At 36.1% G+C, this 144,179-nt stretch overlaps 1 protein-coding gene across 4 annotated transcripts; it reads left to right on the top strand.

Annotated features, from left to right (window-relative positions):
- The first annotated feature begins 32,940 nt into the window (after positions 1-32,940).
- ABCD2 (ATP binding cassette subfamily D member 2) lies at positions 32,941-102,169 on the top strand. Of its 4 annotated transcripts, none has more exons than XM_028113309.2 (10): positions 32,941-33,879; positions 35,438-35,618; positions 44,725-44,840; positions 48,061-48,229; positions 49,389-49,483; positions 53,256-53,401; positions 76,991-77,136; positions 90,502-90,586; positions 96,739-96,864; positions 101,950-102,169. In XM_028113309.2, exons 1-10 carry the CDS (start codon positions 32,941-32,943, stop codon positions 102,167-102,169), a joined length of 2,223 nt encoding a protein of 740 aa, XP_027969110.1. The 4 variants fall into 4 exon arrangements, with proteins under 4 accessions (XP_027969110.1, XP_027969109.1, XP_087881705.1 ...); XM_028113308.2 differs by having other exon boundaries at positions 44,719-44,840; XM_088025579.1 differs by lacking the exon at positions 96,739-96,864.
- The last annotated feature ends 42,010 nt before the right edge of the window (positions 102,170-144,179 follow it).

Raw genomic sequence — 144,179 nt, 5'->3', positions numbered from 1 at the left:
TTGGTGACTGAAGTAGGGGGCAGAAACAGTTTTGTAGGAATCTAACATTATCTCCAGCTAGATACTGTTATAAGTGAGTTTAATTGTAGGCCACTAATTGTAGGACACCAAGCTACTTTTGGAGAATTGCTTGGTGGGGGCGGGGGGGGGGGAACAGACACATCAGAATCAGATATAAAATCAATAAGAAAATATTGCTCTTAAACTATACATTAGATGAGACGGACTTAATAGGCAGAACATATTATAGAACATTCCATCCAACAGCGACAAAATATACAGCCCACATAGATCATTCTCCAGGACAGCTCAAATGTTAATCCACAAAATAAGTCTTAAATTTAAGAAGACTGAGATCATATCAAGGATCTCTTCCAACTACAATGGCATAAAACTAGAAATCACAGGGTCCCTGGGTGGCTCAGTCAGTTAACATCCAACTCTTGGTTTCAGCTCAAGTCATGATCTCAGGGTCATGAGATCAAGCTCTCCCCTCCTCGTCAGACTCCATGCTCAGCATGGAGTCTACTTGGGATTTTCTCTCTCTCCCTTTCCCTCTGCCCCTCTCCCTGCTCATGCATATTCTCTAAATAAATAAATAAATAAAATCTTAAAAAAAACAAAACAAAACAAAAAATAAACCTAGAAATACTTCCAAGAAGAAAACTGGAAAACACATTTATATGGAGACTAAACAACATCCTCCTGAACAACAAAGAGGTCAAAGAACAAAAACAAAATAAAAATGTATCTTGAGACAAATGAGAATGAAAACACAACATACAAAAACTTACAGGATGCAGCAAAAGCAGTATTTGGTAGCAATAAATGCCTATATTAAGAAAAAGAGAAAGAGCTCAAGAAAACCACCTAACTTTCCACCTGAGGGGCCAAAACAAAACAAAAACAAAGCACAAAGTTCGCAGAAACAAGTCTACAGCACAGAGAGTAAAAACAAATGAAATAGATACTAAAAAAACAATAGAAAAGATCAATGAAAATAGCGGTTGAGTTTTTGAAAAGATAAAATTAACAAACCATTAGCTACATTTATCAAAAAAAAGACATGAATGAAATTAAAAATGGAAAAGACATTACAACTTACATAATACAAATAAAAAGCATCATAAGAAGCTACTATGAACAATTATAAACCACAAATTGGACAACTGATAAGAAATGGATAATTTCTTGAAATATACAATCTACCAAAACTGAATAATGAAAAAATAAGAAATCATAATAGACCAATACTACTAAGGAGACTGAATCAGTATTCAAAAATCAACCAATAGAGAACAAAGACTAGATGGCTGTACTGTTGAAGTCTACCAAGCATTTAAAAAATAACTAGTATCAATCCTTCTCAAGCTTTTCCAAAAAAACAAAAAAAGAGAAAACACTTCTAAACTTATTTTACCAGACTAACATTACTCTGATAGAAAAACCAGACAAAGACACACAAGGAAGGAAAATTACAGGCCAATATACCTGTCAAACATGAATGCAAAAATCTTCAACATAATATCAGCAAACCAAATTTAACATAATAGCAAAAAGATCCTTCACTATGATCAAGCTGGATTCATTCCAGGGATGCAATGATGGCTCACCATATGCAAATCAATGTGATAAACTGCATTAACAAAAGAAAGCTTAAAAATCATATGATCGTTTCAATAGCTACAGAAAAAGCATTTGCCAAAATTCAACATCCTTTTATCATAAAAACTCCTAACAAAGTGAGTACAGAAAGAACATACCTCAACATAATAAAGGCCATAGATGACGAGCCCATAGCTAATCTCACATTCAAAGGTGAAACACTGAAACCTTTTCCTCTGTGATCAGAAACAAGGGTGCCCACTCACATCACCTTCCTTCAACATAACAAGGAAGTCCTAACCAGAGCAATCAGGAAAGAAAAAGAAATAAAGAACATCCAAAACAAAAAAAGAACAAGTAAAATTGTATTAATTTTCAGATAACATGATATATATAGAAAACCCTAAAGACTCCAAAAAAAACCTGTTAGAATAAACAAATTCAGTAAAGTTACAGAATATGAATATACAAAAATCAGTTGTGTTTCTATACACTAACAATCTATCAAAATGAGAAATTAAGAAAACAATCCTACTTAAAATAGCAGCAAAAAAAAAAAAAGAGACGAAACATCTGTATATTGAAAACTACAAGACACTGATGAAAGAAATTGAAGAATACACAAATAACGGTGAGAAATTTCATGCTTATGGATTGGAAGAATCCATAGTGTTAAAATGTCCAGACTATTCATAACAATCTACAGATTCAATGCAATCCCCATCAAAATTCCAATAGAATTTTTCACAGAAATAAAACAAACTATTAAAATTTGTATGGGACCATAAAAGACCCCAAATAGCCAAGGTAATCTTCAGAAAAAAGAACAAAGCTGAAGGCATCACACTTGATTCAAACTATATAGATCTTCCTTGACTTACAATAGGGTTACATTCTGATAAAGACATTGTAAGTTGAAAATATTGTAGTTGAAAATGCATTTAATACACCTAACCTACCAAATTTCATAGCTTAGCCTAGCCTACCTGAAGCATACTCAGAACACTTTATATTAGCCTACAGTTGGGAAAAATAATCTAATACAAAGCCCATTTTATAATGAAGTGTTGAATATCTCATGTAACTTATCATATGCTGTACAAACGTGAACAAGAGAATGGCTGTATGGGTACAGAATGGTTGTTAGTGTATCATTGTTTACCCTCCTGACTGCATGGCTGACTGGGAGCTACAACATGCTGCCATTGCCTAGCATCTTGAGAGAGTATCATACTACATACCACTAGCCCAGAAAAAGATCAAACTTCAAAATTCAAAGTATGGTTTCTACTGAATGCATACAGCTTTTGCATCATTGTAAAGTCAAAAAATTTTAAGTCACACCATCATCAGTCAGGGACTGACAAACCTATGGTACTGGCATAAATGTAGACATACAGACTGAGATTCTGGAATAAAATAGAGAGCCTAGCATGCATATATGTCATAAGTTAATTGATGACAAAAGAGCCAAGAAAATATAATGGTGAAAGGTAATAAATTGTCCTAAAATAAATGGTAGGGAAAACTGGATGGTCACATGTAAATGAATGAAATGAAAGTGGACCCCCATCTTACACCATACACAAAAATTCAGTCAAAATGAAATAAAGACTTGAACCTAAGACCTGAAAACATAAGGCTAGAAGAAAACACAGGGGGTTAAGCTCCTTGACGTTGGTTTTGGCAATAAATTATTTAGATTAAACCAAAAACAAAGACAACAAAAAGAAAAATAAATAGAACTCCATTAAACTGAAAAGCTTCCACGCAGCAAAAGAAATCAACAAAATGAAAAGGCAACCTATGGAATGGGAGCAAATATTTACAAATGTTATATGTGATAAAGTGTAAATATACACAATCTATGCAAAACTCATACTACTCAGTAACACACAAAACCAAACAAATTAACTCAATTTAAGAAGAGGCAAAGAGGCAGCTCAACCTGCCCATCAGTCATGGGCAGGGTAGCAGGACCCTTAGCTGACTTCATTCCACAGATACAACTAGATAACACCCACATCAGTTTAAATAACCCAGAAAATGATGCAAGACAAGCAGAACAGATTCTCGACAGTTAAATGTAGAAAAGAGGCTACATCAAAGAGGGTAGGAAAGGCAGAGATGCAGCCCAGAGCTAAATGGACCTGTGGGACTGTGCCTAGAAGGGAGGGACACTGCCCATGAGAAGAGGAGAGAGGAAAGGACCCCAAACCAGGCACCCCAGGCATGGGGGACCCACATTGGGAACAACAAGCCCCATAATATTTGACTCTGAAAACCACAGGGGCATAATTTCATGAGTTCTTATAGTCAGGGGGGCTTAACACCTAGAATTTACAAAATGAGTTGGCTCAGCTCTGGGAGAGCCAGGATGGCAACAGGAAACTGAGTCCCCACCCTTAAAGACACAGCATAACAGTCCAGTGATGATACAGCATAGAAGTAGCAGTTTGAAAAAATACCTGAGGTATATGGGAAAGAGATTTGTTTACTAATCTCAGAGTGTATGCTGGAAGGGTAGGGATCATTGGGAGATTTCTCTGGAAACAAAAGGTCTGGCAAGGTGCCATTTCCCGCCCCAACCCTGAAGCCTAGACCCTTAGATACCTGCAGAAACCAACACAGTGCCAACACTAGCTACCTAACTTGCCAACAGCATAAATGCCCCTGCCTTCTCCTGTCCAACTGCCTTCTCCAATACACACTTGGCCAGATCCATCCGAAGTGGTGTCACAAGCCTGGCAGTGTGCAAGCAGCCCCAACAGGGGCCAGTACCACTCCCAAGTGACTCCTGCCCCAGTGAGAGGGAAAGATAACCACACACACCAGTCAGACTATGGTCCCAGCAGTAGACTGGGGACAGGAATCTGGTCTGACAGCAGGCTCCGCCCACCAGCAAAAGCTTCTCAGGGGACAACCCAGGGAAAGCACCTTGCAGTTCAGTGCTACTGCACTTCTGGCAAATGCCTGGTCTGGACTCAAATCAAGACCAGACAGGCGCATTAAAAACACAGGGACCTAACCCTGCCCACAATAGGCAAAGAAAGCCATTTCAGATGACTGGACTGAAGGAAACACTGGCTCTGCAATAACAGCAAGGGACAGACACACACACACACACACAGGAGACACCCCTGAAGTGCCAGGTTCTGCTAAACAGGGGATGCTGCACTACAGGGCATTACAAAAACCTCTTCTTCATAAGGCCAGTACTTTCAAGAGCAGTAGATGTAGCTTACTTCCTAACATACAGAAACAGACACACGGAATTAGACAAAATGAGGAGACAGAGGAATATGTCCCAAATGAAAGAACAGGCAAAATCACAGCCAGAAAGCTATTTTAAACAGATAATATGCCTAGACAGAGAATTTAATAATGGTCATAAAGATAACACTGGACTTGAGAAAAGAGTGGAGGACCTCAGTGAGATCCTTAACAAAAAGATAGAAAACGTAAAAAAGGGGACGCCTGGAGGGCTCAGTCAGTTTAGCATCTGCCTTTGGCTCAGGTCATGATCCCAGGGTCCTGGGATCTAGTCCTGCATCAGGCTCCCTGCTGAGGGAGCCTGCTTCTCCCTCTGCCTGCTGCCCCCCACCTTCGTGTGCACTCTCTCTCTGTCAAATAAATATTTTAAAAATTAAAAAGATAAGTACGTTTAAAAAAAAAAGAAAACAAAAACCAATCAGCACTGAAGAATCAGTAACTAAAAATTACAAATACATTAAAGGGAATAAAAAGTATACTAGAGGGAACAGAAGAACAGATCAGCAAACTGGAAGACAAAGTAATGGAAAGCAATCAAGCTGAATAGGAGAGAAGAAAAAAATAATAAAAATGAAAATAGACTTAGGGAACTCGGCAACACCATCAAGTGTAATAACATTTGCATTACAGAAAGAGAAGACAGAGAAAAGAGTGCAGAGAATTTATTTGAAGAAATGATAGCTGAAAATTTCCCAAATTTGGGAAAGGAAACAGAAATCCAGATCCAGGAGGCACAGAGTCCCCAACAAAATCAACCCAAGGAGATCCACACCAAGACATACAGCAATCAAAACGGTAAAAAGTAGTGATTTAAAGACAATTTTAAAAGCAGCAAGAGAAAACAGTTGCATACAAGGGAAATCACATAGGTTATCAGCTATTTTTCAGCAGAAACTTCACAGGCCTGAAAGCATTAGCATGACATATTCAATGTACTGAAAGAAAAAACCTGCAGCCAAGAATAATCTACCCAGCAAGGCTATCATCCAGACTAGAGAGAGAGATAAGGACCGTTTCCCAGAAAAACAAAAGTTAAAGGAATTTATGACCACTAACCAGCTCTATGAGAAATGCTAAAGGGGATTCTTTGAATGGAAAGGAAAAGACCACATTCAGTAGTAAGAGAAGTAGGAAACACAAAAGCATTCGAATTAAACATATCTATAAAAGCCAGTCAAGGGATTCACAAAATAGAAGGATGTAAAGTATGACGCCTTGTACCTAAAATGTGAGGAGGAGAGGAGTAAAGAATGGGTTCAAATTTAAGTGACCATCAACTTAATACAGACTGCTATATATGGAAGATGTTATATAAAAACCTAACAGTGGAGCACCTGGGTGGTTCAACTGGATGGGCTTCCAACTCTTGGTTTCAACTCAGGTCATGTTCTAAGGGTCATAGAATGAAGCCCCGCATTGGGCTCTGCACTCAGCATAGAGACTGCTTAGGATTCTTTTCCTCTTCCTCTCACTCCCCCTCTGCACCTCCCCACCCCCCATTAGCATGTGAATGCTCGCTCTCTCTAAAATAAATAAAATCTTAAAAAAAAAAAAACTAAGGATAACCACAAATCAAAAACCAGTAATAGATATGCAAAACTGAAGAAAAAGTAACCCAAGGATATCACTAAAGAAAGCCAGTAAACCATGAGAAAAGAAAGCAAGAGAATGAACAGAAAACTACAAAAACAACCATAAAACAAGTAACAAAATGGCAATAAGTACATACCTATCAATAATTACTTTGAGTATAAATACACTAACCACTCCAATCAAAAGACATGGGTTAAAAAATGGGTTAAAAAAGCAAGACCCATCTATATGCTACCTATAACAGACTCATTTCAGACTTAAAGACACATGTAGATTGAAAGTGAAGGAATGGAGAAGGATTTATCATTCAAATGGAAGTGAAAAGAAAGCTGGGGTAGCAATACTTAATCGGAAAAAAGAGACTTTAAACAAAGACTACAACAAGACACAAAGAGGAATAAAGAAAATATAACAACTGTTAAGTATTCATGGGAGTACCCAAATACATAAAGCAGCTAATAACAAACATAAAGGAAGTAATTGATCATAATACAACAATGGTAGGGGACTTTAACCACTCACTTACATCAATGGATAGATCATCCAAAGAGAAAACCAACAGGGAAACAGTGGCTTTAAATGACACACTGGACCAGATGGATCTAAGATATATTCAGAACATTCCATCTCAAAACAGCAGAATGCACATTCTTTTCAAGTGCACAAAGAACATTCTCCAGAAGAGATCACATATCAGGCCACAGAACAAGTCTCAACAAATTCAAAAAAACTGAAGTCATCCCATGCATCTTTTCTGACCACAACATTATGAAACTAGAAATCAACTACAAGAACAAATATGGAAAGAATACAAACAGATGGAGATATAACATACTACAAAACAATAAATGGGTCAACCAAGAAATCAAAGACAGCAAAAAAATACATGGAGACAAATGAAAATGAAAACACAACAGTCCATTATCTTTGGGATACAGCAAAAACTGTTCCATGAGAAAAATTTATAGCAATATAGACCTACCTCAAGAAGGAAGAAAAATCTAACCTTACACCTAAAAGTGCTAGAAAAAGAACAAACAAAACCCAAAACCAGAAGGAAGGAAATAACAAAGATTAGAGCAGAAATAAAAGAAATAGAAACTAAAACAACAAAACCAGTAGAACAGATCAATGAAACCAGGAGCTGCTTCTTTGAAAAGATAAGAAATTGATAAACTTTGTCTCAACAAAAAATTAGAAAAAAAGTTTGAAGAGAAAAAGAAATACCTCAAATAAAATCAGAAATGAAAGCAAAGTAAAAAACCAATACCATAGAAATACAAAGAATAAGGGGTGCCTGGGTGGAGCAGCCAGTTAAGCATCCGACTCTTGGTTTTGGCTCAGGTTATGATCTTAGGGTCATAAGACCAAGTCCCATGTCAGGCTCCATGCTCACCATGGAGTCTGCATGAGATTCTCTCTCCCTCTCTCTCTGCCCCTCCCACTCATGTGTGCACACACTCTCTTTCTAAAATAAATAAATAAATCTTTAAAGAAAAAAAAGGAAATTGGGGTACCTGGTTGGCACAGTTGGTTGGGCCTCTGACCCTTGGTTTCAACTCTGATCATGATCTCGTGGCCATGGGATTGAGCCCCACATCGGGCTCCGCACTCAGCAAAGAGTCTGCTTTAGATTCTTTCTCCCTCTTCCTCTCCCTCCCCTCTATTCTCCCAGCTCATGCTCACTCGCTCTAAATATGGAAAAATCTTAAAAAAAAAAGGAAATATAAAGGATTAAAAGAGAGTATTTTGAAAAATTATATGCCAAAAAATTGGTCAAACTAAGGAAATGAATAAATTCCTAGAAACATAAAACCTCCCAAAACTGAATCAGGTATAAGTAGAAGATTGAACAGACCAATTTACCAGCAATGAAATTGAATCAGTAATCAAAAAACTCCCAACTAACAAAAGTCCAGGACAAGGTGGCTTCACAGGTCAATTCCAACAAATATTTAAAGAAGAGTTAATTCCTATTCTTCTCAAACTATTACCAAAAAATTGAAGAGAAAGGAAAGCCTCAAAATTTATTCTATGAGGCAAACATTACCCTATACCAAAACCAGATAAAGACACTACCAAAAAAAGAAAACTACAGACAAGTATCTTTGACAACCATAGCTACAAAAATCCTTAACAAAATATCAGAAAACTGAATCCAAAAATACATTAAAAAAAATAAATAACCATGATCAAGTGAGATTTACTCCTGGAATGCAAGGGTGGTTCAATATTTCTAAATCAATCAACGTGATAAATCACATCAACAAGTGAAAGGATAAAAACCATATGATCATTTCAACAGATGCAAAAAATGCATTTGATTAAGTACAACCTTCATTCAGGATAAAAACCCTCCAACAAATTAAGGTTAGAGGGAACTATATCTCAATACAATAAAGGCCATATATGAAAAACCCTCAACCAACATCATCCTCAATGGTGAAAAACAGTTTCTGTTTTTCCCCTAAGATCAGGAACAACACAATGATGTCCACTCTTACTACTTTTATTCAACATAGAACGGGAAGTCCTAGCCACAATAATCAGACAAGGAAAGGGAATAAAAGGCATCCAAACTGGTAAAGAAAAAGTAAACCATTCAATATTTGCAGATGACATGATACTATATATAGAAAACCCTAAAGACTCCACCAAAAACCTGCTAGAACTGACAAATGAATTCAGTATGATCACAGGATACAATATCAATATACAAGTGTCTGTTGCATTTCTATATACTAATAATGAAACAGCAGAAAGAGACATTAAGAAAACAACCCCATTTACAATTGCACCAAAAATAATAAGATACCTAGGAATAAACCTAACCAAAGAGGTGAAAGACCTATACTCTGAAAACTAAAACACTGATAAAAGAAATTGAATATGACACAAATGGAAAGGGATTCCATCTCCTCAATTAGAAGAACAAAAGTTAAAATGTCCCTACTGCCCAAAGCAATCTACAGATTTAATGCAATCCCTATCAAAATACCAACAGCATTTTTCAAAGAATAGAACAAATAACCCTAAAATTTGTATGAAACCACAAAAAACCCTGAAGAGCCAAAGCAATCTTGAAAAAGAAGAACAAAAATGAAGGTATCACAATCCCAGATTTCAAGTTATACCACAAAGCTGTAGTAATCAAAAGAGTATGGTACTGGCACAAAAAGAGACACACAGATAAACAGACCACAACAGGAAGTCCAGAAACAAACCCACACTGATACTGCAAATTAATCTATGACAAAGGAGCAAGAATACACAATAGGAAAAAGTCAATCACTTCAATAAATGGTGTTGGTTAAACTGGATAGCTAGATGCAGAATTAAACTTGACCATGTTCTTCTTACACCATACACAAAAATATACTCAGAATGGAAAAAAGATCTAAATCTGAGACCTGAAACCATAAAAAATTCCAGAAGAGAGCTCAGGCAGTAATTTCTCTGACATCAGCCATAGAAAACATTTTTCTAGATATGTCTCCTGAGGCAAGAGAAATAAAAGCAAAAATATACTATTGGGACTATATCAAAATGAAAAGCTTCTGCACAACAAAGGAAACAATTGACAAAACTAAAATATAACCTACTGAATGGGAGAGATCTGCAAACTGGATATCCAATAAAGGGTTGATATCCAAAATATATAAAAACTCATGCAACTCAACATCTAAAAAACAAATAAGCCAATTTAAAAATGGACGAAAGAAGACATTTCTCCAAAGAAAACATACAGATGGCCAACAGACAAGTGAAAAGATGCTCAACATCACTGATCATCAGGGAAATGCAAATCAAAATTTCAGTATCACCTCACACCTGTCAGAATGGCTAAAATCCAAAACACAAGAAATGACAACTGTTGGCAAGGATGTGGAGAAAATGTAACCCTCTTGCACTGTTGGTAGGAATAGAAACTGGTACAGCCACTGTGGAAAACAGTATGGAGGTTCCTCAAAATGTTAAAATTAGAACTATCTTACGATCCAGCAATCACGCTACTGGGTGTTTACCCGCAAAATACAAAAACACTACTTCAAAGAGATACATGCATGTTTATAGCAGCATTATTTACAATAGCCAAACTATGGAAGTAGCCCAAGAGTCCATCAATAGAGGAATGGATAAAAAAGAGGTGGTATGTACCACCTCACTGATTAGAATGGCTAAAACTAACAACTCAGGAAACAACAAATGTTGGTGATGATATGGAGAAAGAGGAACCCTCTTACACTGTTGGAGGGAATGCAAACTGGTGCACCCACTCTGGAAAACAGTATAGAGGCTCCTCAAAAAGTTAAAAATAGAGCTACCCTACAACCCAGCAATTGCACTAAGTATTTATCCAAAGGATAAAACATAGTGATTCAAAAGGGCACATGCACCCCAATGTTTATAGCAGCGATGTCCACAATAGTCAAACTATGGAAAGAACCCAGATGTCCATCAACACATCAATGGATAAAGAAGATGCGCTGTATACACACACACACACACACACACACACACACACACACACACACACACAATGGAATATTACTCAGCCATCAAAAAGAATGAAATCTTGCCATCTGCAATGACATGGATGGAACTAGAGAGTATTATGCTAAGTGAAATAAATCAGTCAGAGAAAGACAAATACCATAGGATTTCACTCCTATGTAGAATTTAAGAAACAAAACAGATGAACATAACGGAAGAGAAGGAAAAATAAAAGATGAAAATAGAGAGGGAGGCAAACCCTAAGAGACCCTGAACTCTAGGAAACAAACTGAGGGTTGCTGAAGGAGAGGTTGGTGGGGGGAAGGGATAACTGGGTGATGGGCATTAAGGTGGGCACTTGATGTGATGAGCACTGGGTGTTATATGCAAATGATGAATCACTAACTTCTATCCCTGAAACTAATAATATAGTTAACTAAATTTAATTTAAATAAATTTTAAAGAGAGGTGGAATGTAGGATTGGGGAAGAGATGGCGGAGGAGTAGGGGACCCTATTCCAACCGGTCCCCTGAATTGAGCTGGGTATCTACCAGAACACTCTGAACACCCACAAAATCAGCCTGAGATGTAAGAAGACAGATCTGGATCTCTACAAACAGAATATCGTAGATGGTTGGTTTTGAGATTGGAGCAGGGAACCATGATTCCACGGACAGATATCAGAAGATAAACAGAAGGGGAAGGGAGCTGTGGGGATCCTGCAATGCCAGTGAGTAAAAGCCTCCCATGTTGGGGACAGGGCACAGACTCACAGACTGGTATCGGCGAGGAAAGGACTTTAGGGCAGCCCCCCGACTGAAACCTGGAGCGGCAGGGACACGTGTGTGAACTGGGGGCAGCTGCTGGTTTCAGAAGCACAAAGGGCAGAGATGTGCCCCCACCTGGAGGTGAGGACTGGGAGCACTGCTGAGGTGAGCACAACCCAGGACGCTTCAGTTTATAGCAACACAGACAAAAACAGAGATAGCGTGGCCTGGAGAGCTCATTGAAGAACAGACTGTGATCGCTCTGCTCTGAGGCAGAGGGTTGGAAACGATCTCTTCTGCTCTGATTCTCGGAAGAGATGCGGAAAGCCGCCAGAGAATAAAAGCCCCCAAAAAACGGTTTTCACAGAGCCCAGCCCCTGCCACAGGGGGCAGAGCAACTCTGCCCAAACAGGGTTGCCTGAGTAACAGTGTGGCAGACCCCTCCCCCAGAAGACAGGCTGGGAGAAGAAGAGGCTGACAACCCTAAGGTCTCTATAAAACAGGTGCATCTTGCTCGGATTGTGGTCAAGAATTTGGACTCTGTACATTCCCTCAATCACCCCTCAACAGAATGACTAGGAGGAGGAACCCCAAAAATAGGAAAAATGCAGAGATTGTGACTTCTGCCACAGATTTACAAATGGATACAGATATAGCCAAGATGTCAGAAATGGATTTCATGGTAACAGTTACGAAGACGATAGCTAGAATGGAGAAATCGATTAATAGCACATAGGGTCTCTAAGGGCAGAAATGAAAGCTGAACTGACAGAAGTTAAAAATGCTATCAATGAGATCCAATCTAATCTAGATAATCTAACAGCTAGGGTAAACGAGGCAGAAGAGAGAATTGGTGATCTAGAAGACCAATTAATAGAAAAGACGGAAAAAGAGGAGAAACAACTTAAAATCCACGAAAACAGAATCAGAGAATAAGTGACACCATGAAATGTTCCAATGTCAGAATTATTGGAATCCCTGAGGGGTGGAGAGACAGAGAGGATTAGAAGATGTATTTGAGCAAATCATAGCTGAGAACGTCCTAATCTGGGGAATGAAACAAACATTCATGTCTCAGAGGCAGAGAGGACTCCTCCCAAGATCAAGGAAAACAGGCCAACACCCCGGCATGTAATAGTAAAATTCGCTAATCTTGGAACCAAGGAGATCATCTTAAGGGCAGTTAGGGGGAAGAGAATCCTTACATACAGAGGGAGGAACATCAGAATAACGTCAGACCTATACAGAGACCTGGCAAGCCAGAAAGGGCTGGCAAGACATATTCAGGGTTCTAAATGAGAAGAACATGCAGCCAAGAATATTTTATCCAGCAAAGCTGTCATTTAGAATGGATGAAGAGATGCAGAGCTTCCAAGACCGGCAGAAACTGAAAGAATATGTGACCACTAAGCCAGCCCTGCAAAAAATATTAAGGGGGATTCTATAAAAGGAGAAAGACCCCAAGAGTGATCTAGAACAGAAATTTACAGAGATGATCTATAGAAACAAGGACTTCACAGGCAACATGATGACAAAAAATTCATATCTCTCAATAATCACTCTCAATGTGAATGGCCTAAATGCTCCCATAAAATGGCATAGGGCTGCAGACTGGATAAAAAGACAGGACCCATCCACATGCTGTCTACAAGAGACTCATTCTGAACCTAAAGATACATCCACACTGAAAGTGAAGGGATGGAGATCCATCTTCCATGCCAACAGACCTCAAAAGAAAGCTGGGGTAGCAATGCTTATATCAGACAAATTAGATTTTAAACTAAAGACTGTAGTTAGAGACACAGAAGGACACTGTATCATTCTTAAAGGGTCTATCCAACAAGGAAATGTAACAGTTCTAAGTATCTACGCCCCCAACATAGGAGCAGCCAACTGTTAACCAAAATAAAGAGTCATATTCATATTGATAATAATACGTTAATTGTAGGAGACCTCAATACTCCACTTTCAGCAATGGACAGGTCACCTAAGCAGAAAATCAACAAGGAAACAAGAGCTTGAATGACACACTGGACCAGATGGACCTCATAGGTATATACAGAACATTCCACCCTAAAACAAGAGAATACTCATTCTTCTCGAGCACACATGGAATTTTCTCCAGACTAGACCACATACCGGGTCACAAATCAGGTCTCAACCGATACCAAAAGATTGAGATTATTCCCTGCATATTCTCAGACCATAATGCTTTAAAATTGGAACTCAATCACAAGAAAAAACTTGGAAGAAATTCAAACACTTGGAAGCTAAAGACCACTCTGCTCAAGGATGTTTGGGTCAACCAGGAAATAAAAAAAGAACTTAATCAAGTCACGGAAACCAAAGAGAATGAAAACACATTGGTCGAAAACCTATGGGATACAGCAAAGGCGGTCCTAAAGGGAAAATACATAGCCATCCAAGCCTCATTCAAAAAAAGAGAAAAATCCCGAATTCACCAACTAACTCTACACCTTAAATAATCAGAGAAAAAGCAACAAACGATGCCTAAGCCACGCATTAGAAGAGAAATAATTAAGATTAGAGCAGAGATCAATGAATGAGAAACCAGAAACACAGCAGATCAAATCAACGAAACTAGAAGCTGGTTCTTTGAAAGAATTAGTAAGATTGATAAACTGGCCAGACTTAGCCAAAGGAAAAGAGAAAGGACCCAAATTAATAAAATTATGAATGAAAGGGGAAAGAGCACGACTAACACCAAGGAAATAGAAACAATTATTAGAAATTATTATCAACAACTATATGCCAATAAATTGAGCAACCTGGAAGAAATGAATGCCTTCCTGGAAATGTATAAACTCCCAAGACTAAAACAGGAAGAAACTGACAACCTGAATAGGCCAATAACCAGTAACGAGATGAAGCAGTGATCAAAAACCTCCCAAAAAAACACAAGAGTCCAAGGCCTGATGGGTTCCCTGGGGAATTCTACCAAACATTCAAAGAAGAAATAATACCTATTCTCGTGAAGCTGTTTCAAAAAACAGAAACAGAAGGAAAGCTTCCAGACTCATTCTATGAGGCCAGCATTACCTTAATCCCCAAATCAGGCAAAGACCCCATCAAAAAGGAGAATTTCAGACCGATATCCCTGATGAATATGGATTCCAAAATTCTCAACAAAATCCTAGCTAATAGGATTGAACAATACATTAAAAGGGTCATCCACCACAACCAAGTGGGATTTATCCCCGGGATGCAAGGATGGTTCAACATTCGCAAATCAATCAATGTGATAGAACACATTAATAAGAGGAAAGAGAACAACCATACGATCCTCTCAATTGATGCAGAAAAAGGATTTGACAAAATACAGCATCCTTTCCTGATTAAAACTCTTCAGAGTATAGGGATAGAGGGAACATTCCTCAAGTTCATAAAATCCATCTATGAAAAACCCACAGCAAATATCATCCTCAATGGGGAAAAGATAAGAGCCTTTCCCTTAACATCAGGAACACATCAAGGATGCCCACTCTCACTACTATTGTTCAACATAGTACTAGAAGTCCTAGCAACAGCAATCAAGACAACAAAAAGAAATAAAAGGTATTCGAATTAGCAAAGAAGAAGTTAAACTCTCTCTCTTCGCAGATGACATGATATTTTATGTGGAAAACCCAAACGACTCCACCCCCAAATTACTAGAACTCATACAGCAATTCAGTAATGTGGCAGGATACAAAATCAATGCACAGAATCAGTTGTTTTCTTATACACTAACAACGCAACTGCAGAAAGAGAAATTAGAGAAACGATTCTATTTACAATAGCACCAAAAACCATACGACACCTCGAAATAAACCTAACCAAAGAGGTAAAGGAGCCATACTCTAGGAACTACAGAACACTCATGAAAGAAACTGAAGAAGACACAAAAAGATGGAAAAACATTCCATGCTCATGGATCGGAAGAATAAACATTGTTAAAACGTCTATGCTGCCCAGAGCAATCTATACCTTCATCACCATCCCAATCAAAATTCCAATGACATTTTTCAAAGTGCTGGAACAAACGATCCTAAAATTTGTATAGCATCAGAAAAGGCCCCAAATCACCAAGGAAATGTTGAAAAAGAAAAACAAAGCTGGGGGCATCATGTTGCCCAATTTCAAGCTTTATTACAAAGCAGTGACCACCAAGACAGCATGGTACTGGCACAAAAACAGACATATAGACCAAAAGAACAGAACAGAGGCCCCAGATATGGACTCTCAACTCTATGGTCAAATAATCTTCGACAAAGCAGGAAAAAATATGCAATGGAGAAAAGACAGTCTCTTCAATAAATGGTGCTGGGAAAATTGGACAACTATATACAAAGAGGAATGAAACTCGACCATTCTCTAACACCATACACAAAGATAAACTCAAAATGGATGAAAGACCTCAATGTGAGACAGGAATCCATCAAAATCCTAGAGGAGAATATAGGCAGTAACCTCTTCAACATTGGCCACAGCAACTTCTTTCAAGATATATCCCCAAAGACAAGTGAAACAAAAGCAAAAATGAACTTTTGGGACTTCATCAAGATAAAAAGCTTCTGCACAACAAAGGAAACAGTCAACAAAACAAAGAGGCAACCCACAGAATGGGAGGAGATATTTGCAAATGACATTACAGACAAAAGGCTGATATCCAAGATCTATAAAGAACTTCTCAAACTCAACACCCAAAAAACAAATAATCAAGTCAAAAAATGGGCAGAAGACATGAAAAGACACCTCTCCAAAGAAGACATACAAATGGCTGACACATGAAAAAACGTTCATCATTAGCCATCAGGGAAATTCAAATCAAAACCACATTGAGATACCACCTTACACCAGTTAGAATGGCAAAAACTTAAAAGGCAAGAAACAACAAATGTTGAGGAGTTGTGGAGAAAGGGGAACCCTCTTACACTGTTGGTGGGAATGCAAGTTGGTACAGCCACTTTGGAAAACAGTGTGGAGGTGCCTCAAAAAATTAAAAATAGAGCTACCCTATGACCCAGCAACTGTACTACTGGGTATTTAACCCAAAGACACAGATGTGAAAAAGGGCCATATGCACCCCAGTGTTCATAGCAGCAATGTCCGCAATAGCCAAACTGTGGAAAGAGCCAAGATGCCCTTCAACAGATGAATGGATAAAGAAGATGTGGTCCATATATAGAATGGAATACTACTCAGCCATCAGAAAGGCTGAGTTTTACATCAACATGGATGGGACTGGAGGAGATTATGCTAAATGAAATAAGTCAAGCAGAGAAAGTCAATTATCATATGGTTTCACTTATTTGTGGAACATAAAGAATAGCATGGAGGACATTAGGAGAAGGAAAAATGAAAGAGGGGAAATCGGAGGGGGAGACGAACCATGAGAGACTATGGACTCCGAGAAACAAACTGAGGGTTTTAGAGGGGAGGGGCTTGGGTGGATGGGTTAGCCCGGTGATGGGTATTAAGGACATGTGCTGCATGGAGCACCAGGTGTTATACAAAAACAATGAATCATGGAACACTATATCAAAAACTAATGATGTATTGTGACTAACATAACATAATAAAATTAAATTTAAAAAAATGAAAAACAAAGAAAATCAAAAAGAGAAAGGTGGAATGTACATGCAATGGAATATTATGCAATCATAAAAAATAATGAAATCTTGCCATCTGCAATGACATGGATGCATCTAGAGAGTATAATGCTAAGTGAAATAAGTCAGTCATGGAAAGACAAATACCATATGATTCCACTCATGTGGAATTTAAGAGACAAAGTCAAAAACAGGCTCTTAACTATAGAAAACAAACTGATGATTATCAGAGGGGACGAAGGTAGGGAAAGTAAAACAGGTGAAAGGGATTAATTGTACACTATCATCATGAGCACTGAGTAATGTACAGAACTGCTGAATCACTATATTGTACACCTGAAACTAAGATAACACTATGTTAATTATACTGGAATTAAAACTTTAAAATCATATGGGTGCCGGGCTGGCTCAGTCAGTAAAGCATGCAACTCGATCTTGAGATCATGAGTTTGAGGCCTGCATTGAACATGGAGCCTACTTATAAATAAAAATAAAAATTTTAAAACACAGGCAAAGAACCTAAACAGACACTTTTCCGAAGAAGACATACAAATGGCTAACAAGAGCATGAAAGGTGTTCAACATCACCAATCATCAGGGAAATGCAAATCAAAACCACAATGATTTATCACCTTATACCTAGGAAGAATTTTATCAAAAGGAAAAGAAATAGTAAGTGCTGGGGAAGTAGAGAAAAGGGAACCCTTCTGCACTGTTGGTGGGACTGTAAATTGGTACAGCCACTACAGAAAGCAGTATGGAGTTCCCTCAAAAAGTTAGAAACAGAACTACCATATGATCCAGCAATACCACTTCTGAGTACATATCCAAAGAGAATTCAGTGTCTCAAAGACATAGTTCTACTCCCATGTTCACAGCAGCATTATTCACAATAGCCAAGATATGAAAGCAACCTAAATGTCTGTCAATAGAGGAATGGATCAAGAAAATGTGGTGTATTGTGTGTATATGTGTGTGTACACACAATGGAATATCATTCAGCCTTTAGAAAGAAAAAACATCAAAACCACATTTGTGATAACATGGATGAACCTAGAGGGCAAAATGATAAATGAAATAAGGTGGACAGAGAAAAATACCACATGGTATCACTTACATGGGAATCTTTTTTTAAAAGTCAAATTCACAGTAACAGAGAAGAGAAAAGTGATTGATGGAGGTTTGGGGAAACAGATTTTTTAAAGGTTACAAAGTTTTTCAGATGAATGAGGTGGAGGATCTAATGTATAACATGGTAACTATAGTTGATAACATTGTAATATATAATGGAAATTTACTGAGAATAGATTTTAAATGGTCTCACCAAAAGAAATAATACCATCGGTGATGGATGTGATAACCTGGTGTTGGGAATCCCTTCACAATGTATACAAATATCAAATCATCAGGTTGTGCACTCTAAATATCTTACAATTTGTCAATTTTACCTCAATAAAGCTAGACAAAAATAAGATAGCAAAGGGAGAACATAACCCCTAAATAAAAGGGGGAACTAGAATTTTACACCTGACAAAGAAAAATGTGCACATAATTAAGACAGTTTGCCATTATATAATATGAATCCCCCAAAAGTCATTTGTTACTTTGACAACTGCAATATCATGTAGCTAACTACCATAATTGTATTTTAGAATTTCCTGGATTTTATTCAAATGTTCTCCAATACATTTCACTATATTGGAATCCCAATAAACACAGCTCTGATTATCACTTAGGGACATGACTTCCATAGTCTGTCCACAACTCAGATTTCAACCTTATTTCCATTCTTCTACTTCATGCATTCTAACACCCAACAAAATCAAGTATATGCTTTTATTCTCTTTATATGGACACTTCTCCCACCACACTTCAGTATTCAAAACTTTCAATACCTTCAAGGCCCTAATCATATGCAAGTTTCTTCATGAAATTTATATGCACTTATATAACTTTAAGAGTTTCTCTAAATTTTGCCTTTAAATTTAAATTACTAGATAATTAGAGGAGTGGAGGTGGGAATGAGGCTAATCTTTTTAACAGCAATTACTATGTTATTCAGGGAAATGGATTTTTAAAAAAATATATTGCAACCATCTCTTTCAATAAAAGAATGAACAATATTAGTTGCCATTATAACTACACACTAAAAGAAAATCAGTAATAGGTCATAACCTGTTCACAGAACACTCTACAAGTTATCAATTCTGGGAAGCAGGAATATAGATATTTGTTACATTATTCATTGTAAGAAAGAACACAGTAAAATAGAGATGTGTAAAAAGGTTAGGGGAGGGAAAGAAGTTAAGAGATGGGGGAGGGAAGGAGGAAAAAGGATAAGGGATGAGAAAAGAGACACACGGAAACACACGAAGAAATAAAAGTATGCTGACTACAGTAATGTATCAGAGCATTCTGCCCCTTGCTATGCTTTCTAGTAAAGATTTAAAGAAAAAGGCTAAAGAAATACTTTCTTAAAAAAAAAAAGACACAAAGGCAAGAGGTTGACAAAGATAAAAAACAACACTAACATACATTTTACATGGAGTATGCAGGAGATATTGAAACTACAATATGAATTAAATACTATGGGTATCATATGTCTTAACTGTCTTGAATTGTTTTTTGTTTCTTTTGTTTTGCTTGTTAGTTTGCTGCTTAGTTTATTTTTTAGTGGCATGGTGCCATGCAAAGGAAACTGTTTCCAGACTGTTAAGATCTTATAATAGTATCTTAAGTGTGATTAAGCGGAAAATGTAAATAAAATTGAGCAATAACAAACGAAAAACAATATTTTATAGCTTATATTACATTGAAATTAATTTAATCTAAAACATCATAATCCAACATTGTTACCTAGCAAACTTATTAAGATTCAGGACAGTAACTAGCCTAGAAAAAGTACTTACATTGGCTTTCCACAAAACTAAGACAGGTCCACCTGATGTGTCAGGAATAGTAACGATATATGTAGAACATTATGGCTTTTACATAAATTTTTTTCTTATAACACAAGAAAAAAGTTTTTAGAGATGCATAAATTAAGGTATTGATGCATAAGGTAAGGTATTGAGAAAAAAACTGTCAAATCAACAAGGCAGAAATCTAATACTCAAAATACGGGGTCTAAATTACATAAGTTCTTACAGACTGAATTTTTATAGTACTTTCACAAAGAAAACATTATTTCACAGTTACAGGCTATAATGATAAACATGAGCAGCCATCTCCTGAGTCACATAGTGGAAGAGATTTTAGAAAGTGAATGATACCCCAACATGAATGTATGTTTCAGGCTATTCACAATTAAATCTCAAAAACTTTATTTTCAATAATTCTAATTCACTAAAGCTTCAAATGTTCAAGTTTTTCCCCTCTATTTATGGGATAAAGACTTATTTATTTGAATAAAGTTTTTTTTAACAAAATGTCACCAAAATTTAGAGGACTTGCTTACAAAAATGTTCAAAACAATGTAAGACACATGGATTGATTTACAAAGTAATTCTTCAAAGACTCAAATGTTTATGAAATTCAATTAATGAAAGGCAGCAAAGAGAGAAAGCTTATAATGACATGCCAAAGTATTTTCAACATTAGTATTGTCTCAGAAACACTGTAATTCAGTTACATTAACTGTGCATATATAAAATTGTTCGAAATTTTGACAACTGCTGCTTCCGTTTGGTAAAATATCAAGCTTCTTTGGATGCAACTATGAAATACGTGTAAACCACAATCAATCTAAGTATACCTTGGTCACATAGGTTATATAATTTAGTAAGAACCCTCTTTAACACATGACGCTATAATCCACCAAATGTGTATTCACATTATAATTGCAGATATAATTTTTATCTTCAATGTTCTGCAGTTACATGTGTCAAATTATTGTTCGCCACTATAATCTCCTTAAAATAACTACTAAAACTGAAAGTAAATCCTGATGCTTTTTCAGTAGATTTGTGTCTTCAGCTTGGCATGTAGTCAATGATATAAACAGGAGAGATGCCAAATGCTAGTAAAAATTTTGTGCATAACTTAGAGGTTCATCATCAACTTATAAACAAAATATCAGTACTTAATTTACTTTTAGGCATTAATTTTCCTTTGAGTTCTCTGCTACCAAAAAGATTACAAAAGCATTACCAAACAGTATTAAAAAAAAATAGTTGACAAAAACCATTACAGCAATAACATTCCTACTACTCTTTGTATGCTCTCTGACAGGACAGGAGCTTAGCCTCTATTTCTTCTAATTTCACTTACATGTAACCTAAAATTTCCCGTGTTTCATATTGACCCCACCCTCTGGTATGGCAGCTATACAAATCACCCAGACTTTAGCATGCTATAGCCCAACTAGCTGGGACAACTGGCCGGCAGCATTTAATAACTCTGCAACCCCAACCAGCAAGTTAATTGTCCCTAGCTGCTCATGTCCCAGCACACCCTATGAACTAGTGCCCTCTATTCTGTCTTCAAAAAGAGTAGTTAATTATTTTCGATCTGGGAAGTGTCTTTCCCGAGTTATCATTGCATGATAGATCTAACCACATGTTAAAGTGAGAACTCTCTTCACTGCACACTCGGCTCATGCACTGATACAGACCATGGCAGCAGAAATTTAAAAAAAAAAATAGGCCACTCACTGACTCTATCTGGGCTCATTTTAACAGAAACAGTAATGGTAGTTTCTTTAGTTAAAAAACAAAAACTCCCTAGACACATGCTAAACTGGGCATGCCTCTAGGACCACAAGCATAAATCATGACTGCATCAGGCAAACAGGGCAATGCTCACAGTGCATTTAACAGATAAAGATGCACAGAGACTCATTTACTATAAAGAGAGTTTATTGTAAAGCTAATTAAGGTTAAGCTTCAGGACCCTTAACATGAAAATGCCCCTTCCAAGCCCTGTATCTAATTTTGTAGTTGTGATTTTGCATTATTTTTCCATACAGAAGGTTCTGCCCTTGTATGGAGAGGGTTAATAATTAATCCAAAATCACACAGCCCATGAAACCTATAAAACGAGTTAGGACTTGTGTTAATTTGATTTGGAGAATATACAGTGATACCAGAAAATGGAAAAATAGTGTTAACTTTTTTTCCCCCAGCAGAATCCTAACTGGTAATATTATCTTAAAGTTTTTCCTCCACTATTTCCAAACTACATAACGCTAATACCACAGTCATAAAACACAATTTTGATTGTGTTACTTCCAAATTTGTATGACTCAATAATAGACTAAATTTCAACTTCTCAGTCTGGCTTTCAACCTCACTATCAAGCAGACATATATACACATTTTAAATATTTAAATATATACTCTTATCTCCAACTACTTATGTAATGTTTATTTGCATCTTTGTTTTCTCCATCTCAACTATCCTTTATTCTTGTTTCTGACTGCCAAAGCTTCAGCTAAAACTATCCTATATTCTACTATTGTTCAGAATATCTATTTCTTCAAGCATGCATTTTGGTCCCCTATCTTAAACATTTTCAAACTTAATGGCACGTCATATCCCCACCCCCAATAAAATACAAATCTCTCAGAAAGAGACTAAATTTCATTATTTTGCATTCCTACCTGGCACAGTGCTTGTTGAGTGCTTGCACTCAACAAATATTTTGCACAAACGTTCTAGGCCTACATTTACAAATGCAAACCTCTCCCTTACCTAAATTTAAACAGAAATTTATCTGTGTCCATCTTATGACACTGGTTGCATTATTCAAAGTTGCAAATTTCCCTTAATTAAAAAAATTTTTTTCTTATACTTCATATATAGTGCAATATAGTCCATCTATAGTCGAACTCATCTAAAACGCATATTGTAGCCCAAAGACTGGATACATCCTTTTACTCTCCTTACTCTTCTATCTTCCTAACACCTTCATGTAAGAGGTGGCTATGAATTTGGTGAAACAAGTCACTGACCAATAACTAGGAAAATAAAAGAGAATCATGTCCAAATTTTAAAAAATCAATGGTTATACCCATCCTGTCTCAAATTTATACCTCAATCTGAGTAGGAAAATACAGGGTCTAAGTGACTCAGAGAAAGTATAAAACAAGAATTAGAGTTCTAGAGCAATGATTCCCAGACAAGTAAAAGAAAAAAAAAAAACTTTAATTGGCAAGACTGACAAATGACTGATATTTTAACTCTGTCAAGAAAGGACTTAAAAGGGAGGGGAATTTTAAAATAAAAAATATATATATAATCTTGGAAAAACAGAAAGAACAAACTATTAAATTGAAAAACCTGACATTACCAAGATTAGCAAGTTTCAGAGACAGCTGATTGGGAATTGCTATGGTAGACATGTAAATTACTCGCAGCTTAGACCAAATCTCGAACCAAAATGAGACTGAAATGAAATGTTATATCTTGCAAAAATGTCCGCAAACTATAACACTAAAGCCAAAGCAAGTAATTTTGAAAAGAAAAATATAAGGGAAGCTTACTTCTTTCCTAGCCATCAATCCTTTCCCTTTTTTATTTCACACACACAAAAAACAGGACACTTTATGTATGACTGTAAGAGTCCCCAAACTGAAGAGTAGCAAAAAAATCAAATGCCAAGTTTGTTTTATGCCAAGAAAAACTGTAAAGACCTTTGCATTTATAAAGATTCTCCTATTGGAGCGCCTGGGAGGCTCAGTCGGTTAAGCATCTGATTTTTGGTTTCAGCTCAGGTCATGATCTGGAGGTGGCAGGATCGCGCCCCCATGGGGCTACAAGCTCAGCAGGTAGTCTGCTTCAGATTTTCTCCCTCTGTCCTTACCCGCCCCCCTTTAAAATAAATAAATAAAATCTTTTTAAAAAATTAAATAAAAATTCTACCAAATGATTCTGCAATTACACTTATCAGGTTCCTACAATATACAAGAATACTCTGCTTCCATGTTGTGTATACAATCAGACTGCTATGATCAAAACATAAACTGCTATAACCTGCTTTTTTAATTCCCTTATCAAAAATGTGTAAAGCCCCTTACTGGTTTCCTGTGTTAATGCAGACCCACCTACTGTCTGACAAATAACCCTTTCAATTTCTTTAATACCTCCCCTCTCAACCCATCTCTTCTAAGCCTTGCTAAAAACTAGGTCTCCAATTTGATCAATTATTTATCTCATCTCCCTTTCAAATTTTAAGAACCTGTGCTTCATTGCTTCTCTGTGGTGCTGGTTCTGTGCAATATTACTAGCCTTCAAGGCTTCATTAATTTCCTGTTTCTCTGTTCTCTAAGTATCCACAGCCCTTTACGTGTGCCACTTTTACAATACTCATGTTTCTACACAGCATAGCATAGTGGTTAAGCACATTGTTCTCAAATCCTAACTCTGCTACTGATTAGCTGGCTGACCTTGGGAAAGTCACTTAACCTTAACGGTGCCTCAGTTTCCCCATCACTAAAATAGGGGTAACATTTGTATATACCTCATGAGATTCTTAATAAGAGTAAATGAGCTAATATTGTAAAAAGCACTTATAACAGTGCTTGTTTTAATATTAAGTGCTATTTAACTATTCAGTATTATAGTCATTTACCTAAATCTATTCTCACCATTCTACCACAGATTATTTTTGTGGATCAAAATTACATCTTTTTCTTTTCTGAATTTCCCTCCCCCACCCCATACAGAGATTAACAATGTCCTAAACAGGGAGGGATGTGACAACCTATTTGTTTAATTAATGTTGAATGCTCTGAGGGAGTTCTTTTTTTTTTCCTCCAAGGGAGTTCTGATGGAGCTTTGTAAATGTTCTCCAATTATTTCATTTGTCTATATTTAAGTTCTCAACAGTTCTCAAAATTGTCAACCAAAAAACAACTCTAGGGGCGCCGGGGTGGCTCAGTCGTTAAGCGTCTGCCTTCGGCTCAGGTCATGATCCCAGGGTCCTGGGATCAAGCCCCGCATTGGGCTCCCTGCTCTGCGGGAAGCCTGCTTCTCTCTCTCCCTCTCCCCCTGCTTGTGTTCCCTCTCTCGCTGTGTCTCTGTCAAATAAATAAAATAAAATCTTTAAAAAAAAAACAACTCTAATAATGGAGGGTAATAAACAAGTACTTTAGGATGGACTAGGATATGGATTAAAATGTCTTTTCTATAATAGCTCTAATCAGCAGCTAGTAGTCATTACTAAGCACTGTCTTGGATTCTGAGGCCCTTTAGGGCCTCATGATCATAATATCATGATCAACTAATCTTTTTCACCCTTGCTACTGTGATAGTAGAAAATGGAAATACTCATTGTTTCATTACAATCTGGGGTTTAACCTAAGGAGTCCATTCCCCCTAAGAAAATATATTAAAAATTGCAGATTTTACCTTAAAATATCTCAAGAGTTTTGCACTTTACTCCATAATGTATCCATGTTTGTTTAAATTTAAAAATATTTTTTCCTCTAATCCCTGAGTAAAACTGATGCTCCAGGGAGAGGTGTCATGTTTCTTCTGTGGTTTCTTAAGCCCCAGTGGTACCTAATACCTCCAGGCACAGCACTACCTCATTTTGAGAAACACACTGCTCGACTAGGTTTCCTGCAGCATATTGCTTTTGCATCCTCCCAACAGCAACTAAAATATCACTCTTTGAATAGCCAGAAGTTTTAAATATATGAGAGAATAATGGCACCTACATTTTAACAGTACTTAAGCATTTGTAAAATGATTTCATACCTCATTTAATATTCACATTTTAAAGACTGTCAAATTCAAAAACATCAAATTATAATCACATAGCACCTAAATCTTGTGAAGCCTGTAAGTGAATTTTCCATTTTCTCCGAAGTAGAAGTGTGATGCTAGAACACCAGCCAGAATTAATTCAGAGACATTTCTAAAATACAATGCTAACATATTCAACAGAATAAATGCTTCTGCTAAAATTACTGGGCATAGTTACAATACTTGGTGTACACAAAAGCTGTCTTTCTCCTTACAAAACTCCTTAGAATGTAAATGTATTATATTCTAACCATATCACCACTGCTCTAGGTCTACTTGTGATGAAAATTGTATTTAACAGATTAGCATTTCAATTTTAAAAATTCCTTTCATCAAGGAATTTCATCAAATGAAATTACAGGCCCACATTATTTCTACCCTAATGGACTGTAGGCCAATAGTAATGAAAATGTTATATAAAACTACACTGTCAACCCATCATGCTTTATGTGATTAATGCTAAATACAAAATAAATGGCAAATTTTAAGTTATTGCAATTAAAAACTGTTCACTTTAGGGGCACCTAGGTGGCTCAGCTGGTTAACCCACAGACTCTTGATTTCAGCTCAGGTCATCATCTCAAGGTCTTGGGATAGAGCCCCAAGTCAGGCTCCCAGCTCAGTAGGGAGTCCGCTTGAAAATTCTCTCTGCCCCTCCCTCCGCTTGAGCTCACATGCGCGCGCCTGCTCGCTCTCAAATCTTTAAAAAAAAACTGTTCACTTTACCTCCCTTTAAAAAAGCAAACTACATTAAATTTATGATTGATACTGCCACCGCCCCCTCCTGCCCCCCGCCCAATGGATTTAGGGACAGCAAGAATGGTCTCTTCCATAATACTTTCCAAATTCATGCAGAAACTATATATTGCCCGAGAAAAAAATTTCTCCCGAGAGAGGGGCAGAGGCGGGAAGAAGGCAGAAGAGGGCTCAGGTGCTGAGAGGCCTCAGTAGAGAAGGAAGACGTGGGACACGGGGGACTGAGCGCAGAGAACCTCACCCACGGTGGGCCCCACACATGAAGCCTTTGGAAAGACTGTGTGGAGAACCGATTTGCTTTTGGTTTATAACAGAGAGGTGGTGACTAGGGTCTCCCAGCTCGGCTACCAATGAAAAGACCCACTGGTGGCAAGGTCTCTCCAGCTCAGGCTATGCCCGCCCCTCCAGGGCTTAGGAAAGAAGCGCCATTTACGGGAATGAATGTACAGGGACTCAAGGCCTACAGTCTCAAGCTCCAGCAGCACAACTCACCGGGATCCCCCGACCCAATTCATCTCTCAGCAACTTCTGAGGCCCCAAAGGCGGGAGCTCAGACGTCACGGTTCTCTGCCACGCCACAGCTTCTTCAGCCTCAGCCGACCTCTTCCCGGCCCCTCAGGCGCTCTGATCCAGCCTCCCGACAGCCTCTGCGCCCAGGAGGGCTTCTTGAGAGCCTCCCGAAAGCCTCTGCGGTTTCTGCGGAGACAGGGGTCTGATAGGGCCGCAAGGGACGCTGTGGGAAAGCAGCCAGTCCGCATAAGGGAAGAGGAATCAGCAGTTTTAACCTCTCAGGCAAGGGAAGCCTAAGTAAATGAAGTTTCGGACTGTGGCCACAGGGTTAGTGTTTCAAGCCACCTCCACCATAATTTTATTTAGTCCTGTATTGGTCTCAGCCTTCTTTTTCAGATCAAAGATCAGACTTGGGGGAGAAAAAGAAGGCAAAGACAAAGGGCATTCCCACTTACCACACCGCATCCAAATCCTTTAAATATCTTTCACATACAGTTTTAATATTCAGCAAACAGTTGTTTATTAGGAACGTTGCACCATAGTGATTTACTATTCTGTACATTTTGTGAGTTTCTGAGTGATCAAAATTTTATTTAAGCTGTAAAGGCCCAAAGACTCTCAAATTCTTACCGAAAAAATCTCCAAACAAAAATTGGATTTTGCTGTTCATTTCTGTTATGTTTGTATATCCTCATAAAACATTTATCCTACAAACTGTTCTATGATATTTTGGTTGGAAACTAGAAGTCTCTTGTCCCAAATAAATGCACAAAGTAACCCCCGCATTGTCATGATTATTTTCCAGAATTTAAACTATTCAAATATATTTTCTGTTAAGTCATTGGGAAGAAGTACATAAAATAGGATTATGTCCCAGGGTAGATATCTTGTTTAATCATGTAAATACTGATTTTTATAATAAAAATTCACCAAAGTATACCTATTATTGGTTTGAATTAGACCAGGTGAATACAGCATTTCAGAACAAATTAGTCTTCCACATGGAGTGGCTGGTCATTTTTCAGTAACTAAACTATAAGCCAAGGCAGAAGCAATGACCCAGAGTTATTAGCCTTTCCTACTTTCAACATTTTTAAACAGGTACAAATTGACTAAATTAACTAAAAGGGGGAAATAATCTACTAAAGGATTAACTGACTCTTTTGATGTTTTATATGTGAAAGGACAATAAAGGAGAGATTGATCAATGTACTGAGAAATCAAGAACTCTCACTGCTTTCCTTCCAGTCACAGAGAGGCAGTAGAAGTGGTGAATTAGGCTAAGGAAAAAATTAATCTATGAGACACATCTTCGGACAAGATATTTGCTGATTTTTCCTTCACAGCAAAAGACATTTCCTTATTAAGTAGTTATTAGGTGGTTACTTGTAACAGCTGAAATGTTGACCTAAGATCTCATCTTTAGTGTTGTTTATGCCTCACATGAATAAGATTAACATGATCTATAGATAATGAGTCAAACACAATGCTATTTTAGGGCCAGTAGGACAATTAGGTAATCTCTTGGGTCAGGAAACAGTTTAAGAAAGGAATATAGCACAAATGAATACTTAGCATTTGGTGAAAGGAAATCCATATAAAATTCTTAAACCTTAATCTATCTTTATTACTAAAAAAATATTTACTTCCTGGTGATTACTATCTAAACATACAACATATATATTATCTACATTATATATATTTTTATTTATATGCTTGTATATGTAGATCTATAAAAATCATTTCTGATGTTTTACAGTTTATAAAACATATGGCTTAATATGTTTTATATATTCTTGAATATATACAAAATCTACTTAATCTGGCTCCTCCATGGATATTGGTAGTGTTCACTTTGACACTGACATTAAGAAAATCACACCTAAGGGGCGCCTAGCTGGCTCAGTTGGTTAAGCATTTGACTCTTGATCTCAGCTCAGGTCTTAGTCTCAGGGTCATGAGTTCAAGCCCCAAACTGGGCTCCACCTGGGCATGGAACCTACTTAAAAAAAAAAATCACACTTGAGAACAGAGTAATTTGATAACTATTACTTATTTTTTTAATTTGCATTCATTTTCTAAGATTTTTCTCCCCTCTTAAGAAAATTTTAATACTTTTCCACACAAACATATGTAAAGTTAAAGAAGCTTGAGTAGAAATTAGGCTGAATTATGTTTAGTGTAGTAACAAGTGATTTTTTAAACCTCCTTTTTCTCACCTAATTTGGAATTCAAAGCAATTAACATTATCTTTGTTTTAACTGATTATCACCAGTAGAAAAAATGAAAGAAGTACCTTGACATTCTTACTTTCTTACTTAAGTGACATATATTTCCAACTGGAATTACCTATCTGGTTTCCTATCATCCTGAATTCTTCCTCTGAATTTCCTGAAGGCTGGAACATAGTCTCAGATGCTAGGACCAAATCTGACCTTTGGGAGCAGGGTGGAATGAAGGGTGGGAGTAGAATTTAAATGGTTTTAGTTAGGTCTGTACTTAAGGGGCTCAACATCAAGTCAAATCTCACATTGACCTTTTCCCCAGTTCTAGCAACTGGCTTTCAACTTTCCTTGTATACAATTCTAGCAACCAAATCTCTATCTTATTTTCCTCATACCTACATCCTCATTCTAACAAGTCTTTCACTCCACACATTAAAAGCTTGCTCCTGTACCCCAGCCTCAGTATCAGTTGGTAAACTGACCAACCTACAACTAAGTGTGGGCCTGTTTGGATCTCTAATGTTCTTTGCATCTAGAGTCCCACTGCACTGCTCCTTCTATGAAATGGCTGTCCTATGCCAGTCATGTAAGCCACTTGCCTTGGCTGCCAGCTTCTTTCTGACCTACACATCCCTCTGTGTAACATGTTCTGCCTGGCTGAACATCCTCCTGTCATTCCCACTTAAGTTTACCCTGGCCTTCCACTTGTCCTGTCACAGTCAGGAGATGTGACATAAAGAATTAAAATTTATAAATGTCAGACAGCCTTATTTTGACACATGAAAAGCATAAAATTAGGAATAAAAGATGTTGAAAATAACCACTATAACACTATGATCTCTACATACAGACTTAGAAAGTCTTAATGAAATGATTGTGCCAGCTAACAGCTAATATGGCCAACTAGCAAAGAGACTTGCAGGAATTTGCCACTCATGCATTATAAATTTGCTGAATTGAATGCAAACAAACGAAAAGAGACCTGTGATGATTCTTGGAATTAATATAAGTACATGGGAAAAGAGTTTTTAAAGTTTAAGAATATTGTTATTTATAAAAGTCAGAAGAGTTCTTTACTCATAGTCAAATAAATAATGAAGATCATTCAACACTGAAACAAGTTTTATATTCTATCACAGGGGTTGGCAAACTTCTTCCTAAGGGAGTCAGGTAGTAAATATTTAGGCTCTGTTTCATCTACTCAGTTCTGTCACTGTGGCTTGAAAACCATAAACAATAAGTAAATAAATGTGTATGGCTATGTTCCAATAAAACTTAATTTCTGGATGCCGAAATAAAAATTTCAGAAAAGTTTCATTTCACAAAATATTCTTCCTCTTTTGATGTATTTTCTTTTTTTTTAAAGATTTTTATTTCTTTATGAGAGAGAGCAAGACAGCAAGAGCACAAGCAGGAGAGGTTCAGGGGGAGAGGGAGAAGCAGGCTCCTGGCTAAGCAAGGAGCCCGTCGTGGGGGCTAATCCCAGGACCCTGAGATCATGACCCGAGCCCAAGGCAGACACTTAACCGACTGAGTCACCCAGGCGCACCTTTTTTGATGTATTTTCAAAAACTTTAAAATGTAAAAGCTGTTCTTGGCTCAAGGGCCAAATTTCGCTCACTGGTTGGGTTGTAATTTGCCAACCTCTGTTTAATGCATATTTCCCCAGACTTCCAGATGACTAGAAATGTGTGTTTATGCTGTGTATGGGGGGAAGGGGGATGGGTGGGAAAGCAAAAATGTTTTTGCATATTCAAGGATGTACCCATCCTTACCTTAAAAAAAAGTCCCTTTACTTTTTTAAATATGCAGAATTTTGCTTGACTAGTTAGCAATTTAAGTCCTCCATTTGTGATGTACAGAATTTTTCTTTAACACAAGTGGTTTTTATCCAATAACCAAGATGGAAATGGGAAGTAACCAGGAGATTATCTTTAAGCCTAAACAAAAGAAAACAAAAGCTTGAAAAAGACAAAGACAAACAAACAAAACTCTTGAAAAATAAGTAAGGTTCTGGAGAAGCTATTTCCACCATCTAACTCCAGTTGGATTCCCAAATGGTTAACTTTTGATTATAGAGTCACATACCTCCAAGTGATAACTATATAAAGGACACAAGGAGATGGAAGAAGTGAAACATTGCACTGGTTTATTTAATAGTCACATTGTAAATAAATATGCTCCATTACTAAAAATAATAGTTATGGGGCTGGAAGATTTTTTTTTTAAGATCTTATTTATTTATTTGACAGGGAGAGACACAGTGAGAGAGGGAACACAAGGAGGGGGAGTGGGAGAGGGAGAAGCAGGCTTCCCACGGAGCAGGGAGCCCGATGCGGGGCTCGATCCCAGGACCCTGGGACCATGACCTGAGCCAAGGCAGATGCTTAAGGACTGAGCCACCCAGGAGCCCCTGGAAGATTTTTATTATAAGGATAAGTAAACAAGAGATGAAAGTATAGCAAATAATTATTTTTTATAATACAGAAGACTTCTATTTATTTACCAAAAAATAAAAAAAAACCCTCAACCATAACTTGTCTGATAGGTTCTAGGACTTCATGTGATATCACAAAGAGAAAAAAATAAAATGGGGGGAGGCGGCGGCACCAAAAAAACAGATCTAAGTATTTGATACTTTGTTCTTTCCAGTGCCCTCTAAACTTGTCACTTTCTTCTCTCTCCATTTTAGATTCATTGCATATCCTTTACAGATTCTTTTTATGTTAACCCTCTGGTCCCTCCTCCCTCATCTCTCTAGTTCCTTCTCCCTCATCTCGTTTTATAGCTCTTGAAAATCTCCCTTTCTTTTTACTCTTCCCCTTGCGGTACCTACTAAAACCTTAGAAAAAGAGATGTATATTCTGAAACTTCTGTGGGCTTCTAAGTGACGCTGAGCATGCTCAGTAGCTAGGGCAGGTTTTGTCGCCAGCAGCTGCCCTGATTCGACCTCTCCAAAAATAGACATTTAACTCTTTGAACTCCTGTTTAAAGATGTAATTCGTTTCGCTCTCTCCTCATTTTCAAGGTTCAAAGGGAGGCAGAGAGGATTCCGAGGTCCCACTGCTCTCCCAGCCAATGAGGAGCCTGAAAGGGAGGAGCCCGGGGCGGCTTGGTGCAGCTTGAGCTTCTGAGGGATTCATCCCTGTAGATGCCGTGCAGCCTGAGCTCTGCTGCATCTGTCACAGCAGAACAAAATTAAAACAAAAGCAAAAAACAAAAAACAAAAACCAGAAGAGGAGAAATGCTGCAGACTATGGAACGCTGTAGGACTTTCTGAAACATTTGCTGGGGATTCCCGTGGAGCATGATCTTTTAAAACCAATTCTTTTGAAGCCTGTTTGGGTAACTGGGAAAATGACAAATATGCTAAATGCAGCAGCTGATCGGGTGAAATGGACCAGATCGAGTGCTGCTAAAAGGGCTGCCTGCCTAGTGGCTGCCGCATATGCTCTGAAAACACTCTATCCCATCATTGGCAAGCGTTTAAATCAATCTGGCCACAGGAAGAAAAAAGAAGCAGTTTATCCGGCCGCAGAGAACAGAGAAATACTGCATTGCACCGAGAACACTTGTAAAAAACCTTGTCCTGGAGTGAATGCAGATTTTTTCAAACAGCTACTAGAACTTCGGAAAATTCTCTTTCCAAAACTTGTGACCACTGAAACAGGCTGGCTCTGCCTCCACTCGGTGGCTCTAATCTCAAGAACCTTTCTGTCTATCTATGTGGCTGGTCTGGATGGAAAAATCGTGAAAAGCATTGTGGAAAAGAAGCCTCGAACTTTCATCATCAAATTAACCAAGTGGCTTATGATTGCCATCCCTGCCACCTTTGTTAACAGTGCAATCAGGTACCTGGAGTGCAAATTGGCGTTGGCCTTCAGAACTCGCCTGGTGGATCATGCCTATGAAACCTATTTTACAAATCAGACTTATTATAAGGTGATCAATATGGATGGGAGGCTGGCAAACCCTGACCAATCTCTTACTGAGGATATTATGATGTTCTCCCAGTCTGTGGCTCACTTATATTCCAATCTGACCAAACCTATTTTAGATGTCATCCTGACCTCCTATACGCTGATCCAGACTGCTACCTCCCGAGGAGCGAGCCCAATTGGGCCCACCCTATTAGCAGGACTTGTGGTATATGCCACCGCTAAAGTTTTGAAAGCCTGCTCTCCCAAATTTGGTAAATTGGTGGCTGAAGAAGCTCACAGAAAAGGCTATTTGCGGTATGTGCACTCCAGAATTATAGCCAATGTCGAAGAAATTGCCTTTTACAGAGGACATAAGGTAAGATAGAAATTAAGGTGATGAGTGAAATGTGAGACTCCTCCAGCTGCCACTGCAGTGCTAGATACCATCTGTTGTCCTGTTGACGGACCCACTTCTTTAGCGTTTTAGATTTCTGTGACATCTAAACCTGTATTGAAATATATGCTTCCTTACCTTTCTAGTTACAAGCTGTTAAAGAACTGTGGAGTGCAAACTTTTCTGAAGTTTCATGGGGATAAGGTTTTCAGCAATCTGAAAAACAGGCTACTTAGCCTCAGCAACCCAGATATGCTCAGTATTCTCTCCAAAGCATTTTCCTAAAACTTAAATTCTAACTGGTTGGTCCTAGAGCATTAGAAGAAAAAATTTGTTTGGAAACTCAGTAAACACATTTCCACTGAAATGGAAAATTTAGGATGGTATTCTTGTTGTTGTTGTTCCTTTGTTTTTCAAGAAGGGAAAAAACCCATGCTTTTACGTGAAAGACAAGTTTGACAATTTTGTGCGTCCGGTCAATGGAGTGACCTCAGTCCTCAGAATTGCAGGAGAATGTGTCTCACAAATAGCATTTGCATTACTCTTAGTTAATGTTCAGCACCATATTTTGAGACAGATAAAATGAGGCAGTGAAATGAAATTTTGCCTAGCTTTGAGGGAAAAGCTAAGATTAGAGAAGAAATGAGGATGAGAAAAGGAGTTCCAGAATGTTATTTTTAAATATTAAAGATTTTCAAATTCAAGTAGGTCCCTAAAATAGTTAGCCTAATTACATAAGCTTGCAGTGCATTAAAGTAACTTCAGAATATTAACTATGATGGAAATTTTTAAGGTGATTCATCTGAAATCTTAATACACGTGAATTTGCCAATGAAATATTAAGGAATTCTAAAGCTGAAAATGGTATTTTAATTACCAAATAGAATTATTTAATTTTGGAAGCATCATCAATTATCAAAAAAATTTTAAAGTAGTAGCAACCTGAAGAAGAACATTTAAAGCAAATTTAGGACTTCTACTCCCTCTTGAAAATTGGTCTTATGTGTTATATTAATCATACTGATTGGTCATTCCTCTTGAATCATTGAACTCAGTGATGTAAATTATAGTATGCTGTGGGCTTCTTGCATTTAAGACAAAATCCAGTAAATTGAGTTAGTTCAAAAGTGGAGTCTAATTACACATGTGTCTTGTCTTTATTTTTAGATATTTTTGGTTTGATCAAAAAGGATAAGGTTCTAACATTGTTTATTCCTGTCTTACAGTATATTATTTATTTTTAACATCTTATACATATAATTTTGAAATCGTAGTTAAAATCACTTATATGTATTTTATACTTAACATTATATTGACTGAGTATTATGTTTTTTAAAAATAATACAGGTGTGACCAAAACTAGATAATAATGGTTACTCCTGATATTGATCTATATTTATTGGTTCTTAGAATCATAGATAATACTATACTAAGTAAAACAAAATAATATGTACTTGTCTTTTAAGAAAGTCCTCAAACGTACAATATTTAATTTTATAGCTCATGCTAGGTTAATTCTTATCTCTTTTTCCCTCCATAGGTAGAAATGAAGCAACTCCAGAAAAGTTACAAAGCTTTAGCAGATCAGATGAACCTCATTTTATCCAAACGTTTGTGGTACATCATGATTGAGCAATTCTTGATGAAGTATGTTTGGAGCAGCAGTGGACTAATTATGGTGGCTGTACCTATTATCACTGCAACTGGCTTTGCAGATGGTGGTAATGAAATTTATGCTCAATCTCAAGTATATGTTTAAGATTAGTTCTCTTGAAGGTGTCACTGCTGGTTTTGTGTGAGTGAAACTGTGTCTGCAGTCATTATTCTATGGTCATTATTGGTCAGAAACAATGGCAGACCTTGCAACATCCAATAATAAGGTCAGCAATATAAAAAAAAAGACAAGTGGCTCAAAATACTTTTCTAGTTCTGAGGTATTTCAGAGATCTCTGATGCAATGTTGCTAGGAGTTGACCTTGAGCAATTTTAATTATTCTGTCTAACACACAATGATTCTCTAGTTTGCACTAAAATTCAAAACAAATTAATACCTTCAAAGAGAGTATTATACAAGTTCTCCCCATGTGTTGTAAACTTCAGTTCTGCACATCCTATGCTTTTAGTCTATAAATATTCTATAACTGGATTGGCCCTGATTTGTGATTTGAAGAACTGGTTGACTACATGAAGGAACCAGGAATATTATTGCAGGGAATGCTTCCTGCCATGGAACAAGGTCTCCTCTACTTATAGGTAATACAGATAACATCTTATATAGCATGATTTAGTGGCATTGTGGAGGTAGGGGTTAGCAAGTTGCAGGCATCTAATTCTATTCAATCACTGTCTCAGTGGTTTTTACCAACATTTTCATCCTTTGGAATAACTAAAAAAGATAAGGGCAAGAAAGACAACATTACAATGTTGTATAAAACCTAAGATGGGAGTTTGGGTTGTAATTGGCAAGGGCAGGGAGGAATTAATTAAAGAAGTATCATTTTCTCCTCTTCCTCCAAAATAAAATGTTCTCCCTCCTCTTTAAAAACCACTTGACCAAAATTGGCCTTGGTGTTGAAGGCGCTAGAGAAAAGCATGGGCTTTGTAATGAGACAGAGCTTTGCTCAACTCTTGGCTTTCCCTCTTCCTGCCTGTATCCTCTTAGTCATAGTAATTAAACTTTCTAAAAGTTAGTTTCCTCATCTATAAAATGAAAATCAGAAAGGCTACTTCTGAGAGTCATTGTGAGGATTTAGTAAAATAATGTTTATAAAGTATAGAGCATACTCTTGATGTTCTTGATATATGGTGACAATTATTATCTAGAAAACAAAAGGCAACACTAGTAATAGTGTAACAGAATTCACACTATATTACAGTTATTTTGGGTGTAGAATTGAGAATCAGTAGTTATTTGTTTGAAGTCATCTAATAAAAACAAGTACAAAATTACCTTTTATTTAATATATCCAAACAGTGCTTCAATGCTTTAACCAATTCTTACAAAAATATTTGTCAAATTTGAGTCATTCTTAACCTAAAATTGTTCACTTTAGTAAATTAAGATTTGTCAATCCTTTGTGAAGAGTACTATACATATACCAAATACATTCCACAACTTAACTGTCTAATTGCCAGTGTATTTAGACCACTAGGAAAACTAAATTTTACGTTTTCATATTTTATTTTTTAAAACATTTTAGTAAGTTTATATTGAAAAGGGCACAGTTAGTAATAATTCTTTTAGACTTAATCCTTCCATAATGAAATAATTACTTTTTCAAAAGAGTATTAGAGAAAAGACACTTAAAAACCTATGGTCTTAAGATTAGTTTTACTAAGAAACTTGACAAAATTATCAGATACTCATAGTGAGTCTCTTTAAATTTATGGATAAAAGTTCCATATATGATGTATATTAGAGATAACCCCATTGACAAGATTATGGTGTCGTTATGTTGGTCCTTGGAAGCACTGGTCTTATTAGAAAACCCTGAAGTAGTCAACATAGAACAGAGAAAATGCAGCTATCAATGGTGACAAATTAATCCCACAGAGAACAGTTAGAAGTAAACAGTGTATGCAAAGAGTCTAACGATCTTCTGTAGGTGATGTAATAAGATGTTTAAAAATAAATCTTATAAATCCTGAAAATATTAAAGTGAAGACATAACATTAAAATTTTAAATAGAAATTATGATAATGATTATATTTATGCAAATAAACAAGGTAATTCTTAAAGCTTCCTTTCAGAAGAAAATTTTATATAAAGAGAAGCAATATGACAATTACATAGACAAAAAGTGAATTCATATGTCAATATTATGAGAGTACACTTCAATATCTTCAGTAATTTCTCAAGTTACTACATGTATGCTTATAATGTTTATATGCATATTTTTACTAAATATATTTTACCTATAATAATTTAACACATGAAAATATTAAGTTACCATTCTACTCAGATAAAATTACTTATTTATCTTTTTAGATAATGATATGTCTTTGAGGTTTTAAGTCTTGGAATTACATACCCTATATTCTAATCTTGTCTTCAGTCTTAATTTACACATATGCCCTGCATTGTCCTTTATGTTAGAGATGAATCAAGTACATGATACTGTGTATTTTAAGACAAAAATACATGGAAAAAAATGGATGAATAAAAGAGGTATGGCAAAGAGAAAAGGAGAAAAAGTAGGATAGAGAAAAGAAAGAAAAGAATAGAGAAAGAAGCAGGCCACTGTTCAGATTTTCAGTCTGCTATTTAATACTTATCCATCCTTGAGAAAGTTACATAAGCTTTTTATGTCCCGGTTTTCCTATCTTAACTATAGGGATAAGAATATATATCTCACAGAATTGTTATGAAATTATATATAAAGCATTTAATGTGCTTTGAAACAGTCCTTGGCAAATAGTAAAAACTTAGGTGGCAGCAATTGTTAATATTTACTATATTCCTACCATGTTAGCACAGGAGTCAGATTTTCTGGGTTCAAATGCTGGCTCTTTTACTTACTATGTAAGGCTGCAACTATGAGCAAATCATTTAACCTTTTTGTGCTTCAATTTTCTCACTTCCAAAGTGGGGGAAATTATAGCAGGGTAGTTACAGGGATTAAAGAAGATGACATATGTAAAACTTAGAATACTGCCTGCCTCATAAGAAATGCTCAATAGATATTTGCTGGCATGGTTACTGTAGTTAAAGGAGCGAGGCATTTGGAAATGATTAGCAAATCAGAGGTAAAAACACCAATAGGAGGAAGAGCACGCATAATTTTTCTTTTCTTTCTTTTTTTTTGGAGGAGAAAAGAAAAATAGTTCTATAATAGTTTTGTTATACCACTTACCTACAACTTTAAGTGAAATCTTATGGTAAGGATGGGATTATGTTTATATTTGAGTTCACGTTATGAAATTTCATGTGGAATCATGCCATTTTCACATCAGAAGAGGAGCTTCCAAGTCATCTAGTCTGGAGCCCCAGAATTGCCCACGGTCACACAGATGGTTAGTGGAAGCACTAAGGATAGAAGATAACAGTGTTGGCAAGAATGTGGAGAAAAGGGAACCCTTGTGCGCTGGTAGGGGCAATGTAATTTGGGACAGTCAATATGGAAAACAATATGGACATTTCTCAAAAAATTAAATAGAATTATCATATTAAAAAAAAAGAAGACACTATATAATTCCTAGTGCACTGCCTTTTTCCCCTTCACCATGCTGCCTCTGTATTAGCTATATTGGAACTTGCTCTAGAAGGGATTTAACTTAGTTTGACACTAAGTGATCTTGTGACCAAATGGTTGAAAAAGAGGCACTGAAACAGTTAATTACGTATGTTTTCTGTTTTGTTTTTTAGAGGATATAACCCCCTTTATTTTATATTAAGAGAGAGATTGAAATTATATGAAGAAAACAGTTACCTGGGAGCTAGCATCTCAATTTCTTTTAAGTTCCAGTCTAGTTAACATAGTGTTATATGAGCTTCAGGTGTACGATATTGTGATTCAACACTTCCATACATCACCCGGTGCTCATCAAGGCAAGTGCACTCCTTAATCCTCATCGCCTACCTCACACATCTCCCCCCTCCACCTCCCCTCTGATAACCATTACAGTTAAGAGTTTGTTTCTTGGTTTGTCTCTCTCTCTTTCTCTTTTTTTCCTTTGCTCATTTGTTTTGTTTCTTAAGTGCCACATGAGTGAAATTATATGGTATTTGTCTTTCTCTGACTGACTCGCTTAGCATTGTAATCTCTACCTCTATCCATGTTGTTGCAAATGGCAAGACTTCATTGTTTTTTATGGCTGAGTATATTCCATTGTGGATGTATACCACATCTTTTTTATCCATTTATCAATTGATAGGGACACTTGAGCTGCTTCAATACTTTGGCTATAGTAAGTAATGCCGCTATAAACATAAAGGTGAATGTATCCCTTTGAATTAGTGTGTTTGTACTCTTTAGGTAAATACCCAATAGTGAGATTACTAGATCATATGGTAGTTCTATTTTTAATTTTTTGAGGAACCTCCACACTGTTTTCCATAGTAGCTGCACCAGTTTGCATTCCTACCAACAGTGCAAGAGGATTCCTTTTTCTCCACGTCCTTGCCAACACTTGTTGTTTCTTTTGGGTTTTAGCCATTCTGTCAGGTATGAGGTGATACATCACTGTAATTTTGATTTGCATTTCCCTGACAATGAGTGATCTTGAGCATCTTTTCTGTGTCTGTTGGCCATCTAGTATCACCTCAAGTTTTTAATGTTATAGGCCACTTTTCTTCTCTTCATATCAAGAACAGTTATGGGCAAGGCCAAAGAAAGCTGCTTATAGGTCCCTCCTGCCAGACCTTATCACAGACGTGTAACAGGGAAGAAAGCATCTAAGCCACTAGCACTGCCAGTGGTGTCTGTCTGTTGGTGGTCTGTTAGTGTAAGGTGGCACATCAAAAGTAGCAACTGAGAGATACTGCTCTTAAGAATGGAACTAAACTCACCGAGTTACGTGGGTGATGTTATTTATTCCTAAAATGTACCTCCAACAAGACTATATCCGTAATTCCTGTTGTATTAGTGTCTCATATTCTAATGTCAAATTATTGGAATATAATTTTATATTATGGGTCAGTTTGGATATACTTCCTCTCCTGTTGACCAATTATTGTAACAGTAATTAGCAAAACATATGAAAGATGTACTTTTTAGCTGAATTAGCTATCCCTATTACATAGCTATCCTAGGTAGCTATAATTTTTAAAGTATAACATACAGGCCATAAAGAACCCAGTCGTTACTGTACCACTCAATGAACTGCCACAAAGTTAACACATACATATAAACACCACTCACAAAAAATAGAAACATACCTTCATCCCAGAACCACCATGTCCTTCTAGTTTTATCCCCAACCTCAGCCCACTATCCCATCCCTACTTACTCCTGCTCCCAACATGCTGCAGGAAAGGTAACTTTTTTACTAACCATTCAATAGTGTTTGGTGGGTTTGAAACTCATACAAATATATCATACAGTATGTATGAGAGTTCTAGTTGCTCCACAAACATTTGTCAATGTTTGATGTCAGTCTTTTTCCTGTTAGCGTTCTCATGAGTGCATAGTGGTACATTATTGTGGTTTTAATTTGATGACTAATGAAATTAAGTACTTTTTACTTGTTTATTCGCCATTTGGATAGCTTTTCTTATGAAGTACCAATGAGTTTTTTGTTCACTTTTAAATTGACTTATCTGTTTTTTTCTTATTGATTTAAAAGCTCTTATGTAGTCTATAATGTGACTTTCATCAGACATACATACACATGATCTCAAATACCAGTTTTCCCACTCTATTCTTACTTTTTCAGTCTCTTAACATTGTATGAGAGGAGTTCATAATTTTAACATAGTTCAATTTATCAGTCATTTTTTTGTGTGTGTGGTTAGTGGTTTTATGTCCTGTTTAAGAAATACTTGCCTAATCCAAGGCCATGAAGATATTCTCCTATTTTATCTTCTAGAAATGTATTGGTTTTTCATTTCACATGGGGATCTTCAATCCAATTAGATTTGATATTTCTTTGTGGTATGAGGTAGGAGAAGACCATAAGTTTTTGCTGAGATTTGTGAAGGTGATAGTTTTCAATTAGCAATAATCGCTCCTCGAATGCTGCCATTGCACAAAGCTTGAGACTTGTCAAGGTGATAAGGGTAAAATGCAAATGAAAAGAAATAAACTCAGGTTATAAGTCCAAAGAAAAAGCACAGAGGAATAACCTATTTTTTTTTCATTTTTAAAAAATTAATAGACTTAAATTTCTTAGAGCAGTTTTAGGTTTACAGAAAAAATGATCAGAAAGTACAAAGAGTTCCAAATATCTCCTCTCCACCCCACAGTTTCTCCCATTATTTACATCTTGTATTTGTGTGGTATATTTGTTACAACTGATGAATCAATATGCATGCATTATTAACTGAAGTGCATAGTTTACATTAGGGTTTATTTCTTTGTATTGTACACTTGCTTGGGTTTTGACAAGTGTATAAAAGACCTAACCTTAGTTTCTAAATGCTTTCTCACCTTTTCAGTGAATAACAGCAGATGTCACCATTTTCAATATAATAACTTTTTATTAGCGGAGCTGAAAAGTAGCAGTAAAATAAGCAGATACAATGTTTAATATTACATCCTCAAATGAGAAACATTTGACAAAATATTTAAAATATTTGGTGAGAAAGATAAAATGTGTTGACCTATGATACAAAACAAATGAGTGCCTGAGGTCATGCATTTATATTCTGAAATTAAGGAATCTGGCTTTTTCATAGAGGTTATGCAGTTGGCCATTGTGTGCATGACAAAATACTATGGGCACTGTTCTCACAGTACCTGCCAAAAAACAACCAGTAGAATAAAAGTCAGATGAAATCTGTTCACAGCTATTTGTAATTTTGTTGCTAAAAGCATGAAGAAAACCCAGTAGGCATTAATCTGCCAAAGCAACATGGAAAGTACCATGCCATATCAAATGCAAGTCCATCTGGGCTCATGTTTTTCCTTCTTAACAGAGGCTGCTGATGCGAGCTGCTACTCAAACCCCTTTTAACCCAAATTCATAAAATTCCATAATTATTTTAGATCATCAGCCAGATTCTCTATGAGCCAAAACTATTCTGAGAACTTGAACTGATACAGCAATTCATTATTTTGGTAGCTTGCTGAGAATCCTTGGGTAATTTTTTGTGGCTATCTAAATTTTATCACACATTTAAATGTGTTTAAGAATATCTACATTCTGTTCCCAGTCTATTTATCCAGTCATATCTTTCAATCCTCACTTCTACCAGCGCTCGAAGCCTTTTTTTTTCCCATTATGAGGGAAACTAGCTAACTTCAAGGGAACTAAGGGTAGTTCTCAGGGCCGTGACTGACAACAGAGCTAGGAGGGACCATACTGGACTTTCATAAAAGGTCCCCGTGAACACATGGTAATTCCGATACTCAAGTGAAATCTGTGCCTGACACCGCCCATACTGTAACACGACAGGCTGTTAATCATTCAGTTGGCATTACTTGAAATTTCCTTTCTCTGTGCCATTGCTTATGCTGTACTTGTGGTCTGTTAAAATCGTACATAGTCTTCAAGGCCTCCCTCACAGTATTCTCCTCCATGAAGCATTTCCTCTCTCTTGCAGCAAGAAATGATTTTTACTTTCGGCAAACACTTCCACATTAACTCTCATCATAGGCTGCTCTGCAGTTATTTAGGAACTTGTCTTCTCTCTGCTACCAAACTGTGAGGCCCCTAAGGAAAGAGTCTGAAAATTACATTTATCCTTGTATGTCTTATAACACCTGCTTAATTTCTTGCACATCTAGTTGTTCAGTAAATATCTACTGAGTAGGGAATTTTACCTTTTATTATGTGTGGATCCCTTTCAAACTCAGCTGAGCTGTCTATGAGCAAGTAAAGGTAAAAGTATCTGGTAGTCCTAGGAAGGCACAACTTAAATATCTGCATTGTTATAGAAAAAACAAAATGAACAAAACAAAACCTTTACACTGAGATAAACCAGAGAGAAATATATATCAAAATGGACCTATGGCTATCTATATCATTCTAATGCTTTCATTAATTTACAGTATATAACTTAGAAATTTGGAGATAATTTATAGAAGAACCAAATAGAGAATCATATTGATGGGAAGTTTAAAGTAATGACTGGGGAGAATAATTTAGAAGACTAAGACTAAATTGAGTACATACACAATAATAATAACTAGCTAACATCTAGAGCACTTATAGGCCATGGATTATGCTATTACTTCATTTGTGTTTCACCTTTAAGCCCCACAACAATCCTTTGAGATAGAATTGTTTCAGATAGTAGTATTAATTTCCTCATTTACATATGAGAAAATAGGCATAGAGAAGATAATTGGCTTGTTCTACTTCTCTTACCATTTGTCAATAAGTGGTAGAGCCTGGATTCAAACCTAGTCTAACTCCTACTCTTGACCATAATTCTGCATTAACAGTAACTTAGGATGTTCATCCACCTATCCGTTTACTCATCCATGCATTCATTCAGTATATATTGAGGAGTACTATGTGCTAGACACTCTGCTTTGTACCGGGAATAAAGACTACAAAACATAGTCTTGACCTTTAAGGAATTTATAGTCCATTGGAAAAACCAGGCAAGGTTTTCCAGGGAAACGTATATTAAAGAGTTAACTTTCTTGAAGAAAGAACTAGGCAAAAAAGGAAGGGAAGTATTTTAAAGTCAGAAGAAATGGTATATGCAAATACCAAAGGATAAACAGAGTATTGCATGTTTGAGGTGCCATGGAATGTAGGTGCAGTTTGGGTGAAACAGATAAACTGAGTCTAGATTATGAAGGTCAGCTAATTTGCACTTCTATTGAAGGAACCACACTAGAAATATTTGCTTTTATTCCAGTTATTAGTATTTTCTTGACCAAATCAGTAGTATTTTATTGCCTAACCATAAAAGGGACAGAGAATTGAATTTGGAAAGGGTTAAAAGAATGCTAAACGAAAACAGTCTTAATTGTTAATTAAGTGTTTTAACTGTCTTCCCAGAAAAATAATAAAACAAAAGGAAACTTTAAATAAAATCTGGTACAAATACTATATTTTCAGTAATTCATTAAATTTCTAGGAAATTGCTGGTACTAATGAAATATTTACATCTGTTTTTTTTTTTTTTTTTTTTTGCTGCGATTCCATTTGTAAAAAGAAAATAGTTACCAAAAAAAAAACCTCAATAGTTTTATAATTTGCTTTTAGATCTAGAAGATGGCCAAAAACAAGCTATGGTTAGTGAACGGACAGAAGCCTTTACCACTGCTCGAAATTTATTGGCCTCTGGAGCCGATGCTATTGAACGGATTATGTCTTCATACAAAGAGGTACTGGCATTTCTTGTTGTCAATTTGATTAAAATAATACATATGAAAATCAAGAAAAATGTAAATCATCAGATGTACCTAGCATTTTGGAAACATATCTTTTCTCTACTAAAAATTCCTAAGAGTATAATCAAGATAAAGGGCAGCAACTCCCAAGTATATTGTCCTAATACTCTAGTTTTTACAATCTTAATTGCTCTTAATTGTAGCTCCTCTTTTTCTGTCTGTAGTATGACGTATTTGTTTTTAAACTAAAAAAAAAAAAAAAGTCTATTAGGTATGGATTCTGGAACCAGAGCACTTAAATTTAAAATCTTGGTCCAGTGTTTACAAATTATGTGAACTTGATCAAATTCCTTAACCTGTCTGTGTTTGTTTCCTTATCTGTAAAGTGGAGATAATGATAGCATTACTTGGTAGGGTTGCTGTGAGTTAATATAGGTAGAATATTTAAAACAACACATATTTAGGAATTCAATAACTGTTAGCCAATGATATTTATATACCTTGCAAACTTTTACTCATCCTTCATGACAAGTCAAGCCTCACGGACCACATATAAAACCCTTTTGTGATTCTACTTTCTTCTCACCTTCCCTGCAAAGTCCGGGTCTTCTTCTCTGGGTTCTGGTGCAATACCACATTATAATGGCCCATCTCCTTGCCAGACACTGAATAGAAAGCATCAACAGTTTACTCATCTTTGCATTCCTAATATTCATTTTAATGCTTGGAAAATTGCATGTGGTCAAGAAATATTTGCTGAAAGAATGGTAATAAGACTTGGCAGATATCAGAGGGTTAAAATTAGAAATTATTTATTTCAGATATTATAGGATATTCCCATGGTCAGTCATTTTCACCATTAATTCCTCTTGTGGCTTTTGTATCAATATGAATCACCACAGCATCATTATAAATTCATCTGCCAATTAAATCATCCTTGCATATAAAAGAGTAACAAAGTTTGTGATTTGTTCACAAAATTTCCAGTGTCATTCAACAATTGATTTATTGAATTGGGTTTCTTTAAAAAGTAAAACCAATTGTTTAGGGCCACATACCAAAACAACTCAGTTTTTTAAAATTTTTTCAGGGTCGCCTGGGTGGCTTAGTCAGTTAAGCAGCTGATTCTTGGTTTCAGCTCAGGTCATGATCTCAGGGTCCTGGGATTGAGCCCCCGGTCAGGCTCCATGCTCAATCGGGGAGTTAGCTTGTGGATTCTCTCTCTCCCTCTGCCCCTGCTCATGCTCTCTTTCTCTCTTTCTAAAATAAATAAACAAATAAATCTTTAAAAAATTTTTTCAAATAGTAATTTTGATAACCTGTAGATACGGTTTTGGGGATAGGTTTTTTGATGTAATAAATCCGTTATTAAAATTAAATGACATCAAAATTTTATCCATCTCATATTAAAATACTTTGCTATCTAAGTCACAGAAAGAATATTGACTAGTTTTTCTACATTGTATCCAATACAAGAAATAATTGCATTTTGCTTTATTTTCCCTGAATGTGCTTGGGATCATAGAATGCTCACTTCTAAAGAATCTTACTACCATTGTGACAGCACATGAAAGCACCAAACCTTCTCTCTGCTAGTTCCACAGGGAACAAGATTCTTTTTCAGAATAAGAGTCCTAGGGCAAACTCCCTGCCATGTGTCCCAAAGTAATTTGCCCACCGTCACGTTCTGTTTTTTTCAGACACTCTGCCCACTCCATCATGCATCCTAGTGTATTAACTCATTGCCTCCTGCCTTTCTTTAACTGACACATGCATTTAGTTTTGGATATTTTTCTCAATGCAAATATATATACCCCGGTTTCTTTTGAATCTGTATTTTGTTAATTCTTAGCTGTTTTCCTCCACTCGGGAACTCAAGAGATTCTTCAAGATAACATTTTAGAAATTAACCCTTAGGGGCACTTGGGTGACTCAGTCGTTAAGCATCTGCCTTCAGCTCAGGTCATGATCTCAGGGTCCTGGGATTGGGCCTCGCATTGGGCTCCCTGTTCAGCAGGAAGCCGGCTTCTCCCTCTCCCACTCCCCCTGCTTGTGTTCCCTCTCTCGCTGTGTCTCTCTCTCTCTGTCAAATAAATAAATAAAAATCTTAAAAAAAATTACCCCTTAAATAGTTACAACATTAATATACTGAAATACAATGCTAATGACAGACCTCTCACACAGTGGAGACATGTGGTGGAAGGCTTTTGATAAAAACACCTACTCATTTATGGCTTAGGTTTTACACACACATAAATCTTACACAAATGTCAGCATTGTTGTATTATTCCACGGTTTATTAGTGATATGCCTTGCTTATTGGTGCCAATTTCCTAGTAAATATTCCTAAAAGGGAATGGTTTTTGTGCTTTCACTGAGAAAGATGGTCTTGACAGGAGATGAGTCACCTTTCACATTACCCTGATAACAAGGTGTTCTTTTAAAAGAAAAACAGCAGGAGATTCCACCTAAATTGATAACTGGCAGAATAAAAGCAAGACCCTATTCTATTGAGCCTTATGGACAAAAAGCAGAGCTTGATCTCATTTATTATCTCACCTAGAATAAAAGTCATATTTAGTGTTTTTCTTTGAGCATGTACATCATGTTTGTCTTGAAAAGAAGCTGAATCGGATTTGGACTGAAAAGGATTTGTAGCTTTTCACTGAACTCACTCCCAATATTGATATCTTCTGACAGGTATTTTCTTTGGTAAAGCTTAGGAATGCTGACAATTTGACTCAGAAACATTCATTTCATAACAAGAAAAAAATGTTTTTCTTATATTTAAAATCTTCTATTTTAAATCGCAGAAAGATATCGAAACAAAAGATCATTATGACCTTAAGTTTTTCACAAAATTTCTAATTTTCTGGAAATGAAATTTGTTATGTAAATGGAGCCAAATCAGAAATTTGACTGAAGGATCTTTAGGTCTCACTAACATTCTGAAATCTTTACATTTATTTTGAACCCTGGCTTGAATGAATAATTTTTTACAGGTTTTGTAATTCCTGACATTGACACCTTGCTATGTTGCTCTCTGAGTAAGCCTTTTACTGTTACTTGTGATAGTTATCAGGTGTATTTTTTTTCATGCATAGTAAAATAAGATGTTTAGCATTAAATCAGGACACTAATAGTATTGCATATCTTTTTCAAAAAGCCATCTTGGGTATATTAACTCTATTTTACCCCTCCGTGTTGGTTTTAGATCACAGAATTAGCAGGCTATACTGCTCGAGTGTACAATATGTTTTGGGTCTTTGATGAAGTGAAAAGAGGCATTTATAAGAGAGCTGCTCTCATCCAAGAGTCTGAAAGCCACAGCAGGAATGGAGCTGACATAGAATTACCCCTCAGTGACGCACTGGAGATCAAAGGTATTGAATCGAATGTTTTATATTTTCCTAAATTTAAACATTTACTTTAAAAAAAAGATTTTATTTATTTATTTGAAAGAGAGAGAGAAACAGCATGAGCAGGGGAAGAGGGAGAAGCAGGCTCCGGAGCAGGGAGCCCGATGAGGAGCTCGATCCCAGGACCCTGGGATCATGACCTGAGCTGAAGTCAGACGCTTAACGACTGAGCCACCCAGGAGACCCTTTAAATGTTTACTTTAGCAACAGAACCAAACATTTCTAGAAGATAGCTTTTAACAGTTACAAAGAACTAATACTTGCTTATTTAAACAGTTCTTTCTAAAATTAGTGTCACAATTTGAGGAGTGGTGACTAACATTACCATAAAAAAATTATGCTACTTGTATTTAGGACAAATTTCTAGAATTATTTTTGGAAACTGCCCATATGGCAGAATAAATTGTTTGCTTTAAAAGTTTAAAGACAGAATTAGAGCTAACATCTTATTGTTCTTCATCCTTCTATGAAGCTTTTTTTAATTTAATTTTATTATGTTATGTTAATCACCATACATTACATCATTAGTTTTTGATGTAGTGTCCCATGATTCATTTTTTGTATATAACACCCAGTGCTCCATTCAATACGTGCCCTCTTTAATACTCATCACCAGGCTAACCCATCCACCCCCCAGAACCCTCAGTTTGTTTCTCAGAGTCCATAGTCTCTCATGGTTCGTCTCCCGCTCCGATTCCGCCCCCCTCATTTTTACCTTCCTACTATCTTCTTCTTTTTTTTTTTAACATATAATATATTATTTGTTTCAGAGGTACAGGTCTATGATTCTATGAAATGTTTAAACTTGTTTGGTTATCACATTTTTAAAAATTGTACTCTTCCTTGTCTTAATTCCCTTTTTGCAGTGCTGTACTTTTTTTTTCTGTAGGAAAGGTTAATAGTGAAATAAGTAATTATAAAGAATATGGCTGGGTTCTATCAGATCGAGTTTATCCCATCACGCTCTCATTATGACATTGACATTAGATTATTGTAAAATCATGTTTCTGAGAAAGATTTTCCAAATATATGTGTCAGAATCCACATTTACATTAAAATTTGCTTTATATGTAGATGCAACATGTAATAGCTTTTATAACTTAAACTATTCCTTAACTTTTAGGAAGAGTTATTGATGTGGATCATGGAATTATTTGTGAAAATGTTCCCATAATTACACCAACGGGAGAAGTGGTGGCTTCCAGGCTAAACTTCAAAGTAAGATGATATTCAAGAATCTTCTGATTGTTGCCATCACACTAATACAAAACAACTCAGAATTCATGTACCTTATGTTAAATACTTGGAGGAGCATATGGAAAGGAGGGGAAATCAAGAAAGGTATGCACAGTGGCTCAATTACAGAAGCAGTTACTTCTTCAGAAAGCAAAGAGAAAGAGAAATTTGATTTCTACTGCTTTTTTGCCAGGTTGAAAATCAAAATTTCTCAGTGCACTGAGGGCCTATACAAGGTAACTTTTGGGAACAATAGAAAAATTCATCAGAAATTAATATCTGGAAGTAAATTTTAATTTTTTCCTTGTAAGGATTATTCAAAATATATAAGCCTATATTGTAATATATTTACTAAAATATGAGGAAAGAGGTCCTTAGCAAGTTTACTCCCATTATTGAATATTTTCTAAATTTAATTTATATTTCCAATAATCTCATCTTCCATTCAGAAAAAAATAGAAGATTCGTGGATTAGTTTTTAATTTTGTTGAGAATAAGAGATATTTGTTATGTATTGTTCTATGTCTTGATTACAGAAACCAAGATGTAGAAATTTCTTAACAAAACTGAGGCCCTGATTGAACATACATTTTGGAATTTAAGTACACAATAATTTGCAGATAAGGATAAATGACTTTAATGCAGGCATCTAAGTGTAGTTCAAACAAAGACATGATTGGACTTGGTAACAGAATCACAGGCATGATAATACATGTACTAATGATTTTAGTATGGACCTCAGTCTAGGATTATTTTTAAAGATGGGTCTGCAAATGAATAAGTGTGCTGGAAGGTGATATGTACTGAACATAGGGAAATTCTGTGTTAACAAATATAAGACAAATTGTGTTTTAACTACAATTTGGTTAGGTTTTATTTTTCCATTTACTTATTTGGATCTGATCATGAGTACCAATTAGGTGCTAATGATGCACCATAATCTTAAGTAGATTTGAAATAAAACTACTTGAAGAGGTATACATGGAATATTTAATTACTTATTAATAGTTTAGCAATTTATAATTTATGACTTTTTATATAGAATTTGTCAGGTTAGGTTTTGTAATATCAATTCTTATTGCTCCATTTATTAAATAGAATTAAGTCTTGAATTCTGCCACCTACTAACTACATTATTGTGGACACACACTCTGTGAAAAAAATTCAGGCTTATTTTTTATAAAAAATGAATTTTAAAATACTTAATCTAATGAAAATGTCATGAATTTTGAACTTCTACAAAGATATATGTTAATATAGTGCACTTTATGATAATTGGTATTTTTCTGACTCAGGGGTTTATTTAAAGTGTCAGTTCCCTAAGATATAATAAAAGTTCTGTTTCCTGTATGCATTGACAAATAAACAGGTTTCTAGAGGAAAAGGTTCTCATCCTTTTGTAGACATTGTGGAATTAAAAAACTAGAGAAGAAAATTCAATGAATGTGGGAATTATTTTTGCTTCACACTTGCTGTTTACTAAACATAAGAACACTTATGCCAATAAAATAATTTGAATGTAGAAAAGGCTTCTATTATGACTCAAAATGTGTTAAAAATCTGAGAATTCCTGAGAATGATGCTATTAAAATATTTTGTGAATATGCCTTTTGCCATGGCACATACCTTTAAAAAAATCATTTGGGAAGTTTTTATGCTTCTACAAAATTAAACTTCCTTAACCCTCTCTCTAGTGAAAGAGCACAGCAAATCACAAAATTAATTCTTTTTGGGGTCTTCCCAGGATTTTCTTTGAACTTTATTTTATCAAAATAGGTTTTCAGTTTGGCTACAATTAGGGAGAAAAAATGTCTATAGTAAATTGTTTAGACTCAAGCTCACTCCTGTCTTATGTCCTTGTGGTAGCTGCCTCCAGTGCCTGAAATGCTCTTCCTCCCAGCTCTGACTGGTTTTCTCTTGTTGCCCAGGCTCAGGCGAAATATTTCCTCCTCAAGAGAGGATTTTCCTGACCACCCAATCAAAAGAAGCGCTCCTCACCCCCCACCACCACCTCTAACCTCATAATGCCACCATCTTTCCCAAATGCATTTTTATTTTGCTATTATAATACTATTTATCACTACCTAATTTTTGTTCACGTCTTTTCTGCCATCTTTCCCATTGGAATGTAAACCATGAGAACAGAGTTTGTCTTGGGTAGCCCTGGGTATCCCTTGTGCCTAGAAGAATGTCTGGCACATGGTAAATAATCAATGTTTACCAAGGAAATGTCTAATTATTTAGACAGAATATATATCTGAACCATTTTTGCTTTACATGTACTTATTCTATACATCCCTAGTTCCTTTATCTTAACTTCATCCCAACCCTTCTCTTTTCCTTCCCTTCCTCCCTCTCTCCACCACCTTCTTTCAACAAAAAGATTTCAGCTTATGTTATTCACAATGTGTAGACATGGAACTAACCCATTATACTGGCATAATCCAAGTAATATAATGTTTTTCATCTTTGAATTTTCAATATGATATATTCTATATCATTAATACTTAGATATTTGTATCCATATTATACAAAGCTTTATCTACAAGCATACTGTAGATTTCTGCCTCTCATATTTTGATGCTGTATTCAGTTTTTAATCGCCATTATAAAATATTATTTGTTCTTAGAAATGTTATCATTGTTCTTAGAGCACATTTTTAACAGATGTTCCTTTCCCTTGTTCCTCTCAATACTCCTTAAATACCATACTAAGACAACTTCCTGATCCTATTGGGTGGAATGGGAACTCATGAAATTTAACTGTTTAAATTTAAATGACAAGTAAGATGAAAGATTCTAAAAAGAAGCATCCAGTTGATAATGGATAAATAAATTCTAAGATATAAATGTGTGTGTGTGTATATATATATATATATATATATATATATGTTTTATTTATTTATTTATTTTAAAGATTTATTTATTTGACAGAGAGAGACACAGTGAGAGAGGGAACACAAGCAGGGGGAGTGGGAGAGGGAGAAGCAGGCTTCCCGCTGAGCAGGGAGCCCAATGCAGGGCTCGATCCCAGGACCCTGGGATCATGACCCAAGCCGAAGGCAGATGTTTAACGACTGAGCCACCCAGGCACCCCTATATATAGGTTTTAAATTCATTCCTAGACATAAGACTAAATTATAATCCTCTTGCTTTCCTCTGTCTTGGTTTGGTAAATGTATTTTCTCCATCTGTGAATAAAACAGAATTAGAATCATTTCGTCTGTCTGATTATGGGCTTTTGTGATTGTGTAACATTTCAGACTGCTGAAGTATAAAATTAAGCTACCCAGCTGGATCTTAGAATAGCTTTGTAGCTAATAACTCCAACTGACAAATACAACAAAGTTTTATTTGAATTCAATATAAATTTAACCAAATATTAATATAAAGAAAGTAAAATGTAATGTTTTAATTAAAGATTTTATACTTTCTTATTTCCCATGTGGCTGTGTTTCTACATATGTGTGTAGTATCTGATGACGAGACCGCAATTAAAATTTTAGAAAGGCAGTACTCATTCCAAGAAGATCCATTTCCTTTGGAGTTGGATTATTTTATCATGCTTTTAGCTTCAGAGTATGGTCAAAAGCCAAATTTAATGTTCTCCATCCTGATTTTTTTTTTTTTTTGACTCCTTGCCTACCCTGGGTTATCATGTGTTTGAAAGTTTTTAAAAAATGAATCACTTTTAAATGCTGCCAAATGAAATCATTTCTAATATTGCAGTTTGTAATTTTATTTCTTACTTTAGGTACAAGAAGGAATGCATCTTTTGATAACTGGTCCTAATGGTTGTGGGAAAAGTTCTCTCTTCAGAATTTTAAGTGGGCTCTGGCCTGTGTATGAAGGAGTCCTCTACAAACCACCTCCCCAACATATGTTCTATATTCCACAAAGGTAGGTACATATTTTATGTCACAAGAAAATTTCAGTTTGCTTTTGAATTATCTTGATTCCTTAGGCTCCTCAGTTTATAATCTTCAAGCATGTTTTCATTGAGAGAAACTATTAAGGAAATACAAATTCAGTTATCCAACAGAGTTTTATTATTGCTTTGATTATAAGAGTTTCCAGGACAAGACCACTTCTTTTCATTTTCACATCTATCTAGATGTAATGACCCCTCAAAGACTATAGATGTTAATCTCAAGGAAGAGCAGGCTAGTCAAAGGAATAATTTGATTGCCTTAGATTTCAGATTATCTCTTCTCACAGATAAAATTGTATTTAGATAGTATACTAATCTCTTCATCAAGCTGCATATGTTCATAGGTTCTAAAATTGTTCACTTATGTTTTAAGAGCCTCCATAAAATAGTCTTTATTACAGTCATGCTATATTATTAATTAATGATTTGAAACTACCTTAATTTAAAAAAATTATGAATGAGTGTAAAGCATAGAAATATTTTAAAAGAATATTGTTTCTTCTGAAGTCTTTAGCCATCTTTCCTCATAACAATTTAGAAACATCTAAATACAAAGTTATACTTGAGGATTTGGAATATTTATTGTGGATGAGAGAAAATGAAATTTGAAGAAGAGACACACTCATGCTCATCTTTTCCATCTGTCATCACCCTGGGTTAGGTAGAAATCACAGAGTGCTCCTAATGTATTAGAAGACTATTCTGTGGAACCTAATAGAGCACTTAGGCTGAAAGTACAGAACCAGAACAAATATAAAAGTTACATCAAGTATGGTACTATCACATGTCTCTCTTCCCCTTTTCTCTTGTTAAAAAGTGCTTACACAATCCTGCCACTGGTCTAATTTTTAGACCACATGTTGTAGTTAGGCACATGAGGGTTTGTGGGGCTCTTTGCTTTAAAGTATGATTTATGTTAGTAGTAAGATGCTACTTGAAGTATGGGAGAATGAACTGCATTGGCAATAAGAAAATGTTGGATGTGAGCAGTGTCATGAATTCTTATGTTTACCATAAAATAGATAACATTTTGTGGCACCAGAATCATTGTCTCTTCCTCTGTATGCTTTAAAGTCTTTGGGGAAACCTTTTGAATCTGACAACTAAATTATCCTGCCAAAGCTTAAGTTTCAGACATTAATGTGGTAAGTAGACTGATTTTATTTTTTTAATTTAGGTATAAGGCATAAAATCATGAGGAAAATATTCTATCATAGAATTCTACTCTCTTGGGCACCTGGGTGGCTCAGTTGGTTAAGCGACTGCCTTCAGCTCAGGTCATGATCCTGGAGTCCCGGGATCGAGTCCCACATCGGGCTCCCTGCTCGGCGGGGAGTCTGCTTCTCCCTCTGACCCTCCCCCCTCTCATGTACTCTCTCTCTCTCTCTCATTCTCACTCTCTTAAAATAAATAATAAATAAATCTTTAAAAAAAAAAGAATTCTACTCTCTTAATTGAAATAAAATCATATATATAAATTTTATATTTTTAGCTATTTTAGATTTCTTATATAATATGAAAGATATTATTCTTGAATATAGCTGTGACCTGAGCAATACAAGATATTTCCAAGGCATAGAAAAGTGCATAATCTAGCAAAATCATCCTTCAGAAATTAAGGGGAAATAAAGTCTTTCCTAGACAAACAAAAGCTGAGGGAATGCATTGCCACTAGACCTGCCTTACAAGACACGCTGAAAGGAATTCTTGAAATTGAAATGAAGCTAACTAGTAACATGAAAATATATAAATATACCAGTAAAAGTGAATATGTAGTCAAATTCAGAATATTCTAACATGATGGCGTGTTAACCACTTAAATATTAGTATAAAGGACAAAGTATTAAAAATAACTATAACTAGTATAATTTCAATATAAAAAGAGATAAGTTGTGATATTGAAAACTTAAAAGAGGGAGAGTGAAAGGGTAGAGTTTTTGTATGCAATTGAAATTAGGTTGTTACCACAAAGCAAAAACCTATAGTAGATTCATAGATAAAGAGAAAGGAATCAGAGAGAGAACTACTATAGAAAATCACCAATTCACAAAGGAAGGATGCAAGAAAGGGAGAAAGGAGCCAGAGAATGCCAAAAAAATCAGAAACAATAAGATGGCATTAGTAACTCCTTGCTTATTAACACTTACTCTAAATGTAAATGGATTGAATTCTCCAGTCAAAACATAGAGTGGCTAGATAGATAAAAAATAAGACCCAACTATATGCTGTCTATGAGAGACTCACTTCAGCTTTAAGTACACACATAGATTGAAAGTGAAGGGATGGAAAAAGATATTCCATGTAAATGGAAACCAAAAGAAAGCAGGGATAGCTATGCTTATATCAGACAAAATAGATTTCAAGTGAAAAATGTTAACAAAAGACAAAGAAGATCATTATATAATGACAATGTGGTCAATTTGTCAAGAAGATGTAATAGTTGTAATATATATGCACCCAACAGTGGGGCACCTAAATATATTAAGCAAAAATTAACAGATCTGACGGAAGTTACACAACAATACATTAATAGTTGGGGACCCTACTTTCAACAACACATAGATCATCCAGACAGAAAATTAACAAGAAACATCGAGCTTGAACCATACTTCAGACTAAATTGACCTAACAGACATATGCAGGCATTCTATCCAACAGCAGCAAAATACATATTCTTCTCAAGCATGCATGGAACATTCTCTAGGAATATCATATGACACAAAACAAGTCTTACCAAATTTAGGAAGACTGAAGTCATACCAAGTATTTTTTCCCATTACAATGGTATGAAAGTAGATATCAATAATAGGAGGAAAACTGGAAAATTTACAAATATGTGAAAATTAAATAATATTCCTGAGCAACCAACAGGTCAAAGAAGAAATCAAAAGAGAATTTTAAAAAATCTTGAAACAAATGAAAATGGAAACCAAATATATGGGATGCTACAATAGCAGTTCTTTTTTTTTAATAAAGATTTTATTTATTTGACAGAGAGAGAGAGGGAGAGAGAGAGCACAAGCAGAGGGAGTGGCAGGCAGAGGAAGAGGAAGAAGCAGGCTCACCACTGAGCAGGGAGCCCCTGGATCCCTGAGCAGGTCCCAGGATCCCAGGACCCTGGGATCACAAGGCAGATGCTTAACTGACTGAGCCACCCAGGTGCCCCTACAATAGCTGTTCTAAGAGGATCATTTATAGTAGTAAATGCCTATATAAAGATGAAAAAAGATTTCAAATAAACTTAACTTTACACCTCAACGAACTAGAAAAAGAAGAACAAATAAAGCCCACAGTTAACAGAAGGAAGGAAATAACAAATATCAGAGCAGAAATAAATGAAATAGAGAAAAAAAGAATGATAGAAAAGATCAACAAACCTAGGAGCTACTAGTTTGAAAAGATAAACAAAAGATAAACCTTTAGCTAAAATAAGAGAAAAAGAAAGAAGACTCAAATAAATAAAATCAGAAATGAAAGAAGAGACATTACAACTGATACCTCAAAAATATATAGAGTCTTAAAAGACTACTATGAACAATTGTATACCAACAAATTCGACAACCTAGAAGAAATGGATAACTGCCTAGAAACACCCAACTTACCAAGACTGAATCATGAAGAAAGAAAATATGAACAGACCAATAGCAAGTAAAGAGATTGAATCAGTAATGAAAAATCTCTCAGCAAAGAAAAGTCCAAGCCAGTTGGTTTCACTGGTAAATTTCTAACAAATATTTAAAGAAGAATTAATGACAATCTTCTCAAACTCTTCCAAAAAATCAAAGTACTCCCAAACTCATTTTATGAGGCCAGCACTACCCTTATCCAGATGAGGACACTACAAAATAAGAAAACTACAGACCAATATCCCAGATAAATATGGATGCAAAAATTCTCAACAAAATATTAGCAAACCAAATTTAACAGCCCATTAGAAGAATCAGACTATGATCAAGCAAGATTTAATCCTGAGATGTAAGAGTGGTTCAACATATGCAAATCAATAAGTGTGATGCACCCCATTAATAGAATAAAAGATAAAAATCATATGATCATTTCAATAGATGAAGAAAAAGCACTTGAAAAAAATACAAATGATTTCATGACAAAAACTCTCAATGAGGCGGGTATATAAGGAACATACCTCAACATTATAAAAGGCCATATATGACAAACCCACAGCTAACATAATACTCAACAGTGAAAGATTGAAAGCTTTTTCTCTAAGATCAAGAACAAGACAAAAAAAAAAAAAAAAGAACAAGACAAGGGTACCCAATCTGACCACTCTTATTCAACATAGTACTAGAAGTTCTAGTCAGAGCAATTAGGTAAGATATAGAAATAAAAGGCATCCAAATCAAAAGGGAAGAAGTAAATTGTCTTTGTTAGCAGATGATATAATCTTACATATAGAAAACCCTGAAAATTCCACAAAAACATTCAAAACAAATCAATGAACTTAATAAAGTTGTAGGATACAAAATCAACATATAGAAATCAACTGCATTTCTATACACTACCAACAAACTATCTGAAAAATAAATAAAATAATCTCATTTATAATAGCATGGGAAACAATAAAGTACTTAGGAATATTTGACTGAGGCGGTGAAAGATCTATACACTGAAAACTATAAGACTATGATGAAAGAAAATGGGGAAGACACAAATGGAAAGATATCCAAGTTCATGGATTGGAAGAATTAATATTGCTAAAATGTCTATACTATCCAGAGCCATCTACAGATTCAGTGCAATTCCTGTCAAAATCCCAATGGCATTTTTCATAGAAATAGAGAAAACTATCCTAAAAATTGTGTAGAGCCACAAAAAAGCCCTGAGGATCCAAAGCAAACCTGAGAAAGAACAAAGCTGGAGGCATTGCACTTCTGATTTCAACTATACTATAAGTGTATAGTCATCAAACAGTATGATGCTGGCATAAAAATAGATATAGACCAATGGAATAGAATCAAGGGCCCAGAAATAGGGATGCTTGGATGGCTTAGTCAGTTAAGCATCTGACTCTTGACTTCAGCTCAGGTCATGATTGCAGGATCATGAGCTTGAGCCCTGCATCAGGCTCCATGCTGGACATGGAGCCTCCTTAGGATTCCCTCTCTCCCTATGCCCCTCCCCACTCCCACGTGCTCTCTCTCTTCCTCTCTCTCTCAAAAAAAAAAAAAAAAGCCCAAAATAAACCCATGCATATGGTCAACTAATATTTGACAAGGGAGCCAAGACTACACAAACAAGGAAAGTGTAGCCTTTTTAGTAAATGTTTTTGGAATAACTGGATGAGCACATGCAGAAAAATGAAATTGGAACCCTATCTTACACCATTCACAAAAATGAACTTGAAATAGATTGAAAACTTGAATGTGAGACCCGAAACTATAAAACTCCTAGAAAAAAATAGGGGAAAAGCTCTTTGGCATTGTCTGGGGAATGATTTTTTTTGGATATAACACTGAAAGTACAAGTAACAAAAGCAAAAATCAATTGGTTGGCCCTACATCAACATATAGAAGGGGAGAAAATATTTGCAAATCTTGTATCTAATAAGGGCTTAATATCCAAAAAATATAAAGAATATATACAACTCATTAGCAAAAAATCAAACAGTCTGATTTGAAAATGGGCAGAGGAATTGAATAGACATTTTTTTCAAAGACAAATGGCCGACAGGTACATGAAAAGGTGTTAACATCACTATCCTTAGAGAAATGCAAACCAAATCCACATGAGATATCACCTAACACCTGTTAGAATGACTATTACCAAAAAGACAAGAGATAACAAGTGTTGGCAAGGATGTGAAGAAAAGAGGACCTCTGTGCACTATTGGTGGGAATGTAAGTTCGTTCAGTCACTATGGCAAACAGTATGGAGGCTCCTCAAAAAATTAAAAATAGAACTATCATATGATCCAGCAATACCATTTCTGGTTGTATATGTCTAAAGGAAATGGAAACAGGATCTTGAAGGGATACCTGTACTTCCATATTCATTGCAGCATTGTTTACAATAGCCAAAATGTGGAAACAACCTCAGTGTCCACTGACAGTTGAATGGAAAGAGAAGATGTGGTATATATATATATAAATATATATATATATATATATACACACACACACACAATGGAAACTTCTTCAGCCAAGAGAACATGTGACAACATGAAACAGACCTTGAGGACATTATACTAAGTGAAATAATTCTGAAAAAGAAAGACAAATATATGATAGCACCTATAGATGGAATCTAAAAAAGCCAAACCTAGAGAAACAGAGAATAGAATGATGGTTACCAGAAGCTGGAGAGTAGAGGAAATGGGGAGATGTTAATCAGGAATACAAAATTCTAGTTAGAAGATGAATAAGTTCTGGTAATCTAATGCACAGCATTGTGGTTACAGTTAGCAATAACATATCATATACTTGGAAGTTGTTGAGAGAGTTAGTCTAAAATATTCTTACCACAATAAAGTCATGGTAATTATGTGAGGTGATAAAGTCATTAGGTAACACTTCAGTGATAATCATTTTGCTATATATAAGTATATCAAATCAACATGTTGTATACCGTAAACTTACACAATGTTATATGTTAATTTTATCTCAATAAAGCTGAAAAAAACAAGAAAACAATACCACTAAGCTGTTCATATAAAAATGGTAGAGCAAATTTTATGTTATGTGTATTTTACCAAATTTTTTATAAGTGGGGGAAAAACACAAAGTACATAAATTCCAGTGTTTGCCCTCGAGAGACCTGTGTTATTTTGCAACAAACATAAATCACTGGGAAACTTTTTCCTCCTTATAAAATTTACTGTTGCCTAAGCAAAAGGTCAACCGTAACTTAGTTAAGGAGAAATGAAAATGCAAACTCTATTTTTTTTAAGGCTAAAGTGTTTTAAAATCATTACTGTTAAAAGTAATTTTATCTTGATTATATAGCTTCTAGAAACATGAAAATTTGTTTTTATGTTTAAAATTTTATAAGACCGATCTTGCAAAAAAGCATAAAATATATTGAAATGTATATGTAAACCAAGCGAGTCTAAATGTATTTATTTCTTATATTCTAAATGCTGCTATTTTCTTTGAGAAAACTTGAAAATAATCTTATAAGTATTTATGATTTCAAAGAAAGCTGCTACAACCTCTTTCAAAGTATTTATCAGTAGGCATTCTTAAATATTTCTTCTTTGAATATTCTCATTAATGAGATATTATCTAATTAGATAATTAGAATTATCTAATGGTTTATTGCATTACTTTATAGCAACAGAATATTGGTTAAGTACTAGTTTGGCAGGAAAAAAAACCCATAAAGTGAATACAGAATTGAGTCTTATGTACCTACAGAATAAACTTCATAAGTTACAAACAGACCTTACAGTAATCTCCCTGTTTTCACTTTTTCTGACTGAAAGACTTCTTGATAGAGGATGGATCTCCATGCAGTGATCAAATGTACATTAATTGTTATTTTCATGGGGGAAAAAGGAGTGGATTTTGTTCAAGAGGGTTTCTAGTAATGTCATTTATATACAAAAGAAAAAAGAACTACTGAGAGAAAAAATTTGTAATTAAGCAAATTAGGACACATATTTTAAACCACATCTTCAGAGAATGTTGCTATGGCTCAGTGTGCAAGCTGGAAAGCCTGAATTCCTAAGAAATTGAGAAATCTCTTCAATATTATTCCAGTTAATGTTTCCTAATACTTTAACAATGTTAATAATGAGAACCAGATAAACGAAAATCTGGGCCTTAGTTCAAGAATACAAATAAAAAGTTGTGTTAGATAAATTAGTTTCAAAACAGCTTTCTTTTATTCTATTTCATTAATGATTGGGTATGATAACTACTAGAACATTTGATAAGTTTTAGCAAAGAAAAATTTCATCTCTAATGTAGATTTAGCTACTCTAAATCTATGGAATAATACATGGTAAATGCTTAGTATTGCTCAGGTGTGACTTTAAAAAATATTTGGGCAATTTTAGGCTGTTCAAGACTGAATTTCCTGAGCAATGCGACTGTAATGTAATCTTCAAACTGTTGATTGAAACTCATTGTTTCCCATTAGCCATTTTGACCCTCAGAAAAAGTCTTCCAGTTGGATACAGATCCTGAATTTCTTTTGTCAATTCTTGGTGCAGTTTTTCCTGTCTTCCCAACTACCTAAGGGTAGATTTGTGATTTCCTGCTTTTGCATTCACTAATCCACTAATTATGGTTACGTAGTAATTTGGTAGTATGTCTCTATCTTCAGCCATTAGTCACGTAGTAATTTGGTAGTATGTCTCTATCTTCAGCCATTAAAGCCTCTAAAGCCCAATCTTTTATTTGTTTAGCTCACCTGCTAACAAAACATTATTATATGCTAACATTCACCAAAATAGGATTTGAAACGTCTTGATAGGGGTTGGGGGCAAAGAGAGTAAGGAGAGGAAAGGAGAAAGTGGGGAGGAACGGAGAGGGAAGGAAGGAGGGAAGAAAGACATAAGAAATAGTCGTTTATTGGCAAAAGGTAGCAAAATCTTGTGTTCCTTTTTTTTCTTTTTTTAAAGATTTTATTTATCTGACAGAGAAAGACACAGTGAGAGAAGGAACACAAGCAGGGGGAGTGGGAGAGGAAGAAGCAGGCTTCCCATGGAGCCGGGAGCCCGACACGGGGCTTGATTCCAGGATCCTGGGATCATGACGTGAGCCGAGGGCAGACGTTTAACGACTGGGCCACCCAGGCGCCCCCTTGTGTTCCTTTATATTACTGTGGTTTTTTTTTTCCTTAATCATCCAGAGGACCGTTTGTGTACATATCTCTCCTCAGCAACAGTCTCCGGTTGGGCACCAACCCACTATGTGATTCTGTTCCCAGAGCTCTTGCTCTCACTACCCTTCCTTGGTAGAAGTATCTTGGGACAGAAATTTTTACCATGATCTTCTTACTACTCCATCCTTATGCCTTAATACTTACTTACATTCAACAGATCTGAAGTAGATTCAGATTTCCCATAATTTTGTATGAAAAGGTAACTTGTGCAAATTTCTGTCCATCCTTTACTTTGGAATTTAAGAAATAAAAGGTTAGTAAAGTGAGAGAAGAATTGTATTATAAGGGTCAAATTAAGTTTAACTAAACATTTTTTAAAAGGAGAAAAAAACAAGAAAAAGGGGGTGAAATGGCTAGGATGTCATACTTCATATCTTGGGAACGTTAATGTACTTTATTCTTTGTCGATACGCTATTCTTTTTTCTAAATTTTAAGTATTTATTAAAGCCCTGCTATTAGATACTATGGAGGATAGACAATGAGTAAGACACAGTCACTCTCAATGTGGAGCTTATGTTAAATTTGGTTATAAACAAAAACATGCAACCAACTTCAATACGAGTCAGAATAAGTGCCTCAAGAAAAGCAAGAAATGCTGTAGATGTTCAAAATGAGAAAAACTACGATATAACAGTGTGTCCTTTGATCTAGGTTTTGAAAGTTAGGATTTTAATAGTTGTCATGAATTGGATGTTTCTCCAGTGACGAAATAGATCAGAAATGTGTCAGAGTCAAGTAGGCACGCAATTTTTGTTCTTGCTTTTGGACACTTCTAAGCAAGTTTGTCCTATCCACCCTCCTCTAGTACACCAAGCTGAGAAAGGTAAATATTTATTAATTCAACTCCGTTAATATTATGCCATTGGTACGTACTGGAAATCATAGCACCCATTCCCTAGGTCATTAAGCATTGCTAAAGTGCTCTTTATGCTGAAGTTCTCTGAATTTATCTGGTGTTTTGTAGGTCTGCCATTTGCCCAGTTTCCACCTAAGGAACTTATCTCCTCTCTATAAGTAAATGACAGATTTTTTTTTATATTCATATGCATATTATTATATATACATCATATATATGTATAATCGTATATGTTAAATTTTAGTCTGTTACTGTCCCTCAAGAAACATAACAAAAGATGACACTAACTTCTCTTACACTCATTGCATCTCATTCTCTTTTGCCAGAAGATATTCTGAAATTATAAATAACATTTCATTTATCAGCTCAGTATTTGTTTACTACTTCATTCACAGGATAGTATATTCAAGTACCATGTAGTTTAATCTTCTAGACTAAATGCTTAATAAATAAAATAGTTATGAGCCACATTTTTAAATTAAATGAAACATGAAAATCCTAAATTTGATTGTATGCAGGAATGATAGCATGACTAAATAGGTTGTAAGGAAAATTAAATATAGATAATGTTACTTCTGTCTTTCAATGTATCAACAGTACATATTGATTATGCTCTGCATAAGTCATGCTAAATAGGATGTTTTAAATAATTAAATTGGAGTTCAAAGAGATTAGAGACTTTAATACTTTGATTTACACAGCATTTCAGAGCCAGGGCTGGAATTCATCAAATCTCTGGATCTCTGCATTCACTGCCTCTTACTTTCAGATTAATAAAATAATCATATTAAAAACATCTACCTGTGATTGAAAAGCAAAAAAACAAACCAGTGTTTGACCTTAAATGTTTTCTCAATCATAGTAATTAAAGCCTCTCTAGCACTGTCCCAAATTTATGGGAGATAACAAACTATTATTCTTTTATAGTTTGCATTCGCTTTCAAAAATTTCTGTATTCATCAATTGTTTTTCTTAGTCAGAAGAGCTTACGACATGAAATCTCAGCTTGTAGCAGTGCCAGCATTTAATCCAGGCTTTCTTTATTGGCAGTTCTACTCCCTCCTTTAATGATACAGCCTATGCATTTTTTTTAATTGAAGTATAGTGGACCAGCCAATGTATTTTATTTTATTTTTAAATTTTATTTTATTATGTTATGTTAGTCACCATACATTGCATCGTGTTTTTAATTAGTTTTTTCCTATTTATTTATTTATTTACTTATTTGATGTAGTGTTCCATGATTCATTGTTTGCGTATAACACCCAGTGCTCCATGCAGAACGTGCCCTCACCAGGATAACTCATCCCCCCACCCTCCTCCCCTCTAGAACCCTCAATTTGTTTCTCAGAGTCCATAGTCTCTCGTGGTTCGTCTCCCCCTCCGATTCCCCCCCTTCATTCTTCCCCTCCTACTATCTTCTTTTTCTTTTTCTTTTTTTTTAACATATAATGTATTATTTGTTTCAGAGGTACAGGTCTGTGATTCAACAGTCTTGCACACTTCACAGCTCTCACCATAGCACATACCCTCCCCAATGTCTATCACCCAGCCACCCCATCCCTCCCACCCCCCACCACTCCAGCAACCCTCAGTTTGTTTCCTGAGATTAAGAATTCCTCATATCAGTGAGGTCAATCTTTCTCTGATTGACTTATTTAGCTTAGCATAATACCCTCTAGTTCCATCCACGTCATTGCAAATGGTAAGATTTTGGGTTGGTTTTTTTTGGTGGCTGCATAATATTTCATTATATATCTATCTATCTATCTATCTATATATATATATATACCACATCTTATATATCCATTCATCTGTTGATGGACATCTTGGCTCTTTCCATAGTTTGGCTATTGTGGACATTGCTGCTATAAACATCAGGGTGCATGTACCCCTTTGGATCCCTACATTTGTGTCTTTGGGGTAAATACCCAGTAGTGCAATTGCTGGGTCATACAGTAGCTCTATTTTCAACTTTTTGAGGAAACTCCATACTGTTTTACAGAGTCAGCCTATGTATTTTTAACATAAAATGAATTAATATTGATTTTTTTAAAGATTTTATTTATTTATTTGAGAGAGAGAATGAGATAGAGAGAGAGAGAGCATGAGAGGGTCAGAGGGAGAAGCAGACTCCCTGATGAGCAGGGAGCCCAATGTGGGACTCGATCCCGGGACTCTAGGATCATGACCTGAGCCGAAGGCAGTCGCTTAACCAACTGAGCCACCCAGGCGCCCCTTAATACTGATTTTTATTTTGAGAATATTATGACCTCTTAAATAATTGATGGATCCTGGAGCATCTTTAGCAAGAGCTAGAAATCTCTGGCCTTATTACTTTGTTTTTGTTTTGTTCTGTTTTGTTATTTTACAAGGTGACAAGTGATTGCTATGCATTACTCACTATTCTACACATATGTTTCTAATTTTTCTGTATGAAAAAGTTGGTGTTCGTATCCCTGTCTTTAGATGAGAAAACTTAGGTTGAAGTCATCCAGCTGAGTGGAGCTAATATTTGAACTTAGGCAAGTCTGACTCTAAAGTTATTTTGTCTTGGTTGTTGTTGGCAGCAGGGCACATTTCTCTGAAAACTTACTACTCTTTTGCCTGATCTTGCAAGTATCACCAGCTAAGGTTGTTTGCTTGGTATGCTAAATCTGTACTTATATTAAGCTATTGTTTGGAAGCAGAGGTCCTTATAATGCTGGGGGTGGAGGATAATCCAAGACAATTTTAGCATAATTGGGGCCGGGGGGCCTGTGTGACTCACTTGGGTATCTGCCTTCGGCTCAGGTCATGATCCCAGAGTCCTGGAGTCCAGCCCCACGTCAGGCTCCCTGATCAACGGGGAGTCTGCTTCTCCCTCTCCCTCTCCCTCTGCCCCTCCTCCTGTACTTGTGCTCACTCTCTCTCTCTCCCTATCTCTCTCAAATAAATAAATAAAATCTTAAAAAAAATAAAATAAAATTTAGCATAGCTACTGGCTATCATTCATTTATGTTAATGTGGAGTGAGCTATATTCTTGTATAACATTGAAATTCCTTTAAACTATGTTCAAATCACTTTCAAATTAGAATATGTTCTCTATTCCTTCCATTCTTCTAAAACCCACTTATCTATAAAATTTTATATAATCTTTAAAAGTATTCCCTTAATTTAAAATCAGACTTCCAGGGCACCTGGGTGGCTCAGCGAGTTAAGCATCTGCCTTCAGCTCAGGTCATGATCCCAGGGTCCTGGAGTCCAGCCCCATGTCAGGCTCCCCGTTCAGAGGGGAGTCTGCTTCTCCCTCTGCCTCCCCCCACCCCCCAGCTTGTGCTCTCTCTCTTTCTCACTCTCTCTCAAATAAAATAAAATCTTTAAGGAAAATAAAAAAATAAAAAAATAAAATCACACTTCCTGCAGAGATATAAAACAAATCTTAATTTTCATTATGCATTATGACATTAAAAATCATTATTTAACCTTTATCTTGTCAAAAGAAGAGATTGTCTTTTGCAACAGAGTAAAGATTTTTCGTTTAAGAAGTTCATCAGAATAAACAAAACACGTAACACCAATAACACCAACATTTACACAACTGCACTGCAGGCTAAGATATGCATGTGTCTAATGAGTTTTGTAGATACTTAAAAATATGAACATCCTTTTGAATTGTTTCTATATAAATACCTTTCAAATCCAGGATTTCCTATTTGGAGGGATAGGAGAACAATGTTACTGAAGGATATCATTTAACCCATACATATAAAGCCAAATAATGACTATTAAAGAACCAGGAGCACATGAGATCAGAAGGGAGGTTAGAAGACCTAGTTTGCCTCCTTTTTCCATGGCTGAGAGGATACCCTCATAGTCAATAAAGTATTGTTAGTGAGATCCTTGCTTTTCTTTTTTTTTTTTTTGCCTCAAATTGCAGATTAAAAAATGAGGATGTGGCCTGGAAAGGGACCTAAGTAAGAATATGAGGGAATGCTAGTTTAAATATCTTGATTACTATTTTCCTCTTGGTCTCTAGATTTTGGAGTTTTTGATTCTTAATGGATCTCTAGGTGCAAAAACACCAATAGAGAGAGCCTCTGAAGGACAACGAGTGTATTTATTTAAGTAAGATGCAGGCTTCCCCAGGGCCATTGCCTGAGTGGAATGTTGGTCTGAAGGGGCCACTGGAATAAAGGAAGAATGTGATATGGCTTAATTCAGGCATACTCATGGAGCCCCATACGCAGTTACACATACACTGGTCTTGCTGCCCCCAAATTAGACAAATCTTAGGGAGTGGGAGTTGTTACTAGAACAGACTTTGCCCATGTTGACTCACTGTTGAACAAATTTCCATAGAATATAAGCCAGAAAGTGCATCTGCACATCTGTACCACACTGGTGGTATCCTACTGAATCTATAGAATCTATAGAATGGCATATTACAACAGTGCAATGAACATACTATGAATGACTGAATGAATGAATGAATGAACATCTCCACAGATTTGGTTTCTACTGCCAAATCAGTCTGGCTCCATATACTAATTAGGAAGCAAACTATTTTGTTTCTTGCACTAGATATGTCATATAATCCTCTTTATGATGGGGATAATATTTGTCATTTAACATGCCCCTTGTAAAAGAAATTATTTTAGCCATGAAGAAGGCTCAGTAATATGCTGTAGCTAATTTACCTATATTCCTTTGCTTTCTGACTATTAGACTCAAAGCAAGTAAACTGCATAAGTATCTTTGAGCAATTGGCTGGCAGAATTGTAAATTATACATTTTGGTATCTCCTGTGTAGTAATTGGTACATTCAGTTTTTTAAAACTCTCTTAAAGGAATCTATAAATGTAAACAATTTCTTATAGTTTCCTGTTGCTTGGAAAAATGTTTAGGATACATTTTTTTCATATTTAACTCTTCTATCAGTTAATTTATAAAAATAATAATGGTGAAAAATCTTCTTTTGGGTCTAAAAGTTTTCCTTATTTTATGACTCAGTTATTAAGTTGAACCACATAGAATTAGAATTTTTGTAGGTCAAAAAAGTCAAATAACAGGGATTTCATACAGTAATCTAATGACAAATACTCTTAACAAAAGTTGATTTTTAAGAAGTTTGGATTCTCATTAGGTTAGCGATACTTTGATTATTCCACTAACATTATTCTTATTACCTGGAAATAAATATAGTCCCTGCTCTTCAGAGGCTGTGCACATCTCTGTTTTGGCACCTAGAAATAACATCCTAAAAATATGATTGCAGTGATAATTAATATCTCTTTTCAGTTGAGTACTTCTTGTTTGCCACATATTTTTTTAAGAATATTAGGAGTGACTTATGCATTGAGGCCTCAAATTTAATTTTTGGTATTCATGAAAGGATCTGATGACATGATTAGTCCCAGTGTGTACATTTATATGAATTATTAATAGCTAGATTTTATGGCTTTCTGATTGCTAACTTCTTATTACTATGGTAACACAACAGTACTTAGCTGTACCTTAAACTTAACACATCTCACGCTAAAAATAGTTAATATTGCTGTGAAGTTTTTGCCAACATTGTTGACAATTAAATTCTAGATGACTGTGAAACATTTAGCATTTTGGATGATCTTTCCAAAGATGACAAGCACAAAAACAGCCAATATTTCTCAATGCTTTATCCTTTTTTATACTTTTGTCTCTATTAAAGAGAAAAATACAGAACAGTATAAAAATATAAAAAAGAGAAAAGTACAGAAGAATATAACAATATATGTTAATACATTTTACCAAAACAACCATAAATTGTCAGATTTTTAAATGTTAACACAGAAAAGTATGGAGTAGAATACAAATTATAGAAGTACCCTGAGACATTGGTAATATAAAATAAAAAGCCATAATCACTGGGAATAGATTTGATCTGAACTAACTTTAATTCTACTCTTATTATTAACAGTTTTAAATGTAGATGCATTTGAAGTAACCCCAGATTACAAAGAAAAACAGTTATGATAATTGTTTAAATAATAAATAATTAATTTAAATTGTAATGTGATACCTATGAGTTTATTCCCGTATCTTTTCCACAACAAATAGAGGTAATTCTGGGTTTTACTTAGAGAAGTAAATTAAAACTAGTTAGTGTTTCTTTTCTGATAGTTGCTCATTATAAGCAATATATTTCTTCTGTTGCTTGTAGGAGGTATGTTGCATGATTCCCTTTCTGATGGGCCAGAGCAAGTAAGCTAATAACTTTCTGACATGGTAACTTATCTACCTGAAATATTTAGAAGATAATCTGAATGGGTCTATATATCTATAAAGGAAAGCTTAGTAAAGGGTACTTTAAGTTCTTATCCCATATGTATAACTTTAGTAAGACTAGAGCAACTTGAGCTAGCTTAAACTGTTAAATTCCAGGCCTTTGAGCTGGAAAAGGATCACACGCAAACTAATCATATAAACATTGGATATAGGGTCATCTGTTTCCTGTGCTTTCAAATAAATTCAACATCATCCCAAATTTTCTTGATATAGCTTTTCAAAAGAATTTGGTGCTAACCTTAACTTTATAATATTTTTAAATACTTATATTAATAAAATCTATCAAAGTATCCTTAGTTGGGGGCGCCTGGGTGGCTCAGTCGGTTAAGTGGTCGACTCTTGATTTCAGCTCAGGTCATGATCTCAGGGCTGTAAAAAGGAGCCCTGCACTGGGCTCTGTGCTGGGTGTGGAGCCTGCTTAAAATTCTCTCTTTATCCCTCTCCAGCTGCCCCTCCCCCCTTAAAAAAAAGTACCCTTAGTTGCTATGTACCACATTAAACATGTATAGAATGTGTTAGTTTTATCATTTTACATGATGGTAAAACAATTGAGAGGAAAAGGGACTCTAATAAAGCAGTATTTGTTGAGTCCTTATAAATTTGTAATTTTATAAATAATTCTTGTATAATTTCATCTGCATTCCTGTCACATAAATTTTCAAAGCAGCAATTTTCATACTCTATTATATCATTTTGAGTAACAATAGCTCATATAATAAGTTATGTGGACACATTTGCAGTTCTTCATTTTGCATCATAAAATATTTATGGTTTGGCATTTTTATTTAAATTTCATGCTGATTGAATTTAAAAAGTTAGTAGCTAAACACCATGTTTCTTTGTTTTGTTTTGACTTTTTTTTTTAAGATTTATTTATTTGACAGAGAGAGACACAGCGAGAGAGGGAACACAAGCAGGGGGAGTGGGAGAGGGAGAAGCAGGCTTCCCTCTGAGCAGGGAGCCCGATGTGGGGCTTGATTCCAGGACCCAGGGATCATGACCTGAGCCAAAGGCAGACGCTTAACGACAGAGCCACCCAGGCCCCCCTTGACTTTTATTTCAAGAGTGCATATTCAAAACGTTATGAGACTTATAAACTCGATAAAAACCTTAGCATTGCAAAAACATAACTATTTTACTTTGCCTTAAAAGCCCTTATGAAATGTTTCCTTATCTATTCATCAAAGAGAATTGACAGATTTCAAAAATCATAAAGAAATCATAAATAACATAAATTAGCCTTTTAAAGAAGTTTCAAAGTTTTGCTCTTCCAAGTTCTTACAAAGAAAGCATATAGCAGCCTTATGTGCCCCGACCTTTCAGGCCCTATAAATTGCTCCAGTGAACTAAGTGGTACTCTAGTTACTAAAAGAAGTAGGTAAACCTGACATGCTTTCTTGGGCGTTTAACAGAATATAATTTCTAAAATTTATATAATTAGGTACTTGTTATTTATTAATCTCATGAAAATAATAAAAATTTACTATGTGGTATAAAACCACAGTCTCTTAACTGGTTAAATAGAAATTCTTTTGCATCTGTTCTTTTTTAAGATGTTGCCTTTTCACATAAGTAGCAAACTTAAGCCTAAGGAGAAATGAACTTTTGTTTCTATAACAGTTTATTGAGCGCCTACTATGTACCTATACTTATGAAGTGCTCTGACCTAATTGCTTCATTTATACTGCTTCATTTAGTTTTCATAACAAATGGAATAAAATAAGTTATTTTACAAATGAGGTAGCTGTAGTTCAGAATTTGGGTCACATTGTTAGTAAATACTGAAATTGGAATTTCAGTCCAGAACCATCTCTCCAAAACCTATTATCACAACCATGACTCTTTACTGTCTTCCTTGAAATGTAGATATAAAATATGATTTCATTAAATATTGCCAGTTAATTTAGTCTTATGGTAGAATCCTGAAGAAACATTTGTGAAATGAATGTTCAGATGTATTTTAATCATTGTAGTCTCCATTATATATTGTGTCATGGCTGCTCTATAGCTTGATTTATATCTGGGGTTTATACTAAGGTATAGGATGCATTTGTGCTTCTAATTTACATTAAATTGGAGCAGGTATCACTTTGGAAGTTAGCAAAAGTACTGCCCACTATGGTTTCCTTGTATTTCTTTTTTAAGTAGTCTCAGAGTACCAGTTGAAAGACTACTCATTGACTCTGATAGCCAATTTCTATTTTATGCTACTATTATTATTACCAGATATTAATTTAAGATATTGTCACATTATATGAATGTTTAATATAATATAGACAAATAACTGTGTGTCCTAATTCTTTTTTTTTTTTTTTAAATATGGTTAGACCGGAGAGGGAAAAGGAAAGAAAAAGGCAGGAGAGGAAGATATAGGGATATGGTAAGGAAACATGACCAGAAATGATATAGTTAACTTCAGAAAACAGTTGGGCAGTTCCTCAAAAAGTAAACAAAGAGTTATATGCCCCAGCAATTCCACTCCTAGGTGTATGCACACTGTTCATAATAGCCAAATAGTGAAAACAACTGGACTATCCATCAACTGATGAATGGATTAACAAAATGTGGCATATTCATACAGTGGACTATTATTCAGCCATTAAAAGGAATGAAATACTATTATATGCTACAACATGAATGAACCTGAAAGCATTATGCTAACAGAAAGAAGGTCATCACAAAAGACCACATATTGTATGATTTCATGTATATTAAATGTCCAGAATAGGCAAATCCATGGAGACAGAAAGTAGATTAGTGGTTGCCAGGGGTTGGGAGGAGAGAAGAATGTGGACTGTCTACTATTGGGTATAGAGTTTCTTTTTGGTGTGAAGAAAATGTTCTGGAATTAGATAGTGGTTACATTAGATGATGTTACATGAGCTTGTGAATATACTAAAAATCACTGAATTGTATACTTTAAAAGGGTGGATTTTATGATATGTGAATTATATCTCAATTTTTAAAAAAGATTTATTTATTTGAGAGAGAGAGAGAGTGAGCAGGGGAAGGGCAGAGGAAGAGAGAGAATCTCAAGCAGACTCCCTGCTGAGTACGGAGCCCGACTTGGAGCTCAATCCTATGACCCTGAGATCATGACCCCAGCTGAAAGCAAGAGTTGAATATTTAACCAACTGAGCCACCCAGGTGCCCCTATATCTTAATTTTAAAATATGACCAGGGATTCCCATATTTGTAAAGATCCCATTGAAAATCTTTATGACTATATATGTATCATTAAAATATAAATATTTTTATTTTCAAATATTAGTTAAGCCTGTTGTAAAATAACCTTGTGTTATCTGTCCTTCAACTGAATCATTTGCATATTATGGGAAAATAGGTAGACAACTGATCTACAAAAACATTTATCTTTTAAACCTTCAACTTACTCTCTCTCTTTCTCCCACCCCCTCCCCTTTTAAAAGTAAGTTGCAGCAATCATAAATCTTCATCCCTAACTACTTTAGGATGTATTTCCAAAGAGCAAGATATTTTCTAGCATAACTATAGTATAATAATCAAATTCATGAATATTAACACTGGTATAATGTTATTACCTAAACATACTTTTGAGGTGCCTGGGTGGCTCAGTTGTTAAGTGTCTGCCTTCAGCTCAGGTCATGATCTCAGGGTCTTGGGATCGAGCCCCACATCAGGCTCTCTGCTCAGCAGGAAGCCTGCTTCTCCCTCTCCCACTTCCCCTGCTTGTGTTCCCTCTCTCGCTGTCTCTCTCTCTGTCAAATAAATAAAATAAAATCTTAAAAAAAAAAATTTAAACATATTTTGTTGGTTCAAAAACTGGCCTCTGTACATGGAGGGCAAAAGGAGATGGAAGAGACTATTCCAGATTGGTCGGTGGCAGGTTTAAGAAGCAGGGGAATTAACATGAGGTTTGTCATGGTCAGCTACAAGGTGAGTGGATCTCTGCACTTGCCCACAAGAATCTTAAGTTTGTATAGAGGCCTTAACTGGGTTCAGTCACATATAGCATCCAGATGGTCCCAACAACACATTGCTCTCTCAAGGTTGCTTCCTTGGAAACAGTTGCAGTGATGGGAGTGGTGGTCAGAGCATACATTCCAACCACATGTGAGGGGGTGAGGAGCCTCTGATTGTCCCAGTCCAGCTCATGGTCAACTGGCAGTCATGTCCTCTCAATGACCCCCAACAATTCTCCATATTTTTTAATAAATATATGTTTTAAAATTTATTTATTTTAGAGAGAGGGAGAGAGAGTGCATGCATGAGAGGTGGGAGAGTGGTAAAGGGACAGAATCCTGAAGCAGTCTCCCCACTGAGCATGGAGCCCCACTCGGGATTTGATCCCACGACCCATGAGATCATGACCTGAGTCGAAACCAAGAGTCGGACGCTCAACCCACTGAGCCACCCAGGCACCCCAACAGCTTTCCATCTTTAAATATTGCCAATTGTCATAATACTATCCTTTATAATGACTTGTTTTTCATTTGGATTTTAGTTGTCATGTCACTCCAGTTTCTTTTAATCTCACCTCCTCAGCTTCTCTTTTTTTAATGACATTGATATAGAGTGCAGAACTGTTGTTACTTTTTTTTTTAAGATTTTATTTATTTATTTGACAGAGAGAGAGACAGCGAGAGAGGGAACACAAGCAGGGGGAGTGGGAGAGGGAGAAGCAGGCTTCCCGCGGAGCAGGGAGCCCGATGCGGGGCTCGATCCCAGGACCCTGAGATCATGACCTGAGCCGAAGGCAGTCGCTTAACAACTGAGCCGCCCAGGTGCCCCGAACTGTTGTTATTTTAAGAAAGTTCTTTAAGTTAAGTTTATCTGGTAGTTTTCTGATGCTAGATTCAGGTTATGCTTTTTTTTTTTTTTTTTTTTTGGTGGAAGAATACTACCTATTTCCAAAATCTGCTGGGTAACCAAAAACTTGGTGGTTTAAAACAACAGAAATGTATTCTCTCATGGCTCTGGAAGTCAGGAGTTCAAAATTAAATTGTTGACAGGCCTATCCTTCCTAAGAAAGCTCTAGGATAGAATCTTTTCTTGCCTCTTCCAGCTTCCGGTGGTGCCAGGCATTCCTTGGCCTGGGACACCATAACTCCAATTTCTGTCTCCGTCATCACATGACTTCCTTCCCTTCCTTTCTCCTCTTCTTATAAGGCCACTTACTGGATTTAGGGCCCATCTGGTTAATCCAGGATGATCTCATCTGGAGATCCTTAACTTAGTTATATCTGCAAAGACCTTCCCCCCCAACCCCCAGATAAGGTCAAATTCACACGTACGTGGGGTTTAGGACTTGGGCATATCTTCTTGGGTCCACAGTTCAACCCACTACACTACCTAAATGATGTTGGGTCCTTCTCAGAGGATAATGTCAGGATTTACCAAGTGTAGACAGAATAGGAAATAGATTTTTTTAAAGCATGAATTCATACTGACACTCGAATTCAAACGAAGTATTATAGTTTTTCTTGCCTTCTCACCTGCCATGTTTGTATCTTCTTTCTTCAGAGGGAGCACCCTAGCTCCTAACATTAAAATGTTTACTTCTTTGGTCAGTCCTGCAACATAGGTAAAATAGTTTCAGAATTGCTACATCTATATCATTACCAACAAGAAACTTGCCATATAAGGTTCAAGATTTCTTTGTGGTTCTTTTGGTCTTCAACTGAAATTGGGTGGCCAGTTTCAAGTTACTTGGACCAGCACCTCCTCCCCCTTTTATGTGGTTGTTATTCACTAGATATACCATTCAGTTCATTTGTTTCTGTTTGTATTTAATTTTAAGGTTTCTACCTTCGCTGGTTATTGGTTTCATGTTATTTTTTTGAATGATAACATTTAACATGATTCTAAAAATAAAAACTATATAGAAAGGATACTGAGAGAGGTCACTCCCTCCCCTGTCCATTCTGCCTTGTTTTTCCAATCTCCAGTATGTAGCCAATTTTATTAATTTCTGGTGTACAGTGTTTCCTTTTATAAATGTAAGCAGATAAATGTATACTTACTTATTTTGCTTTCATTTTGTATAAAGGTAGTATACCGTATATTAGTGGTTCTCAAATGGGGATGGTTTTGGCCTGTAGGGGGCAATATCTGGAGACTTTTTATTGGGAGCGGAGTCACCACTGTAGGAGCATCTGGTGGGTGGAGACCAGGTATGCTGCTAAACATCTACAGTAAGTAAGATGGCTCTCAACTACGACGAAGGACTAGTTCCATATATCCATAATGCTGCTGTTGAGAAACCCTGCTAGACATCTACTTCTGCACTTTGCTTTTCAACTTAAAAGTATATTATGGAAAATCACTCTATAGAGAACGTCCACATCCTGTTTTACAGCTCCATAGTGTAGGTGCTATAGTTTATTCAGTCTCCTTTTTATGGACATTTAGATTGTTTTCAATATTTTACAATTACAGATAATGCTGCGATGGATCTTACACACTCCTATTGTTGTTGTTTTTGGAAGTTATATCTTTAGAGTAAATTGCAAGAAGTGGGTCAAAGGCCAGAATATATGATGCTTTGCCAAATCCCCTCCAAAAGGTTGTAAATTTTTGCATTTTCACCAATCCTGTTTCTCTATATTTGCTAACTGAGTTGTCAAATTTTTGAACTTTTACCAATTTGAAAAGTAAGAAACTCGGTGTAGTTTTAATTTGCATTCATTTTATTATTAATGGCATCTTAATTACTTATTTATTTTTTAAAGATTTTATTTATTTGTTTATCCTAGGGAGAAAGAGAGAGCAAGCGCAAGCATGCTCCCACACAAAGTTGGGGGGAAGGGCAGAGAGGGAGGGAGAAGGACAAGCAGACTCCCCCCGCCACCACTCCCCGAGCCCAGAGCCTGACGCGGGTGGATCCCATCACCCATGAGATCATAACCTGAGCTGAAACCAAGAGTCCACGCTCAACCTGCTGAGCCACCCAGGTGCCTCATGCATAGCATTTTTTAAAAGTTTTGCTTGTTTGCTTGTTCACATCGCCGGGTCAAAACCTCAAATTTTATAATATTTAAACCAAATAATTTTAGACGAAATGCAGAAGCAATGTTTATAAAATACAATGAAACAAAGTATGTATTTCTGCACTGAAAATATCCAACTTTTTCTTGTGGCTATGTCTCAATAAATTTTTACATGAACATAACAGAGTATGATCCTGTCATGCCTGAGAGAGAAATACTCATCACCAGGTAATAAATGTAATCCTAGACATCTGGTGTTTAAAGCCTGCTCTGGAGTTTTCAGACCACGAGAATGTCACACTGAGTAAACTAAAATGCCTTTGTCCTAGGATTCTCTTTTTTTTAATTTTATTTATTTATTTGACAGAGAAAGAGAGAGGACAATTGGTGGGGAGGGGCAGAGGGAGGGGAAGAGAAAGAGAGAGAGAGAGAAGCAGAATCCCCACTGAGCAGGAAGCCTGATGTGGGGCTCAATCCCAGGACCCGGAGATCATGACCTGAGCCAAAGGAAGACGCTTAACTGACTAAGCCACCCAGGTGCCCCTGTACTAGGATTCTTGTGTGCTTGGTGTTTTACAGGCCATACATGTCTCTTGGAAGTCTTCGCGATCAAGTCATCTATCCTGATTCAGTGGATGACATGCATGATAAAGGCTATACAGACCACGATCTGGAATGTATTCTACACAATGTCCACCTCTATCACATAGTTCAAAGAGAAGGAGGTAAAGTCTATCACTTTTAAAATGCATTTAACTTTGTTTCAAAAAAACAAACTTGGGTAAATAGTCCATGGTTTAATTTGAACGTATGCTATTATTGGAACATAAACACAGAAGACAGACTTTATAGCATTTATTGCTTTTCCATTATTGACATCCTCTTTTCTGCTTGGGTTATATTTCCTGCAGCACACTAGGCTTTTTATTGTCTGCTTCTAGCATTTGAAAATAGTTTTTCCTTCATATTTGAATATACAATTGTCCCTGAAGCCATCATCAATCTAGATGTATGTAAAGTCTGTGACAGAAATATTATCCTGTCAAGTTCTCAGCTTACATTAAACCTAATAATTTAAGAAGTAGGTATCACAGAATTACTTTTTTGTTTTCAGAACCACAGTATTACCAATACATTTTTTCCTCTTTCAAGTAGCACACAGAGAATTAGATAAAATACAGAAACTTCTATAGTACGCGTTTTATTCATAAGATATTTTTGAAAGAGTAGAATTAACAGTTATACATATGAGCTTAAAAAAGAATTACTTTCTAATAGTCAAACCTTTTTTAAATTAATTTTTTATTTAAATTCAATTAATTAACATATAATGTATTACTGGTTTCAGAGGTAGAGGCCAGTGATTCATCAGTCTTATATAATACCCAGTGCTCATTATATCAGTGCCCTCCTTAATGTCCATCACCCAGTTACCCCATCCCCCCACACCCCTTCCCTACAGCAACCCTCAGTTTGTTTCCTATGATTAAGCAACTAATTAATCATTGAATACTACATCAAAAACTAATGATGTGTATTATATGTTGGCTAATTAAACATAATAAAAAAAGAGAGAGTCTCTTATGGTTAATTTCCCTCTTTGATTTCATCTTGTTTTATTTTTTCCTCTCTTCCCCTATGATCTTCTGTTTTGTTTCTTAAATTCCACATATGAGTGAGATCATATGATAATTATCTTTCTCTGATTGGCTTATTTCACTTAGCATAATACCCTCTAGTTTCATCCATATCATTGCAAATGGCAAGACTTCATTTTTTTTTTTTTGATGGCCAAGAAGTGGTCCATTGTATATGTATACCACGTCTTCATTATCTATTCATCTGTCGATGGACATCTGGGCTCTCCGTAGTTCGGCTAATGTGAAAATTGCTGCTATAAACATTGGGGTGCAGGTGCCTCTCAGATCACTACATTTGTATATTTGGGGTAAGTACCCAGTAGTGCAATTGCTGGGCCATAGGGTAGCTCTATTTTCAACTTTTTGAGGAATCTCCATACTGTTTTCCAGAGTGGCTGTACCAGCTTGCATCCCCACTAACAGTGTGAGAGGGTTCCCCTTTCTCTTCATCCTCACCAGCATCTGTTTTTTCCCGACTTGTTAATTTTAGCCATTCTGATCTGTGTGAGGTGGTATCTCATTGTGGTTTTGATTTGTATTTCCCTGATGCTGAGTGATGTTGAACATTTTTTCATGTGTCTGTTGGCCATTTGTATGTCTTCTTTCTAATAGTCATACTTTCAAATAACTTGATTACACATAATTAGCCTTGAAAAACTATTGAAATAACAAGCTAGAATTCTAGGTTTAATTTTTCATAGGTTTTATGTTTCATTTCCTAGCCCATTTACCTATCAGAAGTACAGTGATTAAGAATGTGAACTTTGAAGTCAGAGTTCTAGAATCTTAATTAGCACTATTGTCTATATTTTCAACTGTAAAATGGGGATAACTAAATGAACTATTGGGACTTCATCAAGATAAAAAAATCCTAGAAGGTAACATAGGCAGTAACCTCTCTGACATCGACCATAGCAACATTTTTTCTAGATATGTCTCCTGAGGCAAGGGAAATAAAAGCAAAAATAAACTATTGGGACTACATCAAAATAAAAAGCTTTTGCAGACAGAAGACATGAACAGATATTTCTTCAAAAAAGACATCCACATGACCAAGAGACATATGAAAACATGTTCATCATCACTTACCATCAGGGAAATGCAAATCAGAACCACCAGGAAGTATCAACTCACACCTTCCAGAATGGCTAAAATCAACACAAGAAGCAATCATTGGTGAGTATGTGGAGAAAAAGAAACCCTCTTGCACTGTTGGTGGGAATCCAAACCAGTGAAGCCACTCTGGGAAACAGTATGGAGTTTCCTCAAAAAGTTAAAAATAGAACTACCCTGTGATCCAGCAATCACACTACTGGGTATTTACCTAAAGAATACAAAAGCACTAATGTGAAAGGATAGATGCACCCCTGTGTTTATAGCAGCATTATTTATAATAGCCAAGATATGCCAGCAGCCCAAATGTACATCTACTGATGAATGGATACAGAAGAGGTGGTGTATCTATTTACAGTGGAATATTACTCAGCCATAAAAAAGAATGAAATCTTGCCAATTACAATGACATGGATGGAGCTATAGAGTATTATGCTAAGCAAAATAAGTCAGTCAGAGAAAGACAAATACCATATGATTTCACTCATACATGGAATTTAAGAAACAAAAAAATGAGCAAAGGGAAAAAGAGAGAGAGACAAACCAAGAAATGGACTCTTTATTATAGAGAACAAACTGATGATTCCCAGAGGGGAGGGGAGCGGTAGGTTGGATTCAACAGGTGACAGGGAGTAGGGAGTGCACTTGTGATGAGCACTGGGTGTTGCATGGAAGTCTTGAATCACCATAATGTACACCTGAAACTAATATTACACTGTATGTGAACGAAATGGAATTAAAAACTTTTTTAAAAAGACTCTCTGTAGAGCATTTAGAACAATGGCACATAGTAAATGCACAAGAATTAGTAGCTAATGGCAATATTACTACTCATAATATTGATACTATGATATTTTACCTTTTGCGATGATTAGTACCTGATATTTTATATGGAAATTTCATATTATTATTCATTTGATTCTTATAATCAGCAAATAAGGCAGACAAGAGAGGTATTATTCTATTTTTATATTTATAATCATGAGTCATAAATACTAAAAATATGTAAAGCAGATCAACTTTTTTTTTTTTTCATATAGTCAGCTCCTTCCCAGTTCTAAAATACCAGGGCAGAATAAATGCTGCATGTTAATCTTGGGGAAATTATTTTGGGTAAATTTGAAATCCAATCATCTAAATAGAAATTTACAATAAACATGGGCCATTCTGTTCTTTTCAAAGTCATCAAGAAGTTTAAGAACTTTTTTAAAGAATGTTTCAACCTTAATAATGTAACAGTAATTGTTATGATTTACTGAGTGCTTACCTTGCAGAATACATTAAGCGATGTACATTTTCATTTTATTTAATATTGATAACTGTCTCATGATGTGGATTTTAATAACCCCCTTTCACAGGTGAATTTCAGAAGTTTAGAAACTTCCCCAGGGGCCCACCACAAGTGTTACGACAGGGATTCAAATACAGATCTCACTTGAAAGTCAATGTTCTATACTAGGCTATGCCACTGTGCTATGCTATCTACTAGCTTCTTAGACATGAATGAGAACAGTTATATCCTTACACATAAAAAAAAATTTCCAAGGAAGCCTACTCTCTACTCACTTAATCCTTAAAACATGAAACATGTTTCATGTTTTTAAGCAAAGCCGGTAAGCACCTAATTTTGCAAGGACATCACATACTTTAGAAGAAGCCTACTGAAGTTCTACTTAGACTAGCTAACACTTTGCTTAGAGAAATGCTTTGCTTTAGTTAAAGATGGAATTAAAAACTATGTTTCTGGGGGGAGGAGCAAGATGGTGCAGGAGTAGGAAACCTAAATTTTCGTCTGGGTCAGGAATTCAGCTGGATAGGGATCAAACCATTCTGAACACCTACGAACTCAACAGGAGATCGAAGAAAAGCAATAGCAGCAACTCTCTGGACAGAAAAGCGACCACTTTCTGGAAGGTAGGACGTGCGGAGAAGTGAATCCAAGGCCATATTCAGGAAGATAGACGGTGGGGGGGTGGTTCTGTTGGCTGCTTCTGGCAAGTGATAGAGCAGTGGAGCACAAAATTGGAACTTTGAGAAGTCAGCTCCACTGAGGAACATTGCTCCAGTGGCTAAGCAGGGGTGGAACCCTCTATGGGACAGTGTGGTCTCGGGACCCTCAGGGTCACAGAAAGACTGGGGATGCCTGAGTGTGACAGAGCTCCCAGGTATCAGAGCAGGGAAGCCGGCTGCACAGACAGAGCCGAGGAGTGGGCTCTCAGCTCAGGGTTGCCATAAACCATGATCCGCGGCACAGTCGGGCCACTGCTCTTCCAGCAGGGACCCAACAAGCAGCAGATCTGGGGAGATTCCCCTTCCTCCCCTGGGAGGAGCGGCATGGGAGCACACCACAGGGATCTGCTGGGTTTGGAGAATTCACACGGGGTTGTGAGCCAGAGCTAGAAACGCTCGGTCATAGGCTGGGTCAGCACGGAGTGTGGCCAGAGACCGGGGAGACGGGAGTGATTGACTGCTTTTCTCTGGGGTCTCACTGAGGAGTGGGGCCCCAAGTTCTCAGCTCCTCCAGGGCGGAGATTGGGAGGCTGCCATTTTCACTCTCATCCTCCAAAGCTGTACAGAAAGCTTGCAGGGAACAAAAGCTCCTAAGAGCAAACTCGAGCAGATTACTTAGCCTGGCCCCTGGCAAGGCAGGGCAATTCCGCCTCCAGCAAAGATATTTCGGAACCACAGCAACAAGCCCCTCCTCCAGAAGATCAGCAAGAACAGCCAGCCAAGACCAAGTTTACAGATCAATGAGAACAGCAGAACTCCAGCACTAGGGGAAAACTGCACATAGAATTCATGGCTTTTTTACCCCTGATTCTTTAGTCTTTCAAAGTTAATTTTTTTAATTTTCTTTTTTTTTTTGAATTTCTCTTTTTCCCATTTTCAACCAACATCTTATCAAAACTTTTTTTAAAAATTTTTTTTTATTTTTCATTTTTAGAGTCATAGTCTATCCCTTCATAGTAGCTAACCTTATTTTTGGTGTATATATATATATATATATATATATATATATATATGTTGTTCTCTCTTTAAAATTTTGGGATACAGTTTCTAACAGACCAAAATATATGCTAAATCTCTAGTGTATGGCTTTGTTCTGGTCTCCTGCCTGATCACATTCTCTCCCCTTTTTTCTTTTCTTTTCTTTTTTTTTTAAATCCTCTTCTTTCTTTTTTTCAACCAACACTTATCCTATCAATTCCTTTTATAAAATCTTTTATAATTTTCATCTTTACAGTCATATTCCATCCCTTCATCGTATTAACCCTTATTTTTGAACATATGTAAGTTTTTCTTTCTTTAAAATTTTGGGAGGCACTTTCTTCTAACAGACCAAAATATGCCCAAAATCTAGTGTGTGGCACTGACCTATGAACCAGCCTGATCATATTCTGGTTTTTTCTTTGTTTGTTTTTTTATCTTTATCTTTTTCTTTCTTTCTCTTTCTTTCCCCCCAGTTTCAGGTCTCTTCTGATTTGTTTAGTGTATATTTTTCTGGGGTCGTTTTACCCTGTTAGCATTTTGTTCTCTCATTCATCTATTCTCCTCTGGACAAAATGACAAGACCGAAAAAATCACCTCAACAAAAAGAACAAGAGGCAGTACCAACTGCCAGGGACCTACTCAATACGGACATTAGTACAATGTCGGAACTAGAGTTCAGAATGATGATTTTAAAGATACTAGCTGGGCTTGAAAACAGCATGGAAGAGATTAGAGAAACCCTTTCTGGAGAAATAAAAGAATTAAAATCTAACCAAGTTGAAATAAAAAAGGCTACTAATGAGGTGCAGTCAAAAAGGGAGGCTCTAACTGCTAGGATAAATGAGGCAGAAGAGAGAATTAATGATATAGAAGACCAAATAATGGAAAATAAAGACGCTGAGAAAAAGAGAAATAAACATCTACTGGATCACAAGGGCAGAATTCGAGAGATAAGTGATACCATAAGATGAAACAATATTAGAATAATTGGGATCCAAGAAGAGAAGAAAGAGAGAGAGGGGCAGAAGGTATATTGGAACAAATTATAGCAGAGAACTTCCCTAGTGTGGGAAAGGAAACAGGCAACAAAATCCAGGAGGCACAGAGAACCCCTCTCAAAATCAATAAAAATAGGTCAACACCCCTACATCTAATAGTGAAACTTATGGGTCTCAGAGACAAAAAGAAAATCCTGAAAGCAGCTCGGAACAAGAGGTCTGTAACCTACAATGGTAGACACATTAGATTGGCAACAGACCTATCCACAGAGACCTGGCAGGCCAGAAAGGACTGGCATGATATATTCAGAGCACTAAACGAGAAAAATATGCAGCCAAGAATACTATATCCAGCTAGGTTGTCATTGAAAATAGAAGGAGAGATAAAAAGCTTCCAGGACAAACAAAAACTAAAAGAATTTGCAAACACAAAACCAGCCCTACAAGAAATATTGAAAGGGGTCATCTAAGCAAAGAGAGAGCCTAAAAGTAACATAGACCAGGATGAAACACAGACAATATACAGTAACAGTCACCTTACAGGCAATACAGTGGCATTAAATTCATATCTTTCAATAGTTACCCTGAATGTGAATGGGCTAAATGCCACAATCAAAAGACACAGGGTATCAGATTGGATAAAAAACCAAGACCCATCGGTATGCTGTCTGCAAGAAACTCATTTTAGACCCAAAGACACCTCCATTGAAAGTGAGGGGTGGAAAACCATTTACCATGCTAATGGACACCAAAAAAAAGCTGTGGTGGCAATCCTTATATCAGACATATTCGATTTTAAACCAAAGACTGTAATAAGAGATGAAGAAGGAGACTATACCATACTTAAAGTGTCTATCCAGCAAGAACATCTAACAATTGTAAATATCTATGCCCCTAACATGGGAGCATCCATTATATAAGGCAGTTAATAACAAAAGCAAAGAAACACATCGACAACAATACAATAATAGTAGGGGACTTTAACATCCCCCTCACTGAAATGGACAGATCATCTAAGCAAAAGATCAACAAGGAAATAAAGACTTTAAATGACACACTGGACCAAATGGGCTTCACAGATATATTCAGAACATTCCATCCCAAAGCAACAGAATACACATTCTTCTCTAGTGCCCATGGAACATTCTCCAGAATAGATCACATCCTAGGTCACATATCAGGTCTCAACTGGTACCAAAAGATTGGGATTATTCCTTGCATATTTTCAGACCACAATGCTTTGAAACTAGAACTCAATCACAGGAGGAAAGTCAGAAAGAAATCAAATACATGGAGGCTAAAGAGCATCCTACTAAAGAATGAATGGGTCAACCAGGAAATTAAAGAAGAGTTAAAAAAATTCATGGAAACATATGAAAATGAAAACACAACTGTTCAAAATCTTTGGGATGCAACAAAGGCAGTCCTAAGAGGAAAGTATATAGCAATACAAGCCTTTCTCAAGAAACAATAAATGTTTCAATTACACAACCTAACCCTACACCTAAAGGAGCTGGAGAAAGAACAGCAAAGAAAGCCTAAACACAGCAGAAGAGAAATAATAAAGATCAGTGCAGAAATCAATGAAATAGAAACCAAAAGAACAGTAGAACAGATCAATGAAACTAGGAGCTGATTCTTTGAAAGAATTAACAAGATTGATAAACTCCTGGCCAAACTTATGAAAAAGAAAAGAGAAATGACCCAAATAAATAAAATCATGAATGAAAGAGGAGAGATCATAACAAACACCAAAGAAATACAAACAATTATAAGAACATATTATGAGCAACTATATGCCAGCAAATTAGATAACCTGGAAGAAATGGATGCATTCCTAGAGATGTATCAATTACCAAAACTGAACCAGGAAGAAATAGAAAACCTGAACAGACCTATAACCACTAAGGAAATTGAAGCAGTCATCAAAAATCTCCCAACAAAAGCCCAGGGCCAGATGGCTTCCCAGGGAAATTCTACCAAACATTTAAAGAAGAATTAATACCTATTCTTCTGAAACTGTTCCAAAAAATAGAAATGGAAGGAAAACTTCCAAACTCATTTTATGAGGCCACCATTACCTTGATCCCCAAACCAGACAAAGACCCATCAAAAAGGAGAATTAGAGACCAATACCCTTGATGAACATGGATGCAAAAATTCTCACCAAAATACTAGCCAGTAGGATCCCACAGTACATTAAAAGGATTATTCACCACGACCAAGTGGGATTTATCCCTGGGCTGGAAGGTTGGTTCAACATCCACAAATAATCAATGTGATACAATACATTAATAAAAGAAAGAACAAGAATCATATGATCCTCTCAATAGATGCAGAAAAGCATTTGACAAAGTACAGCATCCTTTCTTGATCAAAACTCTTCAGATTATAGGGATAGAGGGTATATACCTCAATATCATAAAAGCCATCTATGAAAAACCCATAGCCAATATCATTCTCAATGCGGAAAAACTGAGAGCTTTCCCCCTAAGATGAGGAACATGGCAGGGATGTCCACTATCATCACTGCTATTCAACATAGTATTAGAAGTCCTAGCCACAGCATTCAGACAACAAAAAGAAATAAAAGGCATCCAAATCGGCAAAGAAGAAGTCAAACTCTCACTCTTTGCAGATGATATGATACTTTATGTGGAAAACCCAAAAGACTACACCCCAAAACTGCTAGAAGTCATACAGGAATTCAGTAAAGTGGCCGGATATAAAATCAATGCACAGAAATCCGTGGCATTCCTATACACCAACAACAAGACAGAAGAAAGAGAAATTAAGGAGCCGATCCCATTTACAACTGCACCCAAAACCATAAGATACCTAGGAATAAATCTAACCAAAGAGGCAAAGGATCTGTACTCAGAAAACTATAAAATACTCATGAAAGAAATTGAGGAAGACACAAAGAAATGGAAAAACATTCTATGCTCATGGATTGGAAGAACAAATACTGTGAAGATGTCAATACTACCTAGAGCAATCTACACATTTAATGCAATCCCTATCAAAATACCATCCACTTTTTTCAAAGAAATGTAACAAATAATCCTAAAATTTGTATGGAACCAGAAAAGACTCTGAATAGCCAGAGGAATGTTGAAAAAGAAAATCAAAGCCGGTGGCATCACAATTCTGGACTTCCAGCTCTATTACAAAGCTGTCATCATCAAGACAGTATGGTACTGGCACAAAAACAGACACATAGATCAATGGAACAGAATAGAGAGCCCAGAAATGGACCCTCAACTCTATGGTCAACTAATCTTCGACAAAGCAGGAACGAATGTCCAATGGATAAAAGACAGTCTCTTCAACAAATGGTGTTGGGAAAATTGGACAGCCACATGCAGAAAGATGAAACTGGACCATTTCCTTACACCACACACAAAAATAGACTCAAAATGGTTGAAAGACCTAAATGTGAGACAACAGTCCATCAAAATCCTAAAGGAGAACACAGGCAGCAGCCTCTTCAACCTCAGCCATAGCAACTTGTCTTCCAAAGGCAAGGGAAGCAAGGGCAAAAATGAACTATTGGGACTTCATCAAGATAAAAAGCTTTTGCACAGCAAAGGAAACAGTCCACAAAACCAAAAGACAACCAACAGAATGGGAGAAGATATTTGCAAATGACATATCAGATAAAGGGATTGTCCAAAATCGATAAAGAACTTATCAAATTCAACACCCAAAGAACAAATGATCCAATCAAGAAATGGGCAGAAGATGTGAACAGACATTTTTCCAAAGAAGACATCCATATGGCCAACAGACACATGAAAAAGTGCTCAACATCGCTCGGCATCAGGGAAATCCAAATCAAAACCTCAATGAGATACCACCTCACACCAGTCAGAATGGCTAAAATTAACAAGTCAGGAAAAGACAGATGTTGGCAGGGATGTGGAAAAAGGGGAACCCTCCTACACTGTTGGTGGGAATGCAAGCTGGTGCAGCCACTCTGGAAAACAGTATGGAGGTTCCTCAGAAAGTTGAAAATAGAGCTACCATACGACCCAGCAATTGCACTACTGGGTATTTACCCCAAAGATGCAAATGTAGTGATCCAAAGGGGTATGTGCATCCTGATGTTTATAGCATCAATGTCCACACTAGCCAAACTGTGGAAAGAGCCAAGATGTCCATCGACAGATGAATGGATAAAGAAGAAAAAGAAGTCCACACAATGGACTATTATGCAGCCATCAAAAGGAATGAAATCTTGCCATTTGCAATGACGTAGATGGAACTGGAGGGTATTATGCTGACCAAAATAAGTCAATCAGAGAAAGACATGTATCATTTGATCTCACTGAGATGAGGAATTCTTAATCTCAGGAAACAAACTGAGGGTTGCTGGAGTGGTGGGGGGTGAGAGGGATGGGGTGGCTGGGTGATAGACAATGGGGAAGATATGTGCTATGGTTAACGCTGTGAATACTGTAAGACTGATGAATCACAGACCTGTACCTCTGAAACAAATAATACATTATACATTAAAAAAAAAAAAAAAAGAAGATAGCAGGAAGGGAAAAAGGAAAGGGGGAAATCGGAGGGGGAGATGAACCACGAGAGACTATGGACTCTGAGAAACAAACTGAGGGTTCTAGAGGGGAGGCGGGTGGGGGGATTGGTTAGCCTGGTGATGGGTATTAAAGAGGGCAGGTACTGAATGGGGCACTGGGTGTTATACGCAAACAATGAATCATGGAACACTACATCAAAAACTAATGATGTGGGGCGCCTGGTTGGCTCAGTCATTAAGGGTCTGCCTTGGGCTCGGGTTGTGATCCCAGGGTCCTGGGATCGAGCCCTGCATCAGGCTCCCTGCTCAGCAGAAGCCTGCTTCTCCCTCTCCCTCTCCCCCTGCTTGTGTTCCCTCTCTTGCTGTGTCTTTCTCTGTCAAATAAATAAAATCTTTAAAACAAACAAACAAACAAAAAAAACTAATGATGTAATATATGGTGATTAACATAGCATAATAAAATTTAAAAAACTACAGGCATTAGAAAACAAAAACACAAACAAACAAACAAAAAAACAAAAGAAAGAGAAAAAACAAAAGGAAACAAAACAAAACAAAAACTATGTTTCCATGCAGTATGTGCCCTCCTTAATACGCATCACCAGGCTGGAGCACTGGGTGTTATTTGCAAACAATGAATCATGGAACACTACATCAAAAACTAATGATGAATTGTATGGTGACTAACATAACCTAATAAAATAAAATTTAAAAAAATTTAAAAAATAAAAACTATGTTTCATTCTATGAAAGAGTTTACAAAATAGGAGTAAAAGTGTTAACAAATGTTAACATGAACAAGAGCATTATGTACATCTCAAGGAAGCAGGAAAAATGTTTTCTTTGCTGGCCTCGGCTCAATAAATCATCATCAGAGGTGAAATTATAACTCAGAGTTTTGATTTATATGTTCTATGATCAAGCAATATTGCCTACTAAAACTTTTGCGTTTAGTGGAACAGAGGACATAATTTTATTTAAATATGTAAAGCTAAAGTTTCCTTTGACCCAAATACTTTTCTCTTGTGCTTTCTCAGTTGGCAGGGGAAAAAAAAATTAAGCCCAGACTATTTCTCCATTGTGTAGCAATCTGAACTTATTTTTCAAATCCTTGCTTATGTTTCATAAATACTATAAAATTCAGTTATAGGGAAAATTGTATTTCAACAGTTTTCACTAGAAGCAAGAACTTTAAACCAGATGACATTTTGAGATTTTTTTTTCCTAGTATAAAATTGTAATGATATGTTTTTAAATGAACAGAAAATTCCTGGAAGTTTGCTCAAGAAAATGAACAGTGGTACCCACTGGGGAGTATTATTAAGAAATAGGGAAAATCTTTTCAATCTAGTGCACAAAAAACACCAAAGACTCTACTTCCTATTTTCTTTCCCTTTGTCCAACTTTATTTAGAAAGTTTAATAAAGGTGAAAATTTAGTTGAGGGATAAAGAATAGGGCAAAGAGCCTGAATTTTTTCCAAATGAGAGAATTAAGCCTTGAATATTTGGGATTTGGAATTGTTGTCCTGAGTGTATGTGTCAAATTTTGGCAGTCATTTTGCTCTTTGAAAATCAGACTTTGCCTGCTCTGATCTATTTTCTGATATTCCCACAGATAAATATTTGATAACGCCCTCTCTCTCATAGGTCCCATGGTTTTGGTTTTGCATAAGCTTTTCTTGTTACAAAATAAAGCCATAAAAATAATAAAAGTCATCAAATTTTCAAATATTATAAAAATGTGTAATTGAGAAAGTAAAGGTCTCATCATTCCATTCCTGGAGGGGTTTGTGGTGTGTGTGTGTTTATAGAAATGCAATCATAATTTATATAAATGTATATGCATGTATATATCTACACACACACAAAATTCTGCAGCTTGGTTTTCATATAAAAAATATTCTAGTACATTTCTACATCAGTATGCATATATGTAACCAAGTTTTTAAAAATAGGAGCCTTGCTTTTTGTATAAATATCCAACTGAAAGTCAGTAGTTAAGATGTTGTGAGAGGTGGTGTGAAGATAGACCTACATATAAATCTTAGCTCTGATCTCTAGCTGTGCAAACTTAGACTTGTCAACTACTCTGTGGATTTCAATTTACCCACTTATAAAATGCAACCAGTAAGATCTAGCTCAAAAGGTTGTGGAATAGATGATGAGAAAACTCATATAAAGTACCAGGCACATGGAAGCCATTTAAGTTAGTTTCTGTCTTACTCTTTGTAGACTTTGCAATAGGCCTCTGTAAATTGTTGGTCTTGTGTTCTACCATCCTCCAAAATAAGCATAAGTATACCAACTTTTTAGAGATATTCAGAAACAAACAAATTTTAAAAGTGTCCGTATTTGGAATTCTTAGAACATGTTTTATCAGTATAAGGAATTATTACCATTAAAAAATATGAAATCTAGGGTATCTGGGTAGCTCAGTTGTTAAGGATCTGCCTTTGGCTCAGGTCATGATCCCAGAGTCCTGGGATCGAGCCCCACATCAGGCTCCCTGCTCAGTGGGAAGTCTCCTTCTCCCTCTCCCACTCCCCCTGCTTGTGTTCCCTCTCTCACTGTCTCCCTCTCTGTCAAATGAATAAATAAAATCTTTAAAAAAATAAAAAAAATATGAAATCTAAAACAAAATGCTTATAAATGAGGCTCTCTAGTTTATCCAAGCATATGTTCTGTAAGATACCAGGTCCTTTGTGTCAATAATTTAAACTTGCCAGGAATCGATTGTCCAGGGTAAAAACAGTAACGATTAAACAAATGCCTTATAAAAATATATATTGTTATATGTTTTTAAGGATGGGATGCTGTTATGGATTGGAAAGATGTTCTATCAGGAGGGGAAAAGCAAAGAATGGGCATGGCTCGCATGTTTTATCATAGGTAAGTATGCCATCGTTGTAACTAAAAAAAAATCTTTGGACAGGATTTGATGTCCTCATCTTTAGTTTAAAAATATCTTCCTGGGGAATGGAGGGATGGGCAAAATGGGTGAAAGAGAGTGGGAGATACAGGCTTCCAGTTATGGAATGAATAAATCACAGAAAAAAGGCACAGCATAAGGAATATAGTCAATGACATTGTAATAGTGTTGTCTGGTGACAGATGCAGCTACATTTGCGGTGAACATAGCCTAATGTATAAACTTGTCCAATCACTATGTTGTATACCTGAAACTAATGTAACACTGTGTGTCAATTATACTCAAATAAAAAAGAAAGAGAAAAAGGAAAAATGAATGCTTAGAATTTACAGGTTTAATTTTCTTGTTATTTTTTTCATGTGTTGGAAATCTCCCAGTCTTTTTTTCTATTTCTTAGGTTGAGTAATGTTGATGACAAAATTAAATTTTCATATATCCTAAGTTTGAAAAGATTATTGCTAATTTTAAAATGTGATGAATACATAACTACTATTATATTGTGGTGAACACAGTAGGTAGGTATTCAATACTACTTCTGAATTAAATTATTAAAGTCAAACTAAATTAGCTTTTCAAGTACTCAGTAGTCTATTAAGTGCAGTAGAGCTCTCCTCCTTAAAAATCAGACACTTATCTAATGCAAAAAGGAACCAACCAGCATAGGTCTTAACGGACTCAGAAAAAGAGAAATACAGCAAATAATTTCTCTTGATAAAACTTTTCTTTCTGCAATCAGCTCCATAGCCTTTTGAGTTTCAAGGATACCAAGCACCAGAGGCTGGAAAGAAATATTAAAGCTATTCTGAAATATTCTTCTTATATGTCCTATTCTTCTCTGAAAAAGATCTCTCTCTGCCTCTGTCTGTCTCTTTCTCTTAATCTTAGGCCTCTGGCAATGAGAATCAGAGTTGTATGCAAAGCAGGAGGCAATCAGGAATTATGTGACTCAGTGTTAATAAACCATCCTGAGAAAAAAGGACCAAGAGTTATGTACATGAATGCCTAAATGGCACAGTTTATGGTTGTAAACTGGGGCAGATGTGACAGTCTGAAGGAGTTGCAATAGAAGCAGTAATACTTTTGTAGGGAACTTTAAAAAACTGATAAAAGGAGCAAAAATATATATATATCATGGAAGCCTCATTAAATACTTAGCAACAAGTTAGCCCACACTTAGCGATGAGTTGGCTATCATTTTTTAAAAAAACTTTTATTGGGGTGCCTGGGTGGCTCAGTCGGTTAAGTGGCTGCCTTCGGCTCAGGTCATGATCCCAGGGTCCTGGGATGGAGCCCCGCGTGGAGCCCTGCATCGGGCTCCTTGCTCAGGAAGCAGGCTCCTTGCTCAGAGGGGAGCCTGCTTCTCCCTCTCCTTCTGCCTGCCTGCCGCTCCCCCTGCTTGTGCTCTCTTTCTCACTCTCTCTCCCTCTGTGTCAAACAAATAAATAAAAAATCTTAAAAAAAATAAAAAAATTAAAAACCTTTTATTATAGAAAAAACACCAAAACTCCATCAAAGAGAAAATTGTAAGTTGAATCCCACATTCCCACCACATTGATTCACCAAGTGCAACATTTTACCACACTTAATTTATCTTTTTTTAATTCTGAAGCATTTTAAAGCAAATCCCAAATATCATGGCATTTTTTCCTAAAAACTGTGACATCAAGAAAATATAAGAATATTTTCTTTCATAATAACTACCTTATAATCATAGCTAATAAAATTGATAAAAATTAAAGTCATTAATACCAGGCTCATATTCAAAGTGTCACTAATTGTCTCAAAAATATTTTTTATAGTTGATCTGTTCAAACATATTGAATTTTGTTGTTATATCTTTTAATCATTTTTAAACTAAAGTCTCTGCTACTCCGTGCCCCACCACCACTCACCCTCCAATCTTGTATGTCATTGATTTGCTAAAGAAATAGGACTAGAGATAGAGAAAAACCTGAGGGTTGATGGAGGGAAGTGAATGGGGGAGGAGCTAGATCGTGATGGATATCATCACTTGTGATGAGCTGAATGTTGTATGTAAATGATGAATCACTGAATTCTTCTCCTGAAACCAATATTGAGCTGTATGTTAACTAACTAGAATTTAAATTAAAAAATAAAAGATATAAGAAAAAAAAGAAATAAGTGTTAGTTGTCCCATAAGAATATTGCTCATTCTAGATCTGATTACTTCCTCATGGAATCTTTTACCTCTTTCTTTAATCTCCTAATTTTCTTATAAACTAGAAATTAGAGCTAAAAGCTTAATTATATTTTAATTTAGCCTTTTTAATAAGAATATAACATATATTTATCATTGAAAAAGGAACATATTATTTAAATAATTTTATTAAAATATAATAATATGTACATTTCATAAAAGTAGAAAATTTAGATAAGTAAAAAAAATCTATTATCTCATTACCTATGTTAAATAACAAAAATTCAGGTAAATTTTAAAGAAACAATTGGCTTTATTGAACAATTCATGAATAAGACAGCATCCCATCTAGCAAGTAGAGAGGAGCTCCAGAGGTCTACAGAAAGGGAATAGTTTTTTTTTTTTTTAAGATTTTTTTATTTATTTGACAGAGAGAGACACAGCGAGAGAGGGAACACAAGCAGGGAGAGTGGGAGAGGGAGAAGCAGGCTTCCTGCCAAGCAGGGAGCCTGATGCGAGGCTTGATCCCAGAACCCTGGGATCACGACCTGAGCCGAAGGCAGATGCTTAGCGACTGAGCCACCCAGGTGCCCCAAGGGAATAGTTTTTAAAAGCAGAACAAGGAAGTCATGAACAAACTCACCTCCTACATGGAGTCTAAAGGGTCTTATTAGGTGGATTACCTCACCAATGCTGACCAGGAAATTCTAGACTGACCAGTTCAGATTACATTCCTGGGAAGGTTGAACCTACAATTAGGTTAGATATTAAGCCCCAGTTTGGTGACATGGACCTAGCACAAGTGACTCCATTTTAGGCCTGTATGTAGTGTCTAGCCAGAGTTTTCTAATAAGAAAAAATATTGTATTAATAACATGGTATTTTGGAATTTAAGAAACAAAACAGATGAACATAGGGGAAGGGAAGGAAAAATAAAATAAGATAAAACAGAGAGGGAGGCAAACCATAAAAGACTCTCAACTATAGGGAACAAACTGAGGGCTGCTAGAGGGGATGTGGATGGGGGCATGGGGTAACTGGGTGATGGGCATTTTGGAGGGCACTTGATGGAATAAGCACTGGGTGTGACGTGCAACTGATGAAGCACTACATTCTACCCCTGAAGCTAATAATACACCGTATGTTAACTAAGTTAAATTTAAAGAAAAAATAACATGGTATTTATAATAATGTGCATGGTTAGCTCAAGAATATGGCAAGCTAATTTGCACTGACATGAATGGAGCTAGAGAGTATTATGCTAAGCAAAATAAGTCCATCCGAGAAAGACAAGTATCATATGATTTCACTCATGTGGAATTTAAGAAACAAAACACTGGATGATAGGCATTAAGGAGGGCATGTGATGTGATGAGCACTGGGTGTTATATGCAACTAATCAATAACTGAACTCTATACCTGAAACTAATGATGTACTATATATTGGTTAATTAAATTTAAATAATAATAATTAAAAAAGAAACAAAACAGATGAGCAAAGGGAAAAAAAGAGAAAAAGAGGCAAACCAAGAAAGAGATTCTTAACTATAGAGAACAAAGTGATGGTTACCAGAGGGGAGGTGGGTAGGGGGATGGGTGAAATAGATGAAGGGGATTAAGGAGGACATTTATTGTGATGAGCACTGGGTGATGTATGTAAGTGTTGAATCACTATATTGTACACCTGAAACTAATATCACACTGTATGTTAACTAACTAGAATTTAAATAAAAACTTTTAAAAACGAATATGGCAAGCTAAAAAATTACAACCCAAAATTTGCTAACTCAGAATTTTTAGTGCAGTGTATTTTAAAATGCCCCTTTCTCAGATAATGTGGTGAGATTCAAGAGTAAACTTTACTGTTTGACATTTATGACCAGCTGTTACCCACTATCCCCTGAATCTGTTTGAGCCTTGTCCATAAATATTCAGTAATATGATCACCAGCATAGTTGGTGAAATATAATATGATGGAATGTAAAATGCGATGATAAATTTCTCACTGTGTTGGTGTATTAATAAAATAAACTCTGTAACAAAGAGCAAGAGGCATTAATCTCAACCCAGATTTTTAAGTACTTGTAACTTGAAATAAATAGTTGATACTTGGTATCTAAAATATTTTGGATACAATGTGAGACTAAATAAATATCAAGTTACAAGCATATCAATAGAAAGAAAATTTAGTGACCTATAGAAAAATCCGTGAAGATGAGCAACACACACACACACACACACACACACACACACACACACACACACACACACCAGTTCCACCAAGAAAACAAAAGAACAAAAGTATGGAATCTATCTTGCATCTGCTAGCCTAAGGATTACCATGACAACTGAGTATAAAACATATACTTTATTTCTAAGTCTAAGATGGCATCTCTTCTCTATTTAGCTCAAAGCACTCTGAAAAATGACACAGTATAATAAATAACTAAATTACTAGAAAGAGATTTACACAGAAAAAGAAAAAATTATCTCAGATTGCTCTCTTTTATTCTTCCTTTTCTTCTCCCTTTTTTCTACTTAAAAAAATTACACACAAAATAGTAACCAACTCTGAGACAAAGAAGTAGTGCTTAATACTTAATGAGAACAGTAACCAAAAGCCAACCAGCACTATTTCTGTTGATGTTATGGGGAATCTCCAGTGATCTTTCATTTCTTTGTGTGGAGAGCAGTTATTAAAGTCAAATGGGGTCTTAAAGCTACCTTGACTCCTGCATCTATTAGCCTTGACTATGCTCCCTGGAATAGGTAACAGGATCCTACTAGTAAATAAATCCAGCTTATAAAAACAATTTAAAGTGCTAAATAAGTATGGTGAAGGAGAAATTATTACTGGCTTAGTGTTTACCTTTTCATTGTCATTTATTTTTAAAGAGCAGAGTATCTTCATGGAGGAAATTGTCTTGGTAAATACTTGATACTGATTTTCAGCTCTGAAATAAATAATAGATGACAGTGCATGTGTTGACCTTTGGTCCCATTAACAAAGCTAAGTCACGTTGCTGAGTACCAAATACGTACCCAAAGTCCAGATAGGCTTGAACAAAGACAGGGAAAGGAAAAAAGAAAGATAAGAGCAGGGGGGCTTAGAAGAAAGGAAGAGAATAAGCAGAAGGAAACAGTAGCAACGTTAGGTGCCTCTGACAGTAGTGGACAGTCATTTCCAAAGTAAAAATCGAGCTAGAAAAATAACTTACTGAGTATAATCAGAAAAATATATACCGATTTTTTCCCCTTAAGAATTTGATTGTAAAGCATGGTCTCAATGTTACCAGGTTAAATGCCCACTCTAAATTTGTCAGATGAGGCATACTACTTTTGCAGAATCTTGCAGCAACGAAATTCCATTAATCATGCTTTGGTACTTACATTGTTGATAAAATTATCTTCTCAATAAATCTTTGCTAACAGGGCTTTTGGCCTGTTTGATAATTAGCTACTGTAATGTATTTTTCATGTAATTAGTCAGAACCTGTCACCAGGAATGAACTTGCCTTCTGTGGGAAAATGCACTCAGTGACCTGCCTCATCTTTCCTATGTCTCATACCCATGATTCACCCATCTGCATAACAATAAAGCTTATTGTATAGTGAGCAGGCATCAGGAAATCTATTTAAAATTGCAGAAGAATATAATATTCTAATCCAAAGAGGGAGGATGACTGCTCTTTTGCTTTATCATTTATCACCTTTAATAATGTGATATACTCTTTTGCTCCTTTAAAGTTAACATTGTGGGGCACCTGGCTGGCTCAGTTGGTAGAGCATGTGACTCCTGATCTCGGGGTTGTGAGTTCAAGCTCCCACATTGGGTGTAGAGCGTACTTAAAAAAATAAATTAATGAAGTTAACATTACAACTCATATTGTCCATGTAAAGATTTATAATTTGGATGGGAAAATCACTCATTTATTTGTGTTTATTTTTTTCAAGACCAAAATACGCATTGCTGGATGAATGTACCAGTGCTGTCAGCATTGATGTTGAAGGAAAGATATTTCAGGCGGCAAAAGGGGCTGGGATTTCCTTACTATCTATAACACACAGGCCTTCTCTGTGGTGAGTGTTCCCAATGTTAATTTGCAATAGATGGTTTTTCTTTATATTTCTCAGAGAATAACTTTGCCTAAACTTTCACTGTAGAACATAGGATATTTCACTTATTTTCTACCCATATTTCTGTTAAATTGCACACTGGTAGTGTAGATACCCTAAACCTAACATTATAAGATTAATGCGCTATTTGAAAATGGTTATCACATTCCAATAATTCTGAAAAGAAATAGAAAAATCCAGTGATTTTTTTTAACTGAAAATACTCATAATGCATAGCATGTACTGGGAAAAATATATTTATGTAATTTTATATCAACTTTTTAGCCCCTTTTACAAAATCCAGGAAAAAATTCCACAATTTAATATTCTCCCAAATGATTAAGTTGGAGAAAACACAGGGGGACAAAGCTTTTTGGGGGGAAGGGTTTTGTTTTAAGGAAAAATGAATGAAAATATTTTCTAAATAACTGCTCATTAAACTCAATGGGATTTCCCCTATTTAAAAAAAATGATAACACAATTTTTACCATTCCCCTACTTTTGTACTGATTCATCACCATAGTAATAGTTGCTGTTGCAGATACAGCACCTATTCTGTTCCAGGTTCATTTTCTTTAAGTCGCATAACAACACTATATTGAGTATAGATAGTCTAATTGTTCCCATTTTACAGATGAAGAAACTGAGAACTAGAAAAATGAGGACAGTAACTTCCACGATCACACTCTCTATACTATAGTATGCTGCTCTTCTTATTATAAGGAACTCAAAATGCACCATATATGTAAGCCATAAAAACACTTGTCCATTCATAGTATACTCCACTACTTGGATATTTCTGTTTCCTCAATCAAAATCTTTTCTTTTGGTATATTAGTAACTACAGTGGACTCTATACGTATTAGCCTCCTATTTCCCAAGGGACAGAAAGGACTTCTCCCCTCTCTCTAGCAGGTGGCTAATCACATTTCTATGCCAAAGCTGTCATCATGTACGTGACTTCCAACCTAGGCTGAGTAACAAGCTTTATTGGACTTAATCCTGGAAGCCCTTCTAGACTTTTCACTGTATTGAGAATGTTTATTTTAAAATTATGAGTTAACTGAGTATGCAGTACAGATCAGGCTTTCATTGTTCAACATTCTTTGATTCTGTGTTCTACTTCTATTGAGACGATAATAATCTATTTTCACTCTTCATTTAAACATTCAAATTTTTCATAATTTTTTCCCTCAGAGAGGTGACCTGAAAATAGAGCATTTCATGAAGTGACCTTTTCTATAGAACTTTGTGGTTTGTGTCTTTGTCATTAAGAACTAATTGGCATCTGGAGTGATAAGAGCCTGACTTACTAATCTCTCCAGAAGCGGTCTGGATCTAGTCCAGGATGAGTACATGGCAATCAGTGTGATTCCTCTGACTTTTCCCTGGAGAAAAACCAACAGGAACTAGATCTTTATGACACATGACATTTGTCTATAGATCCCTGAATCAGTGATGACATAGAACCACGCCAGAAGAACTCTTGAGCCCTTTCTGATATGGACTTGTCATTTCCGGACATCCTTCTTAATTGATCACATGTTGGGATAACATGGAGTTATGTCTTAGTTCTGGTGCTTTTTCTGACTTTATCAATGGATTTATTATGCTATTCTGTCATTCAGTTCCTTATTCAAGTAGCCTAAAGAGTCACTGGAAGCATGTTCAACCCTTTTTTTTCTCAATTGAAGGAACAAATAGGTTTTTGTTGTTGTTGTGTTTTTAAAGATTTTATTTAGAGCAATGTTATGGTCACAGAAATATTGAGAGGAACGAACAGAAATACCCCATATGCTCTGCCCCCACACATGCATAGCCGTAGTATCAACATTCTCCACTAGAGTGATATATTTGTTACAATGATGAACCTACATTGACCCATCATTATGACCCAAAGTCCATAATTTACATTAGGGTTCACTCTTGATGGTGTACAAACTATGTGTTTGGACAAATTTATAGCTGCATATATCCATCTTTACAGTATTGTACAGAGTATTTTTACTGTTTTAAAAATTCTCTGTGTTCTTCCTATTCATTCCTCCCTTCCCTCAAGCCATAGAAACCACTATCTTTAATGTCTCCATAATTTTGCCTCTTTCAGAATGTCATATAGCTGGAATCATATAGTATGTAAACTTTTCAGTTTGGCTTCTTCACTTAGTAATATTCATTTAAATTTTCTCCATGTCTTTTCATGGCTCAACAGCTCATTTCTTTTAGGCACTGAATAATATTCCATTGTTTAGATGTAGACAGTTTATTTATCCATCCTACTAAAGGACATCTTGGTCACTTCCAGTTTGGGCAATTATAAATAAACCTGCTAGAAACATTCATATAAAGGTTTTTAGGTAGACACAAGTTTTCTCAACTCCTTTGGGTAAATATCAAGGAGTGCAAATTGCTGGATCATATGGTAAGAGTATGTTTAGTTTTTTAATAAACTGCAAAATTGTCTACCCAAGTGGCTGTACCATTTTGCAATCCCACCAGCAATGAATGAGAGTTTCTGCTACTCCACGGCCTTGTTGGCATTTGGTGTTATCAGTGTATTGGATGTTTGGCCATTTTAATAGGTATACAGAGGACAAATAAATTTTAAAGCAAATAACAAAATCTGTAACTTTATGCCTTTTAACAAGAAAAAAATGTTTTTAATTGCAGCTATTCATAGTATATTTTCCCATAAAACTAAAAGTCATGTTACTTCTGCATTATAAATTAATTTAGACATTGTAGGTTGAAGAGATCCATCATTTCTGATTAGCCTTTCTCCCTAGATGAAATTCTTATTTTCCCTGAAAAGATTTCAGAAGAGAGAAAAAATGTATTATATTTTCCCCATGACAGCAATTACCCCCAAAGGGGTAATTGTTGATTGTAAAGATTAAAATCAATATCAGTAAACAAAGAGCTCAAAAATTATAGAAGCTTATTAAATTATTTGATTCCTGGATAGAATTATAGCTTTATACCTACCACTTTCCTAAGCTTGATCCTATTAGCGCAGGAAGTCTACAGATTATTTCCAACAAGCCTCAGTTAATAGTTTCCTTTAAAATCCTCTAAGGCAAACCCCGAAGTATTATTTTAGCCCATTATATATAACATACCTCTGAATCTCAGGTCATGAAACACCCATACATTTTCTTCCTTCCATGTAGGAATCAAATAATGTTGTGGGACTGGAGTGACGAGCCAAACCTTCATTATACATTGAAGACAGAAGTTGCCCAAGATCAGAACTACTGCATTCTAAAATTGCTCCCAGTTGTAATCCAATGTTAGGAAAGCCCAAGAATATTAAAAACAAGATCATTCATCTCTGTCATATGTTATCAAACACATGAACTTTCAACCTTCAGCTTGAGAGTGATTTTAACTCTTTTAGACATAGTTTAACACAGGTTAGTTTCCCCATCTTACAGCGTGATCCATCCAATCAAAATGAGATGAAACCAGAGGTTTTTCAGTTGAAGAATAGATAAACAAAGTATGCAAAATCATGCAGTGTAATATTATTCAGCCATAAAAATGAAGGAAGTACTAATACATGCTACAACTAGATGAACTTTGAAATCATTTTAAGTGAAAGAAGTTAGTCACAAAAAGCCACATATTATATGATTACAGCATATGAAATGCCCAGAAAAGACAAATCCAGAGAGACAGAAAGGAAACTAATGATTGGCAGGGGCTGGGGGGTGGGGGAGGGACTGCTAATAGGTATGGGGTTTCTTTTGGGAATAAAGAAAATATTCTGGAATTGGATAGTAGTGATGGTTACATGAGCTTGTGACTCAAATAAAAATCACTGAATTTTACACTTAAAAGAATGAGTTTATGGCATGTGAATTATATCTTGTTTAAAAAAGGAAGTAAATCTACTTGAAATAAACCCACTGATCATAGTACATAATGACAGATGAGAGCTTAAAAGGGATAAAGAAGCAAGAAAAACTGGGCACCTGGGTGGTTCAGTTGGTTAAGCGACTGCCTTCGGCTTGGGTCATGATCCTGGAGCCCCTGAATGGAGTCCCACATCGGGCTCCCTGCTTGGCAGGGAGTCTGCTTCTCCCTCTGACCCTCCCCCCTCTCGTGTGCTCTCTCTCTGATTCTCTCTCTCTCAAATAAATAAATAAAATCTTTTTAAAAAAAAGAAGCAAGAAAAACTATAAGGAAAAGACAGGAAAACTGGGGACACATAGGAACATGGGCCTCTTCAGCATAGTGACAAAATGGAGGGGCTCAGCCATGCAAGGCCAGCTTGCTAGCATTACTCTCTCCAAACATTCCTCACAAATCCCAGAAACCAGAGTAACTTCAGCCTCTCTTCAGGACAAGATGGATTGTCTCCTGTCTCATCAACAAAATAATCTCTATGCCTGTCTGAAATTTCTAATTATGAACCAGAGCCCTGAGAAAGTAGATTAAATTATATGAAGGCATGGAAGTATCTTTAAAAGTTTTTTTTTATCAAAGAGTTTATTTTTAAAAAGTGTTTTAAAACTTTTTTTAAAAAATATGCTCCACACCCTGCATGGTACTCACAACCCCGAGATCAAGACCCAAGCTTAGATCAAGAGTCCGATGCTCAACTGACTGAGCCACCCAGCCACCCTTTGTATTTCCTTTACTTTTCTTAGGTTTTTTTTTTTTTTCCTGTATAACCTTTAAAATTTTTACTTTCTTTCCTCAGCTTCCTTTCCTTATTCCCATTCTAACTTAGCTTTGATATTTATTCAGGAGTCATAGTGGTTTTGAAGATAAATTAAATAGATACAAACAGCATGTCTTCCTTAGTACTTCATATACATTCAGAATATAAAAGAAATTTAATATAAGCAATAGAATTTCCAAGAGATCAGTGACTTCTGGAGTTAAAAAAAATCACAATATTCAATCTCTTGAGGGATTCTTGAAAATCAAATGTAAAATAGGCATCTTACTGAAAATTTGCCTTTGAATATCAACTGGAATGATAAACCTAAAATGGCTTTTCACAATTATTGCTAATAATATTATTTCATTTTAATTATGCAGGAAATACCACACTCATTTATTACAGTTTGACGGTGAAGGAGGTTGGCGCTTTGAACAATTGGATACTGCTATCCGTTTAACACTGAGTGAAGAGAAACAAAAGCTAGAATCTCAGCTAGCTGGAATTCCCAAAATGCAACAGAGACTCAATGAACTATGTAAAATTTTGGGAGAAGACTCAGTGCTGAAAACAATAAAAAATGAAGATGAGACATCCTAATTTGTTTTGACATGTTTTAAAAGTTACTTTTTAGGTAAAGACTCAAAGACAGTCTGTTACAGTGCATGCATTGTGTTTAAACTAAGCACAAAGAATATAAGGAAGTAAGAAGTGTTTTATAAAATTTTAGCATCAAGGAAATATATGATCTGACTTTTCAGAAGAAAATAAACAAATGCGTTATGTGAAATTAGTCATTTTGGCTTATACTAATTCCTAGTGAAAGCCTAATTCACCTGTCAAACAGGATTTTCTAGGTGAATTTATGAAGAACACCAGATTTACTATGTGTATGTGATGTGCCTGAAGTTCTTAACAAACATGGAAGATATCTTGAGGATGGAACAACTTAAGAACATATATGGTTTGAAACCAGGTACATAAAATTAGAAGCTTGAGTAACGTTTCAGTCCACTTATGGTTATCAGGTTTAATAGGTAGAATTCATGTTCATCATTACTCGTGATCAACTAAACCCTGTATACAAAATAGCTGACAGTTTGATAATTTCAATATGAAAAAAATTATTTTAATGGCAGTGGTTGAAAGAAGATAGCTAAACATGTATAAAATGCCATATTTTTAAATTTTAGATTTTGAGCATCTTACTATGGGCACATAACAAATTAGTTTTAATGAGAATCTTACATATTTGTTAATAAAGTCATTCATTTTAAGATGAGAATTGCCAATACAGAAAAGGAGTATCCAAACAATGTATGTCTCAGCCTGTTACTTTGCTTGGCAGCATTATCTACTGCAAATTCTGTCCAGAAATACTCAGCTTGTTTTTGTGCTCAAAGGAGGAGTCCACCACATTTTTAAATAGCAGTGCTATAATAGAATATAGGGATTCTCAAAATCACAGTAGTAACAACATACAATGAAAAAGCACTTTATAATTTACAATCCTCATTTATATAATTTCATTTTAATTCTTATGGCAATCTTTTGAGGCAACTATTATTTACCTCATTCACTTTTGAGAAAATTGACACTCAGACTTGCCTTAATTATGCAATTTATTTAGGGACAGATCCAAGGATCAAATGAAGTTCTCCTGATTCCTTGATCCAGTGCTATTTCTATTTTCCACTATCATCCTCAAAATCTAACTGGGCTATAACTTCAATAAAAGTTAAATGAGACGTTGAAAAGAAAACAGATTTGGTAATGTTAGTGGTATTATTATTTGGTTGTTTACAAGATGTGGAAATAGAAATACAAAGTGGAAAGAAAGGTCACTGGGCTGTGGTTTAAAATGAGCCAAGAAAGTTAGCAAATTTTTCAGCAACTATGCACTTATACTCAATATTAACGTACCTCTACAGCCAGCAATCAAAGGGGAAATTCATTGTGTTATAGGTAAATTTAATATTTAGTGAACATAATGAGAAAGAATCTGCATGGAATAGTCCATATAAAATAAATCTTACCTATTTGTGTGCCCTGACGTTGGAAGTGCACAAGCCAGACCTGGCATTTTAATCTCCTACTGCCTATGCCATCATGTTGATAGGCCAGAAAAAATGAGAATGATCAGTTGTTAGTGGTTTGGGGATTTATTTACATATTTAGACACAATCATAATCAATGCTAAGTCAGTGATTCCCAGGCTTTCTCAGATGGTAGAGTACCTGGAAGTCATTCATGATGACTGTAGTTGAACAGCATGACATTTTCACATTCTCAATTCTGCCATGCTAATTAAGACATTGTTAGTTATGGATAAATGTAACCATCTCATATGAAGGAATGCAGTATAAAATCATAATCAGTACATCTGTCTAGGTTTTTCTGTTAGTATCTTTAGGTATTCATATCCTTTTGTCAGGTACTGCTACTTCCTATTAGAAAAGTGAGGCAGGTATCAAAGGTTCAAAAAAATTCACAGAGCCAAAACTTAAACTTGATAACAATCACCCATTAATCTTAACTTCTATATTAGCAGTTATTCAGTTTCTACTGCTGTAGGGAACAGTCTGAGGCAAGTGTCTTAAGTTAACTTTTCAAGGTACAAGAAGGAAATGAAAAGTCCTCGTTTGAAACGTGCATAATTTCCATGCCTTACTTCACAATTTGAAAAATAAAGCATTTAGGACATGATATATTGTGTTTTGAAACCTAGAAATGAATGCCAAAACAAATATTAGATTTGTAATTATTCCTTATTTGATACATCCTACCAGTGAGTTGAAATAAATAAGATTCATTATTTATAATGTACAGGATTCGAGGATGTTTAAAATTCTGTACTAAAACTATACACACTGTAATTTAAATGTTACAGTTCTAAGAAAAACATGTTTTACATGAGCTTTTTTGTGCCTATTTATTTTCCGAATTTTCATCAAGGACCAATATCCTCTAACTTGGAGGGAAAAAATCTGTGATTTGAATTTGTATTCATGTACCATTTAACTAATTCCAAAATGGTTCAATGAGTATACCATATTTTACAATTCTTATATTCTACAAAAAAAAACGTGAACAAGATTGAGAAATTAAAGAGGGCGGATGCAGAAAGGAAAAAGAAAATATTTCAATTTTCAAAGTATTTTTACCATGTATTTACCATCTATTTGCCCATACTTTTGACTTCTGGGATTTTGGTGTTTTGTCAAAGTAAGCTGTAAGTTTAATGGAGCTTAGATTTGTAAATGGGCATTTTTGGCTAACTTTTGAACTTGGAAAATAAGTTGCATTCCATGAAAATGTTGCATTTTATTTCTCCAGCATGTAGTGTTAGGCCAAGCATGATTCTAAAATAGTGTGTGTTCTGGTAAACACAATAATGTTTAAAAAATCCCTCTCCAGGAATCTCAAGGAAAATGATATATCCTGATATTCAACTCAAGTTTACATTTGTTTCCAATAGGAATGGTTTTCCCTTGACAGTAATTTGGGTTTTGTGTCAAACTTCTCTGCCAGTAAAGGTATAAATGAATATGCTAGTTTTTTATTTGAGACATTGGTCCCAAGTATAATTTCATATTTGGCAATAGGCTTAGCCTAGTAAAATCTGTTTGGAATAATTTTGTGATTCCATAAGCCTAGAAAAATTTGTTACACACTGGAACCTAGATCCGGAGAATGTTACACACTTCTGAGATACACAGAAAATGGTAATGATTATTAAACCATTGATTAAAAGAGATGACTTTGATAGAATTACTTTATGGGTAAATAGTATTCTCATTTAGAAATGTACAATACTTTCATATAACCCACAGTATTGACATTTCTGCCGATACACCTTTAGGTATGTCAAATATGTTTTAGAGTTGTACTTGTCATGTTTGCCACATGAGAACTTTCAGATGGATGTATAAAATATTTTTATTAAAAGCAAATCCCTTCTTCCATTGTTGGTGCCTTTCCTGATTACCAAGTACTAAACTGCTTTACAGTTTTTATTGTGAAATTTCCAAAAGCAGTTATCTACACTTATACACAGGGCTTGTGTTAATGAAAGCAAGTGAGAAAAATGTCCTTCAGGGTAAAAATCACTATGTAGCTAAGATAGAATGTGGCTATGTGTGAATACTTTATAGTACAGTCTCTGTCCAATGAGCAGTTACTTGAACTCAACATTTCTTGTGAATTTCTTAATCACCATCAAAAACATTTGATCAATCAAAGGAATTACAAATTATTCCAGGGGTAGAAAATGCCCTATTTCTATATTTTAAATGACTATTGGGTATGTGTCTACATACACCCCATTTACAAGTTGTATGATGTGCAACCTTATGTAGTACTATGAATAACAGTCCCCAAATAGTTGCTTAAGTATTTATTTTCTTTATTAATTCAACACACACTTACTTATTAAGAACCAGCATATGCCAGGCACTGTGATAGGTTCTAGGAATAAATAAAATATGGCCCTTGTCCAAAGAACTTTACTGTCCACTGAAAATTAGGAAAATGAGTACCCTGAGAGGAAAAAGTCAATAGCTACTATTTATTATTTATCAAGAAGGCACAAAGCATTGCATATATTTGACTCATTACATCTTCACAGAACTGTAATTTAATAAAAGAGGAAAGTGAGGACAGAAAGGTTAAGTCATCCAACCTCATACAGCTACTAAGATATAGAGCTGAAATTTGAACCTAGCAATATTTGATTATGAAGCCTATGCAACTCCCCATCACTTTCCTTTTAATTAGTTTAGGTCAATTTTCATTATAACCGTTTTAAACTCTACAGTTATATTTTCCACTGGCTCAAGGTTTCTGGTTAACCAAACATGCATTTTTTTCATCTAAAAGGGAAACTTGTCACATAAGTTACATTTTCATTGTTTTTATTATAAATGTTGAATGCAATCATATGGGAGAAGGAGAACAAAAGGCAAATTTTCAAATGTTTTGAGGAACAAATGTCCAAACTGGTTAACCAGTAAATATTTATTGACACATTCAAGGTACCATTTATTGTGCTAGGGATTCTAAGTGAACAGCACAGACCTGGTCTCAGTCTTCATGAAACATTTTAGTACCCTGATACTAAACAACTGTATGCCCCTTAGATGTTGTGTCCCATCTAAATGGCATATTTGTTTTGTAATATCTTCTCAACTCTTGTATTTCCTGCCTACGACCACTCTGTTGCAACATTTAAGCAATAAGCATTTTCTGGCAGCAGGATTGCCTTGATTACACATTTAAAGGCTTCATAATCCTTATGCCCTCCAACTTGGTCTAAATGACAAGGTCCAATAGAAACCAGTCTGTAGGACTGTATCACCCTTCACCAGTAGGTGCTCCCGTACGTTTAGTATGTTGCCTTGAAACCTGAGAAACATTAGCTTCTCAAGTTCAGGTCATGTAAAGTGAACCAGTTTTGGACAATGAAGAGTATCTCTCTAGTGTTTACACAGAATATAGATAACTGTAGCAGGAAAGTTCTAAAAAGCAAAAATAAGATTAAATTTAAAATAAATAATAAGTAATTATAAAAGTGAATACACAAGGCTTCTAAAGTTAAGCACATTGAAAATCATATGCTTTAGCTCAGTACTTGTTTGTTACCCAATGTAGAAGATAAATATTAAATTGATTAAATATTTAATCACCTTATGTGTTCTTATGTTATTTAATACCTATAATATAGATTATGCAACAGTGAAATAATGAAATATTAAACACTAAATAATCACTTGCCAAATCATTTAATTGTAGTTAGTTTAATCCATATAAAGTAGGAGGCAACCTTATATATCAAATATATTATTTATCTTTTATCCTTTGAATATATTAAATTTAGTAATTAAAATTTATTGGGTCTACAAATCTCTTACTAATTGAAAAATGTAAAAGCTTATTCTAATGAACATATATAAAATGAATGTGAATAATGTGAATATATTTGTATATATGAAGTTGTACACATACAAAAATAGGATACACACTTTTTTTTAAATCCCAAATGGAACATTTACAAAATTTGACCACTTCTCAGGCCACATAACAAGGCTCAATAAAGTTCAATCAATTTCTATCTGGAAAAAAAAGGAATTGGGCCTAAACATCATGTAAATGTATAAAACTACAAAAGTTTATGCTAGAAAAGTGTCTTGGGACTCACATAAGGATGGGGTAAAAGAGGTCCCATAATAAGACTCATTTTTTTGGAAAGCTACTATAAAAAAAAAGAAAAAGCCACTATAAAGTGACCTTTTGCAACATGCAGATATTGATAACTCAAGACTGATAAACAGTGACGAAGTAAGTGTCAAAGCCCTCTTGTTCAGGCTAGCTTCTTGTTCCATGCAACAACTTTCTGAGATCCACAAAGGTGGGGTGTAGATAAGTGAGGTTAATATAGATCCAAGCAGATACATATATTTTCCTGCAACCTAACACACACACACACACACACGCACACATGCACACATGCACACACACATAAATTCTAAAAGTTTAATACAAAGGTGCCTGGATGGCTCAGTCGGTTAAGCGTCTGCCTTGGGCTGAGGTCTTGACTCCGGGGTCCTGGCTCAGTCGGTTAAGCGTCTGCCTTGGGCTGAGGTCTTGACTCCGGGGTCCTGGGATGGAGACCCAAGTGTGGTTCCCTGTTCAGTGGGGAGTCTGCTTCTCCCTCTCCTTCTGCCCCTCCACCTCCCCAGCTCCTGCTTGCTCGCTCTCTCTCTCTCAAATTAAAAAAAATATAAATAAATAGAAGTTTAATACAAAAACAGCATAATGATTTTGAGGACTTAAGTAACAAAAAAAATTTTCTATTGTGATAAAAAACATAAAATTTACCGTCTTAACTATTTTCAAGTGTACAGTTTAGTAGTGTTAAGTACATTCACATTGTTGTGAAAGAGCATCATCTTACAAGTTGGAAACTTCATACTCATGAAACAATAATTCCTTTTTCTTCCTCTCTCCAGTCCCTGGTAACCATCATTCAACTTTCCATTTCTATGAATTTGACTGTGTGAGGTACTTCACACAAGTAGACCTGGACAGAATTTGTCCTTTTGTGATTGGCTTATTTTATTTAGCATAATTGCCTCAAAGTTCATCCACACTGTGACATGTGACAGGATTTTCTTCCTTTTTAAGGCTGAATAAAAGCCATTGTATGTTTATACCACATTTTGTTTATCCATTCTTCCATTGATAGAGTGGGTTGTGTCTGCCTTTTGGCTACTGTGAATAATACTGCTATGAACATGGGTATGCAGATATCTCTTTGAGACCCTGCTTTTAATTCTTTTGGGTATATACCCAGAAGTGGTATTGCTGGATTGATGGTAGTGCTGTTTTTAATTTCTTGAGGAAACTTGATACTATTTGCCATAGCGGCAATACCAATTTACATTCCTGCTAACGGTGCACAAGCATTCCAATTTCTCCACATCCTCACCAACATTTGATGTATTTTAATAGTAGCCATTTTAATGGGTGTGAGGTGATATCTCATTTTGGTTTTGATTTGCATTTCTGATGACTGCTGGTGGAAATGAAAGCTGGTGCAGCCACTCTGGAAAATAGTATGGAGATTCCTCAAAAAGTTAAAAGTAGAGGTACCCTATGACCCAGCAATTGCACTACTGGGTATTTACCCCAAAGATAAAAAAGCAGTGATCTGAAGGGCCACATGCACCCCAATGTTTATAGCAGCAATGTCCACAATAGCCAAACTATGGAAAGAGCCCAGATGCCCATCAACAGATGAATGGATAAAGAAGTGGTACACACACACACACACACACACACACACACACACAATGGACTATTACTCAACCATCAAAAAAAGAAAAGGAAATCTTATCATTTACAATGACATGGATGGAACTAGAGGGTATTATGCTAAGTGAAATAAGTCAATCAGAGAAAGACAATTATATGATTTCACTCATATTTTCAATTTAAGAAACAAAACAGAGGAACTTAGGGGAAGGGAGGGAAAAATAAAACAAGACAAAATCAAGGGATGAGACAAACCATAAGAGACTCTTAATCATAGGAAACAAACTGAGGGTTGCTGGATGGGTGGGGGTGGGGGGATGGGGTAAATGGGTGATGGCCGTTAAGGAGGGCACGTGATGTAATGAGCACTGGGTGTTATATAAGACTAATGAATCACTGAACTTGACCTCTAAAAGTAATAATACACTATATGTTAATTAATTCAATTTAAATTAAAAAGTTAAAATAGCCCTCAACCAGTCCCTCTGGATCACATTGGTCAGTATTATTTATATAGCTTATTTCTCCATTTATCTTATTCACTAATTTGCTAGTTTATTCTCTCTGCCTATGACCCCTGCCCTCCTTAGCCTGTAAACTTTGTGGAGCAGGAATTTTGCTTATGTTATTTACTGCAATATTCATAGCACCCAAAATAATAAATGGTAGATACTTTAAAAGTATTTGTTTAACAATGGAATATTATGCAGCCATCAAAAGGAATGAGATCTTGCCATTTGCAACGATGTGGATGGAACTGGAGGGTGTTATGCTGAGTGAAATAAGTCAATCAGAGAAAGACATGTATCATATGACCTCACTGATATGAGGAATTCTTAATCTCAGGAAACAAACTGAGTGTTGCTGGAGTGGTGGGGGGTGGGAGGGATGGGGTGGCTGGGTGATAGACATTGGGTAGGGTATGTGCTATGGTGAGTGCTGTGAATTGTGCAAGACTGTTGAATCACAGATCTGTACTTCTGAAACAAATAATGCAACATATGTTAAGAAAAAAGAAAAAGAAGAAGATAGCAGGAGGGGAAGAATGAAGGGGAGTAAGTCGGAGGGGGAGGCAAACCATGAGAGACGATGGACTCTGAAAAACAAACTGAGGGTTCTAGAGGGGAGGAGGGTGGGGGGATGGGTTAGCCTGGTGATGGGTATTAAAGAGGGCACATTCTGCGTGGAGCACTGGGTGTTATGCACAAACAATGAATCATGGAACACTACATCAAGAACTAATCATGTAATGTATGGTGATTAACATAACAATAAAAAATAAAAATAAATAAAAATAAATTTAAAAAAAGTATTTGTTTAATAGGTGCATTAGCAAATGAGTGAACAAATGAATAAAAATAGAGCTAAATAACAAATATATGAATGAGAGAATTAAAATGATAATGAGGATGAATGAAATCACTGAGGGAGAAATATAAAAAGAAGTGCACTCTTTTCTTCATATTCTTGTATATTAAGCCCACAGTGCTAGGTAAAACTATAAAGTGCAGTTTTTTTCTTTTCTGTTTAAATAAAAATTAAGCATCTTGGGGATTTCACAGTATTTGCTTCATCTGCTTTATCTCCTCCTTTCCAGAGTAAATTGAGGTAATACTCTGGTTTTAATCTTCCCAAAAGGATACTTATTATATAACTTTTTATTTAAGATTTATTTATTTTAGAGAGAGAGCACGGTGGGGGAGGGGCGGAGGGAGAGGGAGAGAGAGAATCTCAAGCAGACTACTTGCTGAGCGTGGAGCCCAAAGCAGGGCTTGATCCCATGACCCCGAGATCATGACCTGAGTCAAAACCAATCGTCAGATGCTTAACCGACTGAGCCACTCAGGTACCCCAGCATGCTGATTATAAAAATTTCACAAATACTTCTTCTAATTCACTGATTCAATAGAAATTAGATATCCCATTAACTAACTGGTCTAACTGGACCACCACTCTAACTGCTACATGTTTTCTATCTCTGTGGGAGATCACTAATGTACACAAATGTACATCCTTCCTCTTTCTGCTTCCCTGGATAGGTCTAAACACCCCACAAGTCAAGTAGAGCATGCCCAGGTTCAAAGACCCTATACCCTCATTACTATCAATCCCAATGACCATAAAAAAGTCTTTCCTTAGATTAGTCATGAATAGACTTTTACTTTATTTGACGTTTATATAAAATTCAATACCAACAGAACAATCTTATCCTAACGATCACTGGACTCCTGATGATAAGAACAAAAGGGTCATTCAAAGCAGAAAGAAAATTTCAATTCCAACCTATAACAAAGCCTGTAAGAACACATCACCACTTATTGCCTCTGTAAGGGCCAAGGGCAGGCTGCCCCCAAGATGGGCCACTTTGGCATGAACGTTATTTTGAGTTAAAAGCAAGTAAAACCCAGCAGATTCAGGACAAGCTTTTTACTTCCTCCTCAACTGCTTGCTTATACTTGGAAGAAAGCTATTAACAGAGATTCCTCTTTGTTTAAGAAATTTATCTACATAATAGAGCAACCTTTGTTTTCCAAACACCTCCTTTCACCCTCCTGCTAATGGTCTTTCTCCCCTTTGTATCCTCAGACTCCTCCCCCTCTCCTTAGCTCATAAACATCACATTGCCTAAAAACAAACAAAAAACAGAACAAAACAAAAACACACACACATCAAATTGCCTGACCATCTTTGGAATTTCCCTGTCTGTGGATTCCCCACATGTATGCCATTAACTTTTATTTTCTCCTGTTAATTTGTCTCATGCCAATTTGATTCTTAGCCCAGCTAAAGGACCTTGAAATTCTTCCTCCCCAATACCTTGCCACAAGCCTCAGGTGTAGGCTATGCTGGGCAGTGATTAGGAACATAGACTGTGAAGAAAGACTGCTTCGTTGAATCCTGTCTCTGCCACCTCCCTACTGAGCATGCTACTTAACCTTTCGATGCCTTAGGTTTCTAGTTTTTTACTTGGAGATAATAATAGTACTTACTTTATAGTATGTTGTGAGGATTAAAAGTATTCACACATATAAAGGGCTTAGAAGAGAGCTTGGCATATGTTTATAGCTATTATAATTTATGCATAATATTGATATGAGTTATTTAAATAAATAACTAATCAGCACCCTTCCAGAAATGGTTGAATGGTTATGGAAGATAGAGGGCTAATTTAGTGGGGAGGGGTGATCCTTTGGGGTGAGAAACCCCAAGTGTGAGTTGCTAGAAGACAACTAGCTTCAGTGTATGACGCATGGTGGTTACTCAACATGTTTGTGGAACAAAGGACTGAATGACTGAATGAATAAATTAGTGAGGTATTGGCAGAAGAAAGAGAAAGGGAGATAGGCAAATGCCAAAGATAAAACTGCAATTTTGGCCAATGTCCAAATGCTAATTGGCATATCACTGAAACTGCATGGACTTGCTATCTTTGGGTCCATTGGTTACTGTGGCCTGAAACTATGTATAAACTGTTTTGTCCAAAAGTTGAAACACTAATCTTCTTTTCAAGGTAGTATCTCCAGTCCCAAATCTGCCAGGGTCCCGACACAACTTTAGTGTGTCTATTTCGTGCTTATTTCTTCCATATAATCCCCAAAAGCAACTTGGAGAAGAAGAACACCAAAGAGAAAGTTAAAGAGAGGAAATGGTAATATGTGACTGTGGTGACAGTGACAATGGAATTGTGCTGAGAGAGAAGAGAGTAATCGTGGAGCCCCAGGACCCTCCTCACACCAGCTTCCCTCATCTTCTCTCTTCCCTTCTCGGGAGAACTTCCATACTCACAGGGAACTCTAGAACAGGTGCCCGCTGAAGATCCTCCTCCTTTATGAAGAAGGTGGAAAATTGAGATTTATTACAACCTCTTATTGGTCTATTTTTAATTATTTTAATGCCCCAAACTCCTGGTAACACCCATTTGGCATAATTCTAATTGTGTGTGACCCTGATTGCCAATTCTCTTCATACCTGGACAAGAGGGGATGAACGATGCTGGCTTAAGGCATTGTTCAGGGTAAAACGTTCACTATAAACTGGTGATGATCAAAAGATGTCTCAGTACCACTCAACAATCCCACTATATTCTTTAGGTCACTCACTTTCTCATTCTCCACAGCTACTTTCTCTGCTCTCTGAACAAGTCCAACCTCCCTCTCTTTTTCTTAGAGCTCGTCTCTGGCTGACCCCTTAACTTCTACCAAAGATGAAAACTTAGCCTCAGCCTCATCCTTTCTACCCTTGTCCCTGCTGACAAACAAACGCCTGCTTTTTTTGTTTTTTAAATCAGTGGCTCCTAGGAATCACCCTGCTACCTCCTCATTCCTCATACTCTCTATCCAATTCACCACCAAATCCTGTTCATTTTATCTCCTAAATAATCACTTTCAAATAAGTCTCCTTTCCATCTTCACCATGTTAGAGAGATTCAAATAGAAATCTCCCACTTGGGCTATTGCCATTGCTTCCTGACTGATCTTACTGTATCCATTCAATAACTCCATCTATTCTCTTTAAAAAAAAAAAAAGATTTTAAGTAATCTCTGCAATCAGCGTGGGGCTCAAACCCACAACCCCAGGTCCAAGACTCCTATGATCCACCAACTGAGCCAGCCAGGTGCCCCTCAATCAATCTAGTCTTAAAAACAAAAACAAACAAAAACTTTAAAAAATGTTTTTAAGTGTGATATCAAATACTGAAAACTGCATAAAACATAAATATACAATGTATACACAATACATTTTCACAAATTGAACACCTGTTTAACCACCATCCAACTAATAAATAGGGCACTGCCAGCTCGGAAGCCCACTTAATACCACCTTCTAACAAACAGCCCTCTTTCCCCACTCCTAGTATAAGCATTATCCTGACTTCTAACACCACACATTAGTTTTATGGGCTTTTAACTTTATGCAAGTAGGATCATACTGTATGTATCCTTCTATGTCTGGTTTGTTTCAATTAACATTATATGCATGAACTTTATCCATGTTGCAGTGTACAATCATAGTCTGCTCATTCCCACTTTTATTTTTATTTATTTATTTTTTTAAAGATTTTTAAATTTATTTTTTGACAGAGAGAGACAGCGAGAAAGGGAACACAAGTACGGGGAGTGTGAGAGGGAGAAGCAGGCTTCCAGCCAAGCAGGGAGCCTGATGCGGGGCTTGATCCCAGGAGTCTGGGATCATGACCTGAGCTGAAGGCAGATGCTTAACAACCAAGCCACCTAGGCACCCCAATATTTATTTATTTTTAAATAGGCTCCACACCCAGCATGGAACCCAATGTGGGGCTTGAACTCACAACCCCAAGATCAAGACCTGAGTTGAGATCAAGAGTTGGGCGCTTAACTGACTGAGCCACTCAGGTGCCCCTCATTCTCATTTTTATGTAGCAATCTATTGTATATTTACAGCACAGTTATTAATTCCACTCTTATTGAACATTGAGACTGCTTCTAGTTTAGGGCTATTAAAAACAGCAAACTGCTATGAACATTGTTATACATGTCTCATGTTACAAATGTGCACACATTTCTCTTGGGCCCATCCATTTTAGTCATAACAGCTACAGTGACCTTTTCCTAATGCAAATCTAATCCTATTACTCTTTTGTTGATTTTCAATAATTTTTGGGAAAAACTAAAATCCTCAATTTGGCCTGCAAAACCCTGCATAGTCAAGGATTTTCTCCTTCCAGAACCTTTTCTCAAACCATGCCTTCTTTTGCTCCAGGTCCTTCTTTCCTTTCCTGAGACAGGAAATATTCCTTCTTATAATGGGGTCTTTTACAGTTTTTTCCATGTGCCCAGAGAGCTACTCTTCTGGCTCTTTACCTAGCTTGCTTATTTTTTCTTCAGATCTCAACCCAGTCTTCAGTCCCAGAGGGAAGTTCCTCTGATGTTCCTCTCTGGTTAAATTTTTTAACATCACATGTGTCTTTATCATTTGTCACACTGGTAATTTTACCTTTCTTTGATTAACATCTATATCCAATCAGCACCTCCTCCACCACACACACACACACACACACACACACACACACACTGTGTGTATATATATATATATATATATATATATATATATATATATATCAGTTTCAAGAGGACAAGGACTATGGAACTTGTTTCTGATTGTTAGGTTGGTTGGTTGGTTGGTTCAGTTCTAAATTTTTCCCTAGCCTTCTGCCTGGCCTATAGTAAGAACTCAAGAAATATTTGTCCAATGAATGAATGAATCAATCAATCAAATTACTACTCCTTACTGTGTGTAAGGGCTATAAGAATGAAGGCCAAGTATCAAAGAATTGGTGTTGGAGTCACTAAATCATTTTGTGAGAGGATTATTAAAACAACAACAACAAAACTCTCTTCTCCATTTTCCAAATGTCAAGAATCTGTCACCATGCTCATTAGCCTCACTTAAAATCAGGATTTGGCTTATTCCACATGTATAAAAATGTTACTTTAATTTTGCCAATTGTAGATAGCATTTTATGGACAGATTTATAAGTGCCTTTTCTTAAAATATAACTTAAGCATGAGAACATATTTAAACACTTCCATATTGATGGAATGTTAATTATGGAGCTTCTGGCTATTTAGTTCTGCTCAGTGCAGCTCTGAGCACAGAGACAACTCTCACTGCTACCAGCATATGTGTAGTGGAATTCTTTGGGGTCTGGCTTATGCTCAAAAGTACAGAGCAACATTTTTTTAAATGAAAGAATAATGAAAAAATAACAAACAGAAATATAAAGCACTTTCCCAGACATAAGGACTATGGCTATATGTGTGAAAAGTGAATGAATAAATATAAAAGTACCATCTGGACTGAACAGTTTACAGGGATATTTCATTTCTTTAATTGTTTGCATTTTTAGTTGATACTTTTAAATATCCTATACTTTTAGGTGTAGGATATTTGCTGAAGGCTATTTTTCAATGACAGCATCATAGTTTCTATTAGTTTCTAGGTAGGTATGAGTACTTCTTGACATCTTTTTTACATATTTCAGAATGAATGGGTGTTCAAAGTTAAGAGACTGCCTTAATGCTTGGAGTTACTTGGATATCTAAGTACAGACTAATTTCAATTTGTTGAATGTTAAACAAAGCAAAAGTTAAAACCTACCTGAGGTATTTCAAATGTAGATATTTTACATTTTTAATTAAATGTGTGGATTTACTTTGCATTTTAAATTATTTGAATTGAATTAAAGAAAGTATTTAGGGGAACCTGAGTAGCTCAGTCAGTTAAACACCCAACTCTTGATTTCAGCTCAGGTCATGATCTTTGTTAGGGTTGCCAATATCGAGCCCCACCTCAGGCTCCATGCTGGGTGTGGAGCCTGCTTAAGATTCTCTCTCTCCCTCTCCCACTGCTCCTCCCTCCCCTGCTGGCACACTCTCACTCTCTTTAAAAAAAAAAAAAAAATATATATATATATATATATATATATATATATATATATATATATATATATATACATACATATGTATTTAATTAAGGCAATTTAAAGAAAATGGCTTTGTATAAACCTCCTAAAGGAGGTTTATTCACCCTCACATGTGTCTTCTTTCCTTTCATAAAATGATTTAAAAGTTAGAAAACTTTCAAGAGAAAATGAAATTTATTTATTAACTCTAGATTTGTAGAGGTAGTGATTTGAAAACCATAACAATTACCTGTTCATATTTGTTTAAATATCTAGTTCCCTCATCTTTAAATTTGTGTTGGATTAAATGTTTTCTAATGTCTCCTCAACACTATGATTATTTGACTCCTCTTTGGTTCTTTGATTTTATTCTCTAAATTCCTAGTGTGGTCAGGGTGAGTGGAATTGTATCCTGCTACACAGCCCTCTAGTGGCTAAAAATTAAAATATTAAGGAAGAAAAAGAATCAATTATTCCAGAAAGAAGACCATCCATTTAGAGAAGGGAAAGCACCAGGAAGGGCAGAAAGTAGGTGATAGACAGTGAAAGGAAAATTAAATGAGAGGTCAAAGTTAGACATTTTGAAATAGGTAGATGAGGAGATGAGGAATCAATATTTTCTGAGCAGACTTGGTATTAGGAACTTTTTGTGTATTTTCTCACTTTATCTTCACAAAAACTCTATAGGTATAACACTATTTTACAGGCAAAGAAACTGAGGCTCAGAGGATAAGATAAATAACATGGCCAAATCATACAATTAGGAACTAGAGAGCTGGAATTTGATTCCAAAGTACATGCTCTTAAATATCAAGTAAAGTTCGGAGCACTGAAGATCAGCTGAATGGAAGTTTTCCTTCATTCCTTATAGGGTTGCAACTTCCTGTTGGCTCAACAACTAGATTAGCAGGAGTATAATAGATGGATGTGACAGGGGCACCACCCTATCACACACACACCTATCCACCTACTTACGGTTCTTGTGGAACTGGAAGTAAGGGGTGGAGTTCACTGATGACGCCCAGGTTCATAGCTCCAACCATAACGCACTAGCTCAAATGGGTGGAGGGGGGATAAACAGCAATACCATGACAATTTAAGCTAAAGAAACAGTTTCTTTATCCCGGTTCTGCAAAACACAGCATTCACATACAGCATGATGTTAAGAGAGATAATAGCCTTCATCTTTCATATATGCCTTCTGCTTCTTATTTTTCTTTATCTATTTTTATGACATGTAATACTGTATCTATAGCCAAAGGCTAGGGATGGGCTGTGTTTCATAAAACACTACACTAGTTCCAGGCAATGTCTAGAGACATTGTGTCTCAGGCAAGGAAACAAGACAAGTGCCAGGGAGTACTTACCTGTTAAATTCTGAATGTTATTTGTCAGTTGTTACAAAAGTAGAGATTACTACTTTCTAAACAATGAACCTCCAGCACATATAAAGAAAAAAATTTCCTATAAGTTAGATCTCATTACAGTAAAAATGGCTGTGTTGTTGAATGAGGTATCCACATGTACGCTGAAGAGATTCAGGTTAGTAACGTGACTAACTGAATTTAAAATTTGAGTAGGCTGATCTTTTTCTTAAAAATATTGTTAGGTATGAGAAAAATTCTAATCTAAGAATTTACTTAGATTGTTCTCTTTCTAGGTAATTTATTGATCTTTCAAGGCACAGGAATTGTTCTGCCTCTTAATGCTATTCACATACTTCTCTCATCCATTTTAAAATTGTAATTTCTTTTGAGTTAACAGATTATTTTGCTTATCATGGTAGTTTTGTTTTTAATGGTAAAAGTAATCCTAGTTAAGCTAGTCACAAAATTCAAGGTGTTTAAGCAAAGCACTCGTAATCTCTGTCTTCTCCCTTCCATTCCTAGTCTATGATATATCCCACGTGAACAAATTGGTGGGTAATCTTCCACAGTTTTCTCTATTTTCATACTAACAAACATAGGATTTTTCTTTTTATTGCTTACTCCACATATAATTTTGTAACTTGAAAAAGTTTCTACATATATTTTCTCTTGAAACATTTATTTCTAACTTGTTTCCGTTTTAGTAGAAGCAAAACATTCCATACTATAAATGCACTATCCCACTATCGATAGATATTTTGTTACCAGTTTTTTTTTTAACACTGCCAACAACACTACAATAAACAGATTTGTGCATTTAGCCTTCTATATTGGTAGTTATGTCCCTACAGAATAGCTTCTCAAGAGTAGGATGGAAGAATTAACAGATATTTCCAAATCTGTAACCAAAAAGATAGTAGCATTCCCTTCAGGAATACAAAATATCTTTTCGTCTATTCAATCTCCAATGATGACTATTATCAGTCTTTTTTTTTTTTTTAAGATTTGTTTATTTATTTGACAGAGAGAGACACAGCGAGAGAGGGAACACAAGCAGGGGGAATGGGAGAGGGAGAAGCAGGCTTCTGGCTGAGCAGGGAGCCCGATGCGGGGCTCCATCCCAGGACCCTGGGACCATGACCTGAGCCGAAGGCAGATGCTTAACGACTGAGCCACCCAGGCGCCCTATCAGTCTTTTAATATTTGTCAAACTGGTGAGAAATAGTATCCAATAATTTTCTGACTTGCTTTTTCCTGACTATTAGAGATGTCAAACTATCCAAAAGTCAAATGTCAGGTTCCCTTTTGAAGCTCTATTACCTAACACCCCTCATCGTAAGTCCTACCACTAACTGAGTCTTTTCAAAGTACATGTGGATACCTCATTCAACAACATGGTCATTTTGTTCCTTGACTATAGAAGAATGTCATCATAAAGACATGACCACTGATTGACCTGTGAACTGGACTTGGGCACTCAGAGGCTCCTCACCTCCTCCCTTGTCCTTGGAATGTGGGTTCTGCTTGCCTTACCTGCTCCCAGAGGCTGCTCCAAGGACATAGCCTTGAGATGGCAATGTGGTGTTGAAAACACCTACACAGTATGTACCTTACTGAGCCTGTGAGGATCTCTTTATAAACTTTCAAGTTTGGAGAGTGGGTGCAGGGATTCATTTGTCTTGCTGCCGCCCAAGGCTAGCCTTATATGTTAGTTCCCTTTGTTATTATTAATACTTCCACCTACCAGACTCTTTCTTTGGTCTCTCCCTGCCCTCCACATACAGGACATGGTTTCAGATTATACCAGGAAAGCTCCCACAAGGGCTGGGAACCAACATTGACCTCTTCATCTTTAATGATATTCACCTCCACCCACATGAGCCATCCACTTCCATGGACACAGATGAACTTGTCATCATCTGGAACTGCTTGAACTTCTGAACTTAAATTCAGACATCTCATTCTGACTACTGCCTTCTTTCTACTCTTTTGCTTCTCTTTCTCAGATATTCTCACAATACATGTTAATTCACCTAACTGAGGTTTTCAGTCCCATCTTCCTGTTCTCTGTAAGATCATCATCCCACAAGCAAGAAAGCACTTTTCAAAAATGAGGCAATCAAAGCTTTGGAAAGCAATGCTTCTTGATCTTCCTTGGGATTATATAATATCCAGTGATTTTTCAATCCAAGAAGCCCTAGGGGGTGGATTGTTGTAAGGAATGGAGATTGTTTTGGGTTGTCACAAAGATTAAGAAGTCGTTCCTGGCATTTGATGAACAGGCTTCCAAGGGATGTTATATGTCCTTCAAAATCTGGAACAGTCTCTAACAAAGAAGTATTGTCCCAAGTAAAATACCAATAGCGGCCCTAGGTAAAATACATCCAATGCCCTCAATAATCTGATTAAAAAGAGGAATGCAGATGTACATAAATTTTCTTTATGACTTATAGGGTTCTGCTGACCCCTGAAGTCCACTTATGGAGCTCAGACTAAAAACTTTTGCATCAGATTTCTGAAACCTTTATAACATGCCATAATCTTAGAACTTTGTGCCCATGTACTGACAGATTTCTTAGGAAAGTAATTCAGAGTAGTTCCTAAACATTAAGATTGCATCTTCTGACAGCTTTCATTGAAGTTTTTTTTTTTTTTAAAGATTTATTTATTTATTTGACAGAGAGAGACAGCGAGAGCAGGAACACAAGCAGGGGGAGTGGGAGAGGGAGAAGCAGGCCTCCCGCCGAGCAGGGAGCCCGATGTGGGACTCGATCCCAGGACCCTGGGATCATGACCTGAGCCAAAGGCAGACGCTTAACGACTGAGCCACCCAGGCGCCCCTCATTGAAGTTTTAACTGCTGAATTCAGGCTCATGGTCTTAAATAGACTCCATTATAGCATTTGAGAAACAAGAGTGATAGTTATAGTCACATCAGAGTAATAGTGAATTTCTGGTATAAAAGGAAAATAACCTATATATGAATATTAATATAATATTCCTAAAACTTAAATGTTTTACTTAAAAAGTACTTTTTGTCATTAAAACTATACCAGACATATAGTAGACTTGTGTTAAATATGCTCTCATGCTTCCTTCACAGGGTGTTCATTTAGAAGAAAGCAACACTAATGATCCACAGAAAGCCTTATCAGTTCAGTAATTCTAGTTAATCTATCAAATGATGTAATTATGTTTCATTTTGTGAGGCAGACAACAGTGATCTCCTATTTTGCTGTCACTTTTTCAATAATGTTTTGATTATGGGTCAAAAAACTCCCAACTCCTTCATAAACTAGATACTATTTAAAAATATGATTGGCAGCATTTAGCTATTTCAAAACTTCCTCAATGTTGATATTTCTTATCTAAGAACTATTTTTGTTTATATCTTTTTTCCTTTAAAATTATATTTTAAAGGGCACCTGGGTGGCTCAGATGGTTGAGCATCTGCCTTCCACTCAGGTCATGATCTCCAGGTCCTGGGATTGAGCCCCGCTTTGGTCTCTCTGCTCAGTGGGGAGTCTTCTTCTCCCTCTCTCTCACCTCTCCCCCCTGCTCATGCTCTCTCTCTCTGTCTGTCTCAAATGAATAAATAAAATCTTAAAAAGTTAAAAATACAAAAATGATATTTTAAACAAAATTTACAGGTGATTTTAAATTAGCATTTATTTACTATACATTAGGGAATAATCCAAAGATGAATGTGCATTAGTCCATAATTTCAAGTATTTGACAATCTAGAGGCAGAATTTATGCAAAAGCAAGCAGCTATTGATTAGTTCCTAATTCATTTGGAAAACAATGATAAATAGGATAGACATGATCACATCCCTCATGGACTTTACATCCTAGTGAAGGATTCAGACAGTAAGTTTATATATAAATAGAGAAAATAATTCCAACTTATGATAATCACTAAAAATGAAATGAATAGGGAGTGGTTTTTTAAAAATTTTACTAACTGTTTTTTTGAGTTCTTCAAGGTGCTTCTCCAAGGAGAAGGAAAAGTTTCAAAGACTGAAATGTGGTGATTTCAATGTTCAGAAAGATTTACAGTCTTCCTTCTAATTCCTAAAAATAAGATAGTACATTTCTTTTTTATTATTACTAAAGATTTTATTTATTTGTTTATTTGACACAGAGAGAGAGTGAGGGAGAAAGAGCACAAGCAGGGGGAGCAGCAGGGAGAGGGAGAAGCAGGCTTCCCACTGAGCAGGGAGCCCAATGCGGGGCTCCATCCCAGCACCCTGGGATCATGACCTGAGCAGAAGGCAGATGCTTAACCGACTGAGCCACCCAGATGCCCCAAGATAGTACATTTCAAAAAGTCTGAACATAAGCCTCAAAATAGTCTAAGGAATAATAACTTTCAGGTATATTATTTATGTAAATAGCTATGAGAAATTTAACTTGTACTTCAGAATATAAGCCTGTACAATATGAAAATAATAACATAATGTAATGTTATTTATACACATTGAGAAGTACCAAATAGTGTAACTTTCAAAATAGCATTTCAGTTATTCTGAACAATTATTAGTCAGGCCTCCAAAGGAAAAGTTGCATGAAAGATGAGAAATAATTTTGTGACTTCTACTGATTCAGGAGAAAACTAAACTAATTCACCTTAGTACAGACTTTGTCTTCATTATCCAGAAAATTGCTCTACTCTTCACTGATAGTCACATTAATATTTACTAAAATATCTTCATGTTAAAAAATTATTTTTGACATAAATCAATATTTAATTTGTGAAATATTTCCTCACCAGTATAAACAAAGGACTTATACAGCTGTGTCAGGTCATAAATATCCTCATAAAAACTATCAGAAGCACAATAATTTAAGGCAATTTATATGTTTAATTTTATTATAGATGCTATATTAGTCTGTTTGGGCTGCTATAACAAGAATGCCACAAACTAGGTAGTTTATAAATAACAAATTTATTTCTCACAGTTCTGGAAGCTAGGAAGTCTAAGATCAAGGTGCCTGCAGATTCTGTGTCTGGTGAGAACACACTTTCTGGTTCATAGACAACTGTCTTGTGCTCTTACACGCAGAAGAGGTATCTCTGGGAGTCTCTCTTATAGGGGCACTAATCCCATTCATGAGGGTTCTACCCTGATGACCTAATCACCTCCCAGAGGTTCCACTTCATAATGCCATAACATTGAGGGCTATGATTGAGGAAGACAAATATTCACTCCATTGCAGGGCCCCAAATCATTGGCTTATATTAATATTCTTTATATTACCATCTATAACATTTAGCACAAAATAAACAGACCTACATACATGGTTATAAATGTATCATGGCAAGACTGAACTACCCATTTTAAAAGGTGCCTTTTTTTTCAGCTACACATTTGATAATCAGTTTAACAGATTCTTTGTACAACAATCTTTCCATTGAAGATCTTAATTATTCGAAGGCCTCATCCAAGGAATACACAATTAGAAGTCCTATTGTTTTATTCTTATTTTACAGCAAAATATACAGAGTAGACTTCTCTCTTAACTCAGAGAACAGGACATCTGTTTTAAAATATTAAAGATTTAGGGCATGTGGGTGGCTCAGTTGGTTAAGCCTCCAACTCTTGGTTTCGGCTCAGGTCATGATCTCACGGGTCATGAAATCGAGTTCTGAGTGGAGCCCTGCCCCAGACCCCAAGTGGTGCCCTGCACTGAGCTCTGCATTGGGCTCTGCACTCTGCTTTCAGCTGGGAGTCTGCCTGAGATTCTCTCCCTCTGCTCCTCCCCCCACTCACACGCGCGGACTCTCTCTCTCTCAAAAATAAATAAATCTTTAAAAAAATATTGAAGATCTAAGTTGGACCTTTAATTATGGCTATTAAATTTATCTAACCTCATTACTTTTTGGTTGGATCCCTAAATGAAGCAGCTTCCATCAGAGAAAAACTGATTTAGAATCACAGATTAGAAAAGAGAGTACTATCAGCTCAGGCAAGCCCATCCCCTATATTCAAATACCATTTCATGAGCACATGCTCCTAAACAGAGTCAGTAGTTTCATTTTAATGTATGAAAGTAACCCCATTTTTCATGGACACCTAACACAGAGCTGACCACTCCTTTGATAACAGAGAAATCCAATAAAATACAAAGTTTTGCCCCAGAAGAGAACACTTGAAAATGGAGCTGATCTGTATTTGTTGAAAGAGCTGACAATATATATACTTAAAATGGTGCTTAAATATATATTACAAAAAGAAATCTTTAGCTCACACTCAGAAGTCACTGAATTGTAAATGTTATATCATAAACAGTCCAATAAAATTTGGCTTTTAACTTTTGAGAGGGCTAAAAATACTTTGACATGACTTTTAAAAGTACTAAGAAAAATGGACATTGAAAGACATCAACAAAGCCATAAAAATCCTATTCCAAAGGAGGGGCTGGACAGTCAGAAAAATGTGGAGTTTTCTCTAACTCAGAAATGTGAGATATTACTGAAATGTAAAAACGCTTAACTCCACTATCTAAATTATACAAAAATACTGACACTGAACACTCTTTTGTTATTGAGCAGTGCAATAAAGCCTATAAGTGAATGTACACCTTAGAAAGAAGACAACTGAATCAAGGAAATTATTATGACAAATTGTGGCTCAGTTGGTTCTGAATCCTATACAGTACTTTCTATTTTTTCTTCTGTAACTGAAAGTGAACATCTCTGATGAAGAATAAATTATTGACCAAGAATTGCAAAATACTTTTACAATTTTTTAAATATCTGATCGGTAATAAAACTTTTTTTAACCAAATTTTCTAATATACTCATGGCATTTTTCAGGTGTGAATTTTCAAAGACACGCTGATGAAGAACACAAGAATTTCCTGACTAACATTGGCTCTGAAGAGGGCAATGGGTTTGGGAAGGGGCACAAGGTAGGGGTCACTGGCTTCTGTTGTTTATCATCTGCTTACTACCACCCAGAGAGGAAAGTAATCTGGAGAAAACATGGAAAAATGTTAGCATGTATCAGATTTTGAGGCTTAGGTTCTCTTTGTATAAAAGTAGGTGGTATCGTGAACTGGTCAAGACCCAGTCTCTGGAGCCAAAGACTTGCATTCAAATCCCAGTTCAGCTGTTTATTAGTTGTGTGGCCCTGGGCCTCACTTTCCTTACCTGTAAAATGGGGAAAACTGATATGCTTACCCCAAAGTGTTAGTGTGAAAATCTAATGACTCAAACCATGTAAAGTGCATAAAACAAAACCTGGCTCACAGCAATTGGTAGGAATAATTGTTATTATTATTAATTTCCTGTAAGTTTGCAATCTCTTCTAACTTGAAAAATAGGAGAGGAAATGCCATAAAAAGTTAAATTTTCTCCACTTATTCTGATAATTGAAGACAGAAGTTAAATTCTCAGAGGAAATTCTGTGGCAACTGATAAATGCTCAGGAATATGTTTTGCACTGTATTACTGGAGACTTTAAACAAAGCATAACAGGGGCGCCTGGGTGGCTCAGTCATTAAGTGTCTGCCTTCAGCTCAGGTCATGATCCCAGGGTCCTGGGATCGAGCCCCACATCAGGCTCCCTGCTCGGGGGGAAGCCTGCTTTTCCCTCTCCCACTCCCCCTGCTTGTGTTCCTGCTCTCGCTATCTCTCTCTCTGTCAAATAAATAAATAAAATCTTTAAAAAAAAAAAAGAAACAAAGCATAACATAGGTCTTAAAAAATTAAAGAAAATAATGTGTCCTGCATCTAGAAGATGCAAATATCTACTAGAGGCTTAAACATATTCCAGCTAAGTTACATTCAAGTTTAATGAAAATACAGGTACCATCTTAGAAGTTGCAAGCATTATGGTGATTGCTGACTAGCTTCTAATCAGCCATCATGGGCATGATTTTGCATCCTTTTCAGATTTTATCTACTTTGTACCATTTCACCTTTGGTAACAACAAATACTTACTTTATTCCCCCTTCTCAACACCCTTTCCCATATCTAAATCTATAAAGAATTCCTGTGCATTATCCTATTTGACCCTTATACAACATGATGAGGTAAGCAGGGTAGCTGCAGGGGCAATGAAGGAGTAGGGAAGTTGGAATAAAGACTGGGCCCAGTGGGTTGGCAGGAGCTTCAGGTGCAACCACGTTATGTTTCAGTTGGTATAAATCCTGTGTGAGGAGTTTTAGCTGAACACACCTTGTTGGGGGCCCTAACCTGCTTTCATTTTACCTCTGAGGAAAATGAGTGGTTAAGGGGTTTCCTCAAGGTTACATGGTAGAGTTGGACTTAAACACCAAGTCTTTGGACTCCAAAACCAGTGCTCTTGAAGTATACAATGTTGCTTTCTTCAGATAGATATCAGTATTGGAAAAGTTTGTTGGGGTTAAGGACTATGCTAACAATGGAACCAAGACCAAAATTGATTTTCCGTTGCATCTAGTTCAGGCTAAGGTAGCTGCTAGCTCTTGTCTAATTCATTTCTATAAATAGTTTTGGGGGCCTCCATTTTAGTTCCCAATAATTTCAGTTCAAAATGGCCATTCTGAGACACATTATGGGTTACCCAGGGTGTGTATACACATGTATATGGGTTTGCAGAATTTAGGGTAGGTACACACATAACCACACAAACATTCATATATGTATACATATCCTATAGTATAAATCTCATTTTCTCTGCACCTCTCCCGGCATCTCCTGTATTCCCCTCCATCCCTATTGGAAAATGGACACATGGCTATAAGATCATGACAGACAGCATAATGAATTTCTACCAAGTTCTTTAAATTAGCCAAAAAGCTATAAATACAATGGGAGGTGACATTACTCTTATGAAAACATTTACTCAGGAATGATAATCCTAAACCATAAAGAACAATATTTTAGCATTATACTGGGAAAGAAGAATAGCAAGTTCTAGGAATAACAGAGCTGTGGGTTCTAATCTCAGCTTTACCATGACTCACCTGTATGACTGGACATGTCATGGAACCAATCTGCATTTTTATTTCCTCATAGGCAAGACAGGGATGACAATACTCACCCTACCTCATAAGGAAGATGTTTGGACTATCTAATTAGTGATTGTAGAGTGTTATTAAAACACACTATGCAATTATTATTGGATCTGAGTCTCATCCTATGTAGTTCAATGAGAATTTTATTATTACCCCTTTAATTATGGCTGCAGATTTTACATAAGGCTTTCCATTTCCTCTACCTTATTCCTCATAAAAGAAACTTGGCAATAGATCTCTGTGCTAAATATGTAGTTCTCTTTTTTTAAAAAAGATTTTATTTATTTAATTTATTTATTTATTTATTTATTTATTTATCAGAGAGAGCACAAGCAGAGGGAACAGCAGAAGGATAGAGAGAAGCAGGCTCCCTGCTGAGCAGCGTAGTTCTTTTTTTCTAACTACCTGTTGCGGAAGGATTATTGAAACCAATGAATAATATTTCTGTGTGGGCACAGAAGATATTATGAAAGACTAAGGACTGTGATAGGAGGTCATCTTTTGCCTGAAGATTCAATAAATTAGCTCCTTGACCCCATTAGTAACACCTTCTGAAAGGAACTATTGTACTTAATTTTAGAATCAACATCAAAAATTGCAATGAGCTAGTATTTCTTAACTACATACAAATTGTGATCAAGGGGCATCTGGGTGGCTCAGTCGTTAAGTGTCTGCCTTCAGCTCAGGTCATGATCTCAGGGTCCTGGGATCAAGCCCCGCATCCGGTTCCCTGCTTGGCAGGAAGCCTGCTTCTCCCTCTCCCACTCCCCCTGCTTGTGTTCCTTCTCTCGCTGTCTCTCTCTGTCAAATAAATAAATAAAATCTTAAAAAAAAATTGTGATCAGCTTTTTACAGTGAACATAGTCATGGACATCATTTAGTGAATAGACTACTGGAATTAAATATCTAACTCCAGCTGTTAGTGCCTGCATATTTGGGCAAGTGATTCCTTAATGTTGTTCTCTTTTTCTTTTATTTTTGATTACAAAAATCAAGCTAAATGAAATAAAGGTTCTCAAAACTAAAAATGTAACAGTATTTGCTAAGCCTTTTCTAAATTATAAAGTGTTACATAAATGTTACATTATTGTTATTATTGTTACTGTCTTGCTATTGATATACCCTCCCAGAAATGCTGCTAAAGGGTTATTCTCTATTTCCCTGTCAGTCCCGGAGGTCAAATTGGTTCTTTTAAAATTGTGTTATATAATGGAACCATCTTGCCCTAAGTGGTAAGCTTGAGTGTATCACAGTAGGTAATGCTCCTGTATAGATGATATCTCAGAACATGTGACTAACTTGAGTCCAGAGAATATAAATTATTGCAAAAGGACCTAAAATAAATACATTACATGGACTGAAGATGGAGAGCAAATGCATAGATTAGTCATTTTTAATAAGTGACGCAATTTCATTTGATTTCCCTACAATCAATTAACATTCATTGGTATCCTGAAGCTTCATCTTTTCCTTTTCTTCCCCAGTTTTATTGAGGTATAACTGACATATAACATTGTGTAGTTTAATGTGTACAACCTGTTGATTTGATACATTTATGTATTGCAAAATGATCACTGCCATAGCATTAGCTAACATAACTGTCCTGTCACATAAACATCATTTCATTTTGTCGTGAGAACATTTAAGATTTACTCTCCTAGAGACTTTTAAGTATATATTATAGCATTATTGGCTATAATCACTATGCTGTACATTAGATCCCAGAACTTATAATCTTATAACTGGAAGTTTGTACCTTTTGACTAATATCTCCCATTTCCCTCACACCCAACCCCTGGTGACCACCACTTTACTGTTTCTCTGAGTTTGACATTTTTAGATTCCACATATAAGTGATATCATATAGTATTTGTTTTTCTCTGCCTGAGTTTTTCACTTAACATAATGCCCTCAAGTTTCATCCAAATTGTTGCACCTGACAGGATTTCCTCCATGGCTGAATAATATTCATGGCTGGGTAATATTTCATTATATATATATATATATATATCACATCTTCTTCGTTTATTCATTCATTATGGACACTTAGGTGATTTCCATATGTTAGCTATTGTGAACAATGCTACCATGAACACTGAGTGCAGATATCTCTTTGAATCTGGTTTTTATATTCTTTGGATATATTCCCCAAAGTGAATGTATCCCCCAAGTGGGATTGCTGAATCATACATATGGCAGTTTTATATTTTTATTTTTTAAAGATTTTATTTATTTGACAGAGAGACACACAGCGAGAGAGGGAACACAAAGCAGGGGGAGTGGGAGAGGGAGAAGCAGGCTTCCCGCCGAGCAGGGAGCCTGAAGCGGGGCTCGATCCCAGAACCCTAGGATCATGACCTGAGCCGAAGGCAGACGCTTAATGACTGAGTCACCCAGGCGCCTCGGCAGTTTTATTTTTAATTTTTTGAGGAACCTCCATACTGTTACCCACAGTGGCTGCACCAGTTTGCATTTCCACCGATAGTGCACAAGGGCTCTCTCTTCTCCACACCCTTGTCAGCACTTATCTCCAGAGGTTAGTCTTACCCACTTAAGGATACAGAGAAATGTCCATGGGTCAAACTTACCTACCAGAGTGGAAAACTGTGGAGTTAGAATTAGGGTTGTACCCCATAGTGACGTCTCACTTTCTGGAATAGAATTAGAAAGTCACTAATGGGAGCATAAAGGCAAATGGGGTTTGGAAATTCTGCCTCAGGTCTCACTTGAGTCCCAAACAACCCACAGCTGATACCTTCAGAGGTTAGAGATATTATTTATGGATCAACATAAGTATAGTTGTTTGCTTTTTCAATGTCTTACAGAGAATATCAACATCTGTTTATTTACTTATTTTTTTAATTGAAGAGATTATTTAAATTAGCATCCTAGCATTACAAGTAGCCAGAGGGTAGTCTCACATGAGGTCTAGAGACCCATACAAGTGTAAAGAAGGATGTGAGCTCACAATAATTCACTCACAGTTCTTTTCTTGGTTACTTTTAGACATCATGAAATTGTGGTTTCCTTCACACCACAAAAGTTAGTAAGATGCCAGCAAATTTTACTGAATTTCAGTAGTCCTTAAAATCAGTTTATTAATACAGTCACCAGGGATTTCTAAAAATATATATTTCTGGATCCCAACCCCTGAAGTTCTGCTTGAGTAGGTCTAGTGTGCAGCCTGAGCACTGATGAGCCAGTTATAGAAAACATGGCTCTACTCTTGCCTACTTTCCTCAAAACAGTATCATCATTATCTTCATTGTTAATGCCATCATCACCATTTACTGGCAGTTTATTAAACGCCATGTGCTATGCCAAGTACTTTTCATTTAATACTTAAAATCCTGGAAAGTAAGTATTTTAACAGAGAGTAAGTATTTTAACCATTTAGCAATATGGAAACTGAAGAATAGAGAGATTTAATTACACAGATGCCAAATGGAGCTAGGATTCAAACCCAAGCTCTTTCTTTTGATACCACCTCATACTTGACTCTGTTCAGAAGTTTTTATTTCAGCAGTCTTTCTACCTCCCTTCTTCTCCTTCCTGCTCCTTGCTTACCAAACACAAGCTTAGATTTTCCAAGAAGTTTTGCAAATATTTCAAAGACATTTGTTGAAAGCAATTTTTAAAATGTCCTCAGGGCGCCTGGGTGGCTCAGGTTTTTGAGCGTCCAACTCTTGATTTCAGCTCAGGTCATGTTCTCAGGGTCCTGGGACTGAGCCCCACATTTGGCTCCATGCTCACCATGGAGTCTGTTTGAGATTCTCTATTTGCCCTTCCCCCTCTCACCATGCCCCATGCTCTTACTCTCTCTCTCTAAAATAAATAAATTAAAAAAAATTTTTTAAATGCTCTGTACCTCAGAAAACTGGTCACAAAACTTGGAAATAGATAGTTTTTTGAGTTTACAAGGTATATTTTACTTTATTTCATTATTTTCACTGTCAGCCTACTCTAGGTTAGAGTTTTCCATGTAATACCCTCCCCCGCCCAGTTTTCCAAGTGTAACTGATTCATACACTAATTTGAAATTTGACACGTATCTAAAACTTCTCATGACACACATAATGCTTTCATTCTCTGTGTGTCAACACTGACGCTAAAATAAATATTTTTTTCCTCAGTGGCACCAAAACTCAGATTCTTTGCTGTTGAGATTATAATAGAAATGATTAATAAAGGTTACTTTAAACTGCCATGTCATGGTTAAAGTTCAAATGTTAGTCACTGATATTTACTAATCTGCTCTATTGGGCCTTGGGAGGCTTAAGCCTGGTCTCAAAAAAACTTTCCCACTTAACAAATTATATTATAAGCAAAAGATAATACGACAATTCTTAAACTTTTTGCTTCATCTTTCAGAATTAGAGATCAAAATGCTACTTCGAGCGTTTTAAAAAAGGAAACACACACATACAAATACATAGAAAATATGAATTTTAAATTTATCTTTTTTTATAACATTTTAATGACTAGAATGTTTGTTTCTTATTGTGGTCCTTCCAATATGTGTGTTCAACAGAATTCTTAAGGAAATGGCACAGTAAGTTTGGCTACTGTGATAGAAAGGCCCACTGAATCAATGAAAACATCTTTTAGATGGGAAGATATCCTTTTGATTCTGGCTTTCATGATCCTGAGAGCTCAGGAGCTTACTAAATATTTACTCTTTTGGTTAAAAAGTATTTATTGATATCAGTGTGTCAAGCATTACATTAAGTTCTATTTTTGTAATATCTGTCAAATAAATTAGGTCAATAAAAAGAGAACACAACTTTGCAATTTTTATTTTGCTTTTAATGTTAAGGAATATAATGAACAGATAAAGGAATACCATATTTTTATTTTTTCCATCTACTTATTTACTTTATAAGTCTAGACTGTCCCTCCTTGCACACAGGAATGGAATCCATTAATTAATGTAAATCCAATAATACTATCTCATCCCAGTAGAACAAAAGATGAAAAAAAGTAGCCATTTGAGCAAATGGCAAAGGAAGAGCTGCTTTAAATGTCAAGGCCTCCATTCTGGTTTTCAGTATTTCATCTTTAAGACCCCAAACCAAATATCACTTAAAAAAAAAAGATTTTATTTATTTATTTGAGAGAGAGAGAGAGAAAACACAAGTGGGGGATGCGGAGAGGGAGAAGCAGACTCCCCACTGAGCAGGGAGCCTGACATGGGGCTCCATCCCAGGACCCTGGGATCATGACCTGAGCTGAAGGCAGATGCTTAACCCACTGAGCAACCCAGGTGCCCGCCAAATATCACTTTCAAGTAAAAATTAAATAGCTTTCCAAAAAAAAAAAATTAAATAGCTTTCCATCAGTTGTTTTCTAGCTTTCCTAAAAAGAAAGTATATATAGGTGGGTATTAGATAACACATGTGAAAGAACTGTCTGACATCACCAGATGATTGTGTCATGGTTTTCCCATCGTTTTTTATATAGTATAATATGAAGGAAAGAAGGAACCTGTATCAATTGGGGTTCTTAGTCACAAACAACAGAACTCATTCTAACTAATTTAAAGAGCAAGAAACAGATTAACAGATATTAGAAAGATCACAGAATTTCTATGATAGAGAGTCAGGTTTGTAACCAAAGCAGCCAGAAAGAAAGCCCAAATCACATTGCAGAACCACTCCAGCAGAGATCTCATTGCTCTCCTTCTGGGCACAGACCTCCCAGCCCACATCACTGACCTTGGACACTAGACATCAAAGACTCTACCACTCCTCCCTTGAAAACCATACATCTCTGCAACCATCTTCACCAGAAAATGTATATGGTGTGGTGTCTGCCTCCTCACATTGCTCTCTTCCAACTGAAAGTCTCACCTGGTTGTATGTGAATAGTAGAGCTGAGGTTACCTGACTATAGCTTAGAGGTTTACACTGGGGGAAGATGTCAAAGGACGATGAAGATCCAAATATGAGAAATACGTGTTATGTATCTCTTTGTGGCCTGTCATAGATCTACTCATCCTTTTGTGTTAAAGATTCTTCTGGACAGGGGCACCTGGGTGGCTCAGTTGTTGAGCGTCAGCCTTCAGCTCCGTCATGATCTCAGAGTCCTGGGATCGAGCCCCATGTCGGGCTCCCTGCTCAGCAGGAAGCTTGCTTCTCCCTCTCCTACTCCCCTGTTTGTGTTCCCTCTCTTGCAATCTCTCTGTCAAATAAATAAATAAAATCTTAAAAAAAAAAAAAGATTCTTCTGGACAGTACTAGGTCCTCTTTCAAATGCAAATACTCATTGAATAGGCAACAGATAAAGTCATGTAAGACATAGCATATTTTTTTTCGAGATTCCTTTGCTCAGATAAGAAGTTCTGGACTAACCTAGAAGGTATTATGCTATGTGAAATAGACAGAGAAAGATAAATGCCATATGATTTCACTTATATGTGGAATCTAAAAAACAAAATAAATAAAAAACAGAAACAGACCCATAAATACAAAGAACAAGCTGATGGTTGTTGGGGAGGGGGGTGAGGGGATGGGCAAAACAGGTAGAGAGTGGCAGATATAGCCTTCCAGTTATGGAATGAGAAAGTCATGGGGATAAAAGGCACAGCATAAGGAATATAGTCAATGGTATTGTAATAGCATTGTATGGTGACAGATGGAGCTACATTGTGATAAGCACAGCAAAACATATGCACTTGTCAAATCACTGTGCTGTACACCTGAAACTAGTGTAACATTGTGTGTTGGTGATATGTCAATATAAAAAGTAAAAAAAAAGTTTATAATTAAAAAAATAAGTTCTGGACTATATTGGAGCAGAGAACATTTAAGAAAAGATGCAGACTCAAGAATTGGTATAGAATCAATAAGCAAGGATAAATTTTGACTTCCCAAATTGTTTAGAATCTTGGATTCTAGAAGGTCAAAGAGGGCACTATAATCTCTTCACCATATTATTTGGAAATATATCAATATATGTGAGTATTTAGTTGTTATAAAATACTCTTCTAGTGGCTTGTACAGATTAATACCACTTTACACCAAAGAGCAAGTAATTGATTTCTGGTTTAGGTAAAGACAGTAAGATCTTGAGGAGCTCCATAAATTACACTAATCTTGTTGTCCTAAACTTTAGTAACTACAAAAATTCTATTCACTACAATTATGGAAGCAGAATCTCCATTTTTCCAGGAAACTGCTGAATGGGGCTCACAGTTAAGTTTCCCCAGGGGAGCCCAGGGTTGCTGAGAATAGCCACAAAAGAAATTGGATTGTTTGATGCTCTCATCTCTCTTTCTGCATCCTTAAATCCTAGGGAATTCCCTTTTATCCACCTGAAGGATCCAGTATCCATTCAAAGATATCTCCACCACAATCAAAAAACACATTTTAGGGGCACCTGGGTGGCTTGGCTAAATGGCTGCCTTCAGCTCAGGTCATGATCTCAGGGTCCCAGGATTGAGATTGCTTTGGGATCCCTGCTCAGCAGGGAGACTGCTTTCTCTCTGCTCCTCTCCCCTGCCTCCACTTGTGTGCTCTCTCTCTGTGTCTCTCTCTGTCAAATAAATAAATACAATCTTTAAGAAAAACACACATTTTAGGAGAAGATCTAGTCTGTGTGCTCACACTATCAAAGTAATTTGAAACATGGATATCCTTACATAAAGAATATTTACCTCATGTCCAAGTAAATACATACATGACTGAAATTAAAGTACCATGAAACAATACCTTTCCTTACTAGGAGGAATTAACTCAGATATTTTCTATTCTTTTCCATTTCATTTATTTTTTATTCAAGCCAAGATCCAGTATATTGATTTCACAGACATAGCTTTAAAAGCATTGGCTTCCTATGGTACAAATGCTTAGCAAGATTACTAGAAGAAAACATAGGGGATAAGCTCCTTGATATGGGTTTCAGCAATGATGTTTTTGGATTTGACACCAAAAAAAAAAAAAAAGGCAACAAAAGCAAAAATAGACAAGTGGGACTATATCAAACTGAAAATCTTCTGCATAGCAATGGAAGTAATCAACAAAGTGAAAGGCAACCTACCAAATGGGAGAAAATATTTGCAAACTGTATATCTGGTAAGGAATTAATATCCAAATATATAAAGAAATCATACAATTAGAAACAAACAATCTGATTTTAAAAATGGGCAGAGGATCTGAATAGCATTTTTCCAAAGAAGACATACCATGGCCAACAGGTACATGAAATGGTACTAAGCATCACTAATTATGAGGGAAATGCAAATCAGAACTACAATGAGATCACCTCACACCTACTAGATTGGCTATTAGCAAAAAGACAAGAAATACAGCATGATGACTATAGTTAATAATACTGCATTGCATATTTGAAAGTTGTTAAGAGAGTAGATGTTAAAAGTTTTCATCATAAGAAAGAAATTTCTAACTATGTATGTAGCAGATGTTAACTAGATTTATTAGTTATCGTTTCAAATGTATATGAAAATAAAATCATTATGTTGTATACTTGAAAGCAATATAATGTTATATGAAAATTATACCTTAATAAAACAAATTTTTTTTTAAAAGACAAGACATAACAAGCATTGGTGAGGGTAAGGAGAAAAGGAAATCCTTGAGCACTATTGGTTGTAAATGGGGGCAGCATATGCAATCCAATATGGAGGTTCCTCAAAAAATGAAAAGTAATACACACTTAAAAAAATGACACATTAGACCAGATGGACTTAATAGATACATACAGAACATTTCACCCCCAAACTGCAGAATACACATTCTTTTCAAGTACACATGGAACATTCTCCAGGATAGATCACATGTTAGGCCACAAAACTAGAAATCAATTACAAGAAGAAAACAGAAAAACACAAACACATGGAGCCTAAAAATGTTACTAAACCACCAGTGGGTCAATGAAAAAATCAAAGAGGAAATCAAAAATTACTTTGAAACGGGGCACCTGGGTGGCTCAGTCATTAAGTGTCTGCCTTTGGCTCAGGTCATGATCCCAGAGTCCTGGGATTGAGTCCCACATCAGGCTCCCTGCTTGGCGGGAAGCCTGCTTCTCCCTCTCCCACTCCCCCTGCTTGTGCTCCTGCTCTCGCTGTCTCTCTCTCTGTGAAATAAATAAATAAAATCTAAAAAAAAAAAAAAAAGAATCTTTGAAATGGGGCGCCTGGGTGGCTCAGTCATTAAGCGTCTGCCTTTGGCTCAGGTCATGATCCCAGGGTCCTGGGATTGAGTCTTACGTCAGACTCTCTGCTCAGTGGGAAGCCTGCTTCTCGCTCTCCCACTCACCCCTGATTGTGTACCCTCTTTTGCTGTCTCTCTCTCTCTGTCAAAATAAATGAATAAAATAAAAAAAAAATACTATGGAACGACAACTTTCCAAGACTATGAGATGCAGCAAAAGCAGTTTTAAGAGGGAATTTCATACTGATACAGGCCTATCTCAAGAAATAAGAAAAATCCCAGGACACCTGGGTGGCTCAGTCTGCCTTCGGCTCAGGTCATGATCCCAGGGTCCTGGGATCGAGTCCTGCATTGGGCTCCCTGCTCAGCGGAGAGCCTGATTCTCCCTCTGCCTGCTCTGCCTGCCCCTTCCCCTGTTAGTGTGCTCTCTCTCTGACAAATAAATAATAAAATCTTAAAAAAAAAGAAACAAGAAAAATCCCAAATACACAATCTAACTTTATATCTAAAGAAATTTAAAAAAGAACAAACATACTGCAAAGTTATTAGAAGGAAGGAAGTAATTAAGATCAAAGCAGAAATAAATGAAATAGAGATGAAAAAAGATCAATGAAACTGAAAGTTGTTCCTTAAAAAGATAAACAAAATCAATAAACCTCTAGCCAGACTTATCAAGAAAAAAAGAAAGAAGGCCAAAATAAATAAAATCAGAAATGAAAGAGAAGTTACAACTGACACCATAGAAATACACAGAACTATAAGACTACTACAAACAATTATACACCAACAAATTAGAAAACCTAGAAGAAATGGAAAAATTCCTAGAAATACACAAACTTCCAAGACTGAATCACAAAGATGGAAAATCTGAATAGACCAATTATAAGTAATAAAATTGAATTAGTAACTTTAAAATTCCTGAAAATCAAAAGCCCAAAACCAGACAGTTTCACAGGTGAATTCTACTAAACACTTAAGAAGAATTAGTACCTTTCCTTCTCAAATTATTCCGAAAAATGGAAGAGGAAAAAGTGCTTCCAACTCATTTTACAAGGCCAGAATTTCCAGGGCACCTGGGTAGCTCGGTCTGTTAGTGGCTGACTCTTGATTTCAGCTCAGGTCATGATCTCTGGGTTGTGAGATTGCACCCCGCATCAGGCTCTGCACTCAGCGCAGAGTCTGCTTGAGATTCTCTATCTCCCTCTACCTCTGCCCCTCCCCCTGCTCACATTCACTCTCTCTCTAAAACAAACAAATAAACAAATAAATAAATAAAACAAGGCCAGTGAAACCAAAGACCTCCCCAAAAAGAGGAAATTATAGGCCAATATCCCTGATGAACATAGATGCAAAAATCCTCAACAAATATTAACAAACCAAATTCAACAATACATTAAAAGGATCATACACTACAATCAAGTGGGATTTATTCTAGGGATGCAAGGGTGGTTCAACATTCACAAATTAATCAACATGATATACCACATTAACAAAAGAAAAATCCTATGATCATCTCAATAGTTGCAGAAATAGCAATTGACAAAATTCAACATCCTATCATCACAAAAACTCTCAAAAAAGTGGTTATACAAGGAATTTACCTCAATGTGATAAAACAAAAACACACAACGAAAACCCAAAACAAATTCATAGATATGGTAAACCGATTGGTGGTTGCCAGTGTTGGGAAGTGGGAGATGAGTGAAATGGGTGGGGTAGTCAAAAGGTACAAACTTCCAGTTATAAAATAAATAAGTTCTAGGTATGTAAAAATTTAAAAGTAAAGGAAAACACACATAAATAAAACAAAGTTCACCATAATCTTGCTACTCAAAGATAACCACTGTTAATATTTTACTTTTCTTATGTGCATAATGATGTGCATAAAAATAGCTAAATAACATATATTTTAAAAAATATATGATAAACATGTTTTCAGGGTAATAGTAATAATGCTAACATCCCATTACAACCTTATTTTTAACTGACGGTATCCATTGTATGAATGTATCATCATTTACTTAAACAATCTCTTGTGTATAACTTTAAAGTTGTTTCCAATTTTTTGACATTATAAATGAAAGATCAATGTGAGCACGTTTATGATTATTTCCTTAGGTTAAATTCCTAGAAGTGGAGTCAGTGGTGAAGGATTTGTACATTTAAAATACTCTGCCTTAGCTATTATACTAATCTGTGGGGTCAGAGACACAGAACTCACCATAGCAAATGATCTTGAGTAGGGTTCAGATTTCAGAACAAGTAGTACATTTGCTGACATTTGAAATGTAATTAATAACTGACTATCAAAGGAGTACTACGAGGTAAAAGGAAGGAAAAAAAAAAAAGAAAAGTCACAAATCTTTTATGAGCAACTGAGATGGTTGTGTGGAAAGGAGTATGGTAGTTGAGCAACTGTCAACAACCCAGGGCTCATTGCAGGGGCTGGGGTGAAGCTATGAGCTGCCTCTGTGGTTGCATTTAGAAGCTCATGTTGGGGTGCCTGGGTGGTTCAGTTGCTTAAGCATCTGCCTTCAGCTCAGGTCATGATCTCAGGGTCCTGGAATCGAGCCCTGCATCTAGTTCCCTGCTCAGCAGGGAGTCTGTTTCTCCCTCTGCCTCTGCTGCTCCCCGCCCCCCCGCAACCTGCCCTCTTGTGTGTGCTCTCTGTCAAAGAAACAAATAAAATCTTAAAAAAAAAAAAAGCTCATGTCTATTTTAGCACCAGCTTGTCTTACATCTCCCTCCTACTCTTCCAATTCCTTTCCTTGCTGAGTTCCAGTCTAGCCTCCTGACTTTGAAGTGGTGTGTTCCCTTTCAACCTTCAGGCCCCAGATAATTTCTTAATGAATGGTGTCAGTTTTGCTTGTAAACTGGAATCTGATCTTGTCTCCAGTAAATATCCAATAATGTATTGGGGCATGCCAATGAGTATCTCATTACTTTCATATATGAGATCAGCATCTTCTGTAAGCTTTGTAGTTCCCTATAGTCTTGGACCATAACAGAAAAGAGATACTTTCTTTTAAGGCAGAGATGAAGAAAGGGAACTGCAATTAGGGAAAGGGCAAGGAAACATAGATCACAAAAGAGAAAATTGGCCTTAGTGTATAGTATTAACAGCATTATCTTTGTATGGGAAAGATTTGGAATAAATTCATTCATTTCTTATTTATCCATTCATTTATTGATTCAACATTTATTAAATACTCACAAGAATTAGGCAATTAGTCACTGGGAAGTCAAAGTTAAATACTTCATAGTCATTGCCCATAAGGAGCTCACAGTCTGAAAGATGTGCATGCAATATTTTTAGTTATATCTGAACTTAGAAGTGGGGAGAAATGGTAAACATAGTTTCCAATGTAAAGCTCAAGTTGGGATTGAAGAAGTAGCATAATTGGCCAAAGCACAGGCTGCAGCTAAGTAACATGCTGTAATGCCTGTTGGGTGCCCTGGAGCCCGGAGAACCTAGGATTGTATCCCGGAATTGCATTTGGGTAATGCTCATCACAGGTGCTTAGAGAGTTAACATTTAATGGAGTATCACGGACAGGTCACTGAACTAAGAGCTGCTAAGTAAAAATAATTAACGTCTTGATTTCATGAAGTTTACATCTAAATCCATTGGTCACTGGAGCACCCAAAGAAGAGGAGAAAAGGAGATTTATTTAATGTTTAGCTAATGAGTGAAGTAAATCTGGTACAAGATCTTGTAAGACAAGTCATCAGAATGGATTTGGCTCAGTTGAGTTTATTCCAGAGGGCACTTACCAAGGCCAAGAAGGAATGCTGCATAAAAAGCAGAGAGTTCAGAGGTAACTATCTTAGGTAAGAAGCTAATCTATCTCAAGTTTCTTAGTTGGTCCTCCAGAGAAGTTGTACCATACGGTGTGCAATGGTCAGTCGGTATTGGAAAGGATGACAATGACAAATGAATGGAAAATGCAACAGTTAAAATTACATTGCAAAATTATGATAAACAGATTACCCAGGGGAGATTGTGCTATCAAAACCTAGATACTGAAAAAAGCCAACCAAACAAACCTGGCGTCTGTGATGTTTGTGATTAAGTACAAAAACAAAATGAATTTTCAGGAATTTCAATTAAGTTCTATGCTTCTCTTTGGTGATGATCCCACACTTAGTTTTATGATAATCCAGGTATCTCCAGCTATCTCAACATATGCTGTGAAATTTTGTAAGCAAAATAAACTTATGAAGATAAAAATTAGGTATAGGAAAATATACTTGACTAGAACTCATGAGATCTGAATTCCATTTTAGTTTGCCAATAACTAGTGTGAATTTGAGAAAAAGAATTCTCTTTCTGACTCTCAATTTCTTCACTTCTAAGTTATGGAATCTGACTGGTTTATACAGTACCATCTAATTGTGTTTTTGCACACCTTGGGCCCCATATATGTATGGGGCTGGGTGGGAAGTGGTATTAGTGATTTAGAAATCAGAGTGTTGTAACTCTCCAAAACTGGAGGCTCATTATTACATGCTAAAGAACCTCACACTTTCTTTGGGAAGAATGGGATGGAAATTGGTCTTGCAGCTAGGAGGACCCACAGAGCTCACAACTAAGCACATGCAAAGGGAAAATTAATACTTACTGGAGGCTTGAGTCTGGTAGTGAAGACAGGGGATGAGCCAAAGAAACCCATAATGGGAGCGTTTCCTGCCTATCTTATTATTTATTGAGAATCTCTGATTTTTAATTTAATTTTATTACTTAATTTGATTATTTTATTTTTCCTTTCACACAAATATCTGGCTCAAGAAATTTCCATAATATTCCTTTTCTGGGATTTTGCAATCCCTGAAGTCATCTTGCTGATTGCTTTACTTTAGTCTTGGCAGAAGCAGGTAACATACCCCTGCTTTTACATGATTTATAGCTGAACAAAGCCTTTTGTTTTCCCCCGCTCAGTTCTTAATAGGGCAGAACAATTGTTTTTTTGTGTTTTGTTTTTAATTTGAAGGAATCATTCTGAGCTGCAGTCAACACCCATCCCAGGCATGTAGAGTCAAGTGTTTTGGCCAGTCAAAAGGTGACTTTTGGGTCAGGTATTAACATGGAAAGGCATTCAGATATTTTGCCTATTGGGTTTTAAAAGACTTATTTGTGAAATACTTAACTCTGGGACTTTGTGGCTTTAAAAAGTGTGAAAATGTTTAGGTTGCCACGACTCAGTGGTTGCTCAGAACACAACCAAGGTGTGGCATTTGTACCACACAGGTTCTATCTTGCTGATTATTTATGGTAATTACATGGGAGGTGAATGAACACACTGTGCAAGCTGTAAAAATAAAGAGAGATTGTGATTTGAGGGGAGGGGAGGAGAGACATTAAGAGAGGAAGGGATAGTGAATAAAAAGGGTGTGGTGTTATGTTCTGGTTCTGAAGCCTTAGTATCTGTCAACCATGCAGTAGATATGAAGATCTCTGTAGCATTAAAACTATTAAAAATCCCATTTAAGCTTTTGTTCCTAATTGTTGCTTTTGAAATATATCCTCTTAAATATACATGAGAATTGTAAAAGAAGTATTTTCCAATTTAAAAAAAAAATAAACTAATTTGCCATTTCTCTTATCTGAATCTTTATGGGCTTATCAGAAGCACTGTTGTTTGCACAAAACCATTAGTTGATATTTCCAACATTTTTATTTATTATTCTTCTACTATGCTGCTGAGTAGTTCTTTCCATCCGCATCTGAAAAATTTAAAACATACATTTCCAAACAGTTTCTTGTTAAAGGATTTCAAAACTTTTCATTATAGTAGTCTGATTAAAAAAAAAAAGAACCTGGAGGATATTTCATGATTTTTTTTTGATTCATACTGTTATCCGTACTTAAGCTTTAGTATATATTACATATTTAGTGTATATATTAATATATATACTATATACTAAATAATATATAATTATAATTAAAATAGAATATTATTATAATATATAAAATAATTATATTTAAAACATAATCTATTATATAACTATATATAAAAATAACACTAAATAATATATACTAAATATAGTATATATTTGGTCTATATTTGTTAAACTTTCAAAGCTTCAGTTTTCCCAGCAGTAAAATGAGATTTGAATACTTCCTAAAGATTACTGAAAGGATGAAACAAGATAATTAGACAAACAACCAGCACAACCTCTGACAGTAGTAGTTAATGAATGAATGTATATAATTAACCTGATAAACACAGTTACATCTTCAAGATGTTTATTATATGGATATCAAATGGTCCAAAGGATAATTTATAGATATGAATTAAGAGATCTTGAGAGTCTCATTATTCAAAACTCTGCATCTATTCACATAACTTATTTCCTGTGGTCAAGAAAGGCTTCCCTGTATGTGTGGGTTGTCAGATAAGTAGGATGAGTATGAGCTAGGCAGCTTGGACGAGGGATCAAGAATAAATAACGAGGGGATGTGGGGGGGGTGGGAGGGGGGTTGCTGGATGGCTCGGTTAAGAGTCCGCCTTTGGCTCAGGTCATGATCCCGGGGTCCTGGGATTGAGTCCCACATCGGGCTCCCTGCTGAGCAGGTAGTTTTCTTCTCACTCTTCCTCGTGTTACTGCTATCTCTCTTTCTCTGTCAAATAAATAAATAAAATCTTAAAAAATAAAAATAATAAATAAGGGGGGGTGGGGATTGGGTCAGTGAGAGGAAATGAACATATGCAAATATTTTCAGAGGCTCCCAAACTTCGCTGCATGTGAGAATCATCTGGGGAGCTTTAAAAACATAAATCCTAGCCCTGGGTCCCCACCCCCAGCAGTTCTGATTTCATTGGTCTGGGACAACCAGACTAGTAGGATGTTTTCAAAGTCCTCCAAGTGATTCTAATGTGCAGTCAAGGTTCAGAACCATTGCTCTGGAGGCAAGAAATCAGGGAGCTGAAAGAAAATAGAAAGGGTAATGAGTAAGGAGGTTAAGGCTAAGATGTAAGAAGTGGACAAGTCATAAAATGCCTCATCCACTGCACAATGCTATCCTATGCGGAACTCTGCTAAGAACTTCCGGCTTTATTCTGAAGAGAGAAGAGCTGCAAGGAAAGGTTTTTTTTTTTTTTTAATTTTTTATTGTTATGTTAATCACCATACATTACATCATTAGTTTTTGATGTAGTGTTCCATGATTCATTGTTTGTGCATAGCAGCCGGTGCTGCATGCAGAATGTGCCCTCCTTAAACCCATCACCAGGCTAACCCATCCTCCCACCCCCCTCCCCTCTAGAACCCTCAGTTTGTTTTTCAGAGTCCATCATCTCTCCTGGTTCATCTCCCCCTCCGATTTCACCCCCTTCATTTTCCCCCTCCTGTTATCTTCTTTTTTTTTCTTAACATATATTGCATTATTTGTTTCAGAGGTACAGATCTGTGATTCAACAGTCTTGCACAATTCACAGCGCTCACCATAGCACATACCCTCCCCAATGTCTATCACCCAGCCACCCCATCCCTCCCACCCCCCACCACTCCAGCAACCCTCAATTTGTTTCCTGAAATTAAAAATTCCTCATATCAGTGAGGTATATGATACATGTCTTTCTCTGATTGACTTATTTTGCTCAGGATAACACCCTCCAGTTCCATCCATGTTGTTGCAAATGGAAAGATCTCATTCCTTTTGATGGCTGCATAATATTCCATTATATATATACCATATCTTCTTTATCCATTCATCTTTTGATGGACATCTTGGCTCTTTCCAAAGGTTGGCTATTGTGGACATTGCTGCTATGAACATAGGGGTGCACATACCCCTTCGGATCCCTACATTT

Source organism: Eumetopias jubatus, unplaced genomic scaffold (assembly GCF_037043125.1).
Source record: "Eumetopias jubatus isolate StellerSeaLion01/CBP00866 unplaced genomic scaffold, mEumJub1_p1.0 scaffold_8, whole genome shotgun sequence".
Taxonomy (NCBI): domain Eukaryota; kingdom Metazoa; phylum Chordata; class Mammalia; order Carnivora; family Otariidae; genus Eumetopias; species Eumetopias jubatus.
Note: the sequence above shows the minus strand (reverse complement) of the source record. Positions and strands in the feature narration are given on the sequence as shown.

Bases quoted from the DNA above. Each gene is read 5' to 3' on its own strand.
- ABCD2 (XM_028113308.2), top strand. From the start codon at position 32,941: ATGACAAATATGCTAAATGCAGCAGCTGATCGGGTGAAATGGACCAGA. The intron at 35,619-44,718 runs GTAATGAAATTT...ATTTGCTTTTAG, and splicing joins AACTGGCTTTGCAGATGGTG to ATCTAGAAGATGGCCAAAAA. The intron at 96,865-101,949 runs GTGAGTGTTCCC...TTAATTATGCAG, and splicing joins ACACACAGGCCTTCTCTGTG to GAAATACCACACTCATTTAT.